The 144,179-nt window shown below is 34.9% G+C and overlaps 9 protein-coding genes, 1 long non-coding RNA gene and 4 other non-coding genes across 16 annotated transcripts; 5 read left to right on the top strand and 9 right to left on the bottom strand.

Annotated features, from left to right (window-relative positions):
- Positions 1 to 47,965: 47,965 nt before the first annotated feature.
- Positions 47,966 to 49,922, bottom strand: LOC108485469 (hyoscyamine 6-dioxygenase-like). The gene is made up of 4 exons (XM_017789315.2): positions 49,412 to 49,922; positions 49,075 to 49,325; positions 48,598 to 48,916; positions 47,966 to 48,507 (listed from the first exon to the last, which is right to left on the bottom strand). The coding sequence occupies exons 1-4, from the start codon at positions 49,601 to 49,603 to the stop codon at positions 48,256 to 48,258; spliced, it is 1,014 nt and encodes a 337-aa protein (XP_017644804.1). The 5' UTR covers positions 49,604 to 49,922; the 3' UTR covers positions 47,966 to 48,255.
- A 2,772-nt stretch (positions 49,923 to 52,694) lies between these two features.
- Positions 52,695 to 54,980, top strand: LOC108487232 (RING-H2 finger protein ATL16-like). Its single transcript, XM_017791530.2, has 2 exons — positions 52,695 to 52,991; positions 53,116 to 54,980. Exon 2 carries the CDS (start codon positions 53,144 to 53,146, stop codon positions 54,176 to 54,178), a length of 1,035 nt encoding a protein of 344 aa, XP_017647019.1. The 5' UTR covers positions 52,695 to 52,991; positions 53,116 to 53,143; the 3' UTR covers positions 54,179 to 54,980.
- Positions 54,981 to 55,148: 168 nt separating this feature from the next.
- LOC108460142 (protein KINESIN LIGHT CHAIN-RELATED 1-like) lies at positions 55,149 to 58,275 on the bottom strand. Its single transcript, XM_017759510.2, has 2 exons — positions 56,479 to 58,275; positions 55,149 to 55,704 (listed from the first exon to the last, which is right to left on the bottom strand). Exons 1-2 carry the CDS (start codon positions 58,128 to 58,130, stop codon positions 55,461 to 55,463), a joined length of 1,896 nt encoding a protein of 631 aa, XP_017614999.1. The 5' UTR covers positions 58,131 to 58,275; the 3' UTR covers positions 55,149 to 55,460.
- Positions 58,276 to 58,501: 226 nt separating this feature from the next.
- On the bottom strand, positions 58,502 to 64,851 carry LOC108458255 (autophagy-related protein 9-like). Of its 3 annotated transcripts, none has more exons than XM_017757605.2 (12): positions 64,643 to 64,850; positions 64,271 to 64,331; positions 63,801 to 63,842; positions 62,915 to 63,562; positions 62,473 to 62,793; positions 61,470 to 61,692; positions 60,981 to 61,160; positions 60,683 to 60,889; positions 60,264 to 60,341; positions 60,099 to 60,169; positions 59,891 to 60,001; positions 58,502 to 59,648 (listed from the first exon to the last, which is right to left on the bottom strand). In XM_017757605.2, exons 4-12 carry the CDS (start codon positions 63,493 to 63,495, stop codon positions 58,820 to 58,822), a joined length of 2,601 nt encoding a protein of 866 aa, XP_017613094.1. In that variant the 5' UTR covers positions 63,496 to 63,562; positions 63,801 to 63,842; positions 64,271 to 64,331; positions 64,643 to 64,850; the 3' UTR covers positions 58,502 to 58,819. The 3 variants fall into 3 exon arrangements, with proteins under 3 accessions (XP_017613094.1, XP_017613087.1, XP_052877015.1); XM_017757598.2 differs by having other exon boundaries at positions 63,801 to 63,850; positions 64,643 to 64,848; XM_053021055.1 differs by lacking the exon at positions 63,801 to 63,842 and having other exon boundaries at positions 64,643 to 64,851.
- A 202-nt stretch (positions 64,852 to 65,053) lies between these two features.
- LOC108466427 (CDT1-like protein a, chloroplastic) lies at positions 65,054 to 69,095 on the top strand. Its single transcript, XM_017766773.2, has 7 exons — positions 65,054 to 65,533; positions 65,609 to 65,728; positions 65,845 to 66,079; positions 67,256 to 68,086; positions 68,305 to 68,506; positions 68,582 to 68,672; positions 68,787 to 69,095. The coding sequence occupies exons 1-7, from the start codon at positions 65,241 to 65,243 to the stop codon at positions 68,842 to 68,844; spliced, it is 1,830 nt and encodes a 609-aa protein (XP_017622262.1). The 5' UTR covers positions 65,054 to 65,240; the 3' UTR covers positions 68,845 to 69,095.
- Positions 69,096 to 69,933: 838 nt separating this feature from the next.
- Positions 69,934 to 71,828, bottom strand: LOC108458822 (WAT1-related protein At5g07050-like). Its single transcript, XM_053021230.1, is given in 6 exon segments — positions 69,934 to 69,975; positions 70,890 to 71,062; positions 71,065 to 71,090; positions 71,176 to 71,292; positions 71,417 to 71,479; positions 71,562 to 71,828. Coding segments are annotated over 6 exon segments (681 nt in total). The 5' UTR covers positions 71,822 to 71,828.
- A 744-nt stretch (positions 71,829 to 72,572) lies between these two features.
- Positions 72,573 to 74,527, bottom strand: LOC108460058 (WAT1-related protein At1g43650-like). The gene is made up of 7 exons (XM_017759436.2): positions 74,279 to 74,527; positions 74,097 to 74,159; positions 73,858 to 73,974; positions 73,533 to 73,761; positions 73,277 to 73,438; positions 73,021 to 73,172; positions 72,573 to 72,912 (listed from the first exon to the last, which is right to left on the bottom strand). Exons 1-7 carry the CDS (start codon positions 74,500 to 74,502, stop codon positions 72,762 to 72,764), a joined length of 1,098 nt encoding a protein of 365 aa, XP_017614925.2. The 5' UTR covers positions 74,503 to 74,527; the 3' UTR covers positions 72,573 to 72,761.
- Positions 74,528 to 78,602: 4,075 nt separating this feature from the next.
- On the bottom strand, positions 78,603 to 80,767 carry LOC108458823 (WAT1-related protein At4g08300-like). Its single transcript, XM_053022303.1, has 7 exons — positions 80,268 to 80,767; positions 80,132 to 80,195; positions 79,906 to 80,022; positions 79,556 to 79,790; positions 79,304 to 79,465; positions 79,063 to 79,211; positions 78,603 to 78,979 (listed from the first exon to the last, which is right to left on the bottom strand). The coding sequence occupies exons 1-7, from the start codon at positions 80,329 to 80,331 to the stop codon at positions 78,823 to 78,825; spliced, it is 948 nt and encodes a 315-aa protein (XP_052878263.1). The 5' UTR covers positions 80,332 to 80,767; the 3' UTR covers positions 78,603 to 78,822.
- Positions 80,768 to 98,353: 17,586 nt separating this feature from the next.
- LOC128284750 (small nucleolar RNA R71) lies at positions 98,354 to 98,460 on the bottom strand. The gene has a single exon (XR_008275172.1). It is a non-coding gene; the product is annotated as a small nucleolar RNA R71 (small nucleolar RNA).
- An 8,913-nt stretch (positions 98,461 to 107,373) lies between these two features.
- LOC128284883 (small nucleolar RNA R71) lies at positions 107,374 to 107,480 on the top strand. Its single transcript, XR_008275303.1, has one exon. It is a non-coding gene; the product is annotated as a small nucleolar RNA R71 (small nucleolar RNA).
- Positions 107,481 to 124,979: 17,499 nt separating this feature from the next.
- LOC128279318 (1-aminocyclopropane-1-carboxylate oxidase homolog 1-like) lies at positions 124,980 to 126,700 on the top strand. The gene is made up of 3 exons (XM_053021229.1): positions 124,980 to 125,684; positions 125,753 to 126,074; positions 126,214 to 126,700. The coding sequence occupies exons 1-3, from the start codon at positions 125,173 to 125,175 to the stop codon at positions 126,454 to 126,456; spliced, it is 1,077 nt and encodes a 358-aa protein (XP_052877189.1). The 5' UTR covers positions 124,980 to 125,172; the 3' UTR covers positions 126,457 to 126,700.
- A 276-nt stretch (positions 126,701 to 126,976) lies between these two features.
- LOC128284595 (small nucleolar RNA Z102/R77) lies at positions 126,977 to 127,064 on the bottom strand. Its single transcript, XR_008275020.1, has one exon. It is a non-coding gene; the product is annotated as a small nucleolar RNA Z102/R77 (small nucleolar RNA).
- On the top strand, positions 127,004 to 130,873 carry LOC108458063 (uncharacterized). The gene is made up of 4 exons (XR_008274674.1): positions 127,004 to 127,991; positions 128,328 to 128,470; positions 128,653 to 129,509; positions 130,362 to 130,873. It is a non-coding gene; the product is annotated as an uncharacterized LOC108458063 (long non-coding RNA).
- Positions 127,306 to 127,392, bottom strand: LOC128284594 (small nucleolar RNA Z102/R77). The gene has a single exon (XR_008275019.1). It is a non-coding gene; the product is annotated as a small nucleolar RNA Z102/R77 (small nucleolar RNA).
- Positions 130,874 to 144,179: the final 13,306 nt, after the last annotated feature.

Below are 144,179 nucleotides of genomic sequence, written 5' to 3'. Positions count from 1 at the left end.
ACCTTAACTATATTACAATTTGACTTGTATAGTTGCAGATACTAGACTTAATACTTTATATTTAATTGCATATTTACAAGTTCCAGTGTACGTACGGTGGGGCACGGTCACATGTTATATAAAGTGGATCAACGTGATCTTTAAAAGATATATAAGGAAGAGTTTCTAATAACATTGTTAGTCCATCACATACCTAACTCGATGAATGCTTCATCTAATCACTTTAAGTCAACTCTAAGAATACTCTCAATTGACATCCACTGCTTTACCACCTGCACTTGTGGAATAGGAAAATCAGTATGTAATGCCCCACACCTGACTCAATCACGAGGTCTGAGCTCTGGGATGTCACATTTGTTGCCGGAGCAGCTACAAATAGTTTCCATTTAATTTAATCTTTCGTTCGTGTTGTTAACATCATTACACACTTATAATATTTCACAATCTTATCTGAGCTTTAAATAGGCTTATGAAAGCTCTTTTAATAACCCAAAGTCGAATAAAGATTAAATTGTAAAGTTTTTAAAACTTTCTAGTTAATGTCGCGACTTCAAGGATTTTAGGTCGTGACGCGACATCACTCACTGTCCAATTCTCGTCGTGACATGAAGGATCTGACATTGCGACATGAATTCTATTTTCAAATACATCAAACTCAAATATTAAACAACTAGACACTTTTTTTTATTAGTTCATTAATTCACCTGTGTACATGCCATACTCTATACCATAAAATTTATTTCATACCATTTTTTTGAAGCTTTGATGATATGGTGAGTTGTGTCGAGGTTGCTACTTTGTACAAAAACTTCACTTTGAACTTTCAACTACACGTTGAAAAATAACACGTTAAGCTTGTGAAAGCTTAGTAAGTACCAATGAATTTAAATATTTTCATTTCTTTAATTTAATTAATAGGAACCATATTACTAATATACTTACATGAACATATCATTTAAATCAAGAGAATATTCAATATATTTACCAAATTTACTAATACTTTAATTTACTATATTATCACTTTACGCTTTAACATAAATTGTTATCAAAATTCACTTATCATATATCTTTCTTTAACACTTATTCCATTAATCACATATCTCTCATTCTCAAGATTCTTTAATCACTTACCAGTTATGTTTTTCATGAGTTGATAACCTATGGTAGACCCAATTGAACAAGTAAAACATGCGGAAATAACACTGTAATGCATTGAAGTGTAAAATCACTAAAATGCTTTGAATAGACGTTATCATTTGCACACATTATAATTACCTAATAACATGCCATCTATATCAAACATGTTCAATGCTAGTTTACATAGGCACTTGAATATCATTGAATTTACAATAATTAATCACATATACTTTATTCCATAATTTTCACAATTTCATTACACTTTCACTTTTTTTATTCGAGTTTACTATTTAAGATTACTTGAACATATAATTTTGACATTAAAAATTTCAAGAGTATTTTCTTTACACTTCCACTTCATGAATAATCGCAGTCTTTATTCATACTAATATTTATCTTATGATTTTCACAATTTAAGTACTCTTTTGCACTTATTCAATTTAGTATTCATATCCACTATTTAAAGAATAATTGTAATTTCAATTACAATATTCATTAGATTTCAATCACTATATTTTTAATTTATGACATACTATATTTCATTTTCACTAGCATTAATTTCACTGTTTACAAGATTTAACTCACTTTTGATTCATTTACATTTTAATCCATTTTCACATCATTAAAACATTTATACATACAAAATCAATTATCAAAATTATTAACATTATTTATTTTATCCATTATCAAGAGTTCTATTTCATAATAAATCTTCAAAAACATGTATATAATTTTAAGATCTCTAACACTTGTTGAAATTATTAACACTATCAAAGTATATAATCATTGTCATTAGAAAATTAGTATCATATATGACTTTACATTATTGTCACACCCTAAATCTGGTGGATCCGAGAAAAAGGCGTGTAGTTGTGAAGTTATTTGTTTGGCATAGTGTAGTCTACCAGTTAATAGTCTTCTTGTTGATTAGAATTTGGCATATGGTATTCGCCGTAGAGGTAATTAAAGGTTTAGTCTCAGGTTATTTCGCTACCTAAGGAAAGGATATGATAAGCGAAGAGTAAGCCTGGTAAGAGTTACAACTAAAACTATAGTATTTCCAGTTATTTGAGCACTGTGCTAAATGGTTTGTATAACGTGATATGGTTAGAAGCCAACTGGATTGACTAGTCAAATAACATTGGTACATGATTCTCATTTATATTTATCTCGAACTTTGTAGGCCATTTATTAGGACAAATTTTGCATACAATTGACACTTGTCAAGATCCACTAAAAGGAACTTGGTATGTATATATTCGGTGAGAAGAGATTATCTGGGTGGTTTTTCTTCCCTCGATATTATTCCCTCGTTCTTCTTATTCTTAAACTTAAATGTTCTCTTCCGTTATTTAGATGGAAGCTAAGGTTTTTGAAGTTATCAGTGGATGTTTCACCTCCTAGTAAGTTTGATAGCTTTTCATGTTAAGTTTGTAGAAGAATAAGGATATTAAGAAGCATATGAAAAGTAGGTTGTGAATAAGAAGCCGTGCATGAGGGTCGTTTGTATTTGAGATGTTAGCAGATTATCTATAAATAGGTTTTTAATGGTGGTTCCATGTTTCTTAAACAGTTGTTGCTTCTAGGTCAAGAAGGATGTCGGAGTTTGGAACTTCAAGCTACAGTATAGGTACCAGGTGAGTCCTTAATCTCGACTCTTATAACCATTCCAGAAAGTTCTTTATATGGTTTATATTCTAGTAATGATGCATGAGTTCTTGAATGACTGTTAAACATGTATATGTGATCTTTATATAGTATCCGTGTGAATTTAGTTGTGTGATGTGCTGTATGTATATATGGATGCTTGTGTTTTTGTGAAGCAACTGTATGTGTGTACATGGAACATATACTGTGATGCATGATCGCGTTGATGTGGGTGAAGTATGTAAGAAGTATGATTGAGTTAGAAAAATGAGTACAACTTACATGAATGTATACTTATGTTAGATGTATGATGCATGAATGAAAATATTGGAGAAATAGGGGTTTAATGGAATGTTGAGAAATTATGGGATGTGAGTTTTAACACCACGGTGGTATTCAATGAAGTCCGTTGGGACAGTAAACACAAATTTCGGTACGGCAATTCTGAGGAAATGTAACAGCCTGATTTTAGCTAAATCGGAACAGTGGTTTCGGAACCAAAAATCTAAGGTCAGAAAATTATTTTAATATTATTTTTTGTGTTTATAACATGTGATTATATATGTGTGGAAATTTCATAGAATAATTTTAGCGATTAAATGCTTAATTTGAGAAAAAAGACTAAATCGTGTAAAATGTAAAAGTTGCATGCTATAAGTTAGGAGTGTCTATTTGCTATGGTTTATTAAACCAAAGGTCCTTATGATGTTATTATGCCATTGATAAGGTTAATGGACATTAATAGCCTTATAATTGACGTTTTAAATGTTTATAAACCAAGGTTAATTAGGTAATTTATGAATTTAGTATAATAAAACAAAACAAAAAAAAATTAAAATGGTGTTCATCTTTCTTTCTACAATCGAAAATAAAAAGAAAAAGAAGCTTAGAATGTTTTTTAGGGTTCGGCCCTTTGAAGCTTTGATTGAGGTATGTTTCGAGCTTGATTTTTGATGATTTCTACGTTTTTCAGATCGTTGCTTTGAGTACTAGCTAGCCCATGCCCTAATTTTTGAGTTTGTTGGTGATTTTGTAAAATTCCATTGATGAATGCTTGAGTTTTATGATAGATGATGATGAAAAATGAAAGATAAATGATAGATTATCATGTTTTGTAAAGTGATTTTTGGTAAAAATGCATATTAGGGATTAAATCAAGAAATGTGTAAATTTAGGGGTTAAATTGTGAAATTAATAAAAATAATAGGCTACTAAGAGTCTAGAAGAATTATGCTAGTGTCATGGGTTGTGCATGGGAGCCCGCAACCATGACACATCTGTGTGAACTATCAAGAAGGAAGGAGGTTATTTGGCCCAATCGGACCGGGCCATTGCTTGAAGAGATTGAAGGCCCATCTACAAGTTAGACAAATATGGAAACATGATCTTACAAGATATTATTTTATAAGATTACATATCTTAGATAAGATATGTAATCTTAGAAGATATGATTTTATATTTGGTGGTAGGTGCCTTTTCATCTTAGCCATTGATGTACTTAATTTTGTACCGTTGGATTTGGAGAGGCTCAACTATAAATAAGAGACCTCTTCCCTCATTGTAAATCACTTGAGTTTTGAGCAATAAGAATTCTTGAGAGCATTCACTCAAATCTCTCTCTCTTGTGTTCTTATTTTCTTTGGCTTGTTCTTATCTCATTCTTCTTTCATCTTGTTGGCTTTGAGTTGCTTTCGCTTGAGTTGTGTTTTGGGAGGAATTCATGAATCCTTTTTTGTGGAAGTTAAGTGACTTAGGCGTTTTGGAGTAAGAAATCGCCTAAGGCCGCACGGATTTTGAGGCAAGAATCTTAAGTCCGTGACAGTTGGTACCAAAGCCAGTTCGAAAGCACTTTTGAGATATGTCGAAAGAAGTTGTTGATCAGAATGAGCCAATGGAGACCCGTGGGAGGGCTAGAAAGGCTAGTCGATCGAGGGATATGTTGTCGAGCTTGGAAATTCGAGTGGTTAATCTCGAGGAGTCCGTTGGTGACACGAAGGAGACACTCGAAGTAGTCCTAACCCGTATGGAGGAACTGAGGGAAGATAGCAAGGAGTTTGTGTTGGACTCCCTCAGATCCACTTCGGACAAATTGACAGGGAGGGACGAAGCTCTTGAGGCCCTGTTGACTGCCATGAAGGAAGAGATTGTTGAGCTTAAGGGGGAGCTCAGAATCTGTAAGGCTGCCTTGGGAAGTGGGATGTTGGCTTCGGGACCGAAGCAACGTCATGTGGATGTTCCAAAACCCGAGAAGTTCAAGGGGATTAGGTCCGCAAGAGAAGTGGACAACTTCCTGTGGGAATTGGAGCAATGTTTTCGAGCAATTGGCATTGAGGATGATGCCACCAAGGTAAACACCGCTTCAATTTACTTTTCTGATGTTGCTCTTTTGTGGTGGAGACGTAGGTCCACGGATGAGAAACGTGGAGGAACGACCATTGGAACTTGGGAGGAGTTCCAAAGAGAGTTGAAGAAGCAGTTTTATCCACAACATGCCGAAAAGGAGGCTCGTGCTAAGTTGCGTCGGCTTACGCAACAAGGCACTGTTCGAGATTATGTTCGGGAATTTAGCGAGTTGATGCTTCAGATCTCAGACTTGAATGAGAAAGAAGCATTCTATTGGTTCGAGGATGGTTTAAAAATGTGGGCCAAGCAAGAGTTGTGTCGCCTAGATATCACCGAATTGATCGAAGCTATGGCGAAGGCAGAAAATTTCTATGATGTTGGGGGTAGAAAGTTTGATAATAATGATTCTTTCAAACCCAAGTCGAGACCCAAAGGCAATGGTGGGGGAGACAAGGATCAAGGGGAAAAGAATGACGAAGGCCCAAAGTCTAGTCAAGGTAAACCTTGGGATAGAAAAGGACCAATGAAGTGCTTTCTTTGCCAAGGCCCACATAGAATAAGTGTCTGTCCAAAGAGAGCCGCTTTTAAAGCCATGGAGGCACGCGAGGAAGCCGAAGATGACACCAAAAGCCTTAATTCGATATTAGGAGGTGTCGAAGAGAAGTTAAGCAATGGGTTGATGTTTGTGGACATCATCATAGCTGGCAGAAGATTGAATGCACTTGTTGATACTGGTGCATCTGATTTATTCATGTCCAAAGAAATGGCAAAGGAACTTGGCCTTAGAATTGAGGAAGATTCGGGATGAATCAAAACGGTGAATTCAGAAAGCATTCCCATAACAGGAGTGACAAAAGGGGTAGAACTCAAACTTGACGAGTGGGCGGGCAAAGCGACCATTAAGGTAATCCCACTTGATGATTACGATTTTGTAGTTGGATTAAGTTTACTCGATAGACTTAATGCGGATATTCACCCTTCCGAGAATTACATGATAATCTTTGAAGCAAACCAACGATATATGGTGAGAATGAAAAGGAAGGGAAGCATGGAGGGAAAAACCTTGTCGGCAATTCAATTTGCCAAAGGAGTCCGTCGAAATGAAGTCTCGTACCTAGCTACCTTGAGAGACAATATGGATGATAAATTTGAGGGGGAAATTCCAAAGGAAGTGGAACGGTTGCTAAAGTCATTTCAAGATGTAATGCCCATGGAGTTGCCCAAAAGATTGCCACCAAAGAGGGAGGTGGACCACAAGATTGAGCTGTTGCCCAATACTGAACCGCCAGCAAGGGAACCATATCGGATGGCTCCACCGAAACTAGAGGAATTGCAGAAGCAGTTGATAGAGCTTTTAGATGCCGGGTTCATTAGACCATCTAAAGCCCCATTCGGTGCACCTGTATTATTTCAAAAGAAGCATGATGGATCTTTGAGAATGTGCATCGACTACAGGGCCTTAAACAAAATCACTATAAAAAACAGGTATCCCATTCCTCTTATTGCAGATTTGTTCGATCAACTTGGTAGCGCGAGATGGTTTACTAAGTTGGATTTGCGATCGGGGTACCACCAAGTGAGAATAGCCGAAGGGGATGAGCCCAAGACAACCTGTGTAACTAGGTATGGGTCCTTTGAGTTCTTAGTGATGCCGTTCGGGTTGACAAATGCTCTGGCCACATTCTGTACCCTAATGAATAAGGTATTACAACCTTTCTTGGATTGTTTTGTGGTTGTTTATCTTGACGATATTGTGGTGTATAGTAAAACGCTCGAAGAGCATGTGGGACACTTGGGGGAGGTGTTCCAAACTCTACGAGAAAATGAGCTATATGTCAAAAAGGAGAAATGCTCCTTTGCCCAACGAGAAGTGCCATTTCTAGGCCATATTGTGGGAGGTGGCACGATTCGAATGGATGAAAATAAAGTTCGAGCAATTGCCGATTGGGAGCCACCAACCAAGGTGACGGAGTTGCGGTCTTTCCTTGGATTAGCAAATTACTACCGTCGCTTCATTGAAGGCTATTCCAAGATCACTGCACCCTTGACGGACCTGTTGAAAAAGGGCAAAGTGTGGGATTGGGACCTTCGGTGTGAAAAAGCCTTCAACCAAGTGAAACAAGCGATGACGAGTGAGCCTGTACTCGCATTGCCAAATTTTTAAAAGGCGTATGAGGTACGCACAGATGCTTCAGAGTATGCGATTGGAGGGGTGTTAATGCAAGATGGACATCCGATTGCTTTCGAGAGTCGAAAGCTTAACGAGACGGAACGGAGATACACGGTCCAAGAAAAAGAGATGGCGGCAGTGGTGCATTGTTTGCGCACATGGAGACACTATTTGCTGGGTTCCAGGTTTGTGGTATTCACTGATAATGTTGCAAATAGCTATTTCTTAACCCAGAAAAAGTTGTCCCCCAAACAGGCTCGTTGGCAGGTTTTTCTAGCAGAGTTTGATTTTAGTATGGAATACAAGCCGGGGAGTGCCAACATTGTGGCCGATGCACTTAGCCGAAAAATGGAATTCGCAACGATGAGCCAACCCGAGAGTCCCTTATTAGAGCGCATTCAAGAAGGACTGTCCCATGATCCTACGGCCAAAAATCTAATGGAGCTTGCTAGAGATGGAAAGACGAGGCGATTTTGGCTCGAGGGAGAATTGCTATACACTCATGGGCAACGTCTATATGTGCCTCAACATGGGAATTTACGAAGGGAAGTCATGAAGGAATGTCATGATTCAAGATGGGCTGGCCATCCAGGAATACACCGCACCTTGGCTCTATTGGAGGATCGATTTTATTGGCCTTACATGGGTGATGATGTGGAGACCTATGTGAAAACTTGTTTAATATGCCAACAAGATAAGGTTGAGTTGAAAGCCCCTGCTGGTTTGTTACAACCATTGCCCATTCCGGAGCGCCCATGGGAGAGCTTGTCCATGGATTTTATCACAGGCTTGCCTAAATCTGATGGATTTGCGAGTATTTTTGTTGTGGTGGATAGGTTTTTGAAATATGCAACTTTCATCCCCGCAACCAAGGAGTGTCCTGCTGAGGAGGCAGCTCGCTTATTCCTTAAACATGTGGTGAAGTATTGGGGAGTACCACAGTCTATCATCAGTGATCGAGATGGGCGATTCACGGGTCGATTTTGGACGAGTTGTTCAAGTTAATGGGCTCGACCTAAACTTTTCCACTAGCATGCATCCACAAACCGATGGGCAAACCGAACGAGTGAATGCATTGTTGGAGACGTATCTTCGACACTATGTAAGTGCAACACAAAAGGATTGGCCAAAGTTGTTGGATGTGGCCCGCTTTTCATACAATTTACAACGAAGCGGGCAACGAACCGAGTCCGTTTGAGATAGTGACGGGCAATGACCGTTTACACCCAATGCGCTTGCAACTCGTTATGCAGACCAATCCAGCACTTATCGATTTGCAAGGGATTGGCAAGAGCAAAACGATCTAGCGAGCTTGTCTACATAAGGCAAGTAAGCGCAACAAGAAATGGGAGGACCAAAATCGAAGGGACGTGCAATTTCAGGTTGGTGACCCGCTTGCCAAACTACACCGATTCTGCGACATGATGGGTTACACAAAGGACTCGTTCGGCGGTATGAGGGCCATTTGAATTGTGAAGAAGGTAGGCAAGGTGGCCTACAAGCTTGAGTTGCTGAAAAGCTTAAAGTTCATCCAAGATTCCATGTGAGTATGCTTAAGCCATTCCACGAAGATGGAGGAGACCCAAATCGAAGCAAGTCCGAACGAGCACCAATGGGGTAAAAGTCGCCTATGATCGAGAGGTCGAGAACATTGAAGCGGATCGTGTGGTCGACGTAAGTACTACCGTCACATGCGCGAATACTTAGTCCGATGGAAGAGATTCCTGACGGTGAAATGAGTTGGGAACTCGCCAAGCCTTGTGGCAATTCCAAGACAAGATAGATCGATACCATGCGGAAGATGCGACGGGGGCGTCGCTAGATTTGGTGGGGGAGAATGTCATGGGTTGCGCATGGGAGCCCGCAACCATGACACATCTGTGTGAACTATCAAGAAGGAAGGAGGTTATTTGGCCCAATCGGACCGGACCATTGCTTGAAGAGATTGAAGGCCCATCTACAAGTTAGACAAATATGGAAACATGATCTTACAAGATATTATTTTATAAGATTACATATCTTAGATAAGATATGTAATCTTAGAAGATATGATTTTATATTTGGTGGTAGGTGCCTTTTCATCTTAGCCATTGATGTACTTAATTTTGTACCGTTGGATTTGGAGAGGCTCAACTATAAATAAGAGACCTCTTCCCTCATTGTAAATCACTTGAGTTTTGAGCAATAAGAATTCTTGAGAGCATTCACTCAAATCTCTCTCTCTTGTGTTCTTATTTTCTTTGGCTTGTTCTTATCTCATTCTTCTTTCATCTTGTTGGCTTTGAGTTGCTTTCGCTTGAGTTGTGTTTTGGGAGGAATTCTGTTGAATCCTTTTTTTGTGGAAGTTAGGCTGACTTAGGCGTTTTTGGAGTAAGAAACTGCCTAAGGCCGCACGGATTTTGAGGCAAGAATCTTAAGTCCGTGACACTAGCATGAAATTAGAAAGAAATTATGTAATTTTTTTTTGTGAAATAAAGACTAAATTGAATAAATGTGAAACTTTAGGGGCTAAAGTGTAAAAATGCTCAAATAGGTATTTTTGGATGAAATTGAATGAATAGGTAATTAAATGAGCTAAATTTGAATTCATATAGATCCTGAAAGAAAGAAATCAGATTTAGATCGGAGGAAATTGAAGGTTATTGAATAGTCGACTGATATGTCAATCCCTAATACGAGGTAAGTTCATATGAAAATAAATACCTTTAAATTGATTTATATATGTCTATTTGTCATTGAACTGCTATGGATGTTGAACAAGTAGATACGAGCAAGAATCGACGAAGTTACGATATTCGAAAGTCCCGTACGAACCTTAGGAATAGTATAGGATACAAATGTAGGATTTACCGAGATCTGATTACATGTAAGACCATGTCTGAGACATTGGCATTGTATTATGATTACATGTAAGACCATGTCTTGGACATTGACATCGTTATATGATTTCGTGTAAGATCCTGTCTGGGACAGTGGCATCGATATGTGATAACATGTAAGACCTGTGACAGCCCTAAATTGACCTTAGTCGGAAAGTGGTTTCGGGACCACGAAACCGAGTCTTATAAATAATTAAAGGTTATATTCTATGTTTATGATGTGCGTAAATGCTTGTGTGATAGTTCCATACTTTAATTTGGTCAGTGTATGTGAAATTTATTAGTAGGGACTTATGTGAGACAATTTAGAAATATGCTAGGCAAGTGCTAAAGTGGCCTATTAATATATGTGGGAAAGTGCTTGTCCTTGCATGTCAAATTAGCCAAACTATAGGTAGTGGCCGGCCATGCTACAAATTATATAATCAAGTGTGAATTTTATATTAACTTTAATTAGCTAGGTGCCATGTTAGTATGGAGGATGTAATAAAATAAAGAAATGATAACTAAAGGAAGGGATGGGTGAAAGAAAAAAGAAAGAAAGAGGTCATCATCCATGTTTCTTCCTAGCCGATTCTAAAGAAAAAAAAAGAGAGAACAAGAGCATTCGGTGATGAAAACAAGTTGTGTTCTTTGGTTATTCTTGGTCGAATTGAAAGGAGGAAGAAAGGAGTGAAGCAATCGGTCATCTTAGGTCAATATTAAGGTAAGGAAGTTGATACTAGTTCTTGAAATCCTAGTTGATATTGAGTGAGATATCAAGTTATTTTTGGTAACCCATGTTGAAATTGTGATTTTGGAATAAGTAAGGTTTTCGGCTATAGAGATTAATAAGGGTGATGGTTGTGTTTCATGCTAAATCTAGATGAACAATGGTAGTTTGCTTACATCTTGATATTTATGAGTTCCTTTCTTAGTTCTACCTTAGATCCATAAGTATGATTTATGCTTGTTATGTTACTCATAGTTAAAATGATTCGGCTATGGTTCATGTAAAAATAAAATATACATGTGAATTTGGTTATTATATTTGGTTAATGATTTATTCTTGTGAAGTATAAATTTGTAACATGAATTGAGTTGGAAGTTATTACAATGTACTTGTGCATTCGGGTATATGATGAAAATATATGAGGTGGTTATAATCAACTTTGTGATTCGCTCACACATATATATATATATATATATATATATATATATTTGCACATGATGTATTGGTATGACATATATATTATCTCAAGGTATATATTTATATATGATGGTGTTTCAGTTATGGAGAAAATGATGGATGCGTATTGAGTTATAATATGTAATGCATTAGTTAGTAAAATGTATGCCATTTATATGTGGTATTAAGTATATAATTGGCCTCAACATAGACATGCATATTCGGCCACATGAGATGGATTGGTGTTGCATGTATTCGGTTAGAGGCAAGCATATTGATGCTTTTATCTTGGCTTAGATAATCGGCTAAAAGAGAGTGTGGGCTAATATGTTGAGTTTGATTCATGATTTCATATATATGTGACTCTAATGTCTAATGTATATATGGGTTAAGTACCTTGAGTTTCTCTTTTTGATGTTCAAATGATTAAATCAATTTACTTGTTAAATTAAGCTCAAGAGCAAAGGGGAACTAAATCTGATAAAGGGAAGGAAAAAGTGATCGGATAGCCGTCGAAATCGTTAGACAACATCCGAGGTAAGTCTTTGAGTAATGGAGCTTAGATTATGATTCGATTAGATCATGTTTTAAATAAATCAAAATCATGCTCTTGTATGTAGCTATTGAGCCGAAATGATAATGCTTGATAAGTGACTTGTGTTTGAATTCTAGTTATGAAATTGAAATAGAGATGTGTCATGATTTATTGATATGTGCATAGATATTCGGATGATAATCGGGCTAAGTCCGAAGGCATTTGTGCTAGTGACTAATTCGGGCTAAGCCCAAGGCAATTGTGCGAGTTATTATATCCGGCTAAGTCCCAAGGCATTCGTATGAAGTTACTATATCCGGCTAAGTCCCAAGGCATTTGTGCGAGTTACTATAACCGGGCTATGTCCCGAAGGCATTCGAGCGAGTAGCTATATCCGGTTAAATTCCGAAGGTACTTGATTTGGGGAATGAGCGATCTTGCTGTAATAATTTCGATTAATACACTCGTAAAATCCCAACAATGAGGTATATTTCGTATGTGCATTGGAATAGTTGCTTCCTTTTGAATATTATTCGCTCAGTCGATTAATGAGCTTCCGGTCTTTGGTTAAGTTGATCCCTTATGTATGAATATAAGGGTTGGAAATGTGAAGTAGGACTGATTTTTGAAAATATGTGTATATGAAATTATCCGTTTAGTTATATGAATGCTATACTTGATTGTGTTTAATTTCATTGCTCAAAACTTACTAAGCATTAAATGCTTACTCCGGCCTTTGAATCTCTGCTTTATAGATTTTGGTTCGTCACCATCGGACTCGGGATTGTCGAAGTCGGTTTGTCCACACTATCAAAGCCCGCTTGGTACACTTTTGGTTGAACTTTGAAATGGCATGTATAGGACTACCCTTTTGTTGTGGGTCATGTACCCTTTGGTTTTGTATAAATTTGGATAGCCATGCGAAAATGGCTTATATACACTTTGAGCGTAGTATTATAATCGTTTTGTATGTTGTTCATTAAGAGGTATGGAAATGTTTGGAAACGATTAGCCATTGGAATGGTTAATCATGATCATATTTTGTGCTATATATGCTAAAAGGGCTAGTTGAATTATGGAAACTATGAAATAGGTAAAGTCTACCTTAAAGGCAGATGCTGACAGCAGCAGTGATGTAAATTTGAAAATCACTAAAAATAGTAGGAATGGAATTAAATAGTGAATAAATTATGTAATCGGACCTTGATGAATATAATTTCATATGGAAGAAACGAAACGATCATATGAGTCGTATGTTAAGAGAAATTTAAGTTTTCGTGAAACAGGGCCAGAACGGTTTCTGGATCCCCTGTTCCGAATTTGGAAATTCATTATAAATTAACCAGAGATAATTAAAAGTCATGCCATATATGTATAGATTCCTTTTCGAGTCTAGTTTCTATAGAAACAAACGGCATAAGTATTGAAGCCTTGTACAAGGAGATATCTAAGTCGTAATGCATGAAGGTCAGAGTAGTCGAACCCTGAATCAGGGGAGAATTTAACTAATAAACTGTACTAATTTGCTTGACCAAAAATTCTAGAAAAAAATTTTTAGATGGATATATGAGTCTAGTTTTAGGAAAAATTTACGAAACTGGTTTTTGAGTTTTGAAACTCAAGATATGATTTTTAAGGCGACAGTGACGCAGTTAACCAGCTTGTCTGGAAATTTTTAAATGGACTGTGAAAATAAGTGAATTTAGTCTGTGAACCCCTCGTGTCCGACTCCGGCAACGGTCTCGGGTACGGGGTGTTACAAGACCATATTCGGAAATGGCATTGTATGAGCTATATGTGATTTCCGAGTATCCTTAACGATTCTGAAAGGTTCAACGAGCAAAGTTAAGACGAGAAAGAATATGAGATTGAATTAAGTGACACAAGTACGTACGAGATTCATACGAGTATTGAAAAGGGAAGTATTTGATGAAATTACATGTGAATTTGTATAAGTATTAATTGAAAAGGGTTTGTGAACTTATATATGTTTACTTTTAGTTTGTCTATTGATGGAAATGATGTTGATTCATGTGGTAAATTTTATTTGTTTATGGCTTACTAAGCTTTTAAAGCTTACTTTGTGTGTAATTTCTCTGTTTTATAGATAATCAAAGCTAGCTCGGACTCGGGGATCATCGGGAGCATCGTCACACTATCGATCAACTTGTTGCTACTTTTGGTGCTTTGTAAATTTGGTGGCATGTATAGGCTAGTAATATGATGATATGTTTTGAGTTATGATATAGCAATGAGATTTGGGTTGTATATGATGTAAATGTTGGTATGTATTTGGCCATTTAAGTTGGCTTAAGTTATGAGTTTGATAAGTGATATATGTGGTAATAGTTACCTTGTGTTTTGGTATATTATTGCTTGAAAGATGTTATATAATGGCTTGATTTTGAGTTGATGAAATGATATGTTTTGAGGCATGAAATAAATGATAATGTGATGAGGAAATGCATTTAGAAGTTATGTAAGTTTGATGATTTTGGCATATTGATTTGGTATGTTTTGACTATGGAATTGAGTAGTTAAGAGGATGGTTTCTAAATGGCATAAAATGTGTATGAAATAGCATGTTTTGGTTGCTTGTATATGTATGATAATGGTGCAATTTGATGTGGTTTAGGTGTGCTCAAGGGGGGTGAGAAATGTGGCTTCAACCAACCCTATTTTCACTCTACACGGCCGAGCACATGGACGTGTGGCTTGACCGTGTGTGACACATGGCCTTGGTACACGGCCGTGTGTCCCTTGGGGTAGCCCTTCGAATTAAGTCAGTATACCCTACAGGTTTGGCACAGCCTAAACACACGAGCGTGTCTACTGGCCATGTGTGACACACGGGCTAGCACATGGGCGTGTGGCAGGCCGTGTGGCCCAAGTCAGTAACCCTTCCAACCACGGCCATGACATACGGGCGTGTCTCCGGCCATGTGGTGCAAGTCAGTATGTATGCCCTGTTTTCACACGGTTTCATGACACAAGCGTGTCTGGTAACCGTGTGAGGCACACGGCCTGTTCACACGGGCGTGTGAACCTTGTATGCATGAAAATTTTATAAGTTTCCCTAAGATTTCAAATGTTGTCGGTTTAGTCCTAAACCTCTTTCAAGCATGTTTGTAAGTCTCGTAAAGCCTTATAAGATTATATTTGATTGATTTTTATGTGATAATGGATTTATGTGTGAGAAATGTATGATTTATGTTGTGATTTGTTCGATAATGCCTCGTAACCCTATTTCAGCGTCGGATACGGGTTAAGGGTGTTACAGGAAAGACCATGGCTATGGTACATTCTGGAATGGGCAGATGAGCCACATTTATCTACTAGGTTTTCTGCATGTCCCAAGGCGATAATGGTCAAACCTCATATAATGATGAGTTTAGACGAATCCATATCACAAACATGACACTTCATATGATGACTTGGTGGCAACCAAATAGAGCTTTTTTAGGTAGGTTATCTATGGCGCCTTTGTGGCGTATTCTTGACCGCCTCCGAACGTACCAACGTCCAGAGTAGAAATCTTGCACAAAATATATAAAAGGCGGTATCCGGAAGTATACAGGTCACGTTGTAATATACTTATAACAGAGTAGGTGAGTACTCCAAGGATCGTACTTAAGGGAGGCAAGCACTAAATTAATTCTAACCTAAACATAAATAGATCTAAGTAGTACTTTAGATGGATTATATTACGATGAATAACAAGAAAGGTTGTGGTAATCAATACTAATAATAAGAAAAGAAGGAAAATAAATAAGTAAATCACGAGAAATAAAATAATAAAATATATATCAAATCTAGGCATGGGTGATTAGCTCGCTTCAGTAATCATAACCTACTGTTATTTCGGGTTTTTTTGTTCAATCAACTAGTCAATACCCTAGTAGAATCTTCTGATCTTCTATTGAAATATCGAGTCAGAAAGAACTATTTATCTCTCGACCTCACAGTCCAGACCAGTTTCACGGATAAGTCATACCAAATTTGGGTTTAGGTCCTTCCTTTCCTGAATAGTTGATTCGCTAAGAAAACCCTACAAAATAGTTAAGTAATCATACCTCTACTTGCTAATCCCCCACAGGAGGATTAGTTCCTCATAGATCTCATAAATAATATAAACTTGATAGGAAAAATAAACATGAAGAATAATTCAAGAGAATAAAGTTTAGAAGAAGCTTGATTTATATTAGAATTAAACACAGAATCCTCATAGAGTTTGATTGTGTTTCACAAATTTGATTTCTCCCACAAAAGCAAATAGCAAGAACTAAAATAAACCTATAATCTAAGAATAGAAAAACTAAAGACTAAATCTAGGAAGAGAGTTTATACAATATAAAAAATTGTCCATAACATGTACTAAATGAACCTATTTATAAAATTTAGAGTGGCCGTCGTCCATAACCCTAGGTCAACTGCCGTCCTTATGCTTAACATTTGATTGTGCTGACCAAAACACCATTGGCTCATAATTATTTCCCGTACAGAGGTGATGTCGCGACACACCAGGTCTTGTGTTGTGACATCCAATACAATATGTTCATATTCAGGGTGTTTTCAGGGGTGTGTCACGACATCCTCAGGTTGTGTCGCGACACTGAAGGTAGTCTTGGAATTCTTTTATTCTGCTCCCTATGTTGCAACATCTAATGCTTCGTGTTGTAACATAACAACCGGTATCGGGTTAGCATGCCTTAGTGGTCTTCTGCACACTCATAAAGTATATTAGATCACCCTTAGGCTCATTCAGCCCCTAAGGTAAATAAAAGACTCAAATTACACATTTTATTGAATTTAACTAAACTTACAAAAACATAATTAAAACTTAACTAAAATGCTTATGTTCAAGCTCCTAAAGTGCAAAAACCAGTTTAATCTGCTACACTGAATTACAACAGATCAATTATGTAAGTGCCCTTGTGGCATATTCTGTAAGTGCCTTTATGGTAAGTTTGTATCGCCTAAGTGGCGAATATCTATTAGCTATTTTCGAGGCAAGGTCTGAATTTATGTTGAAGAAATGTGCGACATAGTTTTTCTATAGATACCTAAAAAATGAACTCACTATGGTTTCGCCAGGATAGAGAGTTCGATGGGCTGGAAGTTACGAGTAGTATAAGTGTTTGTCAAGCTAGAGTATTTCCACGCTAAGTATAGTTACCCGGTTTCTGTAATATCTATCTAATACGTGTATCTCTAGTTATGTAATATAATGTTATGAGATTCTACTAAATGTCTTAAAATATTACATCCATTAGAATTGGTTGCTCTTTGGGTTAATTCAAGATATGAGCTGATAGTTACCAAAACAAATATGAGAATTCGCCAAAATTAAAACCAGCATGAAATTCAACTGATGAGATATGTTAGTCTTGATATCCTTTAAGAGAAGTGTTTGTGAGTATCCATCCTAGAAAAAATTATTTTATGACTATTTGAATGGGGTTTCTTCAATGGTAGGCTTTGTATAGACATTTTTTTGAGAAGTACTTTCGTGATTCTAAGAGAAAAGAAGTCTTGCACATTGTTTGGTAAGATCTGAAGTCACCCAAAGAGTGAAGCGAGAGTTGATACATTAAGTATGATAGTTAGCGTAAAAGTATGTATCCGATATTATGAATGCATCCGCCAAATAAAGAGTAGTAATCCAAAATCTTCAGGATGAGAAATTCAACTAAAAAGGCACCAAGGTATTTTATTATAAAATTCACTATGTTCGTGTAAACTTACAAATATTTCTTCCTGTTTCAGGTTTTACTGTGAGAGTGAGTACGCCAAGAGGGACCAAGCCAGGAATGCATCGAAAAAATGGTGATTTTGGGTTATTATGAATACAGGGGACATCTTAAGAGTTTTGGCATGTAGTTCTATACGTCAATAAGTGTCTATTTTAATAAAATTTTATAATGTTGTATACTATTTCATACGTCGTTGTAATTATTTGTATTCTTTTTATATATAGAAAAACAATACAAAAATAATACGAACTATGTTGAAAAAGAATTATACGCAAAGTGTTTAAAATTTATGCTAAGTGTTTGTATGTAGTAACATTTGATATCCGGACTAAGTGTTTTGAGTTAGGTTGAGGGTGCTACAATTATTTTCAACTTAGTCCATTTTTGCTATGAAATTCATGATTCACTTCTTGGTCACTTTATAAACAATTTATTTTCATATAATATCTCACTTGAATATTTTATCTCAATAATTAGTTCATATACCCACTTTTGGATATTTTATAATTTAGTCCTTAGCATCATGAAAATTCCATATTAACTATAATTTCACTTTAACATCACTTTATATTTAATCCACTACCATATTTCACTTCAATTAAGTCTTCTATCATAATGTTTGATTTCACATTTCAATTTTTTTACTCTTTATTTTAATAATTTACGAAAAATTTCATGAACTTTACATTTTAGTCCCTAGGTAACAAGAAAATTCATGGTACTTACCTATCACCAACCTCAAACCACTTGGTTTTCCCTTATCCTTATCACTTGATTCACTTTCTCAATTTCTTTCTTTAACAAAATGTCAAGAGCATAAAACTTGTCATGTGTAATCTTTACTTTAACATCATTTCTATACTTTTCTAGCAACTTGAAAACATGATAAAACCTTGGTATACATACATTTTTCTCTTGATTTCAAACCTTAGTTTGATTTTGTCTCTCCTCTAACTTGAACAAACATTTTCTTCACTTAAAAATCACCTTGCTATGATGTTGTATTCTTGATTTCGCCAAGGATTTCTATGGAAATTTGGTGGTTTCTAACTTGGATTTGATGATTATAGCGGAAAAAGACCAAATTGAAAGAAAATGAAAACCTTTCCTTTCATGTATGATAGTGGTGTGAGATGAAGAAGAAGATGAATAAGTGTTCTACACATTTCCATCAAAATATCTATTAATTAAATAATTAAAATATCAAAATATAATAAAATAATCCCAGCATCATCATTATAACACCCTCACCCGGCCTAGTCGCCAGACCCGAGTTATGGGGTGCTACTATTATTATTGGAGAAATCATATGTAATTCTCAACAATAATTCATTCAACCATCAATTCTTATCATAAATGCATGCATGTTATAGTATACAATCAAAACCAAAACCCATTCGAGCTTATGAAAGCTCTTAAGTTAACCTAAGCATGAAGAATGATCAATCTGAAAACTTTTCAAAGTTTCAAAATAGGTATCGATGCCAATATTAGGTACCGATACCACTTTCAGCTTCATTATTTCAAAAATCAAGTTAAATACACAAGTATCAATACTTGGAAGAAGGTGTCAATACCCTTATTATGAAGGTATCGATACTGTTTTGGCATTCTACCATTTTTAAAATTTTGAACAGAAGTCAATTTGTATCGATACCTGTAATGGCCTAAATTTAAGGTTATCGAACAATGGTTTCGTAACCATAGATCCGATTTAAAGAGAAATTTATTTCAATATTTTTTCTTGAAAATTTATATGATAGGAAAATCGTATGAAAATATTGATAGGAAAATTTTATCGATTTAGTGATTAGTTAGAAAAGAAATTATTGAAGAAATTGGGTAAAATAAGGTATCGGGACCTCTATCTCGTAAAACCGAGTCTAAAATAATTTTATAAATATTTATGAAATGTTATTAATGTGGTATTAAAATTTCGTTAGGAAATTTTAATGTTTGGGTAGTCAATTAAATGAAAAGGACTGAATTGTAATAGGTGTAAAAGTTGCTAGAGTGATTAAATAGCTTATTAGTCTAATGAGAAAGGATTTAAAAGGCAATTAGACCCAAAATTTATTTGGGCTGGACGGCAAGGGTATGAAATCAGCAGAAAAATTGATAAATTAAGGGTAAAATTGGAATATTGCAAAATTAACTAAATAAAACTAGGACTAAATAGGAAATATCTAGATTTCTCTTCATTTCTCTCAATTACAGCAGCTAAAAACGCCATAGGAGGGTTCTCTAAGCTGGTATTTCATAATTTTTGCACCAAGTGAGTTAATCCTTGCCTTTTTCTTGTAATTTTTGTGTTTCTAAGACTTTTACAACTAGGTCCTACTATTAAATTCATTAGTTTTTGATTTCATGGATGAAATTGATAGTCACCATGGTTGAGTGCTGTAAGTTTATGATGAAATAGAATGAAATTAAAGCTTTAATTTGTTTATGAGATGATTTTATTAGGCAATTTCAATGGAAATTGATTTTTGGGACCTAATTGTGAAAATGTTTGGAATTAAAGTCTATTGCTGAAATTATGATTCCTAAAGGTTGTAAACTAGTTTAAGGTGATAGAATAAAATGTTAATTGAGAAAAATCAGCTCAATTGAGAGGCTAATTGAGTAGGGACGAAATTATCATTTATTAAAAGTTTAAGGGAAAAATGGTAATAAACAGCTTGCACTAAAACAGTTTGGACAGCAGCAGTAGACTAACTTTGAAAAATCACCAAAAATTGTAGGAATCGAATTAGAAGATGAACAAAATATGGCATTAAAGCTTATTGAGTTTAGTTTCTTATAGAAGAAATATTGTAAGCAATGGATTTTTAAATTTTGAAATATAATGAATTTTGTGAGACAAGGTCAGAATGAATTCGGGTTCCCCTGTTCTGACTTTGAAAAATTATAAAAAATTTAATAAAAATAATTAGGGACTTAAATTTATATTTCTAGAATTCTGAATGAGTCTATTTTTAATAGAAACAAACGAGAACATCATTTGAATTCTTTATAAAGAGATAATTTATTTTTAGTGAAGAAGGGTCAGAACTGTTAGACAACAGAACAGGGGTGACTTTGAAGAATAAACTGTACTGATTGGCTAAGTCAAAAATTATTAAAATTTTATGGTAAAAATATATATGAGTCTAGTTTCAGGGAAAATTAATGGATCTTAATTTGGAGTTCCGTAGCTCAAGTTATAAATAATTTAGTGATTATGACTCAAGTAGACAACTTTAAATGAACTATAAATAATAGTTGAATTATAGAGAATGTTGCATATGAACATGAAATGTATTAAATTGATAATTAAATTTATTTATTTAGATCCAGAAGATTCAAATACGAAGCTAGATTGAGGAAAGGAAAAAGTTCGGGATTAATAGATTTTTACTGTTTACAAACAAGTATCAAGGTAAGTTCGTGTAACTTGAATTATATTCTGAAATGCTTAAGATTGTATGTTATTGATGTGAATATGATTTGAGTGTTCATTGTATGAAAATTAATGAAACATTGATATATTTGATAAAATGGGAAGAAATCCGGTTGAATGAAAGGAAAATTCGATGGATCTCTAAAAGGAATTGACGGTAAAAGGATCTAGCCCGGATGGGTGATCCTATCTTGATATAGCCCTCCAAGAAGAATGTGTAAAATAGATTTAGCCGGACGGGTAATCCGAATTAGGGTCTCAATTTAGCTGGACTAGTAATTGGATCCAAGCTCATTAGAGTAATTGTCGTTGCAGGATTTAGCCTGACTGGCAATCCCGACAATACTCTATGAGTTTATATTGCGTGATTTAGCTCGGACCGGTAATCCCGCTGCAAGGTTGAGGTTCACGGGAGTGTGCTCTCTGAAATGGAAATGTGCGCACATGAATATGAATTGACAGACCCGGAATTGTACACTAAAAGTGTACCTTTGAAAATCCATCGAAAATTCCAAGAAATTCAACGGGATAAATATGGAAAAATAACAAGGAAATGGAAATCATGGTATTGACGAGCTCATCAATCATGGTATATATATTATTGGTACATGGAAATTATTGTACTAACTTGAATGTTGAGTTTGTGCATATTAGGGTAATAATGCATTGAATGGATATATGGATGTTTATTGTATTGTATTGAAAATATTAGGTAAGTATAATTCTTGTTACATGAGCTTACTAAGCACAAAGTGCTTACCCCGTTTCCTTTTTCCCTGTTTTATAGTGTTAAGAGCTCGGAGGTCGGATTTGGTCGGAGACACATCACAATCGTCAACCTCGTGGATTTCGTATATAAAGAAACTTTATTTTGGAAATCAATGGCATGTATAAGCTAACAAAGTAAATGTTAACGTGAAATGAATGTAAAGTTAGCCATTAGTATGGTTAACAAACCTGGTTATAGATATGTGATGACGTTATCTTATATAAATGCATGAATCTATCATGAAAATATGTCAATTGATTTGGTTGATGTGGATTGGTCTCGATTTAATATTACAGGAAGGTTAGATATTTATAAAAGGGCTATATTGAATATAAAAAAAATTAATTTGTAAACTCCGTAATGCCTCGTACCTATTCCGCAATGAATACGGGTAGGGTATTACATTTATTGGTATCGAGCTACGGTTTAGCGGTTCTAGGACCGATGTAGCAAATACGGGATTAGCTATACATGCCATTTAAATTATTATTGATAGTGTGATATCTCCTGACCATTTAAAATGTGTTTTTCTTATAGTAATGTCATCCGACCGAGCTCAATCTGAGGAAGGTGGGAGTCATGCTCCGCTTGATATAAAGAGAAGAAACTAGCGAGAGAAGGCCCGAGACAGAGGGTCGAGGGAGGAGGCAAAACAACCTTCTTTCAAATGATGAATGAATGGTTTAATCAATACTTAAGAACTAACCTCAGAGTGCAGCAAGTTCAAGCTCCCCTCCCGCACCTCCACGGTTCCCGAGATCCCACAAGGTGCAGTCTTGAATCTGTCGAAAAGGAAAGCTCCAGAGATAAAATTGAAAATATGGGGTAAGAATTTCGAGCAGCAGCTTGATGATGATTTCGAACGGGTTGAATTCTGGTTAGAAAATACTACTCGGGTTCTGGAAGAATTATCTTGTACACCAAAAAAATGTCTGAAATGTGCCGTCTCACTGCTAAAAGATACAGCTTACCATTGGTGGAATACTAAAGCTTCAGTTGTTCCGAAAGAAGAAATTACATGGGAATTCTTTTAGACCGAGTTCAGAAAAAAATATATCAGCCAGAGGTTCCTTGACCAGAAAAGAAAAGAATTTCTTGAGCTGAAACAGGGCAATAGATCAGTATCTGAATATGAAAGAGAATTTGTTCGATTGAGTAAATATGCTCGAGAATGGGTACAATCGTAAGTCAAATGTGCAAACGATTCAAGAAGGGTTGAATGAAGACATTAAGTTACTGATCGGAATTCTTGAAATTCGAGAGTTTGCTACATTGGCAGAGAGAGCTTATAAAGCAGAAGAATTGAGCAAAGAAAAGAAACAGGCTGAGAGGGAAGCTCGAATTTTTAGTAAAAGACCGATGGGAAAATCCCAGTTTTCTGCTTCAAAGAAATTGAAGAAATATCAGGATCGTTCTACTTCAGCCATTGGGTATTCGGGCAAATAGCGAGGTTCTCAACGCACTAATCCAAGGCCTTCTACTCCATCAGTGACCAGTGTTGGCAGTGTTGGCACTCCTAAACCGAGATGCCAGTACTGTAATTGTAACGGCCTAATTTTCAGTGGTGTCGGAAATGGTGATTTGAGATCACTAAATTCGACAAATAAGATTGAACAAGATAGTAATTTAATATTTATGAGTCAAGTAATAATTTAGAAGAATTTGTGAAATGGTGAAATTAGTGAATTAAAAGAATTTATTAGGTCAAACGGGTCAAAAATGAGGTATCGAGACCTCAAAGTTGAAAATCGAGCTATAAATATTTTTATAAATATTTATGGAGTGTCATTGAGTTAGTATTAAAGTTCCGTTAGAAAATTTTAACGTTTGGATGGCTAATTAATTAAAAAGGACTAAATTGAAAATAGCGCAAAATTTGTTAAATTGTGAGTAAATAGCTTAAGTATTTAAAAAGATGGATTTAAAGAGCAATTAGACCCAAAGGTTAATGGCTGGACGGTTTGGGTATGAAATAAGCAAGAAAACAATGTGAACAAGGGCAAAATTGGAAATAGCATAAAAGTTAATAGTTAAATAATGATGTAATTGAAAAATCTAGACATTTCTTCATATTTTCTCAGCTAAAACGCCATAGAAGGTCTGGAGAAAGCTGGTTTTCATATTTTACATCATGTGAGTTTAATTCTTACTTTTCTTGATAATTTTATGTTTTTATGACTTTTACAATTAGGTCCACTTGTAGAATTCATTAGTTTTTGATTTTATGGGTGAAATTGGAAGTTACCCTGGATGGATAAGGGAATTTTATGATGAATTATTATGAAATTTAAGTTCTAATTTTATATTAAGGTGGTTTTATTAAGTGATTTTGATAGGAAATGATATTTAGGACCTAATTGTGAAAAAGTTGTGAATTGAAGGTTTCTGTTGAAATTAAGAATATAAAAGGTTTTGAAATAGTTTATAATGATAAAATAAAGTGTTAATTGAGAAAAATTAGTTCAATTGATGGGTGAATTGAGAAGGACTAAATTGTGAAAATTGTAAATTTTGGGGTAAAAGTGCAATTTCGAAATTTGAACAGCATAAATTGTGAAGTGAAATAGAATTGAAATGGATGCTAATGAAGGAATGATTTTATAATTATAGATCAAGAAAACGAATCAATCGTGGAAAGGAGAAAATTCAAGAATAGTCCACAATTTCTACGACTTCTACAAATTAGTCCGTAAGTTCATATGGCAAAGTTCAATGTTTTGATATGAAAATATTATGATTGTTAAAGTATTTTATTATTGATGAATACTATCAATTTGCATTAACTAATGAATAATGTGTAACTAAAAGTACAAATTAGTAGGAACAATGGATTTGAGTGTTTCTATTCGTGACCTCGATGAGTTGATTGAAACATATGTGACAAGTGTGCCCGTTTAAGACCATAGCTGGGCTATGGCATCGGTGCAATGTGATAATGTGACTCAGATAAGACCATAGTGGGCTATGGCATCGGTATAATGTGATAATGTGATTCCGTATAAGACCATGTCCAGGATATGGCTTTGGTATGATATTTGAACCGTGTAAGACCATGGCAAGGCTATGGCTTGATGTGTGATGCGTATCAATGTGAAAGTCCATAGTTTACTATGGCAATGTGATAATGAAGCACTCAATTCCCTTATTGTTCCCTAATTTGACAATGAAGTAAATGAGAAATGGGCCTAAGGGAGTTAAATTGTGAGTTGCCATATGGAAATTATTCCAATGAGTTATTAATGAAATTGTGATTTGGAGGATGAAATAGTTAAACTAATAGATATATGATTGTGTACGATATTTGATATGATTTGTGTTTATATGCCTATGAGCTTACTAAGCTTCAATAAGCTTACTTGTGTGTGTTTAATATTTTATGTAGATTGACTTGAAGTGAAGTGGGTAGATCGGATCAACACAACAGGCACACTATTCAGATCAATTCGGTAGTTTTTGTTTTATGTTTAAAGATTTATATGGCATGTATAGAGTTTGAATGAATTGAAGTAAAGACGTTATAAACTAGTTAACAATATTTGTACTAAAATAGTTTTCAGTAAGTAGAAGTAGTTTGACTTTGAAAATCACTAAAAATAGTAGAAATGGAATTAAATAATGAATAAATTATGGAATCGAATCTTGATGAGTCTATTTTCATATGGAAGAAGCAAAACAGGTATATGAGCTATATTTTATGAGATGTTTAAATTTTTGTGAAACAGGGCCAGAGCGATTTCTGGATCCCTGTTCTGACTTTGGAAATTCACCATAAATTTTACAAAGATAATTAGAAGTCATACTTTATATTTACAGATTCCTTATTGAGTCTAGTTTTATTAGAGACAAACAGCATAGTCATTGAAGCTCTGTACAGAGAGATATCTGATTCGTAATACACAAAGGTCAGAGTAGTCAAACCCTGAAACAGGGGAGATTTTAAATAATAAACTGTACTAATTGGCTTGACCAAAAATTCTAGAAAAAATTGGTAAGTAGATATATGAGTATAAATTCAGAAAAATTTACGGATTTGGATTTCGAGTTTTATAACTCGAGATATGAATTATTTAGCAACTATGACACAGTTGGACAGCTTGTCTGAAAAGTATTATATAAATTATCTAAATTTGGTTAAGTGCTCAAATAAGTTTAGTAGTGCCTTGTGCTCGACTCCGGCAACGATCTCGGGTAAGGGGCGTTACAGTAATAAAGCTCATTTTGGTGAATGTCGATTTAAGAGTGGGGCTTGTTACCGATGTGGTTCTTTTGACCATTTCCTCGAGATTGTCCGAAAGGGTTGAAAAGAAGTTGAACATATATCGGCCGAGTAATCTAGTTTCGAGGCGACCACCTCGACCATCCAAGAATGTCGGTGGTAGTCGAGGAGCTACAAAAGATACTATAGGTAGGTCTGAGGTACGAGCACCTGCTAGGACATATGCCATTTGTGCCAGAGAAGATGCTTCAGCACCCGATGTTATTACTGGTACATTCTCTTTACTTGATACTGATATTACTGCATTGATTGATCCCGGTTCTACGCATTCATATATATGTGTTAAACTTGCAATTGTTAAAATTTATCTGTTGAACCTCTGAATTTGTGGTTAAAGTCTCAAACCCCCGGCGATCTGTGTTAGTGGATAAAATTTGTAAAAATTGTCCACCGATGGTAAGAGGTTATTGTTTCCTACCGATTTGATGTTACCGCCATTTGATGAATTTGACGTGATATTGGGTATGGATTGGTTAACCCAAAGATGATGCGGTAGTAAATTGTAAACAAAAATATATTGTGCTAAAATGTCGAATGGTGAGTTGCTCAAGTTAAACTGATCGATGAGGGGTTATCGATATGATTTGATAATGGCGACACAGAGGTATGTCAAAAGGGGTATGATGCTTACTTGGCTTATGTACTCGACACCAAGGTATCTCGAGTCAAAGATACAGCGCCCATTCGGGTATGTGAATTTTCCGATGTGTTTCGGAAGAATTACCAGATTGCCACCAGAAGAGAAGTGGAATTTTCTATAGATTTGATTCCGGAACTACTCGATCTCCATAGCTCCGCATCGGATGGCTCCTATAGAATTAAAAGAGTTAAAGACACGATTGCAAGAGCTTGTTGATGGGGTTTTGTTCGACCGAGTCATTCACCTTGGGGTGCTCCATTTGCTTGTGAAAAAGAAAGATGTGTCTTTTAGATTGTGTATCGACTAACGGCAGACTTAATAAAGTAACCATAAAGAATAAGTACCGTTACCTGGATTGATGATTTATTTGATCAATGAAAGGTGCTACTATGTTTTCAAAGATTGATCTTGATCGAGTTATTATCGATTCGGGTAAAGGAGTCGATGTGCCAAAACAGCCTTTAGAACCGTGTACGGGCATTATGAGTTTTAGTTATGCCGTTTGGGCTAACTAATGCACCGCAGATTCATGGATTTGATGAACCGGATATTTAGACCGTACTTAGACAGATTTGTAGTAGTATTCATTGATGATATTTTGGTTTATTCTCGGGATGAAGAAGAACATACGAACATTTGAGAATTGTGTTGCAAATTCTACGAGAGAAGTCATTGTATGCTAAATTCAAGAATGTGAATTTTGGCTTGAGAAGTGAGTTTTCTTGGACACATTGTATCTGTCGAAGGCATCAGGGTCGATCCAAGTAAAATCTTAGCTATTGTCAATTGGAGTCCACCGAAGAATGTATCTGAAGTTAGAAGTTTCTTGGGTTTAGCTGGTTATTATCGGAGATTTGTACAGGGATTCTCTATGATAGCTTCTCCAATGACTCTATTATTGCAGAAAGATGTAAAGTTCGAGTGGACTGATGAATGTCAACAAAGTTTCAACCGATTGAAAGACCTATTAACGAAAGCACCGTATTAGTGCAAATTTGAACCGGTAAGGAATTTGTTATTTACTGATGATGCCTCATTAAATGGTTTAGGTTGTGTTTTGATGCAAGAAGGTAAAGTAATAGCCTATGCTTCAAGACAACTTAAACCACATGAAAGAAATTACCCAAGACATGATCTTGAATTAGTCGCTATTGTATTTATACCAAGATATGGCGGCATTACTTGTACGGTGAGAAATGTCATATTTATACCGATCATAAAAGCTTGAAATATTTGATGACACGAAAAGATTTGAATTTGAGACAATGCAGTGGCTTGAACTAATAAAGGACTATGATTTGATTATTGATTACCATCCGGTAAGGCTAATGTCAGAATGATGCTTTGAACCGAAAATCTCTTTTACTTTACGAGCTATGAATACTCGGTTATCATTGACTAATGATGGTTCAATCCTAGCTGAATTGAGAGCTAAACCGACATTTTTACAGCAAATATGTGAAGCTCGGAAGAATGATGAGAAGTTACTGAGTTAAACAGGCACGCAGTGAGTCGGTAATGATTCGAATTTGATTGGTTCGATGATTGTTTATTATTCGAGGTAGGGTATGTGTACCTCGAATTGAGCTCATCTGAAAGATTCTACGCGAGGCCCACAAGAGTACTATGTCTGTACATCCGGGAGTAATCAAATGTATAATGATCCGAAAAGATGTCTTGGTGGTCGAAATGAAACGTGATATCTCCGAGTTTGTATCAAGGTGTTTAATATGTCAACAAGTTAAAGCTGAACATCAGGTACCTTCGGGGTTACTTCAGCCAATTACTATACCGGAATGGAAATGGGAAAGAATCACTATGGATTTTGTATCGGGGCTACCTTTGTCTCCGAGGAAAAAAGATGCTATTTGGGTGATTATTGATCGATTAACAAAGTCAGCTCACTTTATTCCGATACGTATGGATTATTCTTTAGATAAACTAGCTGAACTGTACATATTTGAGATTGTCAGGTTACATGGAGTGCCTGTCTCCATTATATCAGATAGAGATCCCCGATTTACGTCTCGTTTCGGGACAAATTGCAAGAAGCCTTGGGTACTCGGTTGTATTTCAAAGATCGCATTTCATCCTCGACAGATGGTCAATCTGAGTGTAATTCAAGTATTGGAAGATATGCTCCGATGTTGTATACTAGAGTTTGAAGGTAATTGGGAGAGGTATCTACCTTTGATTGAATTTGCTTACAATAACGATTATCGCCTAGTATTAAAATGGCTCTGTATGAAGCTTTGTATGGTAGAAAATGTAGAACACCGTTATATTGAATGAGCTCAATGAAAGGAAGATACATGGGGTTGATTTGATCCGGAAATGTAAGAAAACGTAAAGGTTATTCGAGATAGTCTAAAAGCAGCTTCCGATCGTCAAAAATCATATGTCGACCTTAAGCGAAAAGAGATTGAATTTCAAGTCGGTGACAAGGTATTTCGAAAGTGTCTCCTTGGAAGAAAGTTCTTCGATTCTATCGAAAGGGTAAATTGAGTCCAAGATTTATCGGCCCTATGAAATCATAGAAAGAATTGGACCGGTCGCTTATCGATTGGCATTACCACCGAACTTGATAGAATCCATAATGTTTTTCATGTATCTATGTTACGACGATATCGATCGATCCTTCACATGTTATTTCTCGATAGAAGTAGAGATTCAACCGGATATGACTTACAGTGAAGAACTGGTCAAGATATTGGCACGGGAGACAAAAGAGCTTAGAAAAAAAAAGATAAATTTGGTGAAAATATTGTGGCAAAAGCACGGGATTGAGGAAGCAACATGGGAACCGGAGGAGGCAATGAGGAAACAATACCCAAACCTCTTTACTGGTAAGATTTTCGAGGACGAAAATCCTTAAAAGGGGAGGAGAGTTGTAATGGCCTAAATTCAAGGTTATCGGAACAATGGTTTCGTAACCATAGATCCGATTTAAAGAGAAATTTATTTCAATATTTTTGCTTGAAAATTTATATGATAGGAAAATCGTATAAAAATATTGATAGGAAAATTTTATCGATTTAGTGATTAGTTAGAAAAAGAAATTATTGAAGAAATTGGGTAAAATAAGGTATCGGGACCTCTATCTCGTAAAACCGAGTCTAAAATAATTTTATAAATATTTATGAAATGTTATTAATGTGGTATTAAAATTTCGTTAGGAAATTTTAATGTTTGGGTAGTCAATTAAATGAAAAGACTGAATTGTAATAGGTGTAAAAGTTGCTAGAGTGATTAAATAGCTTATTAGTCTAATGAGAAAGGATTTAAAAGGCAATTAGACCCAAAAGTTATTTGGGCTGGACGGCAAGGGTATGAAATCAGCAGAAAAATTGATAAATTAAGGGTAAAATTAGAATATTGCAAAATTAACTAAATAAAACTAGGACTAAATAGGAAATATCTAGATTTCTCTTCATTTCTCTTCAATTACAGCAGCTAAAAACGCCATAGGAGGGTTCTCTAAGCTGTTATTTCATAATTTTTGCACCAAGTGAGTTAATCCTTGCCTTTTTCTTGTAATTTTTGTGTTTCTAAGACTTTTACAACTAGGTGCTACTATTAAATTCATTAGTTTTTGATTTCATGGATGAAATTGAAAGTCACCATGGTTGAGTGCTGTAATTTTATGATGAAATAGAATGAAATTAAAGCTTTAATTTGTTTATGAGATGATTTTATTAGGCAATTTCAATGGAAATTGATTTTTGGGACCTAATTGTGAAAATGTTTGGAATTAAAGTCTATTGCTGAAATTATGATTCCTAAAGGTTGTAAACTAGTTTAAGGTGATAGAATAAAATGTTAATTGAGAAAAATCAGCTCAATTGAGAGGCTAATTGAGTAAGGACGAAATTATCATTTATTAAAAGTTTAAGGGAAAAATGGTAATAAACAGCTTGCACTAAAACAGTTTGGACAGCAGCAGTAGACTAACTTTGAAAAATCACCAAAAATTGTGGGAATCGAATTAGAAGATGAACAAAATATGGAATTAAAGCTTATTGAGTCTAGTTTCTCATAGAAGAAATATTGTAAGCAATGGATTTGTAAATTTTGAAATATAATGAATTTTGTGAGACAAGGTCAGAATGAATTTGGGTTCCCCTGTTCTGAATTTGAAAAATTATAAAAATTTAATAAAAATAATTAGGGACTTAAATTTATATTTCTAGAATTCTGAATGAGTCTATTTTTAATATAAACAAATGAGAACATCATTTGAATTCTGTATAAAGAGATAATTTATTTTTAGTGAAGAAGGGTCAGAACTGTTAGACAACAGAACAGGGGTGACTTTGAAGAATAAACTGTACTGATTGGCTTAATCAAAAATTCTTAAAATTTTATGATAAAAATATATATGAGTCTAGTTTCAGGGAAAATTAACGGATCTTAATTTGGAGTTCTGTAGCTTAAGTTATAAATAATTTAGTGACTATGACTCAATTAGACAGCTTTGAATGAACTATAAATAATAGTTGAATTATAGAGAATGTTGCATATGAACATGAAATGTATTAAATTGATAATTAAATTTATTTATTTAGATCCAGAAGATTCAAATACGAAGCTAGATCGAGGAAAGGAAAAAGTTCGGGATTAATAGATTTTTACTATTTACAAACAAGTATCAAGGTAAGTTCGTGTAACTTGAATTATATTCTGAAATGCTTGAGATTGTATGTCATTGATGTGAATATGATTTGAGTGTTCATTGTATGAAAATTAATGAAACATTGATATATTTGATAAAATGGGAAGAAATCCTGGTTGAATGAAAGGAAAATTTGATGGATCTCTGAAAAGGAATTGACGGTAAAAAGGATCTAGCCCGGATGGGTGATCCTATCTTGATATAGCCCTCCCGAAGAATATGTGTAAAATAGATTTAGCCCGGACGGGTAATCCGAATTAGGGTCTGAATTTAGCCTGGACTGGTAATTCAGATCCAAGCTCATTAGAGTAATTGTCGTTGCGGGATTTAGCCTCGGACCGGTAATCCAAATTGCAAGGTTGAGGTTCATGAGTGTGCTCTCTAAATGGAAATGTGCACATGAATATGAATTGACAGACCGAATTGTACACTAAAAGTGTACCTTTGAAAATCCATTAAAATTCCAAGAAATTCAACGGGATAAATATGGAAAAATAACAAGGAAATGGAAATCATGGTATTGACGAGCTCATCAATCATGGTATATATATTATTGGTACATGGAAATTATTGTACTAACTTGAATGTTGAGTTTGTGCATATTAGGGTAATAATGCATTGAATGGATATATGGATGTTTATTGTATTGTATTGAAAATATTAGGTAAGTATAATTCTTGTTACATGAGCTTACTAAGCACAAAGTGCTTACCCGCTTCCTTTTTCCCTGCTTTGTAGTGTTAAGAGCTCGGAGGTCGGATTTGGTGGAGACACATCACATCGTCAACCTCAGGATTTCGGTATATAAAGAAACTTTATTTTGGAAATCAATGGCATGTATAAGCTAACAAAGTAAATGTTAACGTGAAATGAATGTAAAGTTAGCCATTAGTATGGTTAACAAACATGGTTATAGATATGTGATGACGTTATCTTATATAAATGCATGAATCTATCATGAAAATATGCTGAATTGATTTGGTTGATGTGGATTGGTCTCGATTTAATATTACAGGGAAGGTTAGATATTTATAAAAGGGCTATATTGAATATAAAAAAAAAATTAATTCGTAAACTCCGGTAATGCCTCGTACCCTATTCCGGCAATGAATACAGGTAGGGGTATTACAATACCTTTATAAAGTATCAATCCTTGAGAAGTAAATATCGATACTTTATATTGGCATCATTACCAAATTGGCATTCTGTCGTTTTAAAATCTTATTCATTTGGTAAAGTATCTGTAAGAGCTCGTTTTTGAGTCAAACTAGAACAGTGGTTTTGGAGCCACTTAACCGAGTCAAAATATTTATTTTATAATTTTAATAAGGTCTACATCATGATAGATTAATTATGTGAAAGTTTCGTAAAGGAATTTTATTGTTTAAATGCTTAATTCGGTAAAAAGGACTTAATCGCGTAACGCGTAAAACTTGTGCACTATTAATTAAAAGTGCTTAGAAGCTATATAACCTTAAAGTTTAAGTCCTTATGTGGTTATTAGTCCATTATTAAGTTAGTGGATTAGTTGGCTTGGTAGTTTTGTAAATAGAATTATTTTTAAAGCTCAAAATGGTAAATAGATTATTAAGTTAAATTAATAAAACCAAAATCATATTTTTGGCTATTCATCTTCTCCAAGCCGAATTTGAGAAAGAAAACCAACCATTTTAGGGCTAGACTTTCAGCCAAGCTCTCCTTGTCAATTAAGGTACGATTTTTGTCCCGTTTTTAATGATTTCTACGTTTTTGAGCTCTTGTAGCTTAATCTAGCTAGCCTATACCTTTATTTTTAAAACTGTTAAAGATTTTTAGATCTACCATTGTTGAATACTTAGGTATCTTGAATTTTCTTGTTAGATTATTGATGGTTGTTAATAGATATATAAGTTTTATAAAGTGATTTTTGACAAAAATGTAAAATAGGGATTTATCTGTGAAAATGTAAAATGTTGTGGTTAATAGTGAGAATATGATGAAATTATGGGCTGCTAGTGTTGTACAATAAATTCGGCTAGACATGGGTTTCATAAGAATTTATCGAATTTGCATTTTTACGAGCTGAGGACTAAATTGTAAACAATGTGAAAGTATAGGGTTAATTGTGTGATTTGCCAAAAATATGAATTATTAACTAATTTGAATAGATTGAATACTGATTATGTTGAATTTGATAATATATGGACCAAAATAAGCTGAGTTCGGGTTTAGATCAGGGAAAGGAAAAGATTAACGAGTAGCCGTTAGTTGATATCCAAGCAACTCGAGGTAAGTTCGTATAATTAGAATCGAAATTTAAACAAACTGTGTTTATTTGAAATAGATGAATAAGGATTGAATATATGTAATTAATGAAATTTGAATGCCTATATTAATGTTTACCGTGAAATATCGAGTCCCGTTTGAACCATAGAAAGTCGTAGGATACAAGTGACATGTCACTAGGGTTACCGTTTGGTCGAGCTCTAGCATTTGTTGTGGACTCACCATAGCTTATATGAGCTTACTGTTTCAGCTCTTCGGGGCTTACCGTTTAGCTCTTCGGAGCTTACTGTTTATCAGCTCAGGAGGAGCTTACTGATCATGGCTCGAAAGAGAGGAAATAATGATAAATTGATGGATTACCGATTTATACACTTAATGTGTATCACCCTAGTATCCCTCGATATTTCAGTAGGTTTAACCGGCATTATATCGATATGATTTATGAAGATTATATGATATAAGAGCTATATGATTTACATGAATTATAAGTTTCATGAATTACATGGATTTTATGATATATGAATACATAAATTATGTGAATAATATGATACATGAGATACTTATATAATTAGTATTTGATGTTATATGAATGTCATTTGTTTGGTTTCATCATTATGAAGGAATGAATATATGGATGTTAGATGACTAACTTGTGAATGGTGATGTGATTAGGCATTATGAGCAAATGGGTTGAATTTTAATTTGTTATAATGCTTATTGTCATTTGGTAAGTTTAATTCTATATTATACGTGCTTACTAAGCTTAATGCTTACTTTGTTTATTTTTTCATGTTTTATAGATTCGAAAGCTTGCTCGATTCGGATAAAGTCAGAGATTACTATCACACTATCCAAACAACTTTTTGGTACTTTTGGAACTCATGGAAGATATGTAAATATGGCATGTATAAGCTAGTTTATAGGTTGTGAAGTATGACCATCTTATGTTAATGACTTTAATGTGAACTTGGTATATGAACAAGCTATGTGATATGGCTTGAAGTAGTTATAGTTGTTTTGGTTGTATATATGTGATTCTATATGATGTGTTTTGGTTTATAAAAGATGGAATGGAAAGATGCAAATGTTGTTTTGAGATGTGGTTTATACATGCTTGGTCCATGAATGCAAAATTGGTATATTTGAATGGTACCAAATGAGGTATGTGTGCATGAATATGTTTAGTAATAACTTGATATAGTAAGTTGATATAAATTGTTTGGAATGCCTATTATGATATTGAATTGGTTGAGATTTGGAGCATGTTTGGAATTGGTATTATAGGTTTATGTAATGTATATGAAATGGTTGCCTATTGATGTGTAAATATGGTATAAATTGCTTATGTAAGGATGCTTAAATTGGGTGGCAAAAGTGGCTTGGTAAATAGCCTACTTCTGTCCACATGGCCTAGCACACGAGCATGTGGCTTGGCCGTGTAACACCTAGTTTTCACACAGGCTGATCACACGAGCATGTGGCTTGGCCGTGTAACACCTAGTTTTCACACGGCCTGAGACACAGGCATGTCTATGAGTCGTGTGTACCAAACGGGCGTGTGGTCTGGCCGTGTGAGCAAGTCAGACAGTTACACGGGGTTAGACACGGGCTGGGACACGGCCATGTGATCCCATTTTGAATGTCCACACGGCCGAAGACACGGGCGTGTCACTTAGCTGTGCGAGGGACACGGTTGGGGCACGCGGGCGTCACAGATTTGAAAATTTTCTAAGTTTATGAAATTTGTATATGTTATCGATTTAGTCCCGAATGTATGTTTTAAGTATTGTATGCTCAATTTAAGTTTATATTGAATATGAATGAATGATATTTACCGAAATGATGTTATACTTGATTAATGATTGTTCTGAACTGATTTACAAGTCCGGTAATGCCTCTTAACCCATTCCGGCGATGGTTACGGGTTAGGGGTGTTACATTTTATCGATACTTCAACCTATATAGTATTGATACTTTTTTCTAAAAGGTCTAAATATCACCATTTGATACCATTTTCATGCTTAAACCAAAAACTAATTCAAATAGTGCATTAAAGCATACTTAGAACCTGTTCAAAAATATTTTAAAGCATATTTCAACATCCATTAAGCAATCTTAATATCAACCGAACCAACATGTCACATTTTGGCATTATTTCTCATCAATACATACCAATTTTATAACAAAAGCACAACATCAACTTACTTTCCGTTCAACTAACCAATGTACCCTAATATGGTACCCAAATCATACCAAATCAATTTATGCCAATCCATTTAATACCATGATAATTACTTCTTACCATTAGCCAATTACTACTTAATCAATATCTATTTCACATATGGATACTTTATAACATCAAACATTACTATTTCTCAAAATTATGCATAACATATACTACAATTCATATATCATTCAAATAGACAAAATCCGTCACACCTATATACATGCCACAAAATTAGAATTAAAACAATCAAAGGTCTATCAAATCACTGATAGGATAGTGTGAGCTTTGTGGTGATCCAACCGACGTGTTCCCCAAATCGAAGATTTACAAGGAAAAGGAGACTACGAGTAAGCATTTTGAATGCTTAGTAAGTCCATTAATGCTTAGTAAGTTCATACGAAATTTACTTACCTTAACATTACAACAATTTATACAATTGTAATAGATTGATATTTAACATGGCATCTTTGGCAACCTTGCACTTTCATAATCATTTCAACAAATATATCAAATGGGTTAGTTCGATTACATGTAGCACCCCAAACCCGGCCCAGACGTTATGGCCAGATCCGACATGCCACATCGAAGGGTTTAAAATAATTTCTATTGTTGATCCAAAAAAAACTTACTTAGTGTTTTAAAAGATAATTTCATTATAGGTTAAAGTGAATGGAAGTCATGCACCGGTAGGAAATCGAAAAGAGGTGGTGAGTCCATCGATCGCTAAGTACCAAGCTCCTTCGGATCCAATCCTAGACATGCATACCGCCATTGCCACACCTTAACGTCATGGATATTTCTAGAAACCGATTCGATTAAGTCATTTTAGGAAAAGTGATTAATTTTGGAAAATACTTTCATTGGGAAGCTTTGCTTGTTGTCGTTTTATTTTGAAATCAACTGTTGTTTTTGAAAACGCGCCTAAAGCTATCCAATTTCAACAGTTAAAATAAGTATTACCTATCTTAGTAATACATATTAAAACCATCAAAATAAATAAGCGGCCTTATTACATTTAAAAGCCCAAAACCTCAAACGTAATTAAAAGGATGTCCAGTTCACGGAAGAAAATCAAACTTTCGAGCGGGTGGCCACTCCGAATTCCTCACGACTCCAAGCCCACTATGGTTGGGGATTTCTGCGTGTAAGAAAATAAAAGGGTGAGTTTGGGGAAACTCGTGTAAGGAAAACCCATTCAAAGCCCAAGTCACTCAAGCACATTGGGCCTAAGCCCATTCAAGTAACAGTGGTCTGGGCCGAGCCCTTTTCAGACATAATAAAGCGGGCCTTAGCCCTTATTCAAATAACAGATGGCCCATAGGCCCATTTCAAAATACATGCAACATCAAGTAAACATATGCAAGCCCATTTGGGAGACTACTCAACCCACCAACCACTACACTCCACCCGTACCACCCATACACTCCATGTGGGAATAGCTCAACCCACCCAAATTTAACACTCCACAGATTCTTGACCTTTGTCTTGCTCGATTATCAATAAATTGAAGCAAAGCCTCCAAAGACGTGGACAAGCCACTTTCAGTACTTCCTCCGTCAATATCCCAGTCCCATGCATCAGATAATAACATGGCATGCAGTAAATAACAACAGTCAAACATGCATTTAGGTCAATTTAACCCTAGGGGTATTTCGGTAATTCATCTACTAGGGGTAAAACTGTAAATTTTTCACTTGTAAAGGTATTTCAGTAATTTATCTATTTTAGGGTTTTTCATGCATATTCCTACCTTTCACGTACTACGTAATCACGCATCGAGGGTCTTACCGAATTGGGCTGCTGGCCCATCATTCTAATTTTGGCCCATTAAGCCCAAAAATATCGAGGGCATAGAAATCATGCACTTTGCAGTCCAAACATTGCAGCTTACCAAAAACATTAATCGATTTACCTCACGAGCATTCGCACACTCGCAAATCTACAAAATACCGCCGACATTTCGGATTTTCGGCTTTTGCCGATCTAGACTAAGAAAGAGGGTGTTAGTTACACACCTGTTTGCGACGATATGTTGACGAGATCCACACACGAACCGCCTACAATTGGATTACTAACACGTTAATCTAACTATTCAAATACAAACTACATATTAACCCCTTACAATATTCGGCCAACCACACCTACAGATCATAGTAAGCTTATAAAAAATCAATAAGCAACTCATTAACAAATTTTTGTTAATGTTTACCTCATAATCATAATTTCACTGCAAGCTGTCTTCCTGAGCAATAGTCACTAAATCATTTATAACTGGAGCTACGAAACTCCAAATCAAGTGCCGTTAATTTTTCTTGAAAATAGACTCATATATCTTCTATCCATAAAATTTTTAGAATTTTTGGTTTAGCCAATCAATACCAGATTTTTCTTAAAGTTTCCCATGTTTCACTGTTTGACTAATCTGACCACTCTTCATTACGAATCAAATTTCTCATTGTACAGAATTCAAAATATGTTCTTGTTTATTTCATTTGAAACTAGACTCAACAAGCTTTAATTACATAATTTATGTAGCTTCTAACTCATCTTCCACAATTTATGGTGATTTTCCAAAGTCACGTTACTGCTGCTATCCCAAGCAGATTTATTACCAAATCACTCTTTCACACCTAACTTGCATGCTTGTTATTTAAATATGTATATCACCAATCAATCATCACATATCTATGATTTTACTTAAGTATAATCTCCATTTCATCATTTTAAAGCACAACATGTTAGCTGATTTTTCCCTTTAACATCTAAGGCACATGCATGCTCATTTGTTTGGCTCAACTTCACCTATCTTCCATTTTTCATCAAAAGAACATGAAACAACAACCATTTCCTTCATTTTAATTCATGACTAAATGCTCACAACACAACTAAAAATCAAAATATACTTCAAGAGTTAAGGTAGAATCAAGAAGAACTCATGAACCTCAAAATAGAAGCAAGGTACCAAGAACTTACCTTCAATTTTCCTCCTCCTAATGACCGAATACTCAAGAGCTTTCTCCTCTCTTTTCTCTTCTCTAACTTTCAGCTATGATGAACAAAGATGGACAAAACTTTGTTCTTTTCACCCCTTTTTCTTTTAATAAAACTTCATATTTCATCCATTTAATTCTTTAATACAAAAGACATGATATTCTTATCATGAAACATTTACCTAACCCATTATCATGGAATATTTACCTAATCCATTATCATGAAACATTTACCTAACCTATTATCATGAAACATTTACCTAACCTATTATCATGGAACATTTACCTAACCTATTATCAATTTGTATCAATTTGTAACATAAATTATGGATATCAAGTGTACATTTTGTCTACAACAACATGATGGTTGGCCACTTCATGTAAAATGGGAGGTTTGTCATGCAAATCCTCCTATTTTGCACTCCTATTTATTTGGCCACTTCAATTTAGCCTATAGCATTTTCAAACATTTTCACATAGGTCCTATTTCATAATTTCACTCACAAATGACAAAATCAAAGCATGAAATTTTGTCAACATTCACAGAATTCCCGAAAATTGGGGCGTTACATTACAAGTCATGAACTCATAATACAATCATATAAACATTTAACATTCCATCATATGACATATACCACTAGTTCAATTTCAACTTATAACATATGCATATATTCATATATATATTTTCATTCCAACCATTTCGTTTTCATATAGTACCATTTCCATTTCTTTCTTTCACTTAGAGAACTGAAGTAGATTGTACTCGGATACTCAAGGTTCATTGGATTACATATGTGACAGCCCTAATTTGACCCTAGTCGGGAAGTGGTTTTGGGACCACAAAACCGAGTTATAAGAATAATTAATTGTTATATTCTATGCTTATTATATGTGTACATGCATATGTGAAAGTTTCATGCTCTAATTTTGTCATTTGTATGTGAAATTATTAAATAGGACTTATGTGAAATAATTATGGAAGGTGATAGGTAATTTTAAAAAGGGATCTATTAATGCATGTCACAAAAAGTTTGGACTTGCATGTCAAATATCCAATTTTTGATTATGGTGGCCGGCCATAATGATTGTTGATGGGCAAGATATATGTTTAATTAAATATTATAATAGGAATTTGCATTATTTTGAAATAAAAAAAAATATTAATTGAAATAAGAAAAGAAGAACAAAAGGTTTGGTTCATCTTCTTCCTTGCTTAGCCGAACCTTAAAGAAGAAAGGGGAGATAGCCATTCGGTCACTTTTGAGCTAGAATTAAGGTATGAAATTTATGTTCATTTTTGAAATTATAGCATATATTAAGTTAGTTACTAAGTCCCTAACTTAGCCATGTCAAAATTTTGATTTTTTTAGTAGTGATATGAGTAATCGGCTATGGAAGATTTTTGAAGAGAAAAAGATTAAGGATGTCACCGATTACGTTGTTGTTAAATTTTGCATATCTTGTACTGTGGGTAAAATGCACAAAATAAATATGGTTAGAACTAACATGCATTGCTGTTCGGTTTATGCTTGAGGAGTTTAAAAATTTGGGAGCTTAAAACTGTTTAAATTGCTATTTATATTGCTGTCCAAAAGTTTCAATTTTAGTAATGTCCCATTATTAATAGTTGAAACTAAGAAACAAGTATTTGATGAAAGGATGTAGGTGGCTAAATTGTCTGAAAATTTAATTGTTGTTAGCTCGAAAAGTATTCGAATGCGTGCCGGAAATTAATATCTAAAGGCATGCTAGAGTTTAATATGCCGAATATGAACAATTATAAGTTAAATTAAGGATGAATTTGAGTTGGCTATTAGTGATTTGTGTGAATCATTTAGCTAAGTGAGGTATTCGGCTAGGTCCATTTGAACAAATGTTTTGGTGTTGGCTGTTTAAATGATATTATTTTTGTATTAAGTTGAATTGGAAGATTGATAAATGTGTTAAAGATGACTCAAGACTTATATAAGCATATGGCAATAGCTAAGGAGTGAGAATTTTTTTTTTAGTTGATGTATATGTGTAATGAGTAGTGTTATATATATGTGATTTATTTGGTAATAGAAAATTTGTTAAAATGCTTAGTAAATGGATATTTGGCTAATGTTGTGTATATAAATTACTTAAAATATTAACTTTAAATGAGTACTAAAGATTGTATATGAATTCGGCCTTGGGAGATATGTTAGTATAAAAATGCTTGAAAGTTAAATAGGTGATTGCTTTAATGACCAAATGTGCCAAAGAATAATGCATGATCTAGTTGACCAATATGTGTTAAGGGAACATGAATAAATATATTTTGATGAGCTATACATTCGGTTATAGTATGAAATGCAATGTTAATACTTAGTTGCTAGTATGTATATGTGTGCTAGCCGAATTTGAACTTGAATAATGATTTGAACACGATGTATTGTATTGAGATTATGCTTAAGTGAAATTATAGAATTGTGATGAAATTGATTGGTGATATACATGTTTAAATAATAAGAATGCAAAGAGTTGTGAAAGAGTAAATTGTAGTAAATCTGCTTGGGACAGCAGCTGTAACGTGAATTTGGAAAATCACCATAAATTGTGGGAGTGGAGTTAGAAGCTTAATAAATTATGTTATTAAAGCTTAATGAGTCTAGTTTCTAATGAAATCAACGAGAACATATTTTGACTTCTGTACAATTAGAAATTTGATTCGTAATAAAGGGTGGTCAGACTAGTCAAACAGTGAAATAGGGGAAACTTTAAGAAAAATATGGTATTGATTGGCCAAACTAAAAATTCTGAAAATTTTATGGATAAAAGATATATGAGTCTATTTTCAGGAAAATTTTACGGTAATTGATTTGGAGTTTCGTAGCTCCAATTATAAATAATTTAGTGACTGTTGCTTAGGAAGACAGCTTATTGTGAATTTGTGATTATGTGGTAATCATTGATAAACATTTGTTAAGGAGTTGCTTAATGTTTTCTTATAAACTTACTATGATCTATGTGTGTGAAAGTCGAATATATATATTATATTTCTAAAGAAATGCTTGAATAGTCGAATAATGACTAGTTTAAAATTTTTGAATTTAAGCTCAAGAGCAAGTAGAGTCGAAGTTGGATAGGGGAAAAGAGAAAGTAATTGAGTAGCCTTTCCGCAACCGTTCAAGTATATCCGAGGTAAGTTTTGAGTAGTCACATTTAGTATGTAATTGATAATGTCTTGATATGTGTATGATAACCGTACTGCGATCTATTGATTCTATTTGAATATAGTTGAGTGACAAATAATTTAGGTTTAAGGCTTAAAGCCGAATAGACATTAGAAGTTAAGCTTGGAAAGTAAAATGGACATATATTCTTATGTATGCTATTGAGCCAAAAGTTATATGAATGGTGCCCATGTTATGCTATTATTCGAATGGAATAAATGAACTATGATTGTGAGATGTTATGTGAATTGAATTTTCTTGCGAATAAGTATGCATGACATTCAGTGATGTATATCCGGACTTAGGGTCCGAAGGCTATGTGCTGGAATTATTTCCGGACTTAGGGTCCGCAGGCTATGTGCTGGAATTATATCCGGACTTAGGGTCCGCAGGCTACGTGCTGGAAATATGTCTGGGCTAAAGTCCCGCAGGCTTTGAGCTGGTATTATACCGAGTTTAAATTCCCGCAGGCCTGTGCTGGTAATTGGTTTCAAGTCCTAAGACCTGACAGGCTTAATGCCAGTAAGTTGAGTAAGATTACGATATTGAATGTTCGCAGTAAACCATCGTCGAGTAAGTACTATACATTTAAAATATTCAGGTACGTATTACTTACTCATCGGTGAATTGATTTCGAAGTGAATCATTAGCATCAAAGAAGAATGTATATATAAATATGATTGATGGTTATATTTGCGAATATGAGAATGATTTAATCGGACATGGTATATTCGTATATGAATTATATGTTAAAATTTCTTTATGTACTCATGTACATTCAGTCAATGATTTTGTGAATTATTAGTATTAAAGAATGATACTTAAGTGTGAATGATTGTTATATCTACGAGTAAAACAATGACCTATTCGGTCAAATGTTGTTAATATATGAGATTATTTGATTTAAATGCATCTTATGAATTTTAAGTAGAAGAAAAATATGTGCTAAGAAATCTATGTATATGTTTATGTGTATTCGGCCATGAAGCAATTTGAATTGAGAATAAGTCTGTTTAAATGAATTTTTCGATTTTCGATAAGTTTTTAATTGTTTGTGATGCTTAAAACTTACTAAGCTTTGAAAGCTTACTCTGTTCTTTATTTCTCTGTTTTATAGATTGTTGATTTTGGCCACCAACTCGGGGATCGTCAGTAGTTCATCACACTATCGATCTTTTGGGTACAGTTATATTTTGCACTCGAAATGACATGTATAGGTTAGGCTGATGATAACTATGTTTTGAAATTGTAAATATTTTGGCCATACGAAAATGGCGTATAACTTAAATATCAGTATGTATTTCAGCTTGATCTCTGTTTATATTTATTGACACTGTGAATGAGATAATTAAATGTTTAGTTCGGTAATACCTCTTAGCCTTAATCCGGCGATCGGATTTGGGTTAGGGGTGTTACAACATATGCTGACATTATCGGGCTGCTAACACTAGCTTCGGATCAAGGTTGCTAACACTATCTTGGTTCGATGCTGCTAACACTAGCTTTAGAGAACCCGCAACATATGCTGGGCTTCAAGCCATTGAATTAATCCCTGATCACAACACCTATTTTCCTTTTTGGAACCCTAATGACATGTCATTCGTATCCCAATTGTTTATTAAGTTCACAAGGGCTTTAATACCATTTCCGTATCAATTCAATCTCTCCGTAACAGTTTATATATATCGTATAACCTATATCATCATATCTTTGCTATTCTATACCTCGTATAAATTCATGGTTGCCATATAATTCATACTTTACAATTTAGTCCTTTAGATGCCAAAATCGTCGATATTACCCATATTTATAAATTTTTTTGTATAATCATATAATTCAAACATAATATAAAAGAAAAATAGTAAGTTTCATATTAACTTATATGAGAAAACAACAACAAACAAGGTGCGGGACTAATTCCCAATTTCTCCTTTTTTTCAATTATTTTCGGTTGATTCAAGTTCCAATTTATAATAATTCATTAAAATTTATCAATTCTAAACATCTTTTAACAACCTATTATAACCATGTATCATTTCAATTTCATTCCTCTACAACCCTATATTACTATAAAATATAGCTTATTATAACCAATTTAAACATCTTTTCTTCAATTCTAAACACCTTTTCTTCAATTATCTTCTAGTTGATTCAAGTTCCGATTTATAATAATTCATTACAATTTATCAATTTTAAACATCTTTTAACAACTTATTATAACCATATATCATTTCAGTTTCATCCTCTAAAACCCTATATTACCATAAATTATAGAAATTTAACATCAATTTTGAAATTCATGCATTTTAGTCCCTATGTTCAAAAACTAGCAATTAAACTTACAAAGTAGTCATATTTCATATCTAAGCTTCAAATTTAACCAAATAATATCAATAACTTCAAGCATTCATCAATGACAACATTCTGAAATTTTGACAGTTTTGAAAGATAACACACGGGTTAGTTAAACTGAGCTTCTACGATTTCAAAAACATAAAATTTACGAAAAACAAACTAATCTAAACTTACCATGCAAGTGGCCGAAAATTTTACTTTAAAAGAAATGACTTCTCTTGTTTTCTTGGTCTCTAAATGGTGAAGAAAAGAAAGAAAGATGAATATGACAACTTATTTATGTTCTATTCATTTATTATATTATAATATACTTAAAATTTAATAATACTATAACAAATTAATCATCAACCGTCCACTCGCTTTTGAAAATGGCTTATTTTTTATATTAGACCCTTAATTAAAACTCTTTTAGTCCTTTGACAAAGAAAAATCTATAGCGAATAAATTTTACCACTCTTATGATTTAGTCTTTATACCTTAATTAATCACTAATTCGGCAAAATTTCCTATCCAAAATTCAATTCACCTATACAATAACTCAGATTATTAAAACGAAGTCCCGATACCTCATTTTCCAACATCATTGATTTTAGAATGAAACACTTGTACTTAAACTAACTATTCAATTAACAAATTCGTTAGACCAAAATTCAATATAATATCATAATTAACTCAAAAATATTAAACAATAATATTTATAGACTCGATCATTAGAGAACGGGGTTCTAAAACTACCGTTTTCTGTACCACTGAAAATCGGGTTGTTAGAATCATTATTATCTAATGGTCACCATTCTTTCTCAAATTCCAAATTCATCTTAGGGCTCAAAATTTTCCACCAACTTATGAAATTTTTTCTTATAAATATCTAATTATAAAATGACTATTTTACCGTTAAACTTTCTCTACAATTCCAGCCTTTATTCATTGTTCACTTTTAGTAAAATCGCACTTCTAATCCTTCTTCTTTCTCATTTTACTTCAATTTAATTGTTCTTATTTTTTAATTTTTACATTTTTGCCCCAACACTTTTCACTTTCTTACAATTTAGTAATACCTTGGATTTATTTTTCTCAATACTTGAGTCTTTTTAGTTCCTCCCAATATCCAACTACCTACCTATTTAACATTGATAATTCCTATTTTAATTATTCTAAAAATTCTAACAGGTGTGGTCTCGTATAAACACTATTTTTGACTTAAGGGGTTTTAAGGATGGCACACAATAATTAAGACTCATGCTAAGTTAATCCCCTCGATAAATACTTCTTATCAACACCAGAACAAAAGACATGAGATATATCCTACATAGCTAACATAGCCTATACTCTTTTCAAATATGATCTCAACACATTAAACCATCATTTTCAATTGCTTTTAGCACTGTGAATCACCTTTATTTTAATAATTGTGTACAATTTATGTAACTTAATTGTTATGATAAATATATATATCTTTGAAGAATCAGATGAGTTTATATCAATACTTATGATGCCTTCCGGGTCTAGTTTACAGCAAACACATTTATATGTAGTTCAGTATTTGAAGTTCACTTTCATATGTATATATTATCTATTCTTGGCATTTCTTGTTGTTTAATTAGGATTAGCTTTTATTTTGCTTATTTAAATTGGCATGTATTATAATCATATTTTTATTCGTTGTATAATATTATTGATGATTAAGTTTAATGTCTCAAATTAAAAACATTAATTTAGTTAAAGCCTATTATGGAAAAAGTCGATATTTCTAAATAAAATATAATAAAGAGTGCTTATGTCTTTTAATTTTAATAACATCTACATATTGAAGATAACTACTCATTTAAAACTACACTTTAAAATTTTATTTTATCCTAAAAACTATTTATCTAACATTTAAATTCATTTTAATTAAATATACATATTGATATATATTTTTATCGCATAGACTTCAAGCTCTTAAATTGAAGAATAATATACACTTAAATTTGTAAAATCACATTTTCTCAATTATTACAATAGCAACAACGTCACTAAAATTGAAGCAATAAATATAAATATATATTAAATTACAATTATTTTCACCCTAATTAAATTATAGTGTTTTATAGTGGTGCATCAAATTTAATAGCATTCCAAATAAAATCAAACTGTTCATGACTCTTAAAATATTTATGTAAGCTAATTTTTTTAGTGTTTCAAGGGCTGCAAAGTCTTTTTATCATTAAAATGGTTAAGTCTTAGAGAGATTGTTAGCTTGTTAGTAGGAATTGTTAGCTAGTTAGTAGGAGTAGGAAGTTAAGTTTGTTAGCTTGAGTTAGGTATATAAATATTAGCGGATATATCTGCCCCTAATTTTTTAGAAATTTATATAGCATCCCCTTTAAGATGAATTTTATTACATTAAACCCTTTAAAAATTTAAATTCTAAAAACCATTCCCTTTTAAAGTTTAAAAAATATATATATTTATCCAATTACAATGGAGCATTACTTTCGTGTAGATATATTTTATGCTACAATTGACTCTCAATTGCAAGAATTGAATGAGAAGTTTAAAGAAGATATGGTGGAATTACTTATGCTTTGTTCAGCTTTGGATCCTCAGGATGACTACAAATCTTTCAATATTGATAAAATTTGTAAGCTTGCAGAGAGATTCTATCCTGAAGACTTTTCAAAACAAGAGAAGTTGCATTTGAGTTGTCAACTAGAACACTTTGATCTTAATATTCGTCAACATTCATCTTTGTGGAGTTATCCTCAATTCCTAAATTATGCCAAGAGTTGATTAAGATAGGAAAGTTAGTCATTTACTCGCTTGTTGATAAATTAATTTGACTTGTGTTGACTCTTCCTATTTCAATAGTTACTATTGAGCGTGCATTTTTTGCTATTAAAATTGTGAAGAAAAAAGATTGAAATAAAATGGAAGATTATTTAGGAAGTTACTTGTTCACATACATTGAAAAAGAAATTGCACAAACCTTTGACTATGATTTAATTATTGATGATTTCTGTGACATGAAAGAAAGGAAATTACAATTCAAAATGCCCAACTTGTTTAAATAGGTGAGTGATTTTTTTTTTTGTATTTTAGAACATATGATTTCTATATGTAAAAATTAAATTTTGATTTTGATTTTTTTTCACAAATAGTAAAAGATCATATTAAATTTTAAATTTTGATATGTTAATATTACTTATTAGAAATTGGAAGTATAGTGTAATTATTAAAGTTAAAATGTTAAACTTTAATTTTTTTCATATTTCAAATCATAAATATATATATATATGTATACTTTAATTATTGAATAATTATACACTAAAATAATAGTAAAAAATATATATAGTCAATAATATTAATATAGATTTACCCTAAGTACTATATATAAGCATAGCTTATAGTTACTGAATTTGATCACCCTTCCCCATTTTTGCTTTCTGTGCTTCAATTAGTTGTCTGTTAAATTAACAAACCTCAATATTATAGTAGTTTGCACTTTGCAGGAATAAACTTGTTGCAATTTGATTTTGTCGTAGGTGTTTTAATCATTTTATTTATTTATTACAAATATGACACTGGGTTACGAAATAAGAAGAAATCTTCTTGTATCCCATAATTTCGAAACCTTCGAGATTCGTAGAGTTTTAAGCTCTTCTGTGTTTTTCAAAAAAAAAAAAAGAAAAAAAAAAAGAACTAGAACAGGCTTCATTTGCCTTTGGATAAAGACAATTCCTGGGAATATTAATGGGAAAACAAAGCAAAAAACATATGCAACAATTTTATATATATGAACTAAACTTGTCTAAGGATTGGGGGTTATGAGCTCCTTAACAGCTTCACTGGTATCGTCGGGGTTGAGTACGAAAGCAGTAACGAAGTCAACAAATTTGAAGGCCTTGTAAATTGCAGGATTGCTTGCATTAACCAAATCTTTGGCCGGTTCTATGAGGCTCTCATCCCTTGGATACACGAAGAAACAAATTGTCGTCCTAGCATATCTCGAGTTCGTCACCACTCGATGTTCAGCTCCTTTTAGTTTCCCGTTGCTGATAATCTATCTCCTCCACCCAAATTAAAAATAGTATGAGAAAATTTTTAAAAAGTGAAAGTTTATGAGGAATGATATGATGGGGGGGGGGGTTACCTGTAAAAGGTAGCCTATATTAACGACCAAGGCATGAGGAAGAGGTTGGACGCCAATCCATCGGCCATCTTTGAAGACTTGGAGGCCATTTATTTGACCTTGAAGAAGAATGGTAATGATGGTAGGATCGCAATGTTTAGATAATCCCAGTGTTAAACTAGGTGCAGGGCATGGAGGGTAGTGATTAATCATGATTTTGGGAACTTGAGTGAGATCGTTGCTGAAATAATCGGCGCTAAGCCCTAATCCTTCACATATAAACTCTAGGATCCTACAACTCAACTTCCACATTTCAACCGAATACGTCCCAACCACTTCTCTGAAATTAATTAATGAACCAAAAGACGAATGGAAGGGTCAAACTATGGAAAGTCAATAACCACGAATATTTCATGCAGATTACATTTAAAGCTGGAAGTTTAAGACATATCACATACTATATATAAAGTTTTGATTAGAAATGACGTGATAGTTTACCTGTATCTAGTTGGTTTTTCAGGCCAATATTGAATGCGTTCATCTAAAGGACGACAAGGGTGCGTCACGGCATCCCTCCAATAGTGAAAATCCTCCCTGGAATAAGCGTAGCTGCTCGTGTACAGTTTGCAGCTTCCGTTGGCGTCCTTGCCGCATTCCCTTTCTTTGTCCAGCCCAGGCATAGCATGGAATTCTTCTGCAACATTCATCGTTTCATCCATTAACTCCTCCGAAACTCCATGATTGATTACCTGATGTTTTCCAAAAATATATTACTGTATAAAAAAAAGGATGTTAATTAATCTTATATCATGTGATCATATACATATGTTTGTACCTGGAAAAATCCGTAATCTTGACTAGCTTTCAGGATTTGTTGAATGGTATCTTTTGGATCATGACACTGAAGATCAATCACGGGGATGGATTTTTCCAATGGAACAACGAGATTTCCGGGTCTTCTCTCTGGTGGCATCACATAACTTTCTGGTAAAGATCCATCATAACACCAGCTCGAAAGTAGTTCCATGGTTTCAATCTCAACGCCAAAGTTTCGAAACTATAGAAGATGTAGGTTGTTTTTCTTCGAAGCTGTGTAAGCCATAGAGGAAGTAAACGGGGGCATTAAAATCCTAGTCCCATAGAAAGTTGACCCATAAATAAACAAATAAAATCCCTTTCGCAAGTCATATGCACCGCATCATCCAATTTTCTAATTATATAGCAATGATAAAGATGCTGGTGATATTGAATTGGCAAGTTGACATTATTTTTTTTTCCCAGGAAATTAAATTAGTTCACATTGTTTTTCCACCTTTCTTTATTAATCCAAGGTGGTGGGATGATGTATGATTTGTTATTCAATTCTTGCTTGCGCTGAAATGCACGTAATTATGTAGTAAAAAAAAAATATTGGACCCATAGTATAGTAGCATCTTAGGTAGTACTCCATGGCAGCCTTTAAACCAAGAAAGTTTGAATCATGGAAAAGATTTGTAGTTTTAATAAAAGGTTGAGATAAATTTTAAAATTACACATGAATTTTAATGATACATGAATTTTAATTTTATACAATTAGACATATCAAACTTTGATTATGGCTTAAATGTATACATATAAAATTGATTTTAATTTAATTGTACACATAAATAGATCAATTTATTTTTATATTAGATAAGTGTAATTGTTTGTGTATGCAATATATAAATGTAAAATGATATTATATCAATAATGGTGCTGGTCGTTTGTAAAAACTAAATTATGTCACATATAAAATTACACAAAATCAAAATTTATATAAAGTTAAAATTCATGTGACCGTAAAAAAATAGAAAGATTGTTGATTGATTGGCATGATATCATTTTTGGTTAGAAGGACACAGCAGTTGGGGGCAAAGAGAGTAACAAAGGAGTAGCTAGCCCACGGTGAAGCCGAACTTTTAACATTATTGCTAGCTGGGAATTCATGTTTAGTAATACGTAGGTAGTTTTAAGATGAATGAGAAATAAAAGGAGCAAATGGTGAAAGTGAGGGTTTACCCTCAAGTTGCAAAAGATGTGAGTCGGAAATGCAAGCATGGAGAGAATGATATTTTGTTTTGGGGGTATTGGAAAAAGATTAGAAAATGTCCAAGTTTTGTTGCTTACTTCACGGAATACAAAATATTAATAAAGGGAGGTTAGGTTAATAGGAAACAATAGATTTGTGTTATGGATAATAGTTTTTAATCATAGAATTCCCGACAATCACGTATTGGTAAACCACTACATGATGAAAATCAACATGGGTGATTGGAGCACGTAAAGTACTAAAGCAACCCTATCAACAAACGGAAGCAACTCAATCCAATGTTCTTCCACTTTCAAAAACAACTAAACCTTATCATTTTATAATTTTGTACCCTCAAATTTGAATTTTAAAGTTTTATTTTATGTTTAACCCCATTTTTTAAATTTAAATTTAATATTGGGTTAAAGTTCAATTTTAATATTAATTTTAAGTGATTGAAACATAATAAAAAAAAATTAAAAAGTGTGTTTGGGTGAAGGATTTTAAATTTTTGACATTTTTAAATGCTAGTACTTTTAATTCTTTTGTTTTAATAAATAATTGATTTGAAAAAAAAGGTTATTAGAATTTCACAAATTAAACAATAATTATAGTAAAAATAAATAATATAAAATATTCAATATAAATATCGTTATATTTGTTTATATTTGTTTAAAAGTTATAAATAGTTTTAAATACAAAATTAAAATATATATATTAAAATTAAATAAAATGATTTTTAAAGAGATAAAAATGATTTTTGAAATTTAAGTTTTCTTTTATACTCGAATCATGTGAATTAAATCATATAAAATTTTGACGAATTTTGAAAAACTAAATTGTAATTTGAAAAAAATTGAAATATTGAAATTCCTCTTAAAATTAATCACAAGTTTTAAAATTCTCCAATATATTTACTCAAAAAATAATATCTTTTAAGTTTTTTAAAAATACAAATAAAATCCCTCTTACAAATTTCTTACCCAAATCTACCCTACAATTATAAAAATATGCTGAGTCCACTTGCTTCAAAACTTTGCTTCAACTTCTTCTTCAACAAATTTTGAATCAATTACTAATCTACTATTGACACCACACCATTTTGTTATTGGGTTTTTTTTTTAAATTGGGTTTATTTGCTTCTTAATTTTTATATTTTTTAATTATTTAAAATATGTTTCTAACAAATAAATTACTCTTTGACAGTATTAAAGCAATACATTTGAAAATTTGTAGAGATTAACTTAAGGTATTTAGAACTTTATTTTGAAATCATTCTTTTAATTTTGTATGTGATTGAACAAAGTAGTAAATTTGAATGGTGGCTCCCTAGATACCAAAGCTTTTAAAATATATATAAACACTAAACCCTAAAACCTTAAAATCCGAAACCCTACATCCTAAACCTTAAACTCATAAACCCTACAACCCTAAATATTAAAAATTTAACCTATTTGGTATTGGAATGGTAGGAACTAGTATACTTGGCCCCTGATGTTTTATCCAAATATATTTCACTTATCCAGAAAGTTTAGGCCTCACCACTACAAAAACATTGACTTGAAGCAATAATGTTTGGAGTGTTTGGCATATGGTTACTTCTTTTGTTTTTGAGAATTGATGAGTTATGGTAGAAAAACATCCACTCTCTTTTATTTACAAAAGAGTTGCTGACATTTGGGGAATATATGACTCTGGATCTCAGAACTTCAAATTTGTTAATTATACTCTGACTTTGAGGCTATATTTGTTTTCAGCAAATTGCTCTATACTTGTTGTTTCGTTGCTGAGAATAAATTACAGTTGACTTATAGCGGCATATCACCAATTGACATGGCTGATGGAAGAGTTGCACCAATCTCTTTTTCAGTATAGTAGTTCAATATTTATATATTTGCATTGAAGAAATGGAGAACAGGGATGATAGCGTGACCATTGAAACAAGGCAGTATGAAATCTTGGGACAGGTGAGCTGATGATATGATTGAAATGTTTAAGCACTATTGTACCTCTTTTTTAGGGCCAATCTTATTAAGACAACTGAACTTTCCATTATTATCTCACTAAGCTAGATAAGTCTTGTATTCATGCGGTATCTTTTATTTTCTCGTTATGCCATATAGATTTTGACATATTCATATTATTCGTATCGTGTTTTGTATACTTTTTCTCATCATCATGTATGTGTTTTACTATATTTGCATTCAAAATGTAGTCTAAGCCTTAGCTTCCCGGCTCCAGCATATTAATAGGTAGGCACATGTGTGCCTGTCCCAGCCTGCACTGAATTGGGTTCTTTTTTTAAGTAATCAAAATCTATGGCTTTGGCTCTTTAATCCCACTCCTCATTATCCCAGTATCTTATTTGGTATTTTCCTTCAAATCCCTTCTCTCTTCACTCTTTAATTCCTTCCCAGGATATTCTTTATGTGATATTCACCTTATACTTTGTCATTCAGCTCATGATCTAGTTTTCTGCATTTTTCAAACAGGTCAGTGAGACTTCGATCATATTTGCTTATGGCACCAGACCACAGCCTGAGATTTCAAGCTCTTTCCTTCATCAAATATCAGCAGAATCTAACTTATCAGCCTCCCTTGCCTACTTCAGACCCTGCATTTCCTATACTAACCATTGTTGTGCTAAGCATCATGGGTACAGCTTTCTTGCTAGTTGGCTATTTTATTTTTGTGAGTAAATGTTGCAGCTCTAACTGGTACCAACTTAATCTGCTAAGCCGAATATCTTTATTTCGAGGTAGACAAGAGGAAGATACGTTCATTGCCTTGTCTCCGGTAATGTGGAATCGCGGTCTCGACGAGTCTGTCATTCGAGAAATTCCAACTTTTCAGTTCAAAAGAGAAGGCGATGATGAAACAAGTGTGTACGGTTGTGTGGTTTGTCTGAATGAGTTTCAACAGCATGACATGCTTAGAGTTCTTCCCAAATGCAGCCATGCTTTCCACTTGGATTGCATTGATATATGGCTCCAAAGCAACGCCAATTGTCCTCTTTGTAGAACAAGCATTTCAGGCGATACCCGCTATCCGATCAATCAAATCATTGCACCGAGCTCTTCACCTCAAGACCCACTGCCGTACACTGATAGCCTGATGGGTGGAGATGAGGACTTTGTAGTGATAGAACTTGGAGAAGACGATGGAGATGCTCTACTGCCGTATAGACAACAAGAAAGAGACAATTCGAGAGAGTCGTTGATGCAGTTTCAGCCTAGGGGTCAATCACCAAGAAAGGTGGAGCAGAAGCCTGGGAAACTAAAATCAAGAAGACGCCACCATCTCTCAGTTGTGGGAGATGAGTGCATTGATGTTAGACAGAAAGATGAAGACTTCTCAATTCAACCTATCAGGAGATCTTTCTCATTAGATTCTGCTGTAGATAGACAGCTTTACCAATCTGTTCAAGCCATTGTTCAACAAAACAGGCATCCTGGAGGGATTACCACTACTGAAGAATGCAGTAATAGAGGTCGTACATCTTTATTTCCATTTGAACATGGTCCAAGACCCAGAAAGGCGGTACTTCCTGTCTGAATTTTGATTATATAATTAGAGATTGCTTAAAGTTAGTTTTTGTTGTTTTGCTTGCTTTAAGATGGAAATTTTTGTGAGGCAAAAAAAAAGAGGAGAGATTTCAGACGAGTGTAGAGTGACTTTTCAGTGATATTGTACATAGTGAGAAAAACAAATGATTCTTACCAAAAAAGAAAAAAAAAAATTGGAGGCATGGGTGTGGGAATCATTGCTTAAGGCACTTTGTGGGGATGAGATTGATTTCATTCTATTTTGCGGACTTAATTCTTTATGACTGACAATCATTGCAAACATGACATTCTAGCTTAGAGTTGCAGAGAGAGACAGAGGAGGTAAGAAGGGCATTTAATGGAGTCCAGACAGAAGGGGACCCAACATTGAGTAACTACAACTCTTACCAATTTAGAGAAACGGAGGTCCTTTAAGCAATGATCACCAACTTCTTTTGTCTTGTAGTAATTATTTGCTGCTGCTAAACAGCATAGGGAATGATTCTGTTCAATTGTAATTAATCTTAATTTGTTCTCACATCATCCATTATGCCATTATTTTGAGCTAAACAAAATGCTGCAAATGCTACCGGCGGGGGAGTGTGGCTATATGCTCCAACAGGATCATGCCGTTCTACTCGTGGCTAAAATGAGCTCACATTACTTGGACCGACTCCTTTTCTTAAAGTATTAATGTCTGACATCTATGTCAAATACATATTTAGATTTTGGACATATTCTCTGTCTAACGTATACTCTTATCCCATACTAAAACCCGAGCTTGAATAACATAACCATGATGACAGAGAAAACATATTACTGTGCTCCTTCTTACTTGCATTGAACTCAATATTGTAAAAGCAAGGATGAGAAAGTTCTAAAGGGCAATCATGGCATTAAGAATAATATATCTTCTCTGCTTGACCTAATTTTTTATAGCATAAAGAAGACATACTAGTACTACTTTTCAGACAATCTCATTTGCAAAGAAAGCAAAAAGCTTATTTCATTAAAGAGAAAGCCTGCTGCTTTGGAGAAAAATGAAACACAAACATTACCTCACTTTCCTACACAAAACTTGTTTGTTAATTAGCAACAAATTCATGTCTAAACTTGTTTTCAAGGAAGGTGGGGGAAAGAAAGTAGTTCTATATGGGTGCTTAAAATGACCATCTGAACATGATGTATAATAATAAAGAACAAAAGTGTTCCTAACCATATCAATGACAAAGTCAAGCTCAATGAGACATTTCACAAACATTGTGATCACAAAACCTACTAATACTATAAGTCTACCGCATTGAGCCGGCTGAGTTCTGGTTAAAAGGAACATTAGGGTGCGAATTTCTGGAAGCAAGACTATGTTGTGGCAAAGGCAAGGCCTTTGTAGGAAACTGGTTGGTAGATGTACCACGGGCCTTTGTCTTTAACTCTTCAAGGATATGTTGAGCTTCTCGGAGTTCATCTTCTGCACTTGCTCCATGACCGTCCCATGCATCAACTACTCGCTGCTGGAATTCAATTGCAAGGGGGTAGCTGCAACATCCAAAAATTAAATTTTCAGATCCAATTTTAACCCTCAAAAGCTAATACACATTGTAAAGCAGATTCATTTCAGTTGATGTGTACTTGCAGCCCAGGCAAGGGCTATGCTTTTATGCATCTACATGAGCATAATTTCTAAAGTACTCAACAAGTATCAGTGCAGCAAGCATGGATGTTTTGTGAACGTACAGGAACACAGAATATCCTGTCGTCTTATTACAGTATGACCTTTGATAATTTCACCTTTAGACCACCTTCATATCTGTTTACCCTTAAAAGTTCCATTTCACTCTCTTTCTCTAATAGCCGTGAACAGATTTCACTTCAGCACTTCCCCCGGTTACCTAATGTCTTGGCACTCTTAATCGCAACTCCGAATAATTTCCATTTATTTATTTCAACTCACAAATCAAAAACTAATTAAAATGTGATCAAACATTAGAAAACAACATATCAACAAGATGGAACTATCTAGTCTTACGGTAAAATACTAAAATGCAATACTGGTGCTTTTACTCATTTAACAATCAGGGATGGTAAACCATTTTTTGATGCAAGAAGTTTAGGTGAATATGTTCAAAGAAAATACGTTGACTGGCCCAAAGATAAAGGCTTCAGAGTTCAGATAAGGACATAATTATTTACATAGCAGGAACTAAGTCATCACATTACTAGTGTAACAGAAGTATATTTGCAAAGCAACAGTAGTAAGAGCGTCATAAACAGAGAATAAAAAAGAAAAAGAAAAAGAGCAAAACATCTTACCTTCCCATTGCACTATATGCCTTAGAAAGATTCTGGCAAGTTTCTATTGAATCCACATGATGAGGACCAAGTGAGACATCCATGATGTCCTTTGCAACTGCAAACATCTGTGCTGCTGACTGAGGTCTATCTAATTCCAAATATGCTGCTCCCAAATTATTATAGATATAGCCGACCCCAAAATGCTTGGAACCAAAGCTCTCTTTCAATATCTCTGCTGCACTCTCCAAGTAAGGAATTGATTGTGGCACCTCACCTTTCAAAAGGAGTAACCACCCTATTCTAGCAGAAACACTTCCCTCAGAGTGCTGCTCTTGAGGTTGCTGCTCTAGTAAAGCCAATGATCTCTTTAACAACGAAATTGCAATCTCAAACTCGTTCATAGTCTCATATTGCATTGATATCTCTGAGTATGCTTCGGCAACTTCAATTGGAGAAACAGTCTCTTTCTTGTCAAGAATTCCACAAGCAATCTCCAAACACCTCTTTGAGTCTGCAAATCTTTCTTGATTGCAAAGAGCCTTTCCCATCGATATAAACACCAGAGCTCGGTTCTCACTATCTTTGTCTGTCTGTTGAACTATACCTTTCAAAGTATTAATAGCCTCATCATACTTTCCCAAAGCAATCTGCATATTAGCAGCATCAATTTCTGAACGGAGCAACTCCGAACTAAGACCCCAATTCTTCAAAATCTTTTGTGACAACTCGTTTTGCTCCAATGCCTTCTCATGCTCCTCCATACCGGTATAAATAACCCCAAGGATCCTCCTATCATGAGCAACCTCCACTGAATTATTGCCCAGCTCCTTTCTATGAATCTCCAGCGCTTTCAAACCAAAAGGCAAAGCCTCCTTAAAATTTAGAACTGAAGCATAAGCTTCAGCCAAATCCCTATAAGCCAACCCCAATTCCTTACTATCCTTCTCCAATGTCATCTCCTTAATCTCCAAAGCCTTCTTAAGATTTCCAAGGGCCTCCTCTCTCCTCCCCATAGCTGTCTTCACATTTCCCAACTCAAGCTGCACCGCATGCATCACTGGCCTAATATCCTCGACACTAGCAACCCTATCTTCCTCTAACCTACCAAGCAACTTATTAGCCCTATTAAGATACCCTAAACTATCATTAAACCTTTTCAAACTATAATTAACAGAACCCATCAGTTGTAAAGCCATGGCAACTAGTATCGAGGGTTTACCATCTTGATCCAACGCTTTCAATGCTTTGTCAGCAAAAGATAGAGCCTTTTCAGGGTCTTCACCTTCTTGGTCTAGTTTGAGTCCAATTTTCAATGAAGCTAACCCCAGCTCTCTCTCATCAAAACAAGATTCCATATCTTTAAATGCTCTGAGCATTTCTTCAGAGGTTTTAGCGGACTCAAAAGCTTCCTCAAGATCAGATTTTTCTTTCAGTTTTCTCTGTCTAGAGGGCAATTGGTTCGGTTTTTCCACAAGGGTACCGAGGTTGCGACATGGGTAGACTAAGCCAGGGGTTTTGGCACAGAACTGGATACGACGGTCCATTGAGTGAAGCGGTGATGATGATGATGGAGAATTAACAGAAATGTAATATATGGATAGGAGAGGGGAAATTCCCCTGAATCTTTGGCGGTTGAACTTCGAAATAAGTGAAAGTGAAGCCTTCTTCATGGCGGAACTTTGATTAGTTTCGAGGGATTTTGGCAAGTTTGGAGTTTCTAAGGATTTATTTCTTCGGCTTTTTGTTAAACCCTTGCAAAAGCCCTAAACTGCACAGTGGTGACCTCTTCTTACTTGTAGTTTAAAGTGTAAACTCTAGCTTATTTAATTATTACTATTTTTTTCGTTTAATTATAAAAATAAAAATATTATTTAACTATTTAATTTTATCTTTCTTTCTTGTTATTATTTAACTGATATAGTTTTTAAAATGGATATAATAATAAAAACATTACATATTATAAAATTTAGGTGAAAATTTAGGTCACCGAAAAAGGATAAAATTGACTTATTAATAGTTGGGATTCGTTTCATCTCTAGAGTTCTAAAAAATTAATGATGCTTGATTAAGAATTCAAGACCAAAGTATGTACAAAGGAATACATGGAATTGATCAATGGCTAGTAATTGTTTGTTTATACACAGATCACAAAGTTAACAGTGAATCATTTTTCTGAGTATGTTCCTTGTAAATCAAGATTTGAGGCCTTAAAGAAATAACCTCATAACGAATCTATATACAACAAAGAATACAGGGTTTCTTCCATCGACACGATAAAACCTAGTCCAGCATTAGAAACCTCGTTTCAATTTCATTCATCTGAAGGAAACTACCACATCACAAACTAAGTGATTATAGATCAATTGAAGCTCGGGGGCCTTAAATTTAGAGTGGGAGTTTCTGGGGGTCCACTGTAAATATCATCAAAATGAAGATTTACATCCTCTCCGGCTTCAAGATCATCCAAGTAAGTCGTTCGGGATAACCTCCAAGAATCCCTCCAATCAAGAAATTGGTCTTCATCTTCCACATTCCTCTCAGAGAAGTTATCGTATGGGTGGTTTGAAGAATGACGGTTGAAATCAGGAGGCTCAAGAAAGCTTGTTTGAGGCTGTGCACCATCTGAACCATCTCTAAGCCACCAACAGCTCCGTGTATGGTGCACCGATACATTTGTATCATGATGCTGAAGTACACTCTCATGGAAGAAAGGAGCTGATGTTGAAGCTTCAAGATGCGACAGGGACCCATCATCAAAATGGTGTGGCCGGTATTCTTTATCTCTTGCTTCATCATGCGTTGTGTTGATCGGACCCCAGTAATTCTTATGCTGCTCCTCAGCTGGTTCAAATGGCCTTGCTGCAGTGTCTCTTCTATAACTAGGCATCTGTTGCGCTCGAGAGGTATAGTACCAATCTAGAAGATATGGGTGATTCTTTTGATTAGCCTCAATTAGCCATAAAGAATCCATATTGTAGCCGCCTGGAATATTCTGCTGCATTTCCTTTGATAAAAAGTCATTTCTATCACTGTAAGCTCTCAGCGGGCTACCTCGCCACAGTCTATCAGAAGAATATACATATCTAGCTCCCTGCCCTTGCAACATTTGATCCCGGAAAGTTCGAATATTTGACAAGAAATGCTTTCCTTGAGAATCTGGTTCCCATGAAGGATAGCTACTCTTGAAACTGCAATCGGAATAAAAAATTAGTCGAGCTGAAATTATACATCAGAAGAGATTCAACACAATATAAAAAGCAGAGATTAATCATGAATAATCGTAAGTTGTATGTAAATGAAATTTGTTACAAAGCATTAGCATATTATGCCTCATCAGATAGTATATTCAAAGGATGCTGTAAGCTTTTTATCGCATAGAATACTGTAACATTAGATTCCCAAACTATATTCAACAAGCAATGGAGTATACCTCAAGAAAGATTTCTCCATTTTCCCCTGAGAACTCCTCTGTGCACAAGGTGCATTATGTGGAGAGCCATAATTACCATTGCCATGACTTTGGAAATCAAAGACACTAAAACTGCAAATGAGAAAGAGAATGATTAGACAAGTTATGTTGATTAACTGGCGCGTGAATTAGCTTGTAATAATCTGGTTTCAGAAAAAAGTCACTCTACCTGCAAACGTGACCAACACCTTCAACATCCACTGTAAAATCTGCAATGAACTGTAAAATGTCATCCACCCGCTGCAAAATGAACACGGCATTTTAGTTCAAAAACTAAGACATGGGGTATTTAAAAGAAATGAGAATAGAAATAATTTCAAAAGAAAATAAAAACCTTCGGTACAATAAATAGAAGCAAGAATGGAGTGAGGAAAATTGAGGCCATCTCCTCCAGCAACATCATTCCAGTATACTGCATCATAACAAAAAGAGAAGTACATTGAACCAAAAAAAAAAAATCAGAAGTCTAAGGAGAAAAGAGTACAAAACACTTCTCAAGTAAAAATGCCCAGAGAATTGATATATTATTACTAGAAAATCCATTGTCTTTTGGGAGTTGCAAAACTAAATGCTAAAGCATCTCTGACATCATCCAAACTGAGCTTAAAAACACCTAGGAAAAGCGATAAATGAAAACTATCCATATAGTTACATGGAAGTTAAAACATCTTATCATGCAAGATTTTTACAATCAAACAAGCATGCTACTCCTAGATTACAGGTAAAACAAAGATAGGAACCAAGCAGGATTACCTGAAACAGAGTTTCAAACTCTATCCGGACTATTTCAGTATTTTCTTTACGACGCCATCTCTTTGGCATGTAATGTGTATGTTGCACCACCATAGACATTGCTCCTTCTGGATCAAGGACCAAAAGTTCATCTGTTATAGCAGCCCGGCTTATAGCTGTTATGGTTCCAAAAACAGCTGCATACCAAAACAAGTTCCGACCAAATATCTACAAATTTAAAAACAAATAATTAAATAATTAAAAGAAAATATAGAAGAAAGTGGAAGACTCTGAAAAGATGGAAGTTCAAAATCATTACATGGCCCTCTAACAATGATTCCTCCAGAAAGGCAATGATGATCAAGATAGCAGCAAAGCCACCAGATACAAATGAGATAAACTTTGCAATGATAGAAATAATTGGTGAGGGGAATTGCTTTAGGTACTCAGAAGCATGCATTACACTGCTATTAATTCGATGCTTGAATAAATGGTCAACCTGTATGTCAAAGACAACGGCGTATTAAAAAAAACAGTATTACAGAATGTAAAAACAAGAGAATCTGGAAGTGTAAAGTATCCAACAAAAGAAACAACTATTGTCATCTTATTTTCATAGTAGGTTCTAAACAACTTTTTCTTCTTTATGGTATATAGTTTTTGGATTTGTAAAAATTAAAGCTTTCACACAGAACACATGAATGTAACGTAAAGAAAAATTACAAACCCTAAAGAGTACTAGTTCATAATAACAAAAGCTTGTGAGGATATGTAGTGCATCAATACTCAGAAGTGGGGAGGACAATACCTCATTGAATTCCCTAAACATCCACTTTGCCAAATTTGACCATCTCCGGGATGAAGCTGTGCTTGGGTGATTATAGAATTGTTCAGCATGCTTTAAGAAAAGGTAAACCAGCATGAATATAACAAGGAATGGGGAGAGAAGAAGCATTGCAAGCCCGACAACCATGAGCCTCTTCTTCAATGTTCTAGGATTAGAAATGAAGTCCCTTCTAACACAGAAGTTTCTGCAAAAAAGAAATGCATTCCCCAAAAAGGTGGTCATAAACCCCTTTTAACTGTTTTTTGTTTTCTTCAAAAGCAAAAAAGAAAAGAAAAAAAACACTAATAGCAACTATTTTTGGCTATTAAAATCAACAAAACCTCATAAAACTTGCCAAGGTTAATTTCAGCGTTACATTTTGAAAGTTGAAGTACTTCATAAATATGTTTCTCCCTAAACATAGAAAGAAAATGAATCAATTAAAGCTTTTCAGAATTTTGACAAATTTCAAATAGGTGCAAGTCGAGGAATCAAAAAAGCAGCAATAAAAAAAACCAATGGAAAATTATTTTAACCAACTCTTTTCTAGCTACTTCATGAAATGATATCAACAACTAAAGACCCATCTAATCAGAACTACCAAAAGTTAAAAGACTTTCTAGGAAAAATGAAATCAGCCGTTAGCGGGAAAACCATGTAGATGAGGCAAAGAATAAAAATACTTCCTTGTCTGTAAAAGTGAATGTAAAACTGACATAGACTAAGACCATTTTACTTGGTCATATCCACAACAGCTCCTTTAAACACCAAAAACGCATCTTGTAAAACCTCTTTGCACAAAAAGGATTAAATAATATTCTTGAAAATGAAATATTACACGTTAAAAGAATCAACAAATAAGTCATTTCTCATTAGTCTGAAAATAGAAGTCATGATACTTCCATAGATTGCTTTGTAAAACAACAAGTGTGAGAGGAAGTACCATAAAGCAGAAAATCAAATGCTCGTTAAAAGCTGGACATACCGGTCAAACATGCTCTGCAGTATACACCAATTTAAGGTCCATTCAAGTGTCTTTGTTAGTATTAGACGATGTTGCATTCCATCAGGCCCAAATTTGACAGTTGGACCAGCACCTGGAACCCAGGGTGAAAGAGGAAAGGCAAGCACTCCTTTATTAAGCATTCCAATCAAGTAGTTCTCCTTCCGCATCAATCGCATAACCACATCATGAGCAGAAAGATCCTTGACTACACAGAGTTGCTGTGAGATTTGTAAGCGGACAACCCTTTCAAGGATTTCTGCCCATGGCATTGTCTGAATTTCATTGTCAGTAACATGGAGGCTGCAAAATTAAAATTCAAAACATAATAAAATCATTAAGCATTTATAAGATGCCACTAATGTACCAAATGCAGAACTAAAACTTCCAGTGTATGTTTTTGACTTATCAAATATGAACTTACCTGTTATAATAGAAATGACGTATTCCAAGAGTATCCTTTAATTGTGCAAAAAACCTTAAAAAACAGAATATCCAATAGATGGAAAATAGCCCCAGATATCCAACAATAATAGCTTTTGAAAGTGTTAAAGGGGTTAATGGGTGCTGGTGAAGAGCTTCCTTAGAAAGATCACATTGCTTAGTTCCAGACTCAAACGCATCCATCCCACACTTTGCATTTCGGAGACCATTCCAATCAACAAACAATAAGAAAAACCCAGAGAAACATATGGTAAAGCCTAGGCTAAGAAGTTCAACTATCCATTTTATGATGATGCACCAAAGGCCTTTCTCACAATAGTAGCTATAGAGCCGTTCAAAGAACAAGTCCAAGTCAGCAATCGGTTCCGCATTCAGAGTCTCACCATTAAGAAGCCCTGAAGGGCTCTCACTACCAGGGCTTGGTGGTACTCTTCCATAGCCAGACAACTCAATTTCAGGAGGAACATCACCTAATAAGCCTGTTGACAAAGAGGATTCACCACCCCATCTCCACTTAAATATGCCAAGAGAATTTGCAGCCTTTTTCCCCGTGAACATCATTTATAAATCTTGATGGCAGGGAAAAACAGCCAGTCCATCCCCAAATTCAACTGTTTATTACAAACTTCTGTAAACAAGAAGAAAATCAGACAAGTTCCTTTTTACGCTGTATGTATGCATATGCTCAGATGCATTGAGAGTGGGGGAAATAGAAGAAAAACAGAAAGCTAATCCCCTGTAACGTGCATTGGAACTGTGAAGAGACTGACCAAACAACATTATGGACGTATCATTTCAATATAAGCTTCAATTATTGAAAAAAAATAAAAACCTAATTCTTACAGTAATCAATTAAGTTCAACTACCTGCAAATCATAAGATGCAGCAATTTGATCCAAGAAAATTATCTGCGATCCTGAACACAAATTGTAACGACTAAATGCACAACCATTGTAAATAAACCATAAAACATAAATAAATGAATAATATATGGAAGAAATACACCAAACTGAGATCAAATTTCACCAGATAAATTGGTTCTCATTCTTAGTTCAAATAAGTTTTATTAAATAACGCCCCACCCAAGAAGAAAACTTAGCAGGGGAAAAATGCTAAAAAGAACTTAGCAGGGGAAAAATGCTAAAAAGAAGGTAATTCTTGGTGAATTTTAAGTCAAACAGAGACTCTAATATCAAATCAAAAAAAAAAAAGGCTTAAAAGACAAAACTTCAACCAAATTATATCCATAAATTCTACAAAAGATAAGAAAGTAGACAAATACCAAGGCAAGATTATCCATTCATGAAAATAAACAACAAAAGGTATTGGAATTTACCTCCGACCCACCGACGAGCAGCTCCAATAACACCCGAAAGAACAAAAGAGGCCAACACCCGCTACGGATTATTCCGGAATAATCAAGAAAAAAAAGAAGCTTGACCGTTACCCGCAGCACTCAAATAAAATAAGAAAGAAAAAGAAGGGAAGGGAAGGGCTTGTTGCGTGGAAGAAAATAAAAAATTAAAAAAAAAAAAGATTTAATTTGTGAGTGAATCGTTTTATAATTACTAAGAAGTTAATCAATTCAACAAGTTAAAGCAAAGGGGGTCCTTGAGCTTCTTCTTCTCCTGCTCTTCCTCCTCCTCGTCTGTGAAAATTAAAGAAAATAAATAAAAATGAAAGAAGGAGACGTGAAGGTGAGTAATACCTCTTATTGTTTTGTTTGAGCAGCCGAAGGAAGGAAGGAAAAGGAGGACTTTTTGTCTTTCGTTTCTTTGTTTCGGTGATGGCAATAACTTTTTGCTGTAATGAATAATACAATCTCGGCCTGCAACAAAGTCCAAACATGTTTTAGTTGCTCTATTTCCCTTTTTGTTCTAAGTTGTAATTTGGTTTATACCGAATGCTAAGGTAACACAAAAGACCAATGGCCCTCCTTTCCAATAAATTTGGAACTCTTTTTAACTTGTTGGGCCTCTTTTGGTTACTGGATAATTTCGTTTTGGGTCCTATGGGCTGATTTTAATAAATGAAAACCGGTGCCGAATATCACATCCCTTCTTTACTTTATACCCGTTTACTCATCTAACCGTTTACGCTACTCGCCAAACAAGCCTTAAAGGAAGCCGCGGGACGCAACGAATCAATTTGGCGGGAATACACGTGTCAAGCTTCCGTAGGTGCTCCATCTATGGTTTCCCGCCAGGACAAAAACCCTCTTATATACTCCCATCTTCATTTCCTCCGCCGTAAAGTCCACTCTCAACGCTCCCCTCTTTTTTTTATTTCTCTGTAAATTTTCAGCTATGAGCTCCTCCGATTCTCTCAAATCCACGCCTCTGAAACCGAAAGCTTCTCTCAGTCTATCCTCGAAATCGCCCGTTTCCAGAACCCCGGAAAAGCACTCCTCCCAGCTCCCCAACCGTGCTCGTAACCGTGGGGTCGCCCTCTCCATCAAGGAGATCCGGCAAGTGGCTCAGAGCCGGCCTAAACCTCCGACCGACCAGATCAAATCTGCCCGAAAACAGATTTTATCCTGGCCCAACGAATCTCCTCCACCCAAAACCTCCGGTGGCCGTCCTGATAAACTCCCTGAAAAGTAAGTCAGTCTCTCACTACACCCTGTTTATTTCTTTTTAAAAGCATGATTATTGATTGACAAGTTTTGTAACAGGTACGAGATGTTGTGCGAATTTTTCAATAGCTTAGATTCTGCAATCCGGCTACTGAGATCGAAGGGGTCAATGCCAACTTTTACTAATATCAGCCCCAAAATAGAGTGCTTAACTGATAGGTAAGTTCACCTAAATCATGTCAGTTAGTGCTGGTTAATGGCTTTGTCCTTTTCAAGTTCCGTGCGATTTGTTTTATTTGGGTCTTTATCTTTTGGGGTTTTATGTTGTTTAATAGGAGGTTTACATACTGTCACTTAGCCCAATTGAAGCATGTTTTGCCAGAGGCGATTGAGATAAAGAGGATGCTTGTCTTCGATGAGAAGACTAGTTGTATGAAACCAGATCTTCATGTTAGCATCATTATGGATGCGATTGACTGTGGGGATAACTCAAAATCTAAGACTAAGAATATGAAGTTAAGGAAGGTTTTTCGAGATCAGCTTGCTGACTATATCAAGGCTCATCCCGAGGTTGTTTTTTATTTTTTTTATTTTTTTTTCAGTTTAGTAATCTTTGATTGTGCATAGAAGTAGTTTGCTGTTATGCAAGCTTATATATCAATTGACTGTGTTAAAAAATTTGGAGCATAGAGTTGGTTTTAGTTCTGAAACATCTAGTTGGGTTTCAAACCTATAAGCCTGAGGTTTGCTAGCTATAAGATTAAGTTGTGGAACTTTATTGTTCCCTATGTGAAGGTTTACACTCTGTTGAGGATTGTGGAAAGCTCTTAATGAAAGGACCAATGATTGGTTCTAAGCAACTGCAAGTATTAATACCTGATTGTAATAGGCCTTAAATTGAAACAAACATATGTTGTCCTTTTCTTAGAAAGATTACCTGTCGAATCTGTTCTAGGATTCTAGATCTTAAACTTACCCAATGATCTTCTTACTAAAAAGCACAAACTACCAGAAAAAAAAATGAAGAAAATTCAAGAAAGGTTAGGGATTATGAAGCTGTTCATTTAGAAATGTCAGAGATTGGTTCTAAGCAACTGCAAGTATTAACACCTGATTGTAATAGGCCTTAAATTGAAACAAACATATGTTGTCCTTTTGTTAGAAAGATTACCTGTCGAATCTGTTCTAGGATTCTAGATCTTAAACTTACCCAATGATCTTCTTACTAAAAAGCACAAACTACCAGAAAAAAAATTGAAGAAAATTCAAGAAAGGTTAGGGATTATGAAGCTGTTCATTTAGAAATGTCAGAGACTGGTTTTTTTGTAGCAGTGACCACCTGTTAGGAATGGTGCTTAATCTGTGCATTTCTCTTTATTGGATGAAAGCCTTATTTGTATAGAGAAGTGAAGGCCTTTTTATCAGACTAGTCATTCTGAAGCTATTCATTTGTAGCATTGACTGCTTCCTAATTAGAATGAAACCTAAACCACTTTATGTTGCTCCCAGATGAAAGCTTTTACTTAAAAAATAAAAGCTCGTAGTAAAGTCCAACGGCTAGTTTTATTCAGCAATTTAACAAATTAATATGTTCACAATAGGCTTAAGTTAAAAGTAAACATGCAGTACCCTTGGGAACCCACATTTTAAATATCCGGTGCTCTGGAAGCTAAAAATCTAATGCTGTTCTAACCTCTCTTTTTTTCAATTATCGTGTTGGGTTGACTTAAATTATTGTGCTTCCAGGGTGATGAAATTCCAGAAGAAGATCTCCCAGAGCCATTCAATCGGTTGAAGAAGAATATACAAAAGAATATGATCAAAGGACCTATTTCATTGTCATCTGATGCGTCATTAACTGATACAATCATGGATCAACAATCTGTGGCTGCAAACAATGAAGTTGTTCAAGAGGAAGCACAGCCACAACCATCGAATCACACAAAACCCAATTCAAAACTAGCTTTGGAGACTTTACGTGGTTTAGTTAATGGTCTGCAGCCTGTGGTAGCATCACATGTATCTCAGTCGTTTAGAAAGCGCTTCTCCCTGAAAACCACAAGCAAAGTTCAAGAAACTGTCCAAAAATGTTCAAATTTTCAAGGTCCGGAGATATGTGACTACAGATCTGCCTCCAGTGATGAAACTACCTTTGCTCCAACTCCTTCACCAACTAAATTTATATCTAAACCAACTACCAGCAAGACACATACTAAAAATTGCCTCCCTGCAACTCCAGTCAAAGAGTTTACTCCATTTAAAACGGAAGATGAGTCCCCGATGAAATCTGGCTGTATTCAGTCCACTCCTGTGAAACTTGCTTCAACTCCTTCTAGGCTGATGACTGCCACACCTACCATACAACCACAGAAGAGATGTTATATGAGCCCAGATGAAGTTTCTGCTACTTCATCAAACAAGTTGGCACGCCGAACACCACGTACCAGGTCCTTGAAATTTGACACTCCTATGAAGGAAGAGATGGATGTTGATGAAGTGCAAGAGATGGCAGGCAAACCAGTTGATAATAACAAAGATGATATTCTTTCCATTTTGCCTGAAAGCCTTCGACATTCAGTAAGCCCACTATGAATTCTTTTTGCTATCATCATTTTTAGATCATGAATTCTGCATGCTTTAGTAACTACTCTCAAGTAAATAGTCACCTACTCATGACTTGCGGGATAAATATCATTTAGCTATTTTCTACTAGATATAGTAATTCCATCTGAAATGAGCCATCAGCCTTGGTTGCAAGAGTAAAATGCTTAGGTAACCGTTTATTATCCTTGCAGATAAGGGAGAAAGAGAGGAAAGCATTGGAGGAGCAAGATCCAGCAATCTCACAAGCAAAGCGACGGCAGCGTATGATTGCTTGCCTACCTAAGCTCTTCAACATGATTCACTACCTAGTCCAGTCCATAAAGCGCTCTGTTATAACTAAAGAGGAGCTTATGCACAAAATAATTGCTGGCCATTGTGATATTGTTGATAGAGGTAAGCCTTTTTACTATGATATTTGTCTGGATTATGAAACGTTAGCTGAATTATGTCTTGGCTATGCTTTCACAGGAGAAGTGGAAGAGCAGTTAAAACTGTTACAAGAGCTAGCTCCAGAATGGATATGTGAAAAGATGGCCTCTGCTGGGGATTTACTTGTTTGGTGAGTCTTGTAACTCGTTTGACATGGTGATGATTGTTCACGTGTTTTATTACAAAAATCCATGATAAAAAATGCTTCTAATCCATCAAACTTGTGTTATCTAAATATTTGCAGCATCAATAAAGTATCAAGTCCCGAGTCAATACGAATGCGTATCCAGGAGGCAAAATGAGTGGAGAATCAGTGCTCTGTTTCATTAAATTATTCATATTGACAACTGGAGGTTGAAGTTCCTGTCTAGGTTTTTAGCTTTTTGTACACTAGTTATGTGTATGTATAACCGTATTTGTATTTGTAGAAAGATCAAAAGAAGCTACAAATTGACTTCGATCCACCGTGTTTATAACCAAGTTTATCCATTTCTTTTTAATATAAAATATTTAAAAATAATGAATGATATAAAATAAATTTCAAATATAAAAATTCATGGGCTTCAATAATATTTTTATTATTTATTGTAATGATAAAATTTTTGAAATTTTATAATTTTCAAATGTAGCATATCTATCTATTATAGTGGAGACAAAACATGGTGAAATTGAAGCAAAATAATTTTTTGTTGATTCCGTATGGACAACATATCTAAATAGATAAAATACTTGATTAGATTATGTTCTGTTATTATGTTTGAAATTGAAAAAAAACTAATCAGCTGATGTATATAATTGGAGTACAAAACCAACTAGATTGAAGAAAATGGCAATAAAACAGAGTGAAGTGCCTTGTGTTAAAAAAATGAAGTTGTTTGAATAAAATTGGACATATCTCTTAGCCAATCTTACACTGCCTCCTTTCCTCTTCCAATTCTGAAGCAGATTGCTGTTCCTGGCCTTGAGTCTTGATGTTAATCTGATCTCTTTCCTTTCCCCAAAATGGTATCTTGAGTGCTTCTATAGACATTTGTGGTTGGGATGGAAGTATGAAAGGAACTATGGGTTATTTTTTTTACCTGCCCGCACTTAGATTTTCACCCAGAATAAAGTATGCTGAAAAAGCAACCATAACTTTGGAAAGGGGAATAAACAGTGACAAAGACTGGCTTTTGCTTTCATGCACCAAAACTGAAGGAAAATAAATATACCAGAGCATACAATACCCTGGAATATTCAAATTTCAAACTACCAGGCTCAGAACAATGTTTGGAACAAGTATACCAACACGTTTAAAATATTGGATTAGCCACGAAATCAAATTACATACAGAATATGTAACCGCCCACATCTTCATTTGTGCTGTAATAACAGTGCCCCTCCGATACGATTCATCCATGCTGTTGTGCAGGATATTTCTTCAAAGTAACTGCCTACAACGTTCACATGCTTTTTCTTTTGTTGAGGAGAATTTCCAACATCATCTTTTAAGTTTCTAGTCACTTCATTTTTGGGCTTCTTAAATTTCAAAATATTCTAATTACTCAAACTATATCACCCATCCTCACCTCACATGTCACATTTTAGTATTCTTTTTCCCACCCTTTTTTTATTCTTTCTTTCATTTTCTTTTCTTTTCTTTTACAATAATAAATAACATAAACGTAAAAAAAACAATTGATGTATTACCTTTTTTTTGTATTTACTAATAAATAGATAAAAAAGGAAATAATATAAGAAATATAATATGAAAAATACGAAATATATATCATAAGTATTTTTATGAGCCAATAAAATTTATTTGTTTTTCTTTGTAGTTTAAAGAAGAAATTATTGCAAAAAAAAAATAAAGAAGAAAGAAAAAATATTATTAAAATATAAAATATAAATTAGTTCAATATTTTAAAATATATATTTTATTAAAATATTAGTTTAAATTATTATTCCTTTTAAGTATTTATTCATATAAAATAAAAAGGGAAAAGGACATTGTTGTGCAATTATTATTATTATTATTAAAACAACTTAATTTTTTTATTTGTATTACTTTTTAAAAGTAAAAGAACAACAAAAAAATTAAGGTATAAAAAATACATATTACAGCTTAACTGACATCTAATAGAAAAATAGAAAGTTAACGAAATGGCCAGTGGCAGTGCATCAAACGGTAGAGATAATTCGAAGACTCAATTAGAATGTTGGAAAGTTTAGAGATGAATTTAAAATTTGATCATAGTTGAAGGACATATGGTGCAACTAATCCTTTTCTCCTACACAGTAAAAAGGAGCTACTAGTTTTCTTCCGGGCAAAGAAGAGGCCACTTAGAACTGGTTAAAAAGCGATCACCTGCATTATGTACCATAGAGCCCATGATATGCAGCTAGCAACAGTCAAAATTGACCCTTTAACCCAATTCTCATGAACAGAGGAAAGTCTTTTCAGGTGAAGCGGGGCAGACCACAAGCTGTGGAATGCAGATCCTTTATACAAAGTGATGATGGTGACCCCAGTCTACGATGACAGCTTCTTACATCGACTACCTCCATCCTGTGTCAAATACATGAAGAAATTTAAAATAATAATAATAATAATAATAAAGGATTGGTGATATGGAATAAAGAGTCTTATCTACCTGAGTATGATTGCAATCACAAAAGTCAAAGAAGACACAGTGTTGACCACAGATGCAACGAATGTTGGAGAACTGTATCTCAAACTTGCAAAGTAGATGTTCATGGTTAAGCCGACGCTGTCCTTCCAGCCAGGAGGGGAGGGGGAATAAGAACCAAATCCGTGAGTGTTTCTAGTTTTATGGAAATAAATCTCTTTAAGTCAATATTGGAATTATCAAAAAGCATAACAGCCTACTCTACCCTATGAGAGAGAGCAAAAATAACTCTAGAACCAGTGCTCGTGTCATCTTTGGCCTTGATTTTCTGGAGGACAAAAAGAAAGATATCAGTTTGACAATGAACAGTGAAGGAAAATGACAGATTTCATGGTGGAGGAATATTTTGCACCCTCCTTTCCAGGAAATAGGCAAAAGTAGACATGACCAAGTCGGCGATGATAAACCGATAAGTTACATAAAGATGAGAATTTAGGCCTTCACTGCACAATGAAGTAGGAGTTGTATAACTTATCTGAGCTGCAACCATACTCAGGTGAGGCATATATCTTGCAAACCTCAGCTTTAATGCCCAATATGCCATATTACTCTGTGTTAACTCAAAAACTCTCTTTTCTCCGTTCTCTTTGCTTATAGGTGGAACAGACATATACAATTGACCCAACCACCAAAGGTTTTATTCTTATAGAATTATAAGCTTATTATATCACATCAAGTTTCTGGGGGCCCGTTATGATATATATGTTTGAATATATGAGTGTGAGGGGTTTTTAATAGGATAAAACATAAAGGTTTTTAGCCCCAAACAAATAATAACTCAAATTGAGTATGAGTTTTACAAATTTGTAAAACTTTAATCTCGTATCAACAAACTCTAAAAATTGATTATGATACAAATGTAAAAATCTAAACTCATATTTATGAAATTTTTGAATCAAAACAGACAACATGTTAGATACGAGTCACTATATGTAACCCATGTGTGTAGAGCATCATGTTCTTATGAAATTCTTATATAGAAAACTAATAGTCGACTCAACAAAAGTGGAATGGAGAATACTGAAAGAGCATATATGTTTCTTTTTTATAAGACATTCGAGATTTCTTAGTATGTTTTCCTTTTTATATTATTAGGTCTCCATTTCGAATATTGTCAAAAACTTTGAATATGAGGAATAATAAACCAAATTTACAAGTTGTAGAATGTGCATTGAAGTGTAAGCTGCCAAATTAAGTTATTTCAACCTAGGATTGTGACCCTAAACTCCATTGAAATAAACCAAACAAGGGAACATAGCATCTTAGCATCTTTTCATATATAGCTATGAGCACTGATATCTCATCTTAGTGTTAGAATAATTTTGTGTAGGAAAGTAAGAAAAAAAGGAATAAGTGAATGATTCTAGCAACTTGGAGAACTATATTAGTAAATGATAACCATTCTTTTTTAATAGGAATTGAAATGGTTTTACATAGATTGCTGTTGCCCTAAACCCCACAAAACACTAAATTCTAATTCAATTTGTGATTACTGAAAATGACAAATCAATTTATTTTTCTATGCCAATTCTAATATTCTCTGATGTCCTTCATGGTTCCTCTTTTACTGCCGAAGCTACCTCCTCCTTGTCGGCTACCTTTATCTCCTCTAGCTCTTGGCCCTTGATGTAAGATTCATCTTTTTCTTTGCCCCACAATAGCAAGTATAAGCCTATGATAACAGTGACTCCACCTAGTATGCTGAGCAATGAAGTCAAAGAGAATTAATGAGCATATGATCCATAGTGCTTTGCTTTTACAACCTTTAACTTGTTGAATTGCCATTTCTATTTTTTATTCACTTCTTACCTGCCTGTATACAGTTTTTCACCGAAAACAAAGTATGCTAGAACCGCCACTATAAGTGTTTGAAGAGGATTAAACATTGAGACAAAGACTGGCCCTTTCTCCTTCATGCACCATAGTTGAATGAAGATGACAAGCCCCGAGCCAATAATTCCCTGCCATATTCATTTTTATCCTAGCAGGCCTTAGACTTGAATTTGGAATATATATATATGTATGTATGTACAAAAATTGTGGTAATGGCTATGAAGTTACTTACACAATATGTAATGGCCCAAAAATCAATTCCGAACATTTTGACAGACCAAACACCCGGTTCATGTTGTACTAAAAATGCAAAAACAGCTGATTGTGCTCCCCCGATGAAGCTAATCCATGCTGTGAGTGACATTTGTGCTGGATATTTCCTCATAGTAAATGTCTACAAGGAATAAATATAATTTTTTTTAAGATAAAAGTTAAGAGATAACTATTACAATCACCTTTTAGTTTTTAGAGAATATATAACCCGTTACCTGCATAATGTACCATGCAGACAATGTTATGCAGCTAGCAATAGTAAGGATTGACCCTTTAACCCAATTCTCATGAATAGAAAGTCTTTTCATGTGAATCGGAGTACCCCACAAGTTCTGCAGTGCAGGTCCTTTGTATAAAGTGATGATGGTGACCCCTACCAATGATATGAAGGTTCCAAGGATTTTGGCCATCCCACGATGACTCCTTACATCAACCACCTCCATCCTGCATCAAGATTATGAAGAATATTGTTCCATGAAATCTCCTTTTTTTCAACTGTTATAAACTTTTAAGAATACTTATGGATTCCTAGTCTCAAACCTGAACAAGATGGCAATTAGAAAAGTCAAAGATGAAACAGTGTTGAACACTGCTGCCACGAACGTTGGAGAAGTGCACCTCATGCTTATAAAGAACATGATGAAGGTTAAACATATCCTGTTTTCCATCATTACGAAAAATATGATAAGAAAAATTGTAGTGCTTTTAATTTTATGTACAAAACCTTTGAATTTCATTAGCATTACGTAAAAGTGAAAGAGTCGTGATATAGTGCCTACCCCATAAGAGAAACCAAAAATATCTCCAAAAACATTGCTACTGTCAGCTTTGGCCTGGATTTTCTGCACAAGAAAGTTAAATCAATTAGGCAGTGTCTAACCGACTTGTTTAAAACAAGTGTGTTCATAACTTAAAAAGGTACAACAAGGTAAAAGTATGGGTAAGTGTTTGCAAAGCCAACCTTTCAAGAAAATAGGCCAAAGGAAACATAAGCAAGCCGGCTAGTATAAATCGATAACTGACATAAACATAAGTGTTTAGCCCTTGATTGAAGGCAGCTTCTGTAATGAAATACACAATTGCAGACAAAATTTGCACTAGAACCATGCCTAGATGGTGCTTATAGCTAGCAAAATTTGTCATGAATGTGCCTGCCATATTTTTTGGTTGGGTTACGATGTCCATGCTGCTCCGTTCTCTTCGCTTATAAATAAAGCTCCAAAGGCATCTAGAAACTGTTGCTGAAAATGATATAAAATTCTGTTGCACTGCATATAGATATGCTCGGGATATATAATATACATATGCTTGGGTGTTTTATCTTGTAAGAATAATTTTTCTCCGTGAAATTTTGTGGTGCAGAATGCCATATGCAGTTTTTAATTAATGGCTGCGCCAATGTACAAGGATTAAAATTAATAATAGAGTATCCTTGTTTTTTTTTAAAAAAAAAAACTGGGATTTGTATTATTTTAGCTAACACTGAAAGGTACAAATATGTAAAGAAAAAAAACTTATGAACAAGCAAGAATTAACTTTCCCATTAGAGCAAGTGTAGTGAAAAGCATATCATAAAAAAACTTCCAAGAATTTGAGCTAAACCAAACAAAGTAAAAAAAAAAAAAACAAACTGTTACATCAGGAGGATTAGTCTGTAGTAAAAGGGACACCAGAAGATGTTAGTATCATTCATTGTTATAGCCTTTTAGTCACACTCGTCATCTTGCAAAGTGAATTCTGAAGTGCTTAGAATAATACCGTGTACAGCAGGCCTTTTTTTTTGGTGGGTTTTTTTTTGACAATCTATGTATCCTCTTCAAAGGATTTGAAAAGTTAGAGCACTACTTAGGTAATGATTATTAAAATGTTAATAATGTTAATATTCTTCAAATCTCTTCCTTTTCTTCCCCACCGTTTTTCTCTTTTTTAGGAGTAGAACTTCTTGGTGCTCTCTCAAACCTCAAATGTTGCTTTTGATTGTATTAGCAATTTTAATAAGTTGTATCTTTTGACTAGTTACGTTTGTCCATTTCTTTTCATTAAAGAATGAAATGGAAATCTAGGTCTAAAACATTATGCGATTGTGTAGTGAATTCTGTAATACCCTCTATTTGACCTGACTTGAATCGCTGAGTTTGAATATTGGATATTATGACATATAAACATTTAGTATAAAATTTAAGTAATCTACCTATGATCCTTTTTCAACATATTTATTTTTGTATTATTAAATATTTTCTAAATAAAATTAATAAAGAAAACATTTAAGAATACAATAGACTCTTAAAATAATGTAACACATTACAACACAAAAGTTCATTTAAGATAGACTATTCTTAGCGTAGTATACTATATGCCTTACTTCTAAGATATCCTTTGTATGCATAAAAACTCAACTCGTCATTTCCTTGATGCATTCCTAACTTGGTCCCTCTAGGCAAACTTAATCTCACAACAGGACCTGAAACAAAAACAAACATTTTGTAAGTTTACGCGAACTTAGTGAGTTTTTAGCACAGAATACCTTGGAACCTTTCTAGTTGAATTCATATCTTAAAAATTCTGGATCACATCTCTGTCCTTGGCGGATACTTTCATAATATCTTATATATACCTATACGCCAGCTACCATACTTAACGTGCTAACTTCCGCTTCACCTCTTGGCTAACTCCAGATCTTACCGGAGGATACATATCTTATTCCTTCCTAGTACAACAAAAGTATCTTCCAGAAGAATATTTATACAAAGTCCACTTTCGACGGATTTATCTTCAAACAAACACTTAACATTTTTTCCAGAATGGTTATTCATAGATGCTACTCTTTGGCAGATAACTACTAACTGATCTTACATTTGGTGGATTCTCATACTGAATTTGATAACTATCAAACTATCAATTAGATTATATCTTGAATCAAACCCAAATCAAACTCATATTTATGATGAAACATTCCAGACCATCCAAACGAACTCCAAACATCTATGTTACATAACACAAGAACGCCTAAATTGACAAACAACTCAAGTTCCAGATAACCTTAGAACGAGACATGAAACTATTCAAATATGACGAATGCTAGATAACTCAGATTTCATCTCTACATAGTGTAGACAAACTTAGACCAACAAACACTTATACCTTTCATAACTATAGATATTGCAATACCTTATACTAACAGACTACTATGGTGGATTCTCTCTTTAGAAATATTGATACATACTTTCTTTCAAGAAATGCCTCTTTAAAACTTATTCAATTTCATCTCTAGACTAACCAACCAAGTTAGCTTTAGACATATCAGATCATTACCATAGAATTATCTATCAAAAAATCTCGAAACCTACTCAAATCTTGCCATAATGGCAGATAACCAGATTCTTTCATACAAACATCATTGAATAAGCCACTGCGTTATGGGATTGGCCATATAGGCAATACAGAATACGTCACTAAGGCTTAGCAAATCATGCCACACAGAGTCACATGTTTACTGTCCCGACAGATTTTCACAGAAGGTGTCATGATTTTCTCCCTATGGACTTATACATATTTTCATGTCGTGATCTTCTAGTCCGGTTTACATTTCACCGAAGGCATCACCATGAATACTATCATTATTATATTATGTCATGGGTCTCAACCACATGGACTTACACATACTCGTGTCACAATCTGACAGTCCAATCTTCATTTCACTGGAGACATCACCGTGAGTGTTTTCGTAATCATATTATACCATAGGTCTCAGCTACATGGACTTATACATATCTTTTTATCGTGATTTGCCAGTCTGGTTAACAATATGATTGCCATATTAGAAGAATCACAAACGGATGTTTTACTCAGAAGTTACTTAACTAGATTCGTTCACATACTTGACTGATTTTTACTTTCTCATATCAGATTTCAAATGCATTCTTACCATTTAACTTCTTATTCAAATAGTACTTCACAAATATCATCTTTACACATTCAAAATCTTTACAATACTTTGCATACACACTTACCAGTTATCCGAGATATTATTATCATATATATATATATATATATATATATATATATATATATATATATATCTACTTGAACAGTTTACATGCAAAAGTTAGGGTAGAAACTCACCTGATATTCACCTATACTATAGATTGGAGTTCCAAACTTAAACATTCTTCTCGAACCAATAGCAACAGCAACTGTTAAAAAGAATATGGATTCACTATTAAAAATCATTTTTAGATAATTTGTTATCATCTCATCTATAGACGACCCCCATGCAAGGTCTCTTATTCATATCATTTTGTTTATATGCTTCTTAACAACATTATTCTTTCAAAAACTTAACATGAAGAGCTATCAGACTTACCATGAGGTGGAACACCCACTGAATAATTCAAAAACCTTAGCTTTGAGCTTAATAAGGAAGAGAGAACATTTAAGTTCAAGAAAAAGAACCAAATAATTATATTGAAGGAAGAAAAACCATCCAGACAAACTCTTCTCACCACATATATACACACTCAGTTCCCCTTAATGGAACTTGACAAGTGTCGATTGTATCCATAATTTATCCTAATAAATGGCCTACAAAATCTAAGAGAAATATAAATAAAAATCATGTATATATGCTATTTGACCAGTCAAGTCAGTTGGCTCCTAATCAGATCACATTACAAAACCCAATTAGCACAGTGCTGAGGCAAACTGGACCTATTATACATTTGGCAGTAATTCTCACCAGGCTCACTCTTCGTTTATCATACTCCTTTCTTAAATAGCAAAATACCCTAAAATAAAGTCTTTAATTACTTCTACGACGGATACTTTACACCAAACTCTAATCTGCCAGAAGACTGTTTATTGGCGGATTATACTATGTCAAACAAATAATTTCAACTCTACATGTCTTCTTCTTGGAGCCATCAGATTTAGGGTGTGACAAATCCGATTTTTGTGACTGTAATGAAGATGTGGTTTCACTCACATGTTTCAAACACCAGACCATATATTTTAATTTGTATAAGTTAGAAAGTCAGATAGTCTTGGATAAGAAAGTTCCAGATTATAAGATTCTCTTATTCTTAATACCAATCCACTAAAAGCGTAGGTTCTGTAGAAATCTCCCTTGTACCCACCTCCATGTTGGTTCCTTAAGGATTCCAAAGGGCAAGGGACAACTTGTTTTTGGGTGCAATCTTTAATGGACTCTTTGTTTAGTTATGAATCCAAAAGAAAATAATAATAATAATAATAATAATAATAATAATAATAATAAGACAGGCTTTGGATTGTAGAAGTGTATTTGACCTTGATCATCATGTTTGATTACAACAATGCAAATTCCACATTAAATTATAGACAAACATAGATATAAGTTGGTTTTTTTTTTTTAATACTTGACATTGCTCTCTGGGCTTAATTTACTTCTCCTGCAAGCTACTAAAAGTAAGTCAAATTCATTTGCTATGGCATGCCATCCTCTGTTGTCCGAAGCCATTTTTGTTTCCTTCACGGTTCATCTTTTTCCAGTGAAGCCAACTCCTCCTTGTCAGATACCATTATCTCATTACAATGTGATTCTTGGCTCTTGTTGTAAGACTGCTCTCTATCCTTGCCCCACAACAGCAAGTATAGGCCAATGATAACGAGGAATCCACCTATAATGCTGAATGATCAAGTGAAAGTAAAGAGGTGTGTTTATATTTCTTTTTGCAAGTTTAAAATGTAAAATTGACTTTTACATTTTACCTGCCTGTGTATAGTCTTTCACCAAGAACTAAATATGCTAGAACCACCACCATAACTGTTTGAAGAGAGTTAAACATGGCGACAAACACCGGTCCTTTCTCTTTCATGCACCAAATTTGAAGGCAGACAAAAACAGCAGAGCATATTCCCTGGAATTTTTAGTTTTCATCCTACCAGGCTTAGGACATGAATTGTGAATGAATGCATTTAAACTGGTTTTAAGAGCCATGGAATTACTTACAGAATATGTAATGGACCAGAAATTAACACTGAACATTTTGATTGACCATGCTGATGCCTCGTGCTGTAAGCACACTGCAAAGACTGCCGATTGTGCTCCCCCGATACCGTTCATCCATGCTGCTAGTGACACTTGTGTTGGATATTTCTTCAAAGTAATTGCCTAAACATTTTCAGCGATCAACTCCTTAGTTATTTTGTACACTAACATTTTAGTACATGGCATCATTTAAAGTTACTACTAATTGATTACCTGAAGAATGTACCATATGGCCCATGTTATGCAACTCGCCACTGTCAGAATAGGTCCTTTCACCCAGTTCTCATGAACGGAACCCGAATGTCTGTTTATGTGAACTATAGCAGCTGACAACCTTTGCACTGCAGGCCCTTTGTACAAAGTGATGGTAGTTACCCCTGCAAGGGATATTAAGGTTCCAAGGATTTTAGCCATCCCACGAGGGTTCTTTACATTGACAACCTCCAACCTGCACCGCAAACATAAAGGACAGTGTTTATGAAAATCTCTTTTAAACTGTTCATTTATAAAGGTTTAACGAAAGAGGCACTGTGGCAGTGCATATATAGAGTTTTACACTCTACCTGAGTATGACAGCAATTATAAAAGTCCAGGAAGGAATCGTGTTGAACAGAGTTGCAACGAATGTCGGAGAAGTGTATTTCAAACTTGCAAAGTGCAGGTTAAGGGATGAACAGATTCTGTTTTTATCATCAAGGGGGCAAAACAAGGAACAAACGTTATAATTCAAACTCTTTGAATCAAATTGGCATTAACTAGAGGTAGATGGAGGTTTATAATTTACTCTACCCTATGAGAGAAAGCAAAAAGAACTCCAAAAACAGTCGAAACGTAAGGTTTTGGCCTTGAATTTCTGCAAGACAGAAGAACCCGTAGAATTTACAGTCTCATAAACACAGTTTAAACCAGTGTTGGTATAACAAACCTCTCAAGAAAATAGGCAAAAGGAAACATGAGGCAGGCAGATAGGCAAAATCGGTAAGTGACATATATATGTGGATTCAGCCCTTGACTGAAGGCAGCTTCAGTAAAGAAATACACAATTGCATAACCGATCTGAGTCAGAAACATGATTAGATGAGGCTTATATCTTTCCAAGGTTGCCATGAATGTGCAGGCCATGTATTCCCTTGCTTTCTGCAATGATAATTACAGTTTTTTTTTTTTTTTACTCTTTCTGTTAACTTGTGCTTAGTGCAGGAAATGCATCTATAATAATACCAAATGGAGTAGTAATCAGTGTTCTGTACCACGAAAAGATTTTGGGAAAAGACTGACCGAAGTGGAAAGTGTGTTTATTAAAACAATAGAGATTTATATCATTTTCACTATCTTTGTTATTACTCTTTTTTCCAAATTCACAAGCCCTTTTCATTACAGTTTTCAAGTTTGGGCCATGGTGACAAATATGCTCAACTTGTTACCCATGTTCTAATATGTGTCGGACACCAATACTTTAAATAAAATGAAAAGCGTGGTTGAGGGTGTGAAAATCTTGGAAAGCGAACTTTGCAAATGTTCCAGTGATACTGAATGTATAATTCGCTGGAGGGATTGGCGTTTGTGGAATCTGATTACCTGTTATCCTCAGATACTTAAACAAGAAAGTAGGAATAATTTTGCAAGTTGGAGCACCGATTAAGCGCAATAATAACTTGAAATTAAATATTCTTCTTGCTGTTTAGTCTTTTCTTCCCCTCCATTATTTTGGAGCAGAAAAGTGGGAGTGAGACAATCTTTGGTGCTTCCAATCACTGCCTTTTACTCTGTTTAAATTAGTTTCATCTTTTGATAATCGAACAATGTTTCTCAAATTTTATACACAAAAAAGGAGACCTGCATCAGAAAGTAATGCGATTATGCATCAGATTTAACTTTCTATAGGAATATGAGTTATATAAAACCCTTTTCATCACATTTCATTATACACCAAACCATAAATATTATAAATAGCAGAATCAGCATTGCGGTGCAATGAGCAAGCTCCAAATCCTTCCCTGAGTCATCTCCATGTTGGATTCCTCCAGGTTCTAGAAGAGGGTCCTAATGAAAGGCAATCCCAGTTTTTTTAGGTCTTTGCAGAGTGGGAGCATTACTTGCTATGTAGTCAGCCATGAAAGTTACCAATAAAATAAGCGAAAGGAAGCATCACAACGCCAGCTTATAGCCACTCATAATGTATTGATTAAGATTCGGACTTGGGTTGGAAATTAAAGACTAGTTGGAGATCAAATTTGATGCTCCGAGATACCAAAATACAAAGTAAAAAAAACATATTTTGATGCTTAGAAAATGCAACGAATCCTGTTTGTCTTTTGAAATAAAACAGGATGCATGTGTTAACGAGGCAAACAAATGCTTTCAGATAATGGGAAGAAGAAGTGTTAAAGCAGGTTTCAACTTGGCCATTCTGGCTTTGTTGTTTTTTCACTATGTTTGGCATCTGAACATAAATCTGTTTCCCCAAAATAAAATATAAGTGGATGTCTCCATCTTCCAGTTCTTGAAAGAATCGCATTCCTCTGTTTCCTGCGACTATATGAGTGATATTTCATGTTTCCATTTCTACCAATGAATATGATGATGATGATCATCATCATCATCATCATCATCATCATCAAAGATATTATATTCTTATACGCGGCTCGGCTGAATTCCATTATCAGTACATGGAACTCACACTGTCGCACATATCCTGCTCTTAGGAGTGCTTTTGTAAATTGTATTAACCCTGATGTTGAACGGGATCTGTTTAAAAGAATATTTGAGCCCCAAATTTATACATTCATTTTTTTTTTTGAAAAGTCTAATTGATTTTGCAGCAAGTTGTTTCTAAGTGAATCAGTTCCTGGAAAACTATGAGAAATATTGTTTATTCCTACAGAAGTACGAAACCTTGAAAAGAATTATTTGACTTTTATTTCTTTCAGTAATTTCGTAATTGTATTATTGATATTCTTTTTTTATAAATAGAATTATCATTGATTTATGATTATGAACTAAGCCCAGTTCTAGTGATGACCATAAACCATTACCTTCTGGACTTAGGCCTAAGTCTACACCTTGGTTCCCTAAAGCCATTAAATCAGCCTTATAACAGGTTAAAAGTAATCATAATCTCTTAGAAATTAAATGATATTTGTTAATTTTTTTCATTTTACTCATATAAATAAAAAATTTACAATTTAAACACATCTTCATTAAAATGTTAAACGAGCGAGCTTATTCCATCTTAGTGTCCGCCCGCCCCAACGCTTATACAAAGGATTACGATAGGAAATATTGAAACCGTCCTTTCCAAAGAGTATAGTCATTGTCTTTTTGCGCTTTTGTTGTTGCCGGAACTATGTGGTATGGTTCAGCAACTATCCCCATCGAATTATTTGGTCCTACTCGTTATCAATGGGATCAAGGATACTTCCAAAGAAGAAATATATCGAAGGGTTAGTCTTTGGGTTAGCCGAAAATCAAAGTTTATCGAAGCTTGGTCTAAAATTCTAAAAATTAGCTTTTATGATTACATTGGCAATAATCCGACAAAAGGAGGATTATTCAGAGCGGTTCAATGGACAACGGGATGGAATAGCCATTGGTGGTTAGGGCACCCTATCTTTAGAGATAAAGACGGCGTGAACTTTTTGTACGTCAGATGCCTACTTTTTTTGAAACATTTCCGGTTGTTTTGGTAGACGAAGATGGAATTGTTAGAGCGGATGTCCCTTTTAGAAGGGCAGAATCAAAGTAAAATCTCAAATGAATTTTAAAAATTAAATCTAGTATTTAAATTTCTATTTCAACTTTTGTTTTTAAACCAAAACCAATAAAATTGAAACACATAGCTTTAGCTTTGGTTTCTTTGTTTCACCATCGTCGCCATCCTTCGTCATCTCTGCAACATCAGTTGAAACCTTATGTCCCCATCATTATCTTCAACACTAGCCTCCTCTAATAACCGTTTCTATATATGCTTCTCTAATCGCTTCTCCATTGTCAACCGCTACTCCCCAGTCTTTGTTGGTTTTTTTGAATAAAAAAGAAGAACTAAGTGCTTGTTTTAGGACCAAAACAAAAAAGAAAAATGGCTGAAAAAAATTCATCATACATAGATGCCAACCGAAGCTTACATATAAACAAGCAATCAACTTGATTAAAAAAAAAAACTATCACTTAATACTTACCTAACACCACTAACACATCTTGAAACTCATAAAACTAAACTTGTACATGTAGATAAGCTGATTTAATCAAGTCAATCTGCACCCAATCACAACAAACATCTTACTAACTTAGGTCAAATGTAACTAAGTAACAAAAAAACAACAAAAGAAACCATGTTGTCGTGCTGCAACATGCATGCAACAAAAAAATAGACTTAGCCGCATGTAAGTCATTTCTTAAGACTCCTTGGCATTCATGCTGCAAACTCCCAATTTGGCTTTTAAATTCTCGAACCTTGTTGTCCCAAAAGGTTTTGTCAAGATGTCTGCCAATTGATCTTCAAAACTGCAATGAACCACCTTGATCTTATGTGCTTGCTCCACTTCTCTGACAAAATGAAACTTAATCTTGAAATGCTTAATTTTACCATGAAACACTGGATTCTTTGCAATTGCAATAGCAGATTGATTGTCACATTTAATCTTTGTTGCTTCTCTTTGGTGCAAATTCAAATCAACCAAGAGTTTCCTCAGCCAAATAGCTTGATTAACAGCTGTAGCTGCTGCAACATATTCAACCTCAGCTATTGATTGAGCTACAATGGTTTGCTTTTTTGAACTCCAATAAAAAAAATTGATCCTAATGTGAACAGGCACCCTGAGGTACTTTTCATGTCATCAAAGGATCCAGCCCAATCACTATTTGTAAAACCAACAAGTTTCATGTCATTAGCCTTGCTGAACTTGACTCCATAGCTTAGAGTCCCTTTGATATATTTCAGAACTCTTTTTGCTACTTAAAAGTAAGTCACATTGCAACAATGCATGAATCTGGACAAAAGACTGACAAGAAATACAATACTAGGTCTTAAGTCTGTTAAATAGAGTAAATACCCCACAGGGCTTAATCAGATTCATTTACCCTTTCAAAATCACCTTGGTTCGTAAGTTTTTCACCAATAGCAACTGGAGCACTAGTTGTTTTGCAATTTTGCATGCAAAATTTGTTCAAGATCTTAAAGGCAAAAGCCTTCTGACTTATGAAAATGCCTTGCTGAGTTCGAGATACCTGCATACCAAAAAAGTAGGTCATTTCACCTAGATCAGACATTTTGAATGCATTTTCTATTTGCCTTTTGAACTTAGCTAGCAATTCATCACTTCCACTAATCACTAGCATGTCATCCACATACAATTAGACTATTAGAATAGTTTCATCTCCAGTTTTCTTCACATATAAAATTGGCTAACTGATGCTTTTTCGAATCCCAAGCTTGGCAAATAACTGTCAATTATATCATACCAAGCCTTTGGTGTATGTTTTAAGCAATATAAAGCCTTTTTAAGCTTGTACACTTTTGTTTCTTCACCAACCACCTTGAAGCCATCTGGTTGTTCAACATATATCTCCTCCTTGAGGAATCCATTAAGAAAGGAAAACTTCACATCAAGTTAATGTATCTTCCCCTTCCTTTGAGCTGTCAAGGCAAGCAAAAGTTTTATGGTATCTAATCTTGCCACAGGTGCAAAGGTCTCAAAGTAGCCAACACCATACATTTGGCTGTAACTCTTCACAACCAACATTGCCTTCAACTTTGATGCGTGATATTCGTAACAAGTTTTAAAGATTTATAAATGAAACGTTCTTGAGACTAACTTATTATCACGATTAAGGCAAGTGTACCTATCGAACAAAGAGTATAGTTCAAAGAAGACCGGATTATCGAACCCAAAGGAACTACGAGTACTAGTATTTACTTCCTTTTTATTATCTAGCCTAAAATTTAAGAGGTTTGGTTGTCTAAACTAATTACTAACTAAGAATGCACAGAAAGAAAAACTTGGGAAAATACTTTTGGGAAAATTCGATTGATTGAGACAATACCTAAGGACAAATCCACCTAGACTTCACTTGTTATTTGACTCTAAATCGCATTTATTTATTCATTTGACTTGATCCGTAGAAATCCCTAAGTTATATTATTATCTCTCTCGAGACTAATAACGTCTAACTCTAGGTTGAATAATTGAAATCTCTTTCTAATTAACATCCTAGAATTGCATTAACTCGATCTATGGATTCCCTTATTATGTATCACCCTAATCCGACAAAATCTTGTCACCCTATCTCTAGGCGCGCAATCAACTCCGCTTAATTATGATAAATTTACTCTTAGACAGGGTCTATTCCTCCTCTGAATAAGAGCTTAACTTGAATCAATATCTTGGAATATCAAAACAAGAATTAAGAACACATAATTAAGAACAAGTCAAATATTTATCATACAATTCAGATAATAATAACAAGATCTGTCTTAGGTTTCATTCCCCTTAGGTATTTAGGGGTTTAGTTCATACTTATGAAAGAAAACATCTCAAAAGCATAAAGATAACAAAACATAAGAAAACCCAAAACTCCTGAAGGAACTTAAAGGGAGATCTCCAGTCTTGATGATGAATCCGGCTCTTGAGATAGATCAATCGGCTTTCCTTGAGTAATTCATTGCTTCCTACTCTATATCCCCTTTCCTAAGTGCCTCCTCAAGTGTTTAAATAGGCTTTGGAATGCCTAAGAGCCCTCAAATTGGCCTTTTTCGAATTAGACTAAACTTGGCTTCGGCAGGGACACGCCCGTGTGACACGCCCGTGTGTGATAACTGAAGGCTGTGGTTAAGGCTGTTAAATGGGCACGGGCGTGTGATCCACCTGTGTAAGTCGTGCTTAGATCTTTCCAAATTGCCAGGCCCGTATGAGGAAGTCCAGGCTGTGTTGTTTTCCCATGTGGGTCTATTTTCTCTATTTTCGACCCGTTTCTCGCTCTTTTTACTCTCCTATGATCTCCTAAGTATAAAACATGAAATTAAATGATTAGGAGCATCGAATTCACCAAATCTAAGGAGAAACCATCTATAAATGCATTAGGCATGGGGTAAAAATATGTATAAATTACGATTTATCAAATACCCCCACACTTAAGCATTTACTTGTCCTCAAGCAAAACCCTCAACTCACAATCAAAATAAATACTTCTTAACTTATAATTCCTATTACTAATATCTCAAAATAATCCATAAGTAATCATACATTGAAAATTTGACTGAAAGAACATCAAAGTTCCAAAACATTCCAAGTTGAGTATTTTATCATGAAAGCATAGGTGTCTCCCCTCATCTAAGTAATTACCTTCCACTCAAAATATCATTGGGTTTCACATCCTCACTAAAGATTCACTCAAATCACTTGAGGTTTTTAAGGACAATACATGAAGCACTCAATAGTCAATAATGAAAAGTTATTATCATAGGCTTGCATGAAAATCAAATCTCCACCACTATATATTGAAATGAACATCAATCAAAAGGTCTTTAAAGGGTTGTAACGTGGCTTTGGTTAGGTAGTGTGGTCACAAGCTGAAAGAAAAGGTTAGAATCGAGATTGAATTGGAAAATTGCCTAACTAGAAAAAGTAATTAAACATCAATTGAGTACAAGTGAGCTTTTTCTCAAAAGGTGAAATTTAGATACTGCGACTCAACAATACTGAATTACTACTAATATGTAAGTATAAATGTTTTTTTTTTAAGAACAAGTCAAATACATAGAAGAGCAAAGCATAGCTATGCAATTAGTTCAAATCAAATCTCGACAAAAATAGGGATCAAATTAGAGGATTTCAACAATAATGGTTTATAGTTTAATATTGAGGGTAAATCAATTAATGGCTTGTTAGGCTCAAAGAGGTTTACTAATGGTTAATTATGAAGGTAGGCTTTTGTGGAGTGAGTGCGTTAAACCTAAGTGCCTTTATCATTTTGACATATCAAATCAAATGGTGTGGTCTTGACATGCATAGTCAAGCAAGTTCTAGAATAACAATTCAATACTGACGCACTCAAAGCAACAATAAAAGTGAGCATGAAAGAAATAATAGGTGCTCTAAATGCTCAAAATCTCACAAAAATTATGGCTTTTTGATGTTTAAACCTATGAATTTCAACTCAAGATAATACCTAAACTTGGGAGAAACAACCTATAAAATTTTAAATTCAAAAGTCAACTTATCATGCTTGATTCTTTAATATCTTAAAGTTTAAACAATCAATGCATGAATACCTAAGTTTTAATTCAAGACATATCAATAAAAATCGTAAATTAATCAAAATTAATTCTAATCATGGCATAAGAAGATCACATGAGAATAAGACACAATTCAGGGATTTCTAATGACGATATGAAAGACCCCCCACACTTAAGATGTACATTGCCCTCAATGTACAAAGATAGATATATTGAAAAAGATAGATTGATAATCATAAGATAGGGAGAGAAGTGAAACTTCGTGAATGATGAATGAACTCCTTGAATTGGGGTTATAGAGAATAATCGGCCAAAGCAAAGATGAGGGTGAAGGAGGATACTCCGGTGGTGGTAGAGGTTGGGTTCCACAAATGCTGTGCCAAAAGAATATTATATCTCAAGTTGACTATGGTCGTGGTCGAGCAGGGCATGGCAGTCGTGGAGAACCTTTCTTAGTGGAGTTTCAAGTTCTTGAGTAATAGTGAGCTTTGGAGCTCTTTATAACTGTGATAGAACTAGGAACTCTTTTAGGAAATATATAAGGAAGAATAAGTACTCATAATGAATTAGCCGAAATTAAAAATTGTAAAATAATAATAATAAAACCTAATAAAAATAAGGTGAAAGAAAAATAAAAAGTAGTCTTAAATGAAAATAAAAGGAACAATATAAAATAATAAATAAAAGTTTTTAAACATCTTCATCGCCAGATGGTTCACGAGGTGGGGGTGGCGATGAGATGTGGAAGTGCTGACAAATCTGCTGTAGAGTAGTATCAATGTTATCGAAGCGCCGAAAACACTGCTGCTCGAATGAGTAAGGCGCTCAGAGATGTCAGTGTATGAAGCTGCCGCATGAACTGGACAATGAGGAGGTGGTGGCTGAGACGGTGGATCATCGTGACGTGGAGGGACATCATCAGTAATGTCCTCGGGGTCTTCCTCCTCGGTGGACTAGGCGAGGCGGTACTGAGGAGGGTGGGTTATTGGTGCTTCTCGATCATCCTCATATGTAACATGCTCGAGATGCTCTGTGGAGACATCTGGCCGATGAGAGTGAGTGAGAATGATTGGGCCGCTGTGTTGAGGAGCCCGAAGTGTCGAGCCAACCGAGTTACGTAGGGTCCAATGGAGATGACCCCCCTCCGATGTCACTCCGTCTGGTGGCGAATGGCAAGGGCAATGAAGTAAGCGAGGTCGAAGATGTGCCCATTCGCCATACTCCATAGAAAGTAGGCATCGTGAGTGTTGACAACACTGGTGCTCTCTCGTCGGCCTGTAAAAGTGTGTGCCAAGATGGCGTGTAGGTACCTCAAGGAGGGAGAGAGAGTTGATGCCTTGGAGCGGCTGGGATCGTAGGAAGCCGAGCTAGGGACCAAAGCATCCCAACACTTCGAAGGGGAGTAGTGGATGTGGAGAGGGAGGGTGTTGAGCTCGTTTTCTTCCATGAACTCCTCCATATAAAGGCCCAAAGTGATACCGAACTCGAGCACACTTAACTGGCAGACTAAACCGCTGAGACGGAACTGGACCGTTCCAGGGTCATCGAAGTTGGTCATGACATCTTGAACATGGAAGGTCGAGCAAAGTTCAAGTGTAAGCTCAAGGTACGTCGGCTCAATGATCACAAAGAAGAGTTCTCATTGATCGGTTGCCAGGAGGGCTCGGACATCGTCGGCCAACTGTGTAACACCCCTTACCCGTATCCAAGGCCGGAACAGGGTACGAGGCATTACCAGACTTAACCATACACATAAACGAAAACCGGGCCATAAAATTTCATTTAATTCAAAACTTTTCGAACACATGCATAAACTCATATTTAAAGATATATAATGTGGGATAAATGAGCACTTGCACATCCATAATCATGCAATAACATGTCATTCACTTTAAACATATTTGTTTACCATCATGTATATAATATACATTCTTACATTAACTAGAACTAGACATGCTAAATCTTATTCTCATTATATGCCATCATAATGTAGTTACCAATTTGTCCATTAAACATCCATATTCAAGGCAACATTACTCATTTCCGTTTAATTCATGATCCACTGGCCTGCATTTAACTTACCTGATGTATTACCAATCATGTATAACAAACAAAGCTAACTATATCATCACATCAAAACATAGGACATGGCATGATTAATTAAACTTACAAACCATAATGGATAAGGACCACATCTCATGATCATATGCGATAACTTAATGCAGATTGATACATATGGTCAAAGTCATAATAATAATACATATCACAAACCAACTTCCTATACATGCCACTCACTTGATATTTCTAATATTTGAATTAATTCTCCCAAAAATGACAGCTTAATAGTGTGATTTTGCCTCCGACAATCTCCAACCCCGAGCCGACCAGCCAAAACTGAAGAAGTAGAGAGAAGGGGTAAGCTTTACGCTTAGTAAGTCCATATGAAGTTAATAATCAATTACCCACATGTTTATTTTTTTAAGGTAAAACATCATAATTGTACAATTTGCTCTTGTTTAGGTTAAGTTGTTTTACCGAGTTATAGTTACTAATTCATTTATATCTGGAGCTACGATACTCCAAATTAAGTTTTGTTAATTTTTCTTGAAACTACACTCATATACCTTTCTCCCATAAAATTTCCAGAATTTTTGGTTTAGCCAATTAGTACAGTTTATTCATTAAAGTTACCCTATTTTGCTGTCTAACAGTTCTGACCTCTCTTCACTAAAAATTATTTTTCTCATAGTAAAAATTAGGATAATCCTCTCATCTATCTTTCTAAAGAATAGACTCATTAAGGATTTTAATAATATAAATTACAACCCATAATTATTTTTACACAATTTTAATGATTTTCTCAAATAAAAATAGGGATTACTTAATTCATTCAGACTCGTCCCACAACAATTTAAATATCTCATAATATAAATTTTGATTGCATATACCATTTCTACTATGTAAAAATAGACTCATTGGGATTTAACCTCATATTTTATTCAGCCCCTAATTCAATTTCCAAAATTTATGGTAAATTTCCAAAGTTGTGCCACTACAGTAATCCAAAACTGCCAAGGCTAAATTTACTCATTCATTACTATTATTCACAAAATCCATAAAATATCATTTCATTCATAATGGTAAGAACACATAATTATGGTTTATAAGAATAAATCCATAATCTCAATGTCATCAAGTATCAATGACTTATTCCAAATCATGTCATTTTCATAATATTCACCAAATACTATATACATCATAGATCATCACATGTCAAGGCATCACACATAAGTTTAGTGTACATACCTGTACAACTTGTAACATAACTCAAAGACATACTCAGCAATGGCTTATCTCATTGGGATCATCAACGAATACTTCGCCAAATTACCCGCTGAACACTCAAAATATAATCGGATACATGGAATGCATGCACATAAGTGTCTTGCCCACGCCTAGACAAACTCAATAGCTCGCAGAATATATGTGTAGCCAAGCTACCATGTAACCCACCCATAGGTGAACTCGGACTCAACTCAATGAGCTCGGTGTACCCATCCATAAGTGAACTCGAACTCAACTCAACGAGTTTGGAGAACATGGAAGGTCGAGCAAAGTTCAAGTGTAAGCTCATAGTACGTCGGCTCAATGATCACAAAGAAGAGTTCTCATTGATCGGTTGCCGGAGGGCTCGGACATCGTCGGCCAATCGTAACACCCTTACCCGTATCCAAGGCCTAACAGGTACGAGGCATTACCAGACTTAACCATACACATAAACGAAAACCGGGCCATAAAATTTCATTTAATTCAAAACTTTTCAACACATGCATAAACTCATATTTAAAGATATATAATGTGGGATAAATGAGCACTTGCACATCCATAATCATGCAATAACATGTCATTCACTTTAAACATATTTGTTTACCATCATGTATATAATATACATTCTTACATTAACTAGAACTAGACATGCTAAATCTTATTCTCATTATATGCCATCATAATGTAGTTACCAATTTGTCCATTAAACATCCATATTCAAGGCAACATTACTCATTTCCGCTTAATTCATGATCCATCGGCTCGCATTTAACTTACCTGATGTATTACCAATCATGTATAACAAACAAAGCTAACTATATCATCACATCAAAACATAGGACATGGCATGATTAATTAAACTTACAAACCATAATGGATAAGGACCACATCTCATGATCATATGCGATAACTTAATGCAGATTGATACATATGGTCAAAGTCATAATAATAATACATATCACAAACCAACTTCCTATACATGCCACTCACTTGATATTTCTAATATTTGAATTAATTCTCCCAAAAATGACAGCTTAATAGTGTGATTTTGCCTCCGACAATCTCCAACCCCGAGCCGACCTGCCAAAACTGAAGAAGTAGAGAGAAGGGGTAAGCTTTACGCTTAGTAAGTCCATATGAAGTTAATAATCAATTACCCACATGTTTATTTTTTTTAAGGTAAAACATCATAATTGTACAATTTGCTCTTGTTTAGGTTAAGTTGTTTTACCGAGTTATAGTTACTAATTCATTTATATCTGGAGCTACGATACTCCAAATTAAGTTTTGTTAATTTTTCTTGAAACTACACTCATATACCTTTCTCCCATAAAATTTCCAGAATTTTTGGTTTAGCCAATTAGTACAGTTTATTCATTAAAGTTACCCCTATTTTGCTGTCTAACAGTTCTGACCTCTCTTCACTAAAAATTATTTTTCTCATAGTAAAAAATTAGGATAATCCTCTCATCTATCTTTCTAAAGAATAGACTCATTAAGGATTTTAATAATATAAATTACAACCCATAATTATTTTTACACAATTTTTAATGATTTTCTCAAATAAAAATAGGGGATTACGAATTCATTCAGACTCTGTCCCACAACAATTTAAATATCTCATAATATAAATTTTGATTGCATATACCATTTCTACTATGTAAAAATAGACTCATTGGGATTTAACCTCATATTTTATTCAGCCCCTAATTCAATTTCCAAAATTTATGGTAAATTTCCAAAGTTGTGCCACTACAGTAATCCAAAACTGCCAAGGCTAAATTTACTCATTCATTACTATTATTCACAAAATCCATAAAATATCATTTCATTCATAATGGTAAGAACACATAATTATGGTTTATAAGAATAAATCCATAATCTCAATGTCATCAAGTATCAATGACTTATTCCAAATCATGTCATTTTCATAATATTCACCAAATACTATATACATCATAGATCATCACATGTCAAGGCATCACACATAAGTTTAGTGTACATACCTGCACAACTTGTAACATAACTCAAAGACATACTCAGCAATGGCTTATCTCATTGGGATCATCAACGAATACTTCGCCAAATTACCCGTTGAACACTCAAAATATAATCGGATACATGGAATGCATGCACATAAGTGTCTTGCCCACAGCTAGACAAACTCAATAGCCTGCAGAATATATGTGTAGCCAAGCTACCATGTAACCCACCCATAGGTGAACTCGGACTCAACTCAATGAGCTCGGGTGTACCCATCCATAAGTGAACTCGAACTCAACTCAACGAGTTTGGATGCCTAGTTACATCTCACGAACTCGGACTCAACTCAATGAGTTCGGAACTCAAATATCCTAGTGACATGTCACTTGTATCCTAATCTATTCCCAAGGTTCAAACGGGATTTTCCTTAATCACACATCTTTGCCATTTTCCACGGACTGTTGGAACCGATACTTGGTAGCATTTCATATTTATCAAATAGCTCACATAATTTGCATATTACTAAATAATAATCCACAGCATAATATTTCATAATAATAATCATCATATCATATAAATAACATTAAATTACTTAAAATAACAATTATGTTACCACATTTACACGTGAACTTACATCTCATTTAATATCAAAGCAATAACATTAAATTGCACATTGCATTATTAAAAATCATATGAACTTACCTCGTATGCGAAAATGACCATTTTTAACATTTTGTCCACAACCTGATATTTTCTGATTTTAGCCTGAATTTCGATTTTTCCTTGCTCTATCATTTCAAATATAGCCTAGTTAGGACTCACATTATTCAAATTAACCCAAAATCATATTTTTCCAAGATTACAACTTTGCCCCTAAACTTTGTCAAAATTACATTTTTACCCCTAGGCTCGTAAATTAAACTTCATCCTATTTCCTTATGTTTTATGACATTTTGATCATTTTTCTCTTCTATAGCAACATCAAATTCGTACTCTAACATGTACTTATGAACATTAGGTATTTTTACCGATTATGTCGTTTTACTCGTTTTCACGTAAAATAGCTTAATAAAAGTTGTTTAACACAATTTCAAGCTTCATATTCTACCATAAAACGTCAAAATAAACATATTTCACCTATGGGTATTTTTCCAAATATAAACCCTAAGTTAAATTATTGCTAGAATAAGCTTAAACAAGTTACCGGGATTTCAAAAATGTAAATAACTTTAAAAACGGGGCTAAGGAGCACTTAAAATCGAGCTTGGGAGTTTGAACAAACCTTAACCATGGCTGCTGCTGGTAGAAATGGTTGAATGAAGAAGATGATAGCTAATTTGGATTATTTCCCTTTTTAATTCTTTTAATTATTAGTTTACCAAAATACCCCTAACTTAAAAATATTTTATTACACCCATTTCATGTCTATTTTTGTCCAGAAATTAACCAATGGTCTAATTGCCATTTAAGGACCCTCAATTTAATATTTCATAACAATTGGACACCTCTAGTATGTAGAACTCAACTTTTGAACTTTTTACTATTTAGTCCTTTTAACTAAATTAAGTGCCCGAACGTCAAAATTTTCGAACGAAATTTTCACGAAATTATTCTGTGAAATCGTAGACCATAAAAATATAATAAAAAATAAAATTTTCATCATCAGATTTGTGGTCCCGAAACCACTGTTCCAACTAGGCCCAAAATCAGGGTGTTACAAACTGAACTTGTTCAAGCGCGGTCCAGTCAATGCAGCGGCCCACACCTAAAGGTCGGGCCCGAAGTATCTGAAAAAGTTCCTCCTGATTTCCTGGTGGAAACTGGAGGAAGGGGTGTCGATTTTTCGAGATGTGACCCGAGGATGACGCTACTCCTTTCCGCTTCTTCGAGGTAGGAACAGAAGTCTTCTTACCACCTGATGATGACATTGAACCTGCGTTAAAAAATCGAAACTCAAACAATACATCCCAAAAATAGCACAGAAGCACAAAACTAAATATGAAGATTTCATTAGACTTACATAGTGGATGAAGTAAACAAAACTACTAAATGTATCAAGTTATAGTATTATTGGAATAATGTAACAAGAATATGAATGAATGTATATAGGAAGCATAAATTTCATGAAACTAGGAAAAATAAAAAGTAGAGCATAATGGAGTAACTAAAATGACAAAATTCTTATAAACAAGCAAAATTATTCTATTGTTCTAACTATGAGAATTCATTTAAAATAGGAAAATAGAGCAGAGAAATCATGAAATAAACAAAATATTCAAAGGAGATAAAGAGAAAAGAGTAAACAAACAGAAAAAGAAGGAACTTGGGGCGTCAAAATTGGTGTTGTAGACGGTGCACGGGCGTGGGGGGTAGGGCATGTGGAGTTACAGCGACTAGGGTTAGGGATTTTTAGGGAGGGAGATGATGAATAGTGAGGGGTTTTTATAGATTTTGGGGCACACGACTGTGGGACATGCCCGTGTGCCCTAATTTTTGCTCCTATGTTTTGCGAATTTTGAATTTGGGCGCGTCTGACATTTGGCCCATTCCCGTGTTGCTCAGGCGTGTGAGTGCACATGGCCGTGTTGTACGGTCGTGTCTCACTTCGTTCGCTTCTCCCACTCTCGTGTACATAAGTCCACGCCCGTGTTAACTTGACAGGTTCGCCCACGGATGATGGGCACAGGCGTGCGACAGGTTCATCCAGGGTTTCGAGGCACGGGCATGTCGAATGCCCGTGTTGTTTTGGCAGGTTCGCCCACGGCCATGTCGCACGGCCGTAACGACTTTATCGCTTCCCATGTTGGAAACATTTTGCCCTATTTTCGCACGGCCTAAAGCATGCCCGTGTGCCTGTTCGTGTGGTATTTAGAGAGTCTGTGTACCATGATTTGGTTAGTACGTTAGATGTTAAAAACTCAAATTTAAAGAAATTAATACTGTTAGTGCTCAGGTTACCTCCCGAGAAGCTCTTATTTGTAGTCTAAGCTCGACTTACTTCTTTGGTGCATGATCATGGTGAATCGAGGAGTTTACACTCCTCATCCCTGCTATCAATTTTATCAACATAAGGTTTAATACGAGTATCATTTACCTTGAATGTGCCAAAGTTGGAGTGGTTTACCTCGACCGTACCGTATGAAAAATACTAATAACCGTAAGAGAGGCTTCTTCATTTGGTTCAGAAATGGCGATTCGAGGATCTACTGCATCGAGTAGTACTTTGTCTCCAACTTTAAGTTGATTTTTGGAGGAATTAAGCTCCTCATGGCATGGTTTTGGTTTATTGTATTTTCTCGATTTCTGTGTCCGCCATTCATCTAGCTCATCAATTGGTAACCTTCATTCTTTATGGATAGTGATAAACCGTAATTTATACATATTTTTACCCCATGCTTAACGTATTTTATGGATGATTTTTCCTTAGAATTGGTGAATTCGATGCTCCTAATGCCTTAATTTCATCATTTATACTTAGGTGAGCATAGGAGAGCGAAAGGAACGAGAAACGAGCCAAAAACTGAGAAAATGGGCCAAAGTACGAATCAACATGGCCTGGACTTCCTCACATAGGCAGACCACAGGGCCGTGTCAATTTAGCAGAATCGAAGCACGACTCACATAGGTAGACCACATGCCCGTGCCTATTTAACAGGCTTGACCACAGCCTGAAGTAATCGCACACGAGCATGTCACACGGGCGTGTCCCTGCCGAACCCAAGTTGAGTACAATTCAGAAAAGGCTAATTTTGAGGACTTTTAGGCATTCTAAAGCCTATAAATATACCCTAAAGGAAGAGGAAAAGGGACACAAAGAGAAGGAGGCAGGGAACTGCTCAAGGGAAGCCGATTGATCCATCTTAGAAGCTAGAGTCACCATCAAGACTGATGATCTCCCCTCAATTTCCCTTCAGGAGTTTTGGGTTTTCTTTATGTTTTGTATTCATTATTCTTCTGAGATGTTTTCCTTTTTAGTTATGAACTAAATCCCCTAAATACCTAAGGGGAATGAAACCTAAGACGAATCTTGTTATTATTTTCTGAATTATATGATAAATATTTAACTTGTTCTTAATTATGTGTTCTTAATTCTTGTTTTGATATCCCAGGATATTGATTCAAGATAAGCTCTTATTCAGAGGAGGAATAAACCCTGTCTAAGAGTACATTTGTCATAATTAAGCGGAGTTGATTGCGCGCCTAGACATAGGGTGACAAGATTTTGCCGGATTAGGGTGAAACCTAATAAGGGGATCCATAGATCGAGTTAATGCAACCCTATGGTGTTAATTAGAGAAAAGTCTCAATTATTCAATCTAGGGATTAGACGTTGTTAGTCCTGAATAGGTATAATAACATAACTTAGGGATCTCTACGGGACAAGTTAAATGAATAAATCGTTCGATCTGGAGCCTGAATAACAAGTAAAGTCTAGGTGGACTTTTCCTTAGGTATTGTCTTAATTCAATCGTTTTCCAAAAGTAATCCCCCAATTCTACTTTCTACGAATTCTTAGTTTAGATAATTAGTTAGTTAAAACAAAACCCCCTTATTCTTAGACTAGATAATAGAAAGACAGTCATTACTAGTACTTTTAGTTTCTTTAGGTTCGACAATCCGGTCTTGCTAAAACTATACTACTGTTCGATAGGTACACTTGCCTACATCGTGATAATAGTTAGTTTCAAGAACAATTCTTTATAAATATTTAAAACCTGTCATACGAAAATCGCGATCAAGTTTTTAGCGCCGTTGTCGGGGAACTAAGATATTAGGAATGCTCAATTTTTATTACTTTAGCCATTTATTTTTCTTGCAATTTAGTTTTTAATTTTTAATTTTATTATTATTTATTAATTTAATTTTTCTTTCTCTTGGCAAGTTTTTATAGTTTATGACTAGAAAAAACTCGTCAGGACCACTACTTTTGAAGAAATCGATAGCACAGTTCGCAGAAACCAAAGAGAAATAAGGTGAAGCTTAAGATACACAGAGAACGAGCAAGAGGACGATACTCAAACCCCAACCGAAGAGATGGCTGAAAACCAAGACAGTCAGCTACCTCCTGCGATACATGTTGAACTAACGAATCAGAATCCTACTCCTCGTATTATGTATGATTATGCTAAACCTACTTTAACAGGAACTAAGTCAAGTATAGTTAAGCCTGGTATTGCTGTAAATAATTTTGAACTAAAACCTAACACTATTCAAATGATACAGCAATTTGTTCAGTTTGATAGTTTGCAGGATGAGGATCCGAACACTCACTTGGCAAATTTCCTGAAATTCTGCGATACATTTAAAATTAATGACGTTTCTGACTATGCCATTCGTCTTCAGTTATTCCCTTTTTCATTGAGAAACGAAGCTAAACAGTGAACTCGTTACCACGAGGGTCAATCACTACTTGGGAACAAATGACCGAAAAATTTCTATTAAAATGTTTTTCACCGGCTAAAACGGCCAAATTACGTAATGATATCTCTTCGTTTGTGCAGATGGACTTAGAAACTCTTTATGATGCATGGGAGAGATACAAGGACTTACTAAGAAGGTGCCCTCATCATGGGTTACCGCTTTGGCTATAGGTTCAAACATTCTATAATGGCCTGAATCCTTCGACTCGACAAATGGTTGACGCAGCTGATAGCGGAACCATAAAAAATAAAACACTTGAAAATGCTTATGAGTTTATTAAAGATATGTCACTGAATAACTATCAGTGGCAAGTCATGAGGACTAAGCCAACTAAAACAGTAGGCGTTTATAACGTCGATTCGGTCACTATGCTGTCAAACCAGGCAGAACTTCTGAATAAAAAGATTAATGGTTTACTTGGTTCTACTCAGGTACATCCAGTAACGAGGTGCGAGACGAATGGAGGAGGAGCATGCACAGAGTATCAACCCTTCAACCCTAGCATCGAGGAGTAACAAGTTCAATATATGGGTAACAATAACTCTAGACCCCAAAATAACCCATATAGTAACATTTATAATGCAGGTTGGAGGAACCATCCCAATTTCTCGTGGGGCAGTCAAGGAAATCAAAGACCACAAAATCCTTCAGGTTTTCAACAACCACCCTATCAACAGGAAAAGAAATTGAACCTTAAAGAGATGTTGTCTAAATTTATCTCGGTGTCAGAAACCCATTTCCAGAACACCGAGACAGTACTTAAAAATCAACAAGCGTCGATCCAAGGGCTCGAAACTCAGATCGGCCAGCTTTCCAAACTAATCTCCGAACGACCACGAGGTAGCTTGCAAGTAATACTGAACCCAACCCAAGGGAATAGCTCAACGTGATTAATGTTCAAGATGAAGAAGGATTTGTTGAGCCTGAGCCAGAACCGAGGCAAGAAACTGTGGTAAGCAGAGGTCAAGGTGAGGTAGATCATAATAAAAACAAAGTAGTGAATGTTGAATATAAACCTTGTGTGCCATACCCTAACGCGACAAGGAAAAACTGCTCAGATGCACAATTTGGTAAATTTCTTAAACTCTTAAAAATATTACATATTACCTTACCGTTTATTGAAGCTATATTACGGATGCCAAACACGATGAAATTTTTAAAGGAGCTTTTAGCAAATAAACAGAAGTTGGACGAGGCGTCGAATGTGGAGCTAAACGCAGTTTGCTCAGCTATTCTACAGAATAAACTACCCAACAAACTAAAAGATCCAGGGAGTTTTATGATTCCTTGCTTAATTGGGAGTTTAGATGTTAATAATGCATTAGCTGATTTAGGGGCTAGTATTAACGTCATGCCCTACAAAATGTTCAAACAATTAGGTCTTGGGAAACCCAAACAGACTAGGATGAGCATTCAATTAGCAGATAAAACTATAAGATTCTCTAGGGGTATTATTAAAGATGTGCTAGTTAAAGTCGATAAATTTATATTTCCCGTTGACTTCATTATTCTAGACATAGAGGAGGATAGCAACACTCCTTTGATTTTGGGACGGCCCTTTTAGCAACTTCTAAAACGATTATTGATGTTGGCATAAGTGAGCTCACACTCCGTGTGGGAGACGAAACAATCACCCTTCAAGCTCACAATTCTGGCGCCATATCGAAAATTGAAGGTGATCGTTTAAACCATTCTACTAAAACTGACAATAAGGTGCAACCTACTTTGCAGGAAATGAGTCTGAAGGAAGTACATGAGCCATTCTCAAGCAATAGTAGAGGACTTATTCATGAAGATCAAAGGCTACAAATTGAGGAGCTTGATGAATGGCGAATGCATAAACCGAGAACACACGATAAACCAAAACTATGCTAGAATGAGCTCAATCAACTTAAGGTTGGAGATAAAGTATTATTAGATGCCGCAGATCCTCACATTGTCACTACCAAACCAAATGAAGAAATCCCTCTTACGGTACTTAGCATTTTTCCATTCGGTATAATCGAGGTAAGTCATCCCAAGTTCGGCACTTTTAAGGTAAACAACACCCATCTAAAACCTTATTTTGATGAGAATGATAGCAGGAATGAGGAGTATAAACTCTTCGAACCACCATGACCATTCAATGGAGAGGTAAGTCAAGCTTAGACTATATATAAGCGCTTCTCGGGAGGCAACCCGAGCACTAACTGTATTAACTTCTTTAAATTTTAGTATTTACCACCTAACTTACTAACGGAGCTCTTGAACACAGGTTTCCCACACAGACACGACTAGCACACGGGCGTTCCTTAGGCCGTGTGGAAATAGAGCAAAAATTTCCCCAAACACAGGCTACGATAAATCGCCACAGCCGTGGGCGAACCTATTAAATTAACACGAGCGTGGGCCTACATACATAGGCGTGGGAGAAACGAACGAAGCCAGGCACGGTCGTGCGACACAGCCGTGTGCACCCACACGTCCAAGGAACACAGGCATAGGGAAATTATCAAACGTGTCCAAATTCAAAGTTCGAGAATCACACGGGCAAAAATTGGGGAACACGGGCATGTTCCCTGGCTGTGTGCCCCAAAATCTATAAATAGGCTTCACTATTCATTATCTTCTTCAGCCAAAAAACCCTAACCTTAGCCGCTGCAAGTCCACACGCCCTCCCCACCACGCCCGTGCGCAGCTTCCAACTGCATTTTTGACACCCAACCTCTCTCCTTTAGCATTTGTTTACTCCTTTCTCTTTTATTTCACTAATTTATAATGTTATTTATCATAGTAATCTATATTGTTCATAATATTTTCATCTTTCTATCACTCAAATGTCATTTATAGAACAAGTTATCATCTTTTTCTTGTTCAAATTCTTATTCATTACGTGATTTCTCTACTCCACTTGATTAGTTAGAAGTGCATATTCATGGTTAGGATAGTTGAAATATTCATGCCTCTTGTCTTGACATTTATGTTCATTTATATAGTATGATACATTCCATTCTTTGCCATTTTTACTTATATCACCACGCTAATGCCACAAAATTAGGTCATTGAACTTATTGTTTTTGTTAAACTTAGTAATTGTGGTTGAACATATTTATGGATTTTCCTCTTCGAATTTATCCGCATTTTCCCCTGTCCACTCATCAAGATGAATTAATGTTTCCAATTGCAGGCATACAATGTTGTCTTCACGTGCTAAAAAGGCAGTTGTCCCTACTTCAAAGAAAAAGAAAGGAGCGTCATCTTCTTCGGGTCCTACAGCAGAAATTTACCACCATTTCCTGCAATTCCCCATCCGGCCCCAAGAAGAACTTTTCCAAATATTCTGGGCCCGACCTTTAATTGCGGGCCGCTGTATCGACTGGGCTGCAGTAGAACAAGTTCAGTTGGCTGATGCGATTTGGGCCCTCTTAACCACCGACCCTTGAGAGCTTTTCTTTGAGATCATCGACCCAACGTATCTCGAGCTCACGATAGAATTATGCTTCACATTTCATCTTCAGACCGTGATGATGAACTACGATGATCCCGACACGGTGCAATTTTAGCCTAGGCAGATTAGTCCGCCAGCTCAGCGTCCTAGAATTCGGTACGACACTGGGCTTATATACGGAGGAATTCATGGAGGAGAATGACTTAGATACTCTCAACTACCATATCCATCATTCTCCTTTACGTTGTTGGGACATACTAGTACCAGGTGCAACCACCTATAATCCTAGCCGCTCCAAGGCATCGGCTCTCCCTCCATCTCTGAGCTCACACGATAACAGGAAGGCAAGAGAGAACTGGCGTCGTTAATACTCACGACGCCTACTTTCTATGGTGTATGTCGCACGGGCACGTCATCAACCTTGCCTATTTCATTGCCCTCGTCATTCAACACCAGATGGAGCGACATAGGAAGGGGGTCATCTCCATTGGCCCTTATGTGACGCGATTGGCTCGACACTACGGGCTCCTCAGCACCGTGGCCCAAGAATCATCTTTGACCCTCATTGGCCAGATGTCTCCACAAGCCATCTCGAGCATGCTTAGCATGAGGATGATCGAAAAGCGCCGAGGAACCTACCCTCCTCAATATCGACTCGCCCAATCTACCGAGAAGGAGGCCCCCGAAGACATTACTGATAATGTCCCCCCACAACACGAGGACCCACCGTCTCAGCCACCACCACCCTCTCGTCCAATTCATGCGGCGGCTTCATATGCTGACATCTTTGAGTGCCTCACTCGATTCGAGCAGCAGTGTTTTCAACGATTTGACAACATTGATTCTACTCTATAGCAGATTTTTCAGCACCTTCACATCTCATCGCCTCTCCCACCTCGCGAACCATTTAGCGATGAAGATGTTTAAAAACATTTATTTATTATTTTATGTTTTTACTTTTATTTTATTTTAAGACTACTTTTTATTTTTCTTTCACCTTATTTTTATTAGGACTTATAATTATTATTTTACAATTTTTAATTTTGGCTAATTCCTATTGAGTACTTACCCTTCCTTATATATTTCCTAAAAGAGTTCTTGATTCTATCACAGTTATAAAGAGCTCCATAGCTCATTATTCAGGAACTCGAAACTCCACTGGGAAAGGACTTATGGACTAATGAACCTCTACCACCGCTGGAGTATCCTCCTCCACCCTCACGCCGATTATTCTCTAAAACTCCAGTTCAAGGAAATTCACTCATCACTCAGGAAGTTTCACTCCTCTCCCTATCTTATTTCTATATTCTTATATCTATCTTTGTACATTGAGGATAATGTACATCTTAAGTGTCGGGGTATTCATTTCATTATCAGAAAAATCCCTGAATGATTGCCTTGTTCTCTTGAAAAGCTCTCATATCATTTTTAGGATAAATTTTGATTGATTTGTGATTTTTTTATATACCTTGAATTAAAACATAGGCATTTATGCATTGATTGTTTAAACTTTAAGATATTAGAGAATCAAGCATGATAAGTTGATTTTTAAGAATTTAAAAATTTAGGTTGTTTCCCCAAAGTTTAGGTATTACTTTGAGTTGGAATTCACATGTTTTAAACATCAAAAAGCCATAATTTTCGTGAGATTTTTGAGCCTTTTGAGCATCTATTAATTCTTTCATGCTCACTTTTATTATTACTTTGAGTGCGTCAGTATTGAACTGTTATTCTAGAACTTGTTTGATTATGCATGTCAAGACCACACCATTTGATTTGATATGTCAAAATGATTAAGGCACTTAGGATTAACCCACTTATGCCATGAAAAACCTACCTCCAAAATTAACCCCTAGTGAACCCCTTTGAGCCTAACAACCCATTTTTTTTTGTATTACCCGTAATATTAACCTTTAACCCATTATTGTTGAAATCCCCTAAATTAAATTTGATCCCAATTTTTGTCGAGATTTGAATTGAAATAATTACTCAGCTATGTCTTGTTCTTAATAGTAGTCTATGTTATTTAACTTGTTCTTAAAAAAAAACTGTGTATGCACATTAGTAGTAATCTTTTGTTTTTGAGCTTAAGTATTTAAATTCCATATACTGAGAATAAGCTCTGTTGTACGCAAGTGATGATTAAATCTTTTTCTAGTTAAGTGATTTTTCAATTCAATCTCTATTTTAACCATTTCTTTCAGCTTGTGACCACACCCCTTAACCAAAGCCACGTTACAACCCTCTAAAGACCTTTTGATTGATGGATCATCTCAATTTATAGTGGTGGAGATGTGATTTTCATGCAAGCCTATGGTAATAACTTTTCATATTGACTGATGAGTGCTACTTACATTGTCCTTAAACACTTTCAGTGATTTGAGTGAATCTTTAGTGAGAATGTTAAACTCCGTGAGATTTCAAATCGAGGTAACCACTTAGATAAGGAGAGATGCTTAAAGTTTTGCATGATTAAATACTCAACTTGGAATGTTTGAAACTTTGATGTTCTTTCAGTTGAATTTTCAATGTATGATTACCTATGGATTATTTTGAGATATTATAGATAGAAATTATAGGTTGAGAAGAATTTATTTTGATTATGAGTTGAGAATTTTTCTTGAGGACAAGCAAATGCTTAAGTGTGGGGGTATTTGATAAACCGTAATTTATATGTATTTTTACCCCATGCTTAACGCATTTTATGGATGATTTTTCCTTAGAATTGGTGAATTCGGTGCTCCTAATGCCTTAATTTCATGTTTTATACTTAGGTGAGCATAGGAGAGAGAAAGGAACGAGAAATGAGCCAAAAACTGAGAAAATGGGCCAAAGTACGAAATCAACACGGCCTGGACTTCCTCACACGGGCAGACCACACGGTCGTGTCAATTTGGCAGAATCGAAACACGACTCACATAGGCAGACCACACGTCCGTGCCTATTTAACAGGCTTGACTACGACCTGAAGTACTCGCACACGAGTGTGCGTGTCCCTGTCGAACCCAAGTTGATTCCAATTCGAAAAAAGCTAATTTTAAGGGCTTTTAGACATTCTAAAGTCTATAAATACGCCCTAAAGGAAGAAGAAAAGGGACACAGAGAGAAGGAGGCAGGGAACTACTCAAGGGAAGCCAATTGATCCATTTCAGAAGCCAGAGTCACCATCAAGACTGAAGATCTCCCCTCAATTTCCCTTTAGGAGTTTTGGGTTTTCTTTATGTTTTGTATTCATTACTCTTCTGAGATGTTTTCCTTTTTAGTTATGAACTAAATCTCCTAAATACCTAAGGGGAATGAAACCTAAGATGAATCTTATTATTATTTTCTGAATTGTATGATAAATATTTAACTTGTTCTTAATTATATGTTCTTAATTCTTATTTTGATATCCCAAGATACTGATTCAAGATAAGCTCTTATTCAGAAGAGGAATAAACCCTGTCTAAGAGTACATTTGTCATAATTAAGCGGAGTTGATTGCGCCTAGACATAGGGTGACAAGATTTTGCCAGATTAGGGTGAAACCTAATAAAGGGATCCATAGATCGAGTTAATGTAACCTTAGGGTGTTAATTAGAGAAAAGTCTCAATTATTCAATCTAGGGATTAGACGTTGTTAGTCCTGAATAGGGATAATAACATAAGTTAGGGATCTCTATGGGACAAGTTAAATGAATAAATCGTCCAATTCGGAGCCAGAATAACAAGTAAAGTCTAGGTGGATTTTTCCTTAGGTATTGTCTTAATTCCATCGTTTTCCAAAAGTAATCCCCCAATTCTACTTTCTACGAATTCTTAGTTTAGATAATTAGTTAGTTAAAACAAAACCCCCGTATTTTTAGGTTAGATAATAAAAAAGACAGTCATTATTAGTACTTTTAGTTCCTTTGGGTTTGACAATCCGGTCTTACTAAAACTATACTACTGTTCGATAGGTACACTTGCCTACATCGTAATAATAGTTAGTTTCAATAACGATTCTTTATAAATATTTAAAACCTGTCACACAAAAATCGCGATCAGATAGGTTCTTTGTTGTTGCTTGGCTTATGTATGTTCTTCGAACTTGTTTTCTGCAAAGAAGGTTGCATTATATGGTTAGTTTTAGCCAAATGATTTGTACAGTCACCTTCGATTTTTGATGTGTTATTCGAATTACGGGCTTAAAGGGTGATTATTTCGTCTCGCACACGAAGTTTGAGTTCACCTGTGCCAACGTCAATAATTGTTCTGACAGTTGTTAAAAAGGGCCTTCCTAAAATTAAGGGGATGTTGTTATCCTCCTCTATGTCTAGAACAACGAAATCAACTGGGAATATAATTTTTTTATTTTAACGAGTACATCTTCAATAATACCCCTAGGAAATCTGATAGTTTTATCTACTAATTGAATACTCATCCTAGTTTGTTTGGGTTTCCCTAGACCTAGTTGCTTAAATAATTTGTAAGGCATAACATTGATACTAGCCCCTAAATCAGCCAACACATTATTAAAATCTAAACTACCAATTAAACAAGGAATTGTAAAACTCCCTGGATATTTTAGTTTGTTAGGCAGTTTATTCTGTAGAATGGCTGAGCAGACCGCGTTCAGCTCCACATGCGATGTTTCATCTAACTTCCGTTTATTTGCCAGAAGCTTCTTTAAAAACTTGACTGTGTTTGGCATCTGTGAAAGGGCTTCAATAAACGGTAAGTTAATATGTAGTTTCTTTAGAAGTTTAAAGAATTTACCAAATTGTCCGTCTGAGTGGTCTTTCCTTGTCGTATTGGGGTATGGCAGCGAGGTTTATATTCTGTAATCACCGACTTTGGTTCATTGTGGTCGACCTCATCCTTACCTAAGCTTACCCCCGTTTCTGGCCTTGGTTCTGTAACTAGCCATTCCTCATCTTGAATGGCAATCGCGTTGAGTTGCTTCCTTGGGTTAGATTCAGTGTTGCTTGGCAGGCTACCTTGTGGTCATTCAAAAATCAACTTGTTGAGCTGTCCAATCTGAGTTTCGAGCCCCTGGATTGATGCTTGTTGATTTTTTAGTGCTGTCTCGGTATTCTGAAAACGAGTTTCTAGCACTGAGATGAATTTTGTTAGCATCTCCTCAAGGTTCGGCTTTTTCTCTTGTTGGTAAAGTGGTTGTTGGAAGCCTGGAGATGGTGGTCTCTGGTTCCCTTGGCCTCCCCATGAAAAATTAGGGTGGTTCCTCCAACTTGCATTGTAAGTATTGCTATAGGGATTGTTTTGAGTTGAGGATTGTTACCCATGTAATTTAACTGTTCGTTCTCCATGTTCTGGCTATAAGATGGGTATTCTGAACTGCTTGATCCGCCTCCACTTGCTTCGCAGTGCATTACTGGGTAAACCTGTGAAGAACTAAGGAAACCATCAATTTTCTTATTCAAGAGTTCTACCTAATTAGAGAGCATGGTGACTGTATCGACATTATAAACTCCGGCTATTTTCGTTGGCTTTATCCTCATGACTTGCCACTGATAGTTATTCAGTGACATCTCCTCTATAAATTTATAGGCATCTTCAAGTGTCTTATTATTGATGGTTCTGCCAGCAACTGCGTCAACCATTTGTCGAGTCAAAGGATTTAGGCCATTATGAAAGGTTTGAACTTGTAGCCAAAGCGGTAAACCATGGTGAGGGCATCTTCTCAAGAGGTCCTTGTATCTCTCCCATGCATTGTAGAGTGTTTCTAAATCTATCTACACAAAGAAAGAAATATCATTACGTAATTTAGTCATTTTAGCCGGTAGAAAATATTTTAATAAAAATTTCTCGGTCATTTGTTCCCAAGTAGTGATCGACCCCCGTGGCAACGAGTTCAACCACTGTTTAGCTTTGTTTCTTAATAAAAAGAGGAATAACTGAAGATGAATGGCATCATCAGAAACGCCATTAATTTTAACTGTATCACATAGTTCCAAAAAGTTTGCCAAGTGAGCATTCGGATCCTCATCCTGCAAACCATCAAACTGAACAAACTATTGTATCATTTGAATTGTATTAGGTTTCAGTTCAAAAGTATTTGCGACTACAGCCGATCTAACTATGCTCAATTCAGTTCCTGTTAAAGAAGGTTTAGCATAATCATACATAGTACGCGGAGTAGGATTCTGATTAACAGCAATCGCAGGAGGTAGTAGATTTTCTTAGTGTTCAGCTATCTCCTCGGTTGTGGTTGAAGTATCGTCCTCCTATTCGTCCTCTGGGTATCTTAGGCTTCACCTCATTTTTCTCCGGTTTCTACGAACTGTGCGGTCGATCTCACCGTTAAAAAGTTTCTTCTGGTCATAAACTAGAAAAACCTGTCAGAAGGAAATAAGAGAAAAATTAGAAAAGAAATTAAAAATTTAAATTGTAATAAAAGTAAAGTGGCTAAAGTAATAAAAATCGAGTTTTCCTAATATCCTAGTTCCCCGGAAACAGTTCCAAAAACTTGATGCGTGATATTCGTAACAGGTTTTAAATATTTATAAATGAAACGTTCTTGAGACTAACTTATTATCACGATTAAGGCAAGTGTTCCTATCGAACAGGAGTATAGTTCAGCAAGACCGGATTATCGAACCCAAAGGAACTACGAGTACTAGTATTTACTTCCTTTTTATTATCTAGCCTAAAATTTAAGAGGTTTGGTTGTCTAAACTAATTACTAACTAAGAATGCATAGAAAGAAAAACTTAGGAAAATATTTTTGGGAAAATTCGATTGATTGAGACAATACCTAAGGACAAATCCACCTAGACTTCACTTGTTATTTGACTCTGAATCAGACGATTTATTCATTTGACTTGATCCGTAGAAATCCCTAAGTTATATTATTATCTCTCTCGAGACTAATAACGTCTAACTCTTGGTTGAATAATTGAAATCTCTTTCTAATTAACACCCTAGAATTGCATTAACTCGATCTATGGATTCCCTTATTAGGTTTCACCCTAATCCGGTAAAATCTTGTCACCCTATGATAAACCGTAATTTATACATATCTTTACCCCATGTTTAAAGCATTTTATGGATGATTTTCCATTAGAATTGGTGAATTCAATGCTCCTAATGTTTTAATTTCATGTTTTATACTTAGGAGAGCATAGGAGAGCAAAAGGAACGAAAAACAGACCAAAAACGGAAAAAATGGGCCAAAAGACGAACTCAAAATGGCCTAGACTTCCTCACACGGGCATCCCACACGCCCGTGCCATTCTAACAGGCTCGAGCACAGCCTGAAGTAATAGCACACAGGCGTGTCATAGGGGCGTGTCCCTACCGAGCCCATGTTGAGTCCAATTCAGAAAAGGCTAATTTTGAAGGCTCATAGGCATTCCAAAGCCTATAAATACACCCTAGAAAGGAGAAAAAGGAGACACAGAATAGGGAGTAAGGAATTACTCCAAAGAAATAGATTGATTCATCTCAGAAGCCGAATTCATCATCAAGACTGAAAATCTCTCCTCAATTCCCCTTCAGGAGTTTTGGGTTTTCTTTATGTTTTGTATTCTTTATTATTCTGAGATGTTTTCTTATTTAGTTATGAACTAAATCCCCTAAATACCTAAGGGGAATGAAACCTAAGACGAATCTTGTTATTATTTTCTGAATTGTATGATAAATATTTAACTTGTTCTTAATTATGTGTTCTTAATTTTTGTTTTGATATCTCAGGATACTGATTCAAGATAAGCTCTTATTCAGATGAGGAATAAACCCTGTCTAAGAGTACATTTATCATAATTAAGCGAAGTTGATTGTGCGCCTAGACATAGGGTGACAAGATTTTGTCGGATTAGGGTGAAACCTAATAAGGGGATCCATAGATCGAGTTAATGCAACCCTAGAGTGTTAATTAGAGAAAAGTCTCGGTTATTCAATCTAGGGATTAGATGTTATTAGTCTTGAATAGGGATAATAACATAACTTAGGGATCTCTACGGAACAAGTTAAATGAATAAATCGTCCGATTTAGAGCCAGAATAACAAGTACAGTCTAGGTGGATTTTTCCTTAAGTGTTGTCTTCATTCAATCGATTTTTCCAAAAGCAATTCCCCAATTCCATTCTCTTTGCGTTCTTAGTTTAGATAATTAGTTAATTAAAACAAAAACCTATTTATTCTTAGCCTAGATAATAAAAAGACGTCATTACTAGTACTTTTAGTTCCTTTGGGTTCGATAATCCGGTCTTGCTAAAACTATACTACTGTTCGATAGGTACACTTGCCTACATAGTGATAATAGTTAATTTTAAGAATGATTAATTATAAATATTTAAAACCTATCACGAAATAAAGCGATCACCCTATCTCTAGGCGCGCAATCAACTCTACTTAATTATGATAAATTTACTCTTAGACAAGGTCTATTCCTCCTCTGAATAAGAGCTTAACTTGAATCAATATCTTGGAATATCAAAACAAGAATTAAGAACACATAATTAAGAACAAGTCAAATATTTATCATACAATTCAGATAATAATAACAAGATCTGTCTTAAGTTTTATTCCTCTTAGGTATTTAGGGGTTTAGTTCATACTTATGAAAGAAAACATCTTAAAAGCATAAAGATAACAAAACATAAGAAAACCCAAAACTTCTGAAGGAACTTGAAGGGAGATCTCCAGCCTTGATGATGAATCCAGCTCTTGAGATGGATCAATCGGCTTTCCTTGAGTAATTCCTCGCTTCCTACTCTGTATCCCCTTTCCTAAGTGCCTCTTCAAGTGTTTAAATAGGCTTTGGAATGCCTAAGAGCCCTCAAAATTGGCCTTTTCAGAATTGGACTAAACTTGGGTTCGGTAGGGACACGCCCGTGTGTGATTACTGAAAATCGTGGTTAAGGCTGTTAAATGGGCACGGACGTGCAATCCATTCGTGTAAGTCGTGCTTCAATCCTACCGAATTGCCACGACCGTGTGACACACCCGTATGAGGAAGTTCAGGCCGTGTTGTTTTCTCATGTGGGTCCATTTTCTCCGTTTTCGGCCCGTTTCTCGCTCTTTTTACTCTCCTATGCTTTCCTAAGTATAAAACATGAAATTAAAGGATTAGGAGCATCGAATTCACCAAATCTAAGGAGAAACCATCCATAAATGCGTTAGGCATGGGGTAAAAATATGTATAAATTACAGTTTATCAAGCTTGTTTAAGGTTCCATCAATATTGTGCTTGGCTCGAAACACTCATTTTACCCTTATGATTTTATTGTAAACTGTCTTTTTAACCAGCTTTGAGGTTTGATTATTGTGTATCATTTTTATTTCATCCAACATTACTTCCTTCCAGCCTTGTAATTCTTTAGCTTCTTTGTAACTGAATGGCTTAATTGCAGTTATGTTAGCCCTTTCATACACCTCACTAATTAATCTGGTTCCTTTGATAAGTGAATCATCAAAATCCATTTGTTGCTCAAACTGATCAGCTTCATTCGGCCCAGTTACTAAATATTCAGTAACATTTTCTGGCTCAGCTTTATCCCAATTCCATGTTGAATTCTATCAAACACTACATCTCTACTTACACAAACCTTGTAAGTTAATGGATCATGTAACAGCTCGATTTTGGGGCTAGTAAAAACAATGGTTTCGGGACCACAAATTTGACATAGAAAAATTTATTTTTATTACATTTTTATGGTCTACAGTTTCACAGAATGATTTTGTGAAAATTTTGTTAAAAAATTTTGACGTTTGGGCACTCAATTTAGTAAAAAGGACTAAATTGTAAAAAGTGCAAAAGTTGAGTTCTACATGCTAGAGGTGCCCAATTGCTATGAGATTTTAAATTAGAGGTCCTTATATGATAATTAAACTATTTGTTAAGTTAATGGACAAAAATGGATATGGTGAGGTAAAATTTTAAAGTTTGGCAAAAAGGGTATTTTAGTTATTTGGTGAATAAAAGAATAAAAAGGGAAAAATCAAGCAAAAATTTGTCCATCTTCTTCTCCAAGTGCCAAAATTTAGAAGGTCACCATAGCTAGGGTTTCTTCAACTTTCAAGCTTGATTGTAAGTACATCCTAGCCCCATTTTTAATGCTTTTTACGTTTTTGAAGTCGTATTCACCTGATCTTTCCATCTCTACCATTGTTTTGAAGTAGCGTTCATGTTTAAAAATTTACCCATGTGTGACATACATGTATTTTGATATTTCATGGAAGATATTGTATATTTAAGGTGTGATAAACAACTTTTACTAAGTGATTTTTAGTGAAAATGCATAAAAGTGACCTATTTGTAAAAAGTTATACAATGGGTAGTAAAAATCTGATTTGATGAAAAAGTTGGGCTGATATGAGCATGTTTGTGGTTCGGCTAGGCTTGAGTGACAAATAAATTGAATACATTTCATTTTACGAGCCTAGGGACTAATTTGTAAAAATGTGAAACTTTAAGGGTAAAAAGGTAATTTTTATATAATGTGATGTTTGGACTGATTTTAGTAATGTGAATATTAAATAAGTTAATTTTCTATTATAGATAAAGAAAAACGAAGTTCTGACCTTGATCGGGAAAAGAATAAGGTGTTTGACGATTAGATCCTTTTCTACTATTTTTGTACCGAGGTAAGTTCATATGTAAATAATGCATTATTATTTATGCTTTAATTGTGTTATTATTGTATGAGTTGTGATTTACTCTTTGACTGAATTCGACAAAGTTGGACAAGCGAGAAAAGTCCAGTTGAACCTTAGGAATAGTTAGGATACAAATGTCATGACATTAATGTTAGTTGAGATTACGTGTAAGACCATATCTAGGATATGGAATCGATATGAGATTTCGTATAAGACCATAGCTGGGCTATTGGCATCGATATGAGGTCCCATGTAAGACCATATCTGAGATATGGCATTGGTATGGTACTATGTGTGTAAGATATCCCGAATATCCTTTAGTATTCCAAATGGTTCAACGGGAAACTTAACGGCAATGTTTAAGTTGTGAAAAACTATGGTATGTTGTGAAAGATTATGGTAAGTTGCAAGTTGGTACAGGTATGTACATAAAACCCATGCTTAATGAGCTTGAAATGTGATGAACCCTCAGTGTGGTATGATTGAGTAAGTTATGATGTTAAGGTTTTAACAACATCTATGTTAAATTTGATTATGAAATTTTACAATAATATTTATGTTAATTTACTTCATGTTAAATTTATGCTAAAGTGTGTATGATGCCTATTATTTGCATAGGAACTTACTAGGCTTTAAAGCTTAGTCCCCCTTCTTTTTCCCTTGTCTTATAGTGTCACCAAGCTAGCTCAAGGATCGAAGGCTGTCGAAGATCCATTCACGCTATCAAATTATCATTTTGGATACTTAGGATTACATTATTTTGAGTTATGGCATGTATAGAGACTTGGTCATTTTGTTATGTGTCATATTTGATTTGGCCAAATGTGTTGGCTTTAATGGTTGATAATTCATTTTGTAAATGGCCATTAAAATTGGCTAATATTAGCTTAAGTATATGTATATGCATATGATGATGTTTTCATGGATGTAAGAATTTGCATGGGTTGGTGTTGCTTTTTGTTGTGTAGGTTGGTGCAGTAAGGGTGGCAAAATGGCTTGGTAAATAGCCTTATTTTTGCCCACATAGGTAGACACACGAACGTATGTCTAGGCCATGTGTGACACACGGCTTGTCCCATGGGTATGTGAATCCGGCCGTGTGTCACTGCATTTTGAATTTTAGCTTCAAATTGGTCGTACGAGCAAAGACACGGCCGTGCATCTCAGTTGTGTGAAGGGCACGGCCAAGGACATGGGCATGTGCCCAGGGCGTCTAAAGTCTGCACCTATTTTATAAAAAAAAATTATGAAAATTAAATCGCCCATACGGCCTAAGCATACGGGCGTGTGACTTGGCCATGTGACTTCAATTTGTTGATGACGTCATAAACAGAGAGTTACACAGGTTAGGGATACGAGCGTGTGTGATCACACGGCCTACCCACACGGGCGTGTCCCAAGCCACACGGTCGTGTGACCTTTGTTTTGCTGAAAAATTTTTCTAAGTGTAGGGGAATTTTCTAAAGTTCTCGGATTAGTCCCGAACCACTCCTAATGCATGTTTTGGACCTTGTAGGCTTGTTTAAGGGACGATATGAATATTTTTGAAAAGTTTTAAATTTGAGTGGAAATTTATGTCTCGATTTTGAATGTTTGTTTGAGTTTAAGTCCGGTAATGCCTCGTACCCTGTTCCGGCATCGGATACGGGTAAGGGGTGTTACAGATCAAGTATTCTGTATCCCTTCTTAACACTGCTATAGCCTAAAAAGATGCCAGATTGAGACTTTTTTTCCAATTTTTCCTTATTAACAGTAAGAACGTGTGAATAACAGATGCAAACAAAGATTTTTAAGTGTGAAATTGAAGGTTTGAATCCAAACCAAGCTTCAAAGGGAGTTTTATCCAGCAAGGCTTTGGTTGGTAGCCTGTTCCGTTGTCAGAATAGGGTTTCGGAGTATTACCAGAACTTTCAGAATATTTTACAAATAAGTTATGTAAACTACTATTCATTAACCGAGATCATTCAAAATGTCCCTTAATTAGACCCTCGAGGCCTAATACAAGCATTAGAATAGAGTTAGGACTTAATCGGGAGCTCTAAGAATTTTTCGCGACATTTCAAAAAAAAATTCTAAGGTGCAGGGTTCACATGCTCGTATGGCCCAAGGGACACGCCCATGCTACAGGCCGTGTTCGACCCGTGTAACTCTTTGACTTGTGTACACGGCCAAGCCACACGTCTGTATGCTAGACTGTGTGGTTAATTAATTCAATTTAAAATTAGGTGCAGGTTTCACACAACCAAGACCCACGCCTGTGTTCTAAGCTGTGTAGCATACACGGCTGAGACACATGCTCGTGCCTCTGCCCGTGTGATCAATTCTGAGTATTTTATTTCTCAAAGTTAAGGTGCAGGGGACACATGGCAAAACTACACTCCCATGTACCTGGCCGTGTGTCACACATGGTCTAGACACAAGTCCGTGTGGACAAAATAAAGGCATTTCCTAGCCTCATTTGTCACCCAAATTTATCATTTTCCTGCACTAAAACATACCAAACACATTCCAACCATTTCAAACATTCAAATTAACAAATTCCATCATTCATTATGGCATACCATTACATGCACATGTGTTTATAAACCTACTTTGGATTAACTTAGGCATTAACAACATTTGGTCACATAAACTTAACATAACACATATGAATATATTATAATAGCCTACTTAATAATACCAAAATTGTAACACCCCTAACCCGTATCCATCACCGGAACAGGGTTTTAGGCATTACTAGGATTTACATATCATTTAACAAAAAAATTCAATTAAATACTTACCATTTCTTCATAAGTATATATCATTCATTTTATTATATCAATATTTCATGCACCATCATTTCCATATATTTTATGTATATTTATTCCAAGAATAGTTCATATCAAACTTAACACAAATTATATTCCATGTACCTATACTTATTTCGTTTATCTATCTTCATAATTATTTCATGCAACTATTTTGTACATATATTTCCATATAACCAATTCTTGTAAACATTTCACACAACCATTTTGTACAACCAATTCATATAACCATTCATCATCTGATACATATTACCTGAATATCAATTGTTCAACAGATGTCATAGCGTCTCCCATCCACAGTCTTATTTATCTTTGACATGATGCCATAGTGTCTTTCAACTACGGTCTTACTCATTTTCTGTCATGTTTCAATGGTATCTTTCAACCATGATCTTATTCATTTCTTGTCTTGTTGCCATGGTATCTTTCAACCATGGTCTTATTCATTTTCTGTCATGTTGCCATGGTATCTTTCAACCATGGTCTTATTCATTTCTTGTCACGTTACCATGGTATCTTTCAACCATGGTCTTATTCATTTCCTGTCATGTTGCCATGGTATCTTTCAACCATGGTCTTATTCATTTCCTGTCATGTTTCCATGGTATCTTTCAACCATGGTCTTCACATTTGAACTGCGATAGCATAGCGTCTTTTAGCTATGGTCTTACTCGTCTGAATCTTGATGCCATAGCGTCTTTCAGCTATGGTCTTACTCATTTCTGGTATGATGCCATAGTCCAACTATGGTCTTACACGTGTATTGCCATGGCCCAACCATGGTCTTACACTCGTGGTGCCATATCCCAGATATGGTATTATCATCAGGATGCCATAGCCTAGCTATGGTCTTACACATATATTGCCATGGCCCAGCCATGGTCTTATCCGTCAATTCATCAACTGATCACTAAATGGTCATACTCAATTCAGCGTTCTGCTCAATTTGAACTTTTGATCTGATTTCCATAATTTAACAATATTCAAAATTCAATAGCAAACATATGAAATAATACATAATATCAGTCCTAATTTAGCAAATAATCATGAAAGTTCAATCATATGAACTTACCTAGCTAAATTGCAGAAATACCAAAATTCAAGGGCATTTTAAAAAAATTTTATTTTTCTCTATTTTCCACCCGATATTTATCTAAATTGATAATTTCATTCAATTTATTAATTTAAATAATAAAAAATTCATTTCATGCAATTTGGTCATTTTTTATATTTTTACAAAATTATCCCTAAAGTTTTACTTTTATTCAATTTAATCCCTGAGCCTACAACATGCAAATTAGTCATTTTTAATGTAAACCCATGTTAGATGAATATTCACATATATTTTCTTCCTCCTCCTCTCCATTCCACATCTTTGAAATGTACATAATTCCACTATATGCTTATTTACTCATATCAAGTTGTCCACTTGAGTCATTGTCATTAAATTATTTATATCTTGAGCTACAGAATTTTAAATCAAGATCCGCTTGTTGTTTTAGAAACTAGACTCAAATGTATATCTACCATAAAAATTTCAGAATTTATAATTTAACCAATAAGTACAGTAAAATCTTCAAATTTATCCATGTTCTGTTGTTTAAAAGCTTCAACCTTTCTTTAACTTAAAATTAATTATCTCTTAGTACGGGATTCGGATGATATTCCTATTTGTTTCTCTTGAAAATATACTCATTAAGGATTTTAAAATATAAATTTAAGTCCCTAATTATTTTTATACAATTTTTAATGATTTTCCCAAAGTCAGAACAGGGGAACCCAAAATCATTCTGACCTTGTCTCACTAAATTTATTATATCTCACAATCTACGATTCCATTGCTTACACCGTTTCTTCTATGAAAAACTAGACTCAATAAAATTTAATTTCATATTTTATCTATCCTCTAATTCAATCAAAAATTTTTGGTGATTTTTCAAAGTTAGACCACTGCTGCTGTCCAAAACTGTTTTAGTACAAAATGTTGATTACCAAGTTTATAACACCCTTATTTGCTTTCTCTACAATATTTTTCATCACTTTCTCTTATTTTCCTTCACCAACATATTAAGAAAATAAAACTTTATAGAAGAAAACTCTACTTTCACATCATTTCCTTGCTTTTTCAATAATATTACACTTAAAAATATATTAAAATCTTGATATTCTTACCTTGTTTTATTGATTTCAATCTCTAACTTAATTTTCTCTCTCCTCCAGCTTCTATTTCTTGAATCTAACTTGATATTGTAGTTTCCCATAGTCTCATTGTCATCTTTCTCTCTTGATGGCTATGGAAATTCTTTTGATTTTTAGGTGAAAATGGTGGATTTTTGGTGAAAAAACCAAATTGTAAAGGAAAGAAAATTTCTTTCTTTCTTTTCTATTCATACGTTGGGTGCATGGGAAAAAGATGATGGCTCTTCTTCTTTCTTTCCTTATAATTACTAAATAAAATAATAATAAAATAATAAAATATAATTTGAAAATCAAATTAAAATATTAATGAACTAATATTTATTTAATCTAAAATATCTTCAACATCATCATTACCTTCTAGATTTCTCTCTCCTTCTAATTGACCATTTTGACCTTTATGATCTTTTAAATTTCATCCTTGAGTCATCATTTAAATTTGGTAAAATTACAATTTAGTCCATCATAATTCTTTACCTATTCAATTTGGTCCTAATCCATTCATTTTCCTTAGTTTCTAGATCATTCCACCTTTAAAATATTTACACTATTATTCCTTCAACTTTTTCATATTTACACTTTAACCCTCAAATTTTGAGTATTTACTCTTGTGCAATAAAACTTTTCTCACTTTTACAATTTATTCCTTTCTTGAATTAATATATCATAATATACTCCCCAATGTTGACATAACTCAAGATTTCCCTTTTTGTCACTTTATTTTCTTGTTTTACTATATCAAGGATAATATCTTACTATAAAAATTTTCAAGGTATTACAAAAATAACCATTACTAGCCATTCTAATGGCTAGATTACAAGTATCATTAACATGCCACTAATGGCCAAGTTGTCCAATATATGCCATTATACAAAAATGATTTTACTATGTATACCCAAAATAAGCTAGTCGATAGTGTGACGATGCTCCAATGATCTTCCAACCTTCGTGAGCTTTTGAGCACTATAAAATAGAGAAAATAAAACATAGTAAGCATTACATTCTTAGTAAGTTCGTAGAACGGAAACTAAACTTACCAATCCCGTTTATTAAATCTAAACATATAATATCATGTTTACTATCCATTAGCAATATTGCCTAAACACATGTATTCAATCAAACATGTTAGTCACCAAAATCTTCATATCAATCAAGTAAATATAGATGAGCTATTTATACCGTTTTCCTTCAAGACATCATTCATTTCATTCCATAATTCTCTTATCATGCCAAGAGGTTTTGTGTCCGTTGAATCATTGAAATTCCGATGGATACTCAAGTGGTACACTCGGGGTGTACGATTCAATAATCCATCAATTCTTATTCAAGAGTACCCATTTGGGCACTTAATTAAGGAGCACACTCTTGAGTCACATATCATATAACAGGATTACCAGTTTAGGCTAAATCCTTTATATAAAATATGCTTAGAAGAGTTTAATTAGGATTACCAGTCTAGGCTAAACCCTAATCGTAATGTATACTCGAGAGGTATTATATCAGGATTACCCGTCCGGGCTAAATCCTTTCTATAATGAGGTCAATAGGATTGCTCGTCCCAGCTAAATCCCGTCTGCAACAAATGCAGAACCTCATCCATTTCGAGAAAGCACATATATTCATCGGAATTTAATACTCAATTGGGACTTAACCCATTTTTCACCATTTCAAGCATGTATTAAAATTTCCATTATAGCATTCAAGTACTGCATATTAATATAAGTCACATTACATACAAACACAACATTCAATTAACATAATTATATGCTCGATTAAGTTACACGAACTTACCTCGATACTTGTTCGCGTACAAAATCTACTAATCTGTAACCTTTTCTTTTCATCGATCTAACCTCGAATTTGTGTTGTTTGGATCTATATAAATAGCTTTAATCATCAATTTCACATATTTCGTATTTATTTGGACTCAATTTACATTTTAGGAAAAATTACCATTTTGCCCCTAATTTTTCCATAAATTCTAATTTCGTCCCTAGACTTGAAAAATGAAACTTGTGTAATTTACTCCCTATTCCAAGCCTAACCAAAATCCCATTACAAAATTTATAGCACATGTATTCATAAAAATTCAGCATTTTTCTTCAATTTCACAACTTTACATTTTAGTCCCTAAATCATGTTTTCATCAAAAATCACTTTGTAAAAGTTGTTTATCTATCAACAACCTTTCATTTTCTATCATAAATTTCTAATTTTCAGCATATTTATCCATGATCCAAATTTCATACCTTGATAATTTTTCAAATTAATCCCCCAAATAGATAGTTTAAGCTATCCCGATTTAAAAAATATCAAAATTACTAAAAACGGGACAAGAAAACTTATCCAATTAAGCCTTGAAAGTTTCTTCTCTCTCTCCTAGGGTTTCTATATAATTTTGACAAAATAATAAGATGATATCTTTTATCATCTTTTTAATTAATTAATTATTTCAATTTCCAATTTAGTCCCTACTCTTTTCTAATTTTTCCATGGATGAGTCATCAAAAATCTACATACTTTTCTTTAATGGTCTGTGAGACCTCTAGTTTTGAATTTCATAGCTATTTAATCCTTATAGCTACTAGAATTCAACTTTTGCATTTTAAACAATTTAGTCATTCTCGTAATTAAACACTTAATCGATAAAATTTTCGTATCAAAATTTTTACACGACATGTCTATCATAATACAGACCATATAATAAAATAAAAATAAACTTTATTTTCGGGTAGGATTTGTGGTCCCGAAACCACTGTTCTGATTTCACTGAAAAATAGGTTGTTACAAAAGTAGTCAACACCATACATTTGGTTGAAACCTTTCACAACCAACATTGCCTTCAGCTTGTTTAAGGTTCCATCAACATTGTGCTTGGCTCTAAACACCCATTTTGCCCCTATGACTTTCTTGTAAACTGCCCTTTCAACCAACTCTCAGGTTTGATTATTATTTATCATTTTCATTTCATCCAACATTGCTTCCTTCCAACCTTGTAATGCTTCAACTTCTTTGTAACTGAATGGCTTAATAGCAGCTATGTCAGCCCTTTCATACACCTCACTAATTAATCTGATTCCTTTGACAGGTAAATCATTAAAATCCATTTCTTGCTCAAACTGATCAGCTTCATTCGGCCCAGTTACTAAATCTTTAGTAACATGTTCTGGCTTAGCTTTATCCTAGTTCCATGTTGACTTCTATCAAACACTACATCCTTACTTATACAAACCCTGTAAGTTAATAGATCAAGTATTCTGTAGGCCTTCTTGACACTACTATAGCTTAAAAAGATGCCAGATTGAGCCTTCTTTTCCAATTTGTCCCTATTAACAGTAAGAACGTGTGCATAACAGATGCAACCAAAGATTTTTAAGTGTACAACTAAAGGTTTGAATCCAAACTAGGCTTCAAAGGGAGTTTTATCTAGCAAGGCTTTGGTTGGTAGCCTGTTTTGAAGATAGACAACAGTGTTTACTACTTCAGCTCAGAATTTTTTTTGCAAGTTTCTTTCAAACATGAGACATCTGGCCATATCCATCAGGGTTCGATTCTTTCTTTCACTAACACCATTTTGCTAAGGTGTGTAAGGGTTGGTGAGTTGATATTCAACCCTTGACTCTTCACAAAACTTTTGAAACAAATCAAAAATGTACTTTGTCCTATTGTCTGACCTTACAATTCTGAGCTTGCAACCTAATTGAGTCTCAACTGTTGCTTTGAACTTCCGGAACACAGAAGTAACTTCTAACTTCATTTTAAAGAAATAAACCCAACAAAACCTATAATAATCATCAATAAAAAGGATGAAATACCTACTACTATTCAAAGATTGAGTCTTCATAGGACTACACATATCAGTGTGAACTAACTGCAGTTTTCTAGAGGCCTTCAGGCATTGTTTGCTAGAAATGAAAGCCTGGCTTGTTTTCCCAACTGGCACACTTCACAAACACCTTGTTGCTCAACCATTTTTGTAAAGTTGTCAATCAAATCCTCCTTGGATAACTAAAGTAAAGGTCTATAATTGACATGACTCATCCTTTTATGCCACAATTTAGACTCATCCAATGTAGTTGTATAAGCATTAGTAGTAGCTTTATTCTAGTCAACAACAAAGCTCTTATCAGTCGTGGCCACTAATATAAGCCTACATCCACTTGAATCACTAATCAAGTATTCTTTGTTCTTAAACACAATCGAATACCCTTTCTCAAATAATTAACCAATACTTAGTAGATTTCTATCTACTTCAGGTACTAAAAGAACATTTGAAACAAGTTTAGTACCTGAAAGAGTATCAATCAGCATATCTCCTTTTCTTCTGCTTTGATGTAATATACATAGCCAACTTTCACCTTGGAGTTGAAGTTACTGTCAATCCACTTGAAAATGCTGGCATCATGAGTCATGTGGTTGGTACAACCACTATCAATCAACCACCCTTTTATGTTCTTTCTCCTGATTGCAGAAAAAGAAATTACAAATACTTGCTCCTCCTGAGCATGGATTTCTTCAGCTACTTCAGCTTGAGAGTTTAGTTGTTATGGCTGCTATTGTTTTTGTTGGTCTTTGTTGTTGCAAACTTTTTCAACATGGCCTAATTGCTTCCGAGTAGTTTTTTTAAAATAAGAGCATGGTGGATTTTTTTTCTTTCTACCATTTCTTTTAGACTTCTCTTTGTTATCTAACCAGCTCTTCTTTCCTTTGTGGTTAGAGAAGCTTGAGCTTCCTTTACTTTTGACTTGAAATGCACCTTTATGATGCTCCTCATGTCTGCTGGCTTTTCTTTGTTCCCAAGCATAGAGTGCATTGATTAGCTCAATTAAAGAGATTGTTGACAAATCTTTCGAGTCTTCCAAGGAAGAAATATTGGCTTCATATCTCTTAGGCAAGGTTGCAATAACCTTTTCCACTATTCTACTTTCACTGAATTGGTCCCCAAGTAGTCTTATATTGTTCACAACAGCCATGATCTTGTTGAGTATTGCTTAACTGTCTCAGTCTCCTTCATCTTTAAATTTTCAAAATCCCTCCTCAAATTGATAAGTTGTTGCTGTCTTATTTTCTCAGTGCCTTGAAACTCTTCTTTAAGCTTGTCCCAAGCCTGCTTTGGAGTATCATAGGCTATAATCCTTGTAAAAGTCAAGTCTGACACACTATTTTGAAAGCAGGACATTGCCTTGTATCTTTTGACTTTATCATCAGAGTGTTGCCTGATTTGAGCTACCGTTAGGTTAGCTCTCAAGGGTGGTGGTTCAAGATCAGCATTTACTACCTTCTACAAGTTAAATTCTTACATGTAGGTCTTCATTTTTACTACCCAAATATAATAGTTTTCATCACTGAACACTAATGGTGGAGTTGGAGAAAAACTAGATGAAGACATATTGACTTGAGAACAGAAAAGAGAAATTGCGCTTTAAGAAATAGGCTTTTGATACCAATTGTTGGTGTTTTTAAATAAAAAAAAAAGAATAAACGCTTGTTTTAGGACCAAAACAAAGAAGAAAAATGGCTGAAAAAAATTATCTTACATAGATGTCAACTGAAGCTTACATATAAACAAGAAATCAGCTTGAGTAGAAAAAAACTATCACCTAATACTTACCTAACACCACTAAAACATCTTGAAACTTGTACACATAGATAAGTTGATTTAATCAAGTCAATCAGCACCTAATCATAACAAACATCTTACTAACTTAGCTCAAATGTAACTAAGTAACAAAAAAACAATTAAAGACACCATGTTGTTGTGCTGCAACATGCATGCAGCAAAAAAAACAGACTTAGCTACATGTAAGCCATTTCTTAACAATCTTCACCCCTTGAATCTTCTACAACTCCCTCTCTTCCTGCTTCTCCCATGCTCTTGTTGGTTCTTCCAGTGGTGGTTAGCATCATCTCTTTAACTGGAAGCAAGTAGGCCTTGAAGCTACTGGTTTAGCTATGACTCTCCTCTCTACTTCTTTAACCTTTATTTCAGTAAGTTTGTGTATTTTATTTCACTTAGGCATAACGTGCCTTAAAAGCACAATTTATACACCACTCATTGAACCTCAACAGTTGAAAATACTACTGTTCTTGAGAAGGTAATGCACAGCTCAAAATCAACATATTAGACCTACAAGCAGCAGGGTTGTATATACTATAGAAATGTTTGGAAAAAAGGTTGCATGAATATGGGTTTGAAAGACAAAACTATTGGCTGTTGCAAGACATCTTAGCAGTAAACCACTGAACTTTCTTCAATGTCTCAACCATCAGTGCCTTATGCTGCAGTTACGAATCCTTACTCAGATGCCTCTTGGGGTTTCAAGGGCAACTACTTCGGTAGTAGCTCCGAGGAGATGCTACCTCATCTAGGTTTGGCTCAAATCTCGGAGCCTATTAACAGTCAATTTTCCGAGGGGTTTCAGTTGTCTCACGAAAGCAGGAGGCAATACATGGAACATGAGCCATCTAATGTGGATGACACCTCCATGCAGCATATTCAACAACCGCTCTAATTCTATTGTGATCGTCATTCCTGCAATTGTTGGTCAGTTTTTGTGCCCAATCTTATTTAGTGTGTACTTTTCGGTGTTTTTGGTATTGGAATTTTTTTAGTAGGAGTTTGATAAAAAAAAAAACCAAATTATCCCTTCATTTTGTGTCTGTCTATGGTTAAAGCATGTTCAATAGCTGAGAAGGTGTTAGCCTATCAAGAATTGAAAGCTATTGTATGTTTCAGTGACTATTTCTCTAGAACATGATTTTCATAATGTGAAAATTAGCTTAAAAATCCTTTTAACTCATGGTATGGTAAAAAGCTATGATTTCTTGGCTCCAACAATCTCATTTCTCATCTCTCTTATAAAAAGGATAAATGCAGTGTTTTAAGCATTGCCTAGAAATGTTATGAAGTTCAAATATGATGTAAAATATTGGTCAAATACTGTGTTTGTGAGCAATAGAAAAAGCAAAGAACTGTTATATCACCTGAGTAACATTCACTTGTTACCGTGTCATCTGCTAATTCCTATTTTCTAGTTTCGTCCTTAGCATAACATCTATTAGTGCCACTGCTGAACATGGCATTGATCTCTGCAGTCATATTGATGGGTCATCCATCAAATACTGTTGAAAAGGAACTTCAATGTTTAATCTGTGAGAGGGAACTTTCACATTATGCTAAAGTGAAATGTAATACACGAACTTACTGAAATGGAGGTTAAAGAAGTAGGGAGGAGAGACATCGCTAAACCAATAGCTTCAAGGCCAACCATCGTTGGGAGAACCAACAAGAGCATGAGAGAAGTAGAAAAAGAGGAAGTTGGAGAAGATTCAAGGGGTGAAGATGGAGGAGTAGCTGTTGACAGCAAAGAAGCAATTGGAGAAGCATACATAGGAGCGGTTGTTTGAAAGATCTTAGGGGCTAGTGTCGAAGAGATGACGATGAAGGCATGAGGGTTTCAACTGATGTTGCGGAGATGATGAAGGATGATGATGATGGTGAAACAAAGAAACCAAATCTAAAGCTTCGTGTTTAAGTTTTATCGGTTTATCCAACACATAAAATAACGAGATATTTTATTCAGTTGCCTAAAATTAAAATTTTTAATAATTGGATGACCATTTATATACTTTACCACTATAGCAAAGACTTTTGGGAAAAAACGAATCACATTGTTTATTGTAACTGAAAAAGAAACTTCAAGACATTAAATTCTCACTGTTACTCGATAAACCAAAACGTTCCACTTTTCCCTGTTACAGTCCTTAAATATCATTCTTTGTTCAAGTGGATAAAACACTCAAATTAAGCAACCAAAACAAAGGACTTATTGACAATTTGGAATTCATAGTCATGGAGACCTCTAATGGCGTTGACAAATATGACTATGCAAAAGAGCTGAAGGAATTCATCGACACAAAAGCTGGAGTGCAAGGGCTTGTGGATTCTGGAGTTGCAAAGATTCCTAGAATATTCATCAAGCCGGAAGAGGATCAATCATCTTTACAAACCACTTTTACCACTCATCTCCAGGTTCCTATAATCGACTTGAATGGCATAGAGAGTGGGCAGCGAATCCAGATTGTCAACAACATACGCCAAGCAGCTCAAACATGGGGTTGCTTCCTTGTCATCAACAATGGGTTCCCAGTTTCCTTGCAAGAAACTATATTGGACAGCGCACGCCAGCTCCACGAGCAACCCCAGGAGGTGAAAGCACCATGGTACTCACTGGATGCCCAAAGAATGGTCAGGTTCCACAGCAATGGATATTTCATTGCATCGACCTCGGCACAATGGAGGGACATTTTAACCTTTTTCCATGTTGAAGAGCTTCAGAAAGAACAAATCCCTCAAGTTTGCAGGTAGGAAACGTTTCCCAGCCAAGTCATTCCCTTCTTAATTCCACTAATTGTATACGTTTAATGTGCAGGGATACCATGACTGAGTACCTGAAACACATAATGCAACTCAAGGAGACCATCTCTGGATTGCTTTCAGACGCTCTTGGGCTCACCCCTGACTTCCTCGAAAAAATCGAGTGCCTAAATTCTGCTTCCACTTCTTTCATTTATTATCCGGCTTGCCCTGAACCAGATCTGACATTCGGTTTAGGAAAACACACCGACCCAAATTTCTTGACGTTGTTGTTACAAGATGAGATTGGTGGCCTTCAAGTTCTTCAACAGAACAAGTGGGTTGATGTACCAACGGTGAAAGGAGCTGTAATGGCAAATTTGGGAGACTTAATGCAGGTATTGCCAGACGACCTTTTGATTTTAATCAAGTGTAAATTCATTAATAAAACTAAAATAAGGTTCAAAACATTGATGATATGTTACTAAATGCATAACTTAGTAACTATGACCATTTTCTGTGATTGAAGCTGATCAGCAATGGCAAATTCAAAAGCGTGGAGCACAGAGCGCTGGCAGGACGGGTCGGTCCCAGCGTGTCCGTTGTGAGTTTCTGCTTCCTGCAAATGATGGGAGGCAATATGGACCAATAAAAGAGCTTTTGTCTGAAGAAAACCCTCCTATATACAGGGAAACTACAGGTCTTGAATATATAACCTATTATCGAACCAAGGGGCTTGATGGCAGGCCTGCACTATCTCATTTCAAGCTGGCACCTTAGTCCAAGCACTATATTTTATTTTCTAGAAAAAAAAAAGGATTTAATCACTAATTTATCTAAATCTAGATATCGATAGCATAAGTTAACCAGACGAGATCAGGGCTCGATTCATTCTTTGAAGAATAATTTTATGTTAACCAAGTGACCTATGCTGCTGCTAATTAAACTACTAAATTCGTTCGTCTAATAAAAAAACCTCGGTTTGTCATGCTTGACATCAAGTTAAATATTGACAATTTTCCGACACTATTTTAAACTACTCATACCATACATTGAATTATTACAGTCAGCTTGCTCATATTCGAGCTTGAATTTGACTTCCTAAAAATTCATTTTGATTTCTCCAACTGAAAACAAGTGATTTGATCACAAATTCACAAACGCTAATCAAGAAAATTACTCATTTCAATTTCCATTGAAACTTACTAGTGATTCACAGGGTAATCAAACCACAGGCTTAACAAATAAACAACTGAAAGATACCCATCAATTTTTTCAAGAGAAACGTATATTGTTAAGAGAATGATCAGATAGAGCTAATACTAAAGATGCCATCATCATGGCTATCAAGCCAATAGGGAAACAATATCAGTGTCATCATTTCATTCTCCCAACACCTAAAGTTACTTTCAGAAGTTGTAAACTGGGTACCAATGGGGTTCCTTTTTCTTTTCTTTTTTTTCCTGTTTGTTTTGATTTTCGGGGCCCAAAAGCAAAGCACAACAAGTACTTAACAGGGCGAGAAATAGCAAAGTTTCAAAATTTGTCAAAAACAATAGCAAAAAAAATAAAGAAAAAAAAAAGAGAAAAAGAAAAGAAGCAATGCCATCAATTTGCAAAAGGTAAAGAGAATGATCAGATAGAGCTAATACATTGTAGATGCCATCATCACGGCAATCAAACCAATAGGGAAACATTCAGTTCATCATCTCATTCTCCGACCTCCTTAAAAACCAAAAACAAAGTCCTTGACGGTGTTAAAATCAGAAATCAGTAACCCAAAGCAAAACAAGGTAAGCTAAATGAAAAGTAAAACAACCAAGGAAAACCAAAATTGCTCTGCAGAGTCGGCTTGTTGGGACTTCCGCAGTTTTGGTTTTCCCTGGAACTAAGTCAACAGACTCATATATTAGGCTGAAAGAAAACTTGAAACCCTAATTCTGTTGACTTAGTTCCTGGCCTGTAAGCTTTCTTCCAGTCTTTGATATACGGCCCAAGCCCACATCCCTGCATAACCCTCACCTCTACAGCCCTGCTACAGTGTTTGCCGCCATGGAGAATGACCAAGCGCCACCTGTCAAGCTCCTTGAGAAATGACAACCACCGTTTATATCTTATTACTTCCGAGTCTATTTGGCTCTCTCTGCGATGACTAAACAATTCGCCTGAAACTTCTTGCGCTATCTATCTAAGTATTTTACTTCAGCTCTTATTTTAATCCTTCTCCATCAATAACTATCAACTTAGAATTTTAACCCTTTGCCTATTTTTAATGCAATTTCTGTCTGGGTTTTTCTTTAAAACCGAAACTGTTGGTAAAAATCTAAACTTTTTGTTCAGTTTTGGTGGCAACAGAGTAAAAGTTCATTCTTTATTGCTGAACCTTGTATTAAGTGCCTCCACAAAGACATTTTTTTTTTTGGTGGGGGGGGGCGGAGGGCATGACAAAATAGCCTCATTAAGATTGTTTTATGATGTAGTTTCAAGATCTGATATACCATTTTGAATTACCGAAAGCGTGTTGTAAGAATAATGCTGCCGTCTTTACTAGTACCAGCATGCTTAAAGAAAGCAAGATTTTAAATTTTGTGAAGAACTATACTGTGATAAGACCTGTATTTATAATAGAAAATGATCCTCGAATGTAATAGTTGGATTCCGTGGAACTCATACGACTTCATTACTGATACTGCTTCATCAAGTGAAGAAGAGGTCACTTTGGCATGGCTGAAGCTGCTGGTTGGTTTCTTAACCATGAAATAGGAAGATATGAAAGTGCTTGAAGGAATATGAGGTGATTATTCTTTATTCTATCTGTTTTGCAATATTTCATAGTTCTGTTTTAGGCTTCTCTGAATCCCCCATGCCCCGTAGATGTGCATTGCTTCTATTTACTTTCTTGTATGCTTGCTAATTATAAACGCTGAGTTTTATTTTTTTGTTTGTTGCGAGCCTCACTCATTTACTGGGATTTAGGTTAAGGTTGGCGGAGCATTCTCTTCGAGCCGCATTAGCTTCTTGATAATTCTCCATGAGAAGTAAAAAATGGAGCGAGGGTTTAGCCTCAACATTGTCTCTACTGTAATTTCACATTCGACTGCAACCTGCGTTTCCAAAGAACTTGCTGAAAGGTGTTGTGGTTTGTTACGACCATCGTAATGCAAGTAAGCCTGATTCATCTACTTGTACAGTGAACAAGCTTATTTATTTGGAATATTTCCTTCTATTAACTTGGGGTTTCCCTGTTTATCTTTTTATCTTTTTATCTTTTGCCTGGTTTTATGCTTTATGTTTTTTTCTTTCATACAATATCACACTGTACCTAGTCTAAGTGCAGCATCTCTTGCAAGGTCGAGGAATGAAATCCTTCTAAAAGATTCGTAAGCAAGTAAATATTATCTAATTAACTTATAAATTTTCCTGCTCAAGTAAATATTACTTCCTAATAAGAATCAAATCTCTCCCTTAAAAGGTTAAAATATAAAAAAAAGATGCAATAATGTCATTTGATTAAAATATGTTAAAAACATAAAAGAACTCTTACAAGTAAAATATGCTGCAATATTTGTGAAAAGCGTCGCAGTACAATACTTTTCAGTAGTGTGAACGGTGATCCCTTATCAGGGAAATAAAAAAGAAAAAGAAAAGGGGAAGAAACCCACAGAAAGAACTGGAAAAGCAAAGAAAGGCTTCTGCATCAAGCAAGGGGTATAAACTTTTTTATGAGAAGAAAGGGATTTGGTTCTTTGCAATTTGAGCTTCTCTTGGAAGCTGGCTGAGCCAGCTGAGGGATTAGTGAGAATATGTTCTTTATGTTCATGGAGAGCAATGTGGTAATTCACTGTCTTCTTTATGTTCATAACTGGATGCATATACTTGGAGAGCCTCAAAAATTAAAATGATATTTTCATTGCTTTTATTTCCAATTTTGGAGAACTCTTCCCTATGATGTCTAAGCAAGGGAATATATGGATTTATCCATTTTAGTATTCTCAACCAAAAATGCTGTTAACATGTGTTTGTAGTGAAAAGTTTTTGATGTCGGTAAGGTTGGGCACTTTCATGTTCTCAAAGCTGTTATACTCGTTATGTTGGAATAAGTTATGGGGCAAACTTATCCCGTTTGTTCTTAGAAATTTTTCTGTTCTTCAAGAAAGTGTTTGTTCTGTGTGCATGAATGTAACACTGTAGCTCAAGGAGATGGATAAATAACCTGAATCAAGCTACTGATCTTACATATATATTGTTAGATATATTGTATAGAGGTGTCTGTTTTTGTCACATAAAGTTGTTCTGGTTTCTCAAGCCGGGATCTATACATGCACTGAAATTTAGTATCATCAGGGATTTAATTGCATTCCTCTGTCTCAACAGTTCGAGTATTGTGGAGAAGACAGACTAGAAAACTGTAGTTGATTTGATCACTAATGCAAAACTTGTTGGCTTTTCTGTACAATGCTAAGTTCTAATGTATTTTAAGAACAAATTTTAGTATTGGCTGAAGCTAAACTACTGCTTTGTAAGTATGCATTAAACGGCATCTTATGGCATATTGTGTAATAAATTCAGGCCAAAAAAGTGTTTGGTCTGAACTTGCACAATTTACATTTATTATACATTTACAACTGTCTTTGCTTACTTATTAGTGATATTTTTATCTATATGAACTGATTGTGTCCATAAAGAAGGAATCAACTTTGGCCCCCTGCAGCCTCTAAGTTGGAAACAAAGTACGTTGCAGTTCTTTGAACAGTGGAAGGCACTGATACAGTGCTGGAGGGGATATGCGTCCTTGGGACTGTACTATTTGAAGAGGAATGTAGAGAATCATGCTGAAAGCAGCAATAACAATGGCCAAGAATATTTCAGTAGTTGGAAGAGACATCCAGGTGTACATTTCTTGGGGATAGTGCTCTCAAGCAAGCTTAAAATCAGACCAGAGTAAAGGTTTGCTTATCTCTCATGATGAACGTATTTTTAGATAGAACCATACTCAAAAGTTTGAACGTCTTTTATGTTATGTAAATTGTCAAATAGTATGTATGTTGGGATCCAGGGGAGTTCATATTATAGTATTAAGCAAAAAGCCTTGCCCCTTTTCTGCTTGAAGTGAAGTTGAGAGATATCCATCCTATTATACTACTGTTGTTGCTTTTAGCTAAAGCGAGAATTCAAGATTAGCATGGGAATTTCTTAACCTAAAGAGTAAAAATAAAATAAAATAAACGTAAGCAATCCATTATTATCCCCTTAATAATAATGATCACAGGCTTCCCCACCATTACCTACCTCGAAAAAAGGTATGGCTGAGCAAGAACTGGCGGTATTATTTGCCCCTTGGGCTAACCCTAGGGTGGCTTCTAGCATCCAAGATACTCCTAACTTTTATTCAATATTGAACACGATATAATTTAATACAAATATGATATAAAATATTTTTGGAGTCTATAACTTTCACCATGTCCGATCAGATCAAAATCAAACCAACTCGAGTTTCTACATCATTGTATAACTCACCAAACCTGGGTTTTAAGGTGAACATCTTAACCAATGGGCCAAGAACGGGGTTCACATTATTGCCCTTGGTAGGATTACCAGCTAAAGACAACGAGACTGAGCTAATTCTCAAACATTTTTGGGTTCCAAGCTAAGCTGGCCTTTCCTTTTCTTGAGCTTCTTTCCGATTTCCCTTCCAGCGCTCACTGATATGGGTCTAGTGTAGATTTTTTTGGAAAATGTTTTTAAAAAATGTAGGAAAAGAGTAATTATAAAAGGTGTAGCATTGCTATTAAATAGTGTTTTAAAAAATTAAAAATGTTTATTTTAAGCACGATGTTGTAAAGTAATTGATATTTCATATATTATAATATTAACCTATTTGAATATTATTTAAATTATCTTCTTCTTTTCTTTTTATGGCCATAGGTGTCTTTATCCATTTTGTGGTTTGAGTCTAGTATTGTTCGGGTCGGAGATGGTATTCAAGTAAAGCTCTCTCAACAATGTTGACTCTAAGATTGGAACTTGGTCCAAATACCAAGGAAGAAGTCCAACTCTAGTTCTTCAAAAATCAATTAAGTCCTCGCTGAAAATTTTTCACCTGTTGAACCCTTATTGAAAAAAAAATAATTAAGTTTGTCGATTGAGTCTTAGCTTAGTTAGTATTAGCATTGTTGTCAATGCAAAATAATATAGATTCGAGTGTGTTAAAGGTCAATTATCCTCTTATTTAAGAGTTAGATGAGGGGTTATAGGTAATGATAGGCATTTTAAATGGGAGCACAAGACAATGACACATTGCTGGTCATGTGTAACTTATGTTGATGTAGCATGTAAACAAATATTAAAAAATTAAAAATTAAAAAAATAAATTATTATATGGAAAACGATTAACATGATAAAAAAAGAAACTTATAAAATTTAAAAAATAGAAAATCATCTAAAATTATGAAAATTTATAAAAGTCTATATAAAATTAAAAATCCTATCACACGTTGTATGCGTGTAGAAACCACAAATATAGAACACAAATATATGTTTAAAATAAAATACAAATAATGAAACATGTGGTTTGAAACTAATTAATTATAGTAACACATGAAATATGTACGATTTCAAAAAAAAGATTAAATTATAGTAAAATAAAATTTAAACACATAAATAAATCAAATTAACAATATTAAATGCACTATAGTTGTTTATCATAATGTTGTTTTCAATTGTGAGTTAGTGTCCGATTGACTTGTGACACCAACATAGTCAGAGATTTTATTAATAGTATAGATACAATTGATGGAGATAATAAATTGTGCATATGTATAAAACATAATAAAATGAAGCTTTGCTTGAGTGGTAAATTCAAGATTTTACTAATGTAATTGGTTTGGATCCAAATCTCATTCTATTCATATATTTTTATTGATTTTTTTTACATAAAAAGAATAAAATATCCTTGAATAATATAACTTATTTTAACTACAGAAAGACATTGCTATAATTTCCTGTAATGACCCGAATTTATCGTTACCGGAAAAGTGTATTTTCGGGTCTCCATTTCTGAAAAATAGATTCGTAAATATTTATTAAAAATATTTACGAAATTAATCGAGTGGTTAATTAGAGTTTAATTAAGTGAATTAGCTTAAATTAAGGATAATTAGATAAAGGATTAAATTGAATGAAGTGTGAAAGTTTAATTATAGAATAAAAAAATTGAAAGGACTAAATAAGTAAATAAGCCAAAAAGAGTGCCAAGTGTATGGCAAAAATAAAATACAAGTGTAATAAATATTGTCGAAACCATTTTAAAGGGGGTATTTTGAAAACGGGAGTCGCCACCAACCCTTTTAAGTGTGATTGGATCACCTTATAAAACATTTTGGTCTACGAAATTGTGAGAAAACGGGCTAGGGAGTCGGTTACGTATGAGGAAGGGTTAGCACCCTCGCAACGCCCAAAATTGGTACCAAATTGAATAGTTTTGTCTTAATGTCAAAATTTTGAAAGAATTTAGAAATAAGATCTTTTTTAAAACCGTAATAATTTGAGTTGAAAATTAAGATTCTTTCGCTTCGAAAGAGTACGAACATCACATCCAGCATGATTGGACACGATATTCCTAAATTTTCGTAACTGAAATCATCTTGTGATTTACAAAATTTATTTAAAAGGATGCTTTTTAGACATTTAGACAAACGGGAAATGGCAACCCAGCATGTTAGGGCACTACTTCCCGAATTCCTAAATACCAAAAACATTGCCTTATTTTTTTTAAAATTCTGTTGGATTAAATGAAATATGAATTTTATGACAATGATGTATTTAACATATTACAATATATCGATACTTGATTACATAAACCACATGGTACATGCTTTAACATTTCATGCGAATATAAGATGATAAATAACGACATAAACTACATAATGTACCTTGACATCTCATACAAATATAATCCTAAACAACCTAAATATACGTACATTAACATTTCATGCAAGATACATCATAGAAAACAATGAATATAATAATACTGATTACATACATAATAACATTTTATGCAAAATATAACATGGAAAACAATGAATATAACAATATAAATATAACAATATTTTATGCAAATATAACTTAAAATAACATAAATAATCAATTTTATGCAAATATGATAAATAATAAATAAAAACAACAAATAGTGGTGAGATATCATTAGCATACTAAAACAATATTAAATAAATACAAAATATACAAAAATACATAAACAAATTATGAACATATAAATCAAAAGTAAAGATAAGAAAACAAATTCAATTTTAAAAAAATAGATGAAGTATTAAAAATATTTAAAACAATGTATAAATGATAAAGGAGAGTTTTTAAAGATGATTAATATATATATCAAATACACTACATGATATAATACAGTCACCAGTGATGCACCTTATGTAGAGGAAAACGAAGAGGCCATTGAGTGTTCTTTTCGTTTCTTAGAATTCGTTAATGCAACATTTATTTCAGAGGGGAATGAGGTGCCGGTGCCTAGGATATCCAGAACCACAAGAATGGGTTTGCAGATGACAGTGGGAAAAAAAGCCTTGCCAGGAAAAGGATTGGGAAGATATCTCCAAGGAGGGATTCAAGTTCCAGAACTAAAGGAGAAGAGAGACCGTTTTGGCTTAGGTTTCAGGCCAGATCATAAGCAGAGGAGGAAGGAAATAGAGAAGCGTCAAGAAAGAAGAAGGGCGCGTTTAAGTGGAAGAGAAGTAGAGTGAGAACGGATGACGTTCCCTCATATACCCCAAACCTTTATATGAGGAGGAATAATTCACCCTGAGAGAGGGTTGCTGTACATAATGAAAAAGGAAATTATTGCATCAATGCTGTACATAATGAAGAGTCTGAATGAAGAAACCTTGAGGGCATTCATCCTTACGAATCGGGAAGCTCTTTAAACAATTGGACTGTAGAAGAACTTCCTGTAGTTTTTAAAGATTTTTCAGAGTAATTTTTAGAACAATCTTATTGCTCTAGAGCCTGGAAGTAATAAGATTTCATTTGTAAAATAGGCTCATATTTGGATATTTGCATTTCAATAAAACACGACTTTTGTTATTAGTCTGAGTGAATATTCTTTTATACCGATCAATATTCTTTTGACCTCTTTAAATTCTTTCAAATCTTTCATTTCATACATAACACATAAATAAACATTCTTAAAATTCATTCATTCTTTGTACATTCTTTCGTACCCCGCAGGTCCCTGAATATCAATGACATGAGCACTGATACTACAAATCCTGAATTCTCTTTTGAGCAAGATATGTGTGTAGAAGAACCTCAGGATTTTAAAGATGATAGGGATTGTGATGTGTCTCCAGATCTGTTGAGAATGGTGAAACAAGAGGAGAAACAAATCCTACCCTGTGAGAAAGAGGGTACCGCTCCTGCCGAATGTATCCAAGGCCTCCCCAACAAGCAATTGTAAGAGGGCTTGATGTCCATCACTAGAAAGTCCACCTCATACGTGTTTGGCCCAATCATCAAAGGAATATCAATTCTTCCCATGACCTTTCTTTCCGTACCATCGAATGCTCTCACTACATTATGGCATGTTTTCATGTAAGAACTGTCTATGGGTAATTTGTTCAATGTGGACAATGGCATGACATTTAAAGTTAACCTATTATCAATAAGCACACTCGGCAATGTATATCCTTAGCAGCGAGTGGTAATGTGCAAAGCCTTAGCTGATCCCATGCTACCAGGTGGGATTTCATCATCATTGAAATAAATGAAATTGTCAGCGCTTATGTTACTAACCAATCGATCCAACTTGTTGACGGATATATCATTAGTAACGTAAGTCTCGTTGAGCACTTTCATTAACGCCTCATGATGTACCTCTAAACTCAGAAGCAAAGCCAATACCGATATACGAGCTGGTTGTTTACGCAATTGCTCCACCATACTATACTCACTATGTTTCAGGAATTTTAGAAACTCTCTAGCTTCTTCTTCCTTCACTGGCTCATTAACAAGTACCTCAGCCCTATTCTCCTTCTCAACGTCAAAGGCTTTCACTTTCGTAGGCTCAATTCTGATGCATTTTGCATCATAACGTTTCCCGTTACATGTGTAGATCCTTCAACTTGAGCCTCCTTAGAAGTACTAGCTATATTTTCTTTCTCTGGTATTGTCACATTGCAGTCATAACTCCAAGGTAACCTCTTGTTATCCTTATAAGGAAAGGAAACGGGTTTGTGAATAATGACTTTTGGCGTTGTTGGTGTCTCAACTTTATTATTCCTTGGTATAGAAATAATAATCCTTGGCCGGTTAATTCTTTGATTCTTTGGTTCACCTTCCAATGCACATACACGACCCTCATTTGAGCTAACTTCATAAAATTCCAGCTCCTTATTATTCATAAGGCTTTGTACCAAAGCCTTAAACTCGTCACATTCCTGGATCTCGTGTCCCTTTTCTACATGGAACTCGCAGTAGTCCCTCGCTCCTTTATTTCCCTCTTCAGGGATTATTATTTCTCTTTTCACCATTTCTTCCCAGTTTATTTTCATCGGCATTCTTACCTTAGCCACATCCTCTTTGATCATTCTCATATCAGTATCCCCAATTGCATTTACCCCTTGATCACCATGGTTTGGCAACGGGTTCTCTGTACTAGGGGTGTCGTCAAATTTTACGACCCCCATCTTGATAAGTCTTTCCATTGCTTTTTTAAAGTCAGTTCAATTTTCGATTGAATGCCCCCGATATCCCTGCGTGGTATTCACATTTGGCATTTGCATCATACCATTTGGAATATGGAGGTTGCAGTGATTTCAAATGAAAAGGAGCTATTGCATGTGCGTTAAATAAACTTTGATAAAGCTCTCGATACGTCATCGGGATAGGCGTAAATGAGACCTTTTTGAAATTTTATCTCGAACCAGATCCCTGCTGCCTAACTGTAGTTGCTCTGGGCTGGCTAATCGTAATTGCCTTCGAGTTATAGCTATTTGTATTGTTCACCTCATTATCTTTCCTTTTCGGGGCCGATCTTTTAGCCGTTTCTCCCTCTATTTTGCCACCATTTATGGCGTTCTCAATCATTTCTCCTGCCATAACTATATCAGCAAAGCTTTTGGTGGTACTTCCGATCATATGAGTAATGATGGGGCCTTTAAGGTGTTAATGAACAGCATGGTAGTCTCTTTCTCCAAAAGCAGTAGTTGAACTTGCATGGCAACTTCCCTCCATCTCTGTGCATATTGCCTAAAGCTCTCATTAGGCTTCTTTTCCATGTTCTGCAAGGTGATTCTATCAGGAGTCATGTCGGTCACATGATTATATTGCCGCATAAAGGCTTGTCCTAAGTCTCTCCAGGAATTGATCTTTGCACGACTCAATTGATTGTACCACCTAACTAGCTACCCCAACCAAATTGTCTTGAAAACAATGGATCAATAATTGATCATTATTTACATAGCCAATCATCCGCCTACAGAACATGGTGATATAGGCCTCAGGGCAAGTTGTTCCGTTGTACTTCTCAAATTTCGGCATCTTGAATTTATGAGGGAGCACCAAATCTGGGACCAAACTCAAGTCCTTAGCATCAATTCCCTGATGATTATCAGCATTTTCTAATGCCTTAAATTTCTCCTCTAACCATCTGCAACATTCCTCTAATTACCTTGATGATTAGAGTCTCATATCTTCCTTCTCAGCTACATCTAAATCAGGGATGACTGGATTGGTAAGATTATTTCCTGGGTTAAATCCCGAGCCAGTTTAAAAAGTCATGGGTATTCCAGCATCGACTTGCCCATGTTGGGACCTTATTGTGATGGACGACCTTCGGAGATATGTCTCAGGTTGAGTTGGCATATGAGGTGGAGTAAAACCAGGAGGATAATCCTCGTTATCTTCTTCAGTGATAATCATAGGGGCCTTTCCTTTATCCGTTCCTCCTTTCAGCAACTGAGCCATTTCAGCCATCATATTCCTTTGGGCTTCCAACATTTGATCCTTCATTTCTTGCTGGATCTTTGCCAATTGTTCCTACAATTGTTCTTGCATTTCTTTCTGGATCTGCTCAAGTCTTTGATCCATATTCTTTGTCTTAGCGCGTGTACCGTAAGGATGTGTTGCTTCTAGATTTTTCTTCTCTTACTCTCTCTTTCTCCCTAATAATTTTAACTAATTAGGGTCTTTCTATAAATTTGAATGCATATGATGCGATGAGATGAGAATGCATGAATGCAAAAAAAAAAAGAGATATCGATTCTGATTCAGCTTCTTTTAGAAAACGTTATTTAAGAAACAAAAATCCTTACACAAAATGGATTACAAATACGCTTTCACCCTCAGGCCCAGAGTTTTAACCCTATCCAATAACAAAGCTAACTCTAGACCTCTATCTGACACTAACTCATACTTTATACTTAATACGTTAGCTTGCACTTCCAGGTCTTGCAAATGATCAGCAACCTCTCGAATCTGTAATATAGCTTCTCCCATGAGGTAATCCTTATCTCTGATTTAAATCTTGAAAATGGAGAAGCTCTCCCTTCCAATGTCCTTCTCTTGCCTCGAGCTGCTTAATCTGTAGCTCACAGTTCTGCAATGCTACTTCCAACCCTCTAATATTGTGCTTCATTTCCTCGATCTTGTCCAGGCTTGCCTTTAACTCGACCGTAGAGTTACAACTTCGATGATGATGAAGAGATCGTCCAAGCTCAGTCACCTTAGTTTTTAATCATTGATTCTCCTTCTCTAGGGCCTGATTATGCGTCTGCATCTCTTGGAACTTTTTCTCCCAAGACTCGACTTTGGTTCTTTCTTCTTGAACCTCTTATTGCCACTGCTCTGAAGACTTCCCCAATCCAGCTCTCTTCATTGATAACTGTATCCTCTTATATTGCATCTTCAAGTCATCTCGGTCTTCCTCAATCTTCCTCTTTTCTTTCCTCTCTTTTTCGACCTCAATTCTATGAACGTCGACGTCTAAGCTTAGGTACATCTTCTCCTCCTCAAGCTTCTCTATCTTTTTCCCGAGCTCCAAATTCTTCATTTTGAACTTTTGCTTTATGACTTCTAACTCTGATGGAATCACTCGTAAACTCTCCTCCATTAATCGAGCAACCCCCAAACTCGGCCTAGGGATATTATCATTGATCCTATTGTTAAACCACTCTTTATACTCAAGGTTTGTCGTCGGGCCTTCAGTCAGAATATTCACACAGTAAATTTTTTTCTAAGCCTCGGAGATCTCTCGCATCTTCTTCTTATAATGATCCCCCTTATATGAGAAATCACTCTGAGCTAACCCTTGTGTTACCGGTATAAACTGCCCTGCTTTATATTGCCTTAGGACGAGTAATGGTGCATAACCAATGACTCCCCAAATTCCAGGAAGAGGTACCCAATCAAAACTTCCACAACGATAAAGGACTTCGTTAGGAGTCATCCAAGGAGCTTTCCACATTACATCTTCCTCTCGGAGATTCTGCAGTATTTCCATCCATCTTTCCTCAGTAATGTCGTCCCTCCTCGGCATAGCTGCTGCTTCCCTTAAGGGAGAATAATCCTCAAAGAACACTCGACAAAGAACCTTATCAACCTTCCAAAAGTGACTATGGAACCATACTAACAACAACTGTGCACATCCAATGAATCTACCTTCACCAGCTCTCCGACATACACTCAATGATCTAAACGTCTCAATTAGGATTGCAGGCACAGGTGTGTTCTGTTTACTAAGTCGATCGAATAAATCTACAACTGCCTCATCTATGTGCCCAATAGCATTTGGGAAAATCACGAAACCATAAATACTTAAGGCCAAGACATCAACCCTTTTCTTCACATCTAGGTGTGCCAATATCAGATCCCTCAAACTGGCCCACGGAATGCATTTACCATCACCCTTTTGTTGGACTCGAGCTGCGGCCCACTGTTCACTCATCCCTGTGATCATCATTAATTTCTTCACGAAAGTAGGGAGATTAGCAACCCTAACATAAGATTTGTTACATTGGATTTTTAGACAGCGAAACAAGGTCGTATACTCCTCTAAAGTAGGTACTAAGTCTACCTCTCCGAATGTAAAACAACTATAAGCAGGGTTCCAGAACTGTACCATGGCTCGAAATAGATGCTTATCCACCTTGATGTCTAGCAAATAGGGAAGATCTCCATAATTCTAGTAAAACAGCTGTTTAGCCTCGTTATCCCATTGAGCCCAAATGTCCTTCAACTCTTGAAACTCATTCTGCGTCTAACTGATACGAGTGAAGTCCTATAACTCTGACATATACCCCTCAGTGATACTATCTCCTTTTTCTAACTGGGTTTTCTCTGACCATGCACAGATAGAAGTGTTGTCCTTCACTTTATCAAGATATTCGTTCCTCATTACAAAACTTTCTAATCTAGAAATCGAACCGTGAATCGATACCTTTAAATGTTGAGTGACATGCAAAATAAAATAAGTCAGTATCATATAAAAGTATAATAAACATGTACTTATAAGGGTAGCTTACTAAAGCCTATCATTATACTCCCTAGGGTAAGCATTTAAAGTTAATTATATACGTTTCAGTTCTAAAGCGAGGGTACTTGAACCAGCAGATTCCTCAGTCCTCACCAATTATAGGCTCATATGGACCAAGTTCGGTTAAAGGGGACACATTTCCCTATGGTCATATGGAGATGAAAATCTCACAAAGACATAGGTACAGATGTATCCCGGAAGCAATCCACTAGCCCATACGGAGGTGAAAACCTTACGAAAGCGTAGCTTCTCACTCCCACTTAAGGGTGTGACCACAGCGGTCATGCAAATGCAGTGTATGCGGAAACAAGATAACAAGCATATACAACAAACACATGTAAAAGATCAATAAAAATTTTCCAAACTTCCGACATTAAGACCGAAAATAATCAATTTCTTGGCTTGACTCTCTTAGTCCCCAGCGAAGTCGCCAAGCTGTCGAAACCATTTTAAAGAGGGGTATTTTGAAAACGGGAGTCGCCACCAACCCTTTTAAGTGTGATTGGATCACCTTATAAAACATTTTGGTTTACGAAATAGTGAGAAAACGGGCTCGGGAGTCAGTTACGTACGAGGAAGGGTTAGCACCCTCACAACGCCCAAAATTGGTACCAAATTGAATAGTTTTGTCTTAATGCCAAAATTTTGAAAGAATTTAGAAATAAGATCTTTTTTAAAACCGTAGTAATTTGAGTTGAAAATCAAGATTCCTTCGCTTTGAAAGAGTACGAACATCACATCCAGCATGATTAGACACGATATTCCTAAATTTTCGTAACTGAAATTATCTTGTGATTTACAAAATTTATTTAAAAAGATGCTTTTTAGACATTTAGACAAACGGGAAATGGCAACCCAGCATGTTAGGGCACTACTTCGCGAATTCCTAAATACCAAAAACATTGCCTTATTTTTTTAAAAATTCTTTTGGATTAAATGAAATATGAATTTTATGACAATGATGTATTTAACATATTACAATATATCGATACTTGATTACATAAACCACATGGTACATGCTTTAACATTTCATGCGAATATAAGATGATAAATAATGACATAAGCTACATAATGTACCTTGACATCTCATACAAATATAATCCTAAACAACCTAAATATACGTACATTAACATTTCATGCAAGATACATCATAGAAAACAATGAATATAATAATACTGATTACATACACAATAACATTTTATGCAAAATATAACATGGAAAACAATGAATATAACAATATAAATATAACAATATTTTATGCAAATATAACTTAAAATAACATAAATAATCAATTTTATGCAAATATGATAAACAATAAATAAAAACAACAAATAGTTGGTGAGATATCATTAGCATACTAAAACAATATTAAATAAATACAAAATATACAAAAAATACATAAACAAATTATGAATATATAAATCAAAAGTAAAGATAAGAAAACAAATTCAATTTAAAAAAATAGATGAAATATTAAAAATATTTAAAACAATGTATAAATGATAAAGGAGAGTTTTAAAGATGATTAATATATATATCAAATACACTACATGATATAATAACTTATTGCACTTTAAAAATAATAATAATATGTTAAATAGGAATGTAATTCAGAGTAAATTTAAAATATTCGACATTAAATATTTAATAACAATAATTTACAAACTTTTAATTACTATATACTAATAATAAATAATAAAATAATATATAATGAAATAAAAATAATGTAAGGGTTAATATATAATAAAAGATATATAATAAAATTTATAAATGGAATATATGATAATATAAATAATATGGTAAATAATATATAAATAAAAATAATATATACTATTTTTACATATAATTAAAAAGAAAATAATACATATAGTGTTTAAAATAAATTAAATATATAAAAGATTAAAATTGAATTTAATTAAATTATTTGGGGTTAATTACAAATAAATAGAAAAATTTGGGCCTAATTGAAACACGCGCTAAAAGCCGAGGGACTCACTAGGTAATTTGACCCTAATCCCAAAACGACGTCGTCCCGAAATAGGCTTTATAATGGCCATTAGGACTAAATTGAAACAAAAATAAAACTTTAGGGCCAAATTATAATAAAAATAAAATGAAATTTGTAAATATTAAAAATGCAGAAGGATCAATTGGGAAATTATCCCTTTTACCAAAAACGCGCAGATCCTCCCCTGGTCACGGGCCAACGTGCGAATCCTCTACTTGAACGATGCCGTTTTAGTGTTAAGTAAAACGACACCATTTTTTTAATGCTATTTAAGTGAGATTTTTGACCCCAAAATTCATTTTTAGAACTGTTTCTAAAAAAAAACTTTGAAATCCTCCGAAAGAGGAGAAGAGAAGAGCCGTCCGGGCTTTGGCCTCCGATTACTGGGCAGCACGCGCCCACGCGCCCATGGGCCACACGCGCCGCCGTACACGACCATCGGATGGTCAAAAAACCTTCATTTTTCCAAGCGAAAACCTTTTACTTTAAAATACTGACTTTTTTTAAAAAAAACAATTCATATATGCTGAACAATAGGAAATAAATGAGAAAAATTGTAACTGAATCACCTTTTCCACAATGAAAATGTTCGTATTTCTCCTGTTTGTATATATGCTTATCTGTTTTTTTCTGTAAAAATCTGTGTGTATTACAGTGAAATACATTTGGCTTTTATAGCCCCTGTACAAATTTGGTGTATTCTATTCAATTTCTTGCCATTTTTGCTGTGTATCTCTTTCCCTTTTTTGCAAGTGACAACGAGAAGACCAACGATGATCAGGCGCTGATGACAATTCATTGGCGCGCTGATTGAGGAGACGATGGGGGTGTCGGTAGTGAGATTGGCACACCAATTGCGGTGCGAGTTTAGACCTGGTGTCGGGTTGCTTGCGGCTCCTAGGGTTTCAGAAACCCTAGGCCTTCTATCTTCTGTTAACGAATTGGGCCACTTGGGCCCTGTGTATTTCGGGTCTAATGAATTTTGGACAGCATTCGGGTATTTGGGCTACAGTATGGGCTTGGGTGTAATTGGGCATTGGGTAGTTTTAGATATTTGGGCTATGTAAATAGGCTAGCATTTTTGGGTTTTGTAAATGGACTGTAAAACTTTTATTATTTCTTTAATTTTGTTTTTGTTTTTTATATTTATTTATTTCATGGGCCCGCAAATTTGGGCTATTACAAATATAATACACACATTTGTAATACATGTATGTATTTGCTTATTATTTAAGTAAATATTAATGTATTTATTATTAAATTGATATGATATGATAAATAAATAAAAATAAGACAAATGTGTGGTAATAATTGGGTACAAGTGTATTAATAAAAATACGTACACTTGTAATGCTTGTATTTAAGTATTAACAGATATTTATTATTTATAAAAGATATTTATTAATTAATAATTATATTATAAGATTTTTATGTGAAAAATAAATAAAAAGTTGACAAATGTATGGTATGTATAGTGACATGTGTAATATTAGTATATGTACATTTGTAAAATACATGTATATTTACTTATTATATAAATATATTATTAAGTTATTATTATTATTATTATTATATATATATAAAAACAAAACAAAGTAAAAGAAAAGAAAAGAATAGAAAGAAACAGAGAAGAAACGAAACAGGGGAGAAAGAAGGAGAAAAAGAAAGGAAAGAAAGGAAAAAGGGGAAATAGGGATTTTGAAGCTTGGAAGTTTAATAGGTAAGTCAATTTAGCCATTTTTACTTAATTTTGATGTTTTAGAAGCCTTGGAACAAGGTTTTGATGAAATTAAGTTAAGAGTTTGAAAGTTATTAGATTTCTAAATATTGTTTATGTTAAATAAAATGATGAATTAAAAGCTAAATTGATAGAAATTCAAGTTAGAAATGAAATAAGGATTGAATTGTAAAGTAATTCATAAGTTTTATGTTGTAGGGGTTAAT

Source organism: Gossypium arboreum, chromosome 11 (assembly GCF_025698485.1).
Source record: "Gossypium arboreum isolate Shixiya-1 chromosome 11, ASM2569848v2, whole genome shotgun sequence".
NCBI lineage: Eukaryota > Viridiplantae > Streptophyta > Magnoliopsida > Malvales > Malvaceae > Gossypium > Gossypium arboreum.
This window is presented reverse-complemented; position numbering and strand designations above follow the sequence as displayed.

Bases quoted from the DNA above. Each gene is read 5' to 3' on its own strand.
- LOC108460142 (XM_017759510.2), bottom strand. From the start codon at position 58,130: ATGAAGAAGGCTTCACTTTCACTTATTTCGAAGTTCAACCGCCAAAGA. The intron at 55,705-56,478 runs GTAAGATGTTTT...TGGATGTTGCAG, and splicing joins GCATATAGTGCAATGGGAAG to CTACCCCCTTGCAATTGAAT.
- LOC108466427 (XM_017766773.2), top strand. From the start codon at position 65,241: ATGAGCTCCTCCGATTCTCTCAAATCCACGCCTCTGAAACCGAAAGCT. The intron at 65,729-65,844 runs GTAAGTTCACCT...GTTGTTTAATAG, and splicing joins ATAGAGTGCTTAACTGATAG to GAGGTTTACATACTGTCACT. The intron at 68,507-68,581 runs GTAAGCCTTTTT...ATGCTTTCACAG, and splicing joins TTGTGATATTGTTGATAGAG to GAGAAGTGGAAGAGCAGTTA.
- LOC108458255 (XM_053021055.1), bottom strand. From the start codon at position 63,495: ATGATGTTCACGGGGAAAAAGGCTGCAAATTCTCTTGGCATATTTAAG. The intron at 60,342-60,682 runs GTAATCCTGCTT...GTTATGATGCAG, and splicing joins AGTTTGAAACTCTGTTTCAG to TATACTGGAATGATGTTGCT. The intron at 59,649-59,890 runs GTATACTCCATT...TTCCGATTGCAG, and splicing joins ATGGAGAAATCTTTCTTGAG to TTTCAAGAGTAGCTATCCTT.
- LOC108460058 (XM_017759436.2), bottom strand. From the start codon at position 74,502: ATGGACATCGTAACCCAACCAAAAAATATGGCAGGCACATTCATGACA. The intron at 74,160-74,278 runs GTTGGCTTTGCA...TTTCTTGTGCAG, and splicing joins TTGGCCTATTTTCTTGAAAG to AAAATCCAGGCCAAAGCTGA. The intron at 73,173-73,276 runs GTAAGTAACTTC...TGAATATGGCAG, and splicing joins TTTGGGCCATTACATATTGT to GGAATTATTGGCTCGGGGCT.
- LOC108458823 (XM_053022303.1), bottom strand. From the start codon at position 80,331: ATGTCACTTACCGATTTTGCCTATCTGCCTGCCTCATGTTTCCTTTTG. The intron at 80,023-80,131 runs GTAGAGTAAATT...TGATAAAAACAG, and splicing joins TTTTTGCTTTCTCTCATAGG to AATCTGTTCATCCCTTAACC. The intron at 79,466-79,555 runs GTAATCAATTAG...GAAAATGTTTAG, and splicing joins CCATATGGTACATTCTTCAG to GCAATTACTTTGAAGAAATA.
- LOC128279318 (XM_053021229.1), top strand. From the start codon at position 125,173: ATGGAGACCTCTAATGGCGTTGACAAATATGACTATGCAAAAGAGCTG. The intron at 125,685-125,752 runs GTAGGAAACGTT...TTTAATGTGCAG, and splicing joins CAAATCCCTCAAGTTTGCAG to GGATACCATGACTGAGTACC. The intron at 126,075-126,213 runs GTATTGCCAGAC...GAAGCTGATCAG, and splicing joins ATTTGGGAGACTTAATGCAG to CAATGGCAAATTCAAAAGCG.
- LOC108485469 (XM_017789315.2), bottom strand. From the start codon at position 49,603: ATGGAACTACTTTCGAGCTGGTGTTATGATGGATCTTTACCAGAAAGT. The intron at 48,917-49,074 runs GTAAACTATCAC...AATTAATTTCAG, and splicing joins GAAAAACCAACTAGATACAG to AGAAGTGGTTGGGACGTATT. The intron at 48,508-48,597 runs GTAACCCCCCCC...TGGAGGAGATAG, and splicing joins ATATAGGCTACCTTTTACAG to ATTATCAGCAACGGGAAACT.
- LOC108487232 (XM_017791530.2), top strand. From the start codon at position 53,144: ATGGCACCAGACCACAGCCTGAGATTTCAAGCTCTTTCCTTCATCAAA.